At 43.1% G+C, this 130672-nt stretch overlaps 2 protein-coding genes and 1 long non-coding RNA gene across 3 annotated transcripts in view; 1 reads left to right on the forward strand and 2 right to left on the reverse strand.

Moving 5' to 3' along the window:
• The window catches only part of LOC123365899, a 5249-nt gene extending 2260 nt beyond the window's left edge, over positions 1 to 2989 (reverse strand). The window contains exons 1-2 of the long non-coding RNA XR_006577818.1: positions 2927 to 2989; positions 806 to 883 (exon numbers count right to left, since the gene is read on the reverse strand). This is a non-coding gene — a long non-coding RNA (uncharacterized LOC123365899). The remainder of the gene's footprint in view (positions 1 to 805; positions 884 to 2926) is intronic.
• The window catches only part of VGLL2 (vestigial like family member 2), a 10555-nt gene extending 3844 nt beyond the window's left edge, over positions 1 to 6711 (forward strand). Inside the window, exons 3-4 of the mRNA XM_045008917.1 lie at positions 2694 to 3197; positions 4997 to 6711. Of these exons, the coding sequence (XP_044864852.1) occupies positions 2694 to 3197; positions 4997 to 5037 (545 nt within the window). The 3' untranslated portion in view covers positions 5038 to 6711. The remainder of the gene's footprint in view (positions 1 to 2693; positions 3198 to 4996) is intronic.
• Positions 6712 to 21624: 14913 nt separating this feature from the next.
• ROS1 (ROS proto-oncogene 1, receptor tyrosine kinase) lies at positions 21625 to 118173 on the reverse strand. The gene is made up of 42 exons (XM_045010300.1): positions 118051 to 118173; positions 111015 to 111041; positions 107327 to 107387; positions 104993 to 105141; positions 103578 to 103716; positions 98257 to 98458; positions 97398 to 97474; positions 92156 to 92278; positions 90262 to 90446; positions 88961 to 89058; positions 87595 to 88106; positions 86508 to 86720; positions 85458 to 85568; positions 84275 to 84456; positions 83167 to 83358; positions 78395 to 78495; positions 76636 to 76850; positions 76156 to 76304; positions 75506 to 75668; positions 72376 to 72638; positions 71489 to 71552; positions 70274 to 70476; positions 69137 to 69348; positions 68294 to 68583; positions 67136 to 67312; positions 65468 to 65685; positions 64212 to 64359; positions 60495 to 60727; positions 57437 to 57613; positions 56290 to 56464; positions 55662 to 55779; positions 51165 to 51352; positions 50195 to 50287; positions 49508 to 49643; positions 48808 to 48970; positions 47502 to 47566; positions 38933 to 39062; positions 37758 to 37855; positions 37424 to 37627; positions 36338 to 36472; positions 33032 to 33195; positions 21625 to 24769 (listed from the first exon to the last, which is right to left on the reverse strand). The coding sequence occupies exons 1-42, from the start codon at positions 118171 to 118173 to the stop codon at positions 24612 to 24614; spliced, it is 6834 nt and encodes a 2277-aa protein (XP_044866235.1). The 3' UTR covers positions 21625 to 24611.
• Positions 118174 to 130672: the final 12499 nt, after the last annotated feature.

Below are 130672 nucleotides of genomic sequence, written 5' to 3' on the forward strand. Positions count from 1 at the left end.
TAATGTAAACTATACAACGAATATTCCCAGCTTTGGGAATTGAAATTGGTTAATTTGAGGCTTAGTAGGAGTAATTTTTTTAGAGGGCAGAGCCCATAACGTCTACTGAACTCCATCAGAATTGTAGGTGCTCCTAAATATCTATCTCTGAGAAATGACCGTTCAGTTAAAATCACGTTGATCTGTATGTGTGCTCTTATACGTGGGAGTTGTACAAATTCTGTCGCGAAAATTTTCTCCATTGGTTAGCAATTCCAGCTCTTAAATGCGTTATGTTAGCTTCTCCGAAAAAATTTAAGTCTAGTTACAATTATAGCGATATATTTTCTTGTTTTTACTAAGAAACAGCTTCTTGTATGTTGCCCTTCGAGACTTCCCCCCTCCATGACACTGAAATGCAACTGACTATAAAATGTTGCTGAAATTGGTGTAGGGAATTTAAACAATGGCCCCGAAATTACGATGTGATTCAACCTGTAGGAACTGGAAAAACACAGAGGTTCCCCACATGGAACTATTTTCATCTGATTTTTTACCATGCGTTCTTATTTTATTTGTTAGCATGTCTTTAAGCAGAAGTCCCAGTAGATGCCATTGCGCTTCAGAACGGGTAGAGTACCATCTGGCCCTTGGTTTCTAGTTTAAGTACATTGATAGGGAGGGGTGTTTTGTTAATGTAGAAACATTTTCACTGCTCCCGTCCCAGCGCCCCAGACAGATTATATATGATCTATAGATCCAGTTCAAGGTATATAATAGATTGTCATATCTTTTGAGGCAGGGGGGAAATAAATAAAAACAATACCTTATTTAAATGCAGGATAGCAAGACTTCAAAATATTCGTTCAGCCTTTCAAGTTTGTGACTCTATTCCCCGTCCGTCCTATGTGGGGAAGAGAGAAACCCGCGGTGCAGTTTATGACAAAGTTAACTAAAATGAGCTTGTTTATAAGAAAACAAGAACTATAGACATGCAGAGAGGGTATTCATGAGAAAGCACGTTATGAAGGATACTATTTTCTGCAGCATACTCAGCAACATGTGGGAGAGAGAAGGCTATCATGACTAAGCCAATAGCTAACTTTAAATTTAAGACTTTAGCGGCCACTTACTTCCCCCCGAAGAATAAAGCGTGTAGCATTTCCCAGGAAAGCATTCCATCCCAGACCCTCTGAATGTTTTCTTGCGTAACAACATATTTTACTTCAGAGCAGGTATTCTGTATTTTAGCGTCCAAAGAGATAAACTGGACCCGGTTGGGCTTATAACAAGGTTGAAACCCTGATGACAATTACAGATTCTTAGACACCCTGGCCCATACCGTATACTGGTAAAATCGCCAGTGAGCTGTTCACTTCAGTGGGAGATTTGCCTGGGGGGGGGGAGGACTTGAGTCCTCTGTATTATAAATCTAGCCAAGATTCTGCTTCAAAGTTTCCCAATCTCGACGTGTATTTCTGTCAGTGGTTTATAAAAATGAAATACTAGTTGAAATTTGGCAGGGGTGAAAGATATTCCGTGCTGGAGGTGCCTGTGGTGTGCTACATCCCACTCTCTGAATACAGCTGAAGGATCCTTGCCAGGGATTCAGAGATAACTTACCTCTGGCTCACACTTCTTTAATGCACATTTTATTCCCTTTAGGAATGCACAACATACCATATTAATAATACTTAACATTGCTATCTTCACTATTGGTAAATATTATTTCATCCTGCATATTGCTTGATTGGCAAATAAAATACAGAATTCCTGCCGGGAAGAACTTACAGTCCTAAGCGACCTGCAAAACGCATTACAAATGTTAGCAGCGCACCTGTGAGGCAGGCAAGCATTATTAGCCTAACTTTACAGGTGGGGGAATTGCCCACGGTCATTCAGAGAACAAGTGACCTGACTCCTAATGCCTCCTCATTCTAGATCTGCCTGCCTCCAAAGAGCATGGGGAGGAGAGATGTCTTTATATACTGAGTATGTAAATGCTAAGTAAAAATATATACATGTTGCTAAAAATCTATAAGGTCTTTCTTTTCCTCCCCTGGAAATTACTCTGTGCAGAAGTGACTTGTTTTATCTACCAGGGGGAAAGAAACCCCGTAGATCTAGGGCTTTTTCCAAGAACCACAAAAAACGTGGACGCCCCAATTGTTTTAATTCACAAAGAAACAAAGGCCTGGATCTGTCGGAGGCAGGGATCTGACAGGCGCAGTACTGTAGATGGTTAGCCGGAGAAGGATCTGTTTGAGGATCTACAGGGAGATTGATCTCTGATTTATTGTGTGTGAGAGCTGTCTGGGGATCTGTTGGATGGTTAGATGGAGGGGATCTGCTTGGGGATCCACTGGAATGGTTGGCTGGAGGGGGTCTGTTTCGGGATCTATTGGATGGTTAGCTGGAGGGGGTCTATTTGGGGATCTGATCTCTGATTTATTGGGGGTGTGAGCTGCTGGGGTCTGTTGGATGGATATCTCGGGGGGAAATCTATGGGAGTTGAGCTCTGGTGATTTATTGGGTGTGTGAGCTTTTGGGGTCTTTTGGATAGTTGGGGGGGTGTTGAGGATCTCCGTGGGGTCGATTCGGGGGTGCCCAGTTTGCAGATCTATTGGGGCGCCAGAGTGCACAGAGAAGGGGAGGTTTCTCTGGCTCACGCTGCTCCTCTCTCTCTCTCTCTCTCTGGTCCCTTCTCTCCCCAGACGGCTCCTTCCCGATGAGCCAGCGCAGCTTCCCCGCTTCCTTCTGGAACAGCGCTTACCAGCCCTCCTCGGTCCCGGCCTCCCTGAGCAGCAGCCTGGGCAGCCCCCTGGCCGCCGCCGCCCACAGCGAGCTGCCCTTCGCCGCGGCCGACCCCTACTCGCCGGCCGCGCTGCACGGCCACCTGCACCAGGGCGGGCCGGAGCCCTGGCACCACCCGCACCCGCACCCCTACCTGGGCGCGCAGGGCTCCGCCTACCCCCGCCCCGCCGCCATGCACGAGGTCTACGGCGCCCACTTCGACCCCCGCTACAGCTCGCTGCTGGTGCCCGCCGCCTCGGTCCGCCCGCACCGCCTGCCGCCCGCCGCCGCCGCGCCCGCGCCCGGCAGCCCCCAGTGCGAGCTGGGCAAGAGCGAGCCCGCCAGCGCGGCCTGGGCGGCGCCGGGCCCTTTCCCCAGCCCGGCGGGGGACATGGCCCAGGGCCTGGGCCTCAATGTGGACGCAGGTAAGGGGCCCCGCCCACCCGACATGCGCTGGTGCCGGGCCTGCTCCCGCGCTCCCCGATTAGCCTTTCCTGGGCCCGCATGGGGGCAACGGAGCAGGGCGCCATGGGGAGGTGCTGGGCCCCAGAGCGAGGGGCCGGCCAGGGGCGTGACCTGCTCTGGCCAGCCCAGTGCAAGGGCACTGGTTACAAACCCGCAGTTGCCAGCCACACAGTGGTCCATGCCCCACCATGCTTTACCCCCCAACACTGGAAACCCTCCCCCCCGATTCCCTATGGCCAGCGCGCCCCCCAACCCTGCCACAAATGCCCAGCACCCTGCACAACACCACCCCTGCCCAGCGCCCCACACAGAACCCCCACTCCCTAGAGCCCCAACACACAGAGCTCCTCCCCACCCCCTCCCAGCCCAACACTGCCCCAGACCCCCAAGAGACCCACTCCCCCACACCCTGCCTCCCGGTCCCACTCACCGGCCCTGCTGGGAGGCGACTGTGTCTGCTGGGCTGAGCCGCCAGGGCTGGTCCCAGGATGGGGAATCACTCTGGCCCCTTGGGAGTGGCGAGATCAGCCAGGTCCATGGCCTGCTCCGGCCGGGGTCCTTCAGGACCCACTTACCTTGGGGGGCCCAGCCAAGCCCCCTTCCGCTGTTTCTTCCCAACTGGCTGAGACTGGCCAGGCTTCTGCACCAGTCCCAGGCAGCTCAGCTCTGGGGAGACAGGCGGGACCTTACCAGTGATGGGAAGCAGAGACTGCCCGAAGCTGGAGGTGCACTGGGGGGCCGGCCGGGGGCAGAGAGAAACCGGCGGGTGGGGCCGAGGTGGAGAGGAGCCCTTGACTGGCAGGCGAGCAGGTCGAGAGGAGCCAGTGGGCTGGCGGGTCTCGGGGCACAGTGCAAGCAGAGCAGGCCAGGGCCACTTCTGAGCATGGGCCCGGCTCCATGGCGCCACTGGCACCATTGTAAACCCAGCACTGCCCCAGGGCTGAGGAGAGGTTTGAGTTGGGAGCAGGCTCCAGACTGCCCCGCCTGGCAATAACGGGAAGGCTGCTGCCTAAGGGCCCTCCCTTGCCCCAGGACAAGCTGCACTTCAGCTAAGGCCGCCTGCAGGCCCCAATGAGGTGTTTCCAGACTTCACCTTCCCCCACATCTGCTATCCTCCACTGGGTGAGGGGAAGCACAATTGCTTTTCCCAGGGAAAAGTGCAACGGTTTCCCCTCCCCTAAGAAAGCTGATATGTTGGTCTTTTATGTGTGATCAGGTGCACAGGGAAAGCTTTTTGCAGCTATGTTTTCACTGGAAAGGTGAGACAGATATAGCCCTGGTTTCTAGCAGGGTGAGCACATAGAAATAGGGAACGCTCTCTGGGAAGCATTTCTCAGTACTGGGCACATGGTTATTCTGACCACAGTGAATGATCCCTCTAAGCTTTAGACAAAACAGGAATCCACACTTTTCCCTGGCCTAGTTTGGTTTTTTTTTCCTTTGCTTCACCACTGCCTTTCATTCTGGGGAGCCTCACTTTAGAGCCCTTCTCCGCTCTCACAAGGAAATAGTGGTGTTTGGCTTTCTCTGTCCTTAAACATCTTGTACCTGTTTTTCTTCTTTCCCCCTTTTTTCCCCTTCTCTCCATTCTCAGGTTTGCAGCCTCAGGATAAAAGCAAGGATCTGTACTGGTTTTAGACCTGTCCTTCACCTCTTCTTCCCCTGGGCTCTCCCCCAGTAGATCTCTGCCTAGTAGAATTGGTGACATTCAGAGCTGAAATCAAGTGGGTTTGTAACAGCTTCTGATCTTGGTTTTCAGCTCGCCGTTATTCCTTCTGTGGTGGATCTCTCCTGAGCTGATCTGCTGACTCAAAGACCCCCCGAGTCCCCTTCCTCTCTTCCTTCAGACAAGCCCACCACGGCTCAGCATCTATGCCAGGCATTTCAAGGACAAGAACACGGGGAAGGCAATGGGACTTCATACTACTTGGCATTTCAAATACAATACTTAAGACATATTGTGGAGGATAAAATTCCTTCTGTTGAAAGAGGAGAGCCAAAGACACTTTTATTTAAACTAACTCCACACCCAGAACTGTGGTCAGACTGCTTTAAAAAAGTTAAATTATGTGGACAGTGATGTGAAATCACTGGCCTTCTTAAGGAAGGAGGAGGGAAAGTTGTTGGTTTTCTTTGGTGGTGGTGTGAATATTTTTTATGCCAATGAGAATTATTTCTTGAAAGCAGGTTGGGGAGATACTCAGTGATTTTGAACTGGATTTGTACTTTACATTATAGAAAACTGAAAGGAAAGGACATTTTAACTCATGAACACTTTTGGACCGTTAACAAAATTGGACAGATCTTTCAGCCTGGGGTTGAGTGGCAAGTGGCTAGCTTGGGCCACCTGCCCTCGGCTTACAGAAATGCAGCTGTTCCAGGAACAACTGTTCAAACTCCAGAAACTTGACAACCAAGGTGGCACTTCTCAGAGTTTGGCACAACAATTGCATTGGAGATAGATATATATATATATATAATTTTTTTTTACAAGGAATGTTTTATGATGAAAGAAGAAACCCTTAAAAAAATAAAATCTGACAGCCTTCATGGGGAACAACTGGAGCACACCAGAAGGAAAGGCACATTGTGAACAATTGATATTTACTGCCTCTAATATTTCTCTTTGTCTGTGTGTTGCTGTCATTCTGTCACTTTAATAGTAATTTTTTGAGGGTGGGAATAAGGGATGTTTTTAAATGTAGAAAAGCTATATTAAAGATGTCTCCTTTCACCCAGCATGTGTGTTTGTGAAGGATTAAAGCTAAACAAATAGGGTGATGTCACAAAGTGGAAACTTTAGGGTGAAACGGGGAAAAAACACCTGTAACGTGGACAAAGCGAACCATTTTAGTTACTTTGTATTAAAGCTCAACAGAAATCTTGATGGTGCAAAATATCTTCTTACATGAGTTTTAAAAGGAAGTGTGACAAATACAGAGGATAAGGGCATACAATAGTGCTTAGCCACTATATGTTACAGGTTACAGTCTCCTTGTATGATGAACTAATATAAAATAAGCAAGGTGTCATTCTGCAACAAAATGTCCCCCTTCAAAAAGTTCAGAAAAGAGAGGATTGTAAAACCCAGCAGTTCCTATTAGTTTTGTAATTCAAAACGCTTATACAGTCACATCAGTGTCAACTAAAACTTCCTCATGCTGGATCAGGGACACTGAGAATTGGATCATGCTTCTTCTGGATTTCCCTTCAACACTGGCTATAAGGTAGCTAGATTTATGGAGGAGCATGGGAATCTTAGTAATGAGAATTAAGGAAAGCACTGTATATAACCACTGGCTGAAAATTGATTTGAGAAACACTTTATTTAAGGACCATCTTCACTTAGTGCTTTGCAGAAGATGGTGCACTGTGATTATTTTAACCCAGGGCACCCACAAGAATTTTCCTCTTAGTCTACAGTAAACCAGGACCCAGACAGGCTGCAGAAAGGCAGACTGTGGAATTTATTTATATTTATTGAACCAAAATATTCACAGGATCCTACATAGGAAAGAGGCATCAGCTCTTGGAAAAAACACATATTAAGAAGAGTTAGTCAAAAAGTGATAGTTTGGGAGGTACAGGGGGTAGGTTTTTGTCCAAAAATGCTGCTTTTTTTAAATTTTGAAAATTCAAAAAAATTCAGCCAGCTCTAGTATGAAGTGCACTTCATTGGGAATGTTTATTCTCTCCTCCATTCCCTATCCTCCCCCACACACCTCCTGAGGCTCATACTGAGCAGGGCTGGGTGAATTCAGCCACAATGTATTTGTGAATATTCTTGCAAGTAAAACCCAGCCATTCACTTCAGTGGCATTCACAACAGTGATCCGTGAACTTTAATTCAGGGGACCGAAAGTTTATTTGCAATAAGGTTTGCACAAATACAGAATCTGTAAGTATTGGTATGAGTGTTTGTACTGAAAATGCTCCTGTTCTTATTTATTGTTGGTACAGTGGTGGCACCCCTGGGCCCCACATCAGAACGGGGGCCTCTTTGTGCGAGGTACTATGAAAACATAAAGTAAAAAAAAACCACCACAACTACTCCCCCAAAGAGATTACAATCTAAATTCATATTAACCCTGATCCTGCAAAAAAGGCATGCTTAACTTTATACACAGTGTGGTGTTCGTTGACCTCAAGGGGACTACTTGCAGTGTATAAACTTAAACACATGCAGGACTGGGGCCTTAGACTGTAAGATCTGAGAAGAAACTATCTTTTTACTATATGTTTATACCGTGCCTAGCACAGTGGGTCCCTCAGTGCTACAGAAATAATTTCTCTCTTGGCCATTTTTAAGCTGTTGTACTACTGTTTGCACACCAAATCTATTGAACAAGTATGAACGTTTGCAGGTAATCTGTAAATATGGTCACCATCACTTCCTGCTTAATAAAGCATAGGTCACCCAATAAGTGAACAGACCCACAAGTGTCCAGTGCAGTGGCATGAAGAGAATAATCACAGCAATCATTTTGTGAACGAGGGTGTTTGCAGTGTCTGGCTGCAGAACAACTGAGCATAACCAAGAAACTAATTAAAACCACAACCTGTTCACAGAGATTTCCAGAAAGGAAACACAAGTGAAATTCACTTAAACAGTTTCCTGCAAATAGTTTATACTGAGTATAATGTGAGGAAAAAACCAGGATTCAATGTATGTAATTTTTAAGGGTTTGAGGGTTAATACGCTGAGTATCTTCAATAAGGACTTTTCCTTTTCTTTTTTCTTATGAAAATTGTGGACATTTGACACAACCTTGTTCATGCCAAAGGCAAAAAAAAATTGTTCTTCAGGAAAATTTTTACGAGCTCCAGCCTTAACACTAGTCCCCGGCAGAGATACTTGAGCAGAATCCAGAGACGAGGAGAACTGCATTTAAGACTGGAAAATTGCACCAATCTCTGCTTTGGTTTTGATGGTGGAATTTTAAAAGGGGCTCCTGGGAGCTTCTCCAACAGTGGTGGGTCTGAGAACAAAGCAGACAACGATGTTCACACACAGCTATCCTTGCATTTGGATTTATCTTAACATTGGGTGTGTATTAGCATAAAGACCCTTGTTTCCTAGTGGGTTATTCATATAAGCCCCGAGGGTGGGGAGGCGAGTGAAGTAGATTCTGAATAATCCCTCTGCCCCTCACACAAAGCCTATGTGGCTTGTCTCTGGGGAATCTTATCTGCCCCATCTCCACCTTAGGTTGGGAGGAGCTGCTCTCCCCTCTCACTTTCCCTTTGAAGTTCTATTTAGAATCTATGACGAGTTCTAACATGGGTTTAGATTGGTCCTTGTCTGGAAGGGAGTGAGATGCAGTGGGTGTTTTTGAACACACCAGGGACCATTTACTGGCTTCTCTCATGCATCTTTCTGGCAAGTCTCTAATTAACATGTCCTTTTGCACTGCAGGGAAGCAAACCAGCTTCTTTGGAGGGCTGTGGTGTCCTGGCCAGTGGCTGTGGCCTGTCACCCAGAGGAGCAGTTGCTGCTAGAAAGAGAGAGGGACTGGCTGTTTGTGGGTGTAGTTGGTTGGCTGGAGAAGCAGTCTCTTAGGCCTTGTCTACACTACAAGACTATTTCGAATCTACTTAAGTCGAATTTGTGGATTCGACCTTATGAAGTCGAATTTGTGTATCCACAGTAAATACACTAATTCGAATTTCTGAGTCCACAGTAATGGGGCTGGCGTCGACTTTGGAAGCGGTGCACTGTGGGAAGCTATCCCACAGTTCCCGCAGTCCCCGCTGCCCATTGGAATGCTGGGTAGAGCCCCCAATGCCTGCTGGGGGGAAAAATGTGTCGAGGGTGGTTTTGGGTAACTGTCATCATTGAACCGTCAATCACGCCCTCCCTCCCTGAAAGCTCCGGCGGGAAATCTGTTCGCGCCCTTCTCTTGTCAGTTACAGCGCGTACGCCACAGCACTGCGAGCATGGAGCCCGCTGCGATCATCGCTGCACTTATGGCCGTTGTCAACTCCTCGCACCTTATCGTCCACCTCTTCCACAGTCAGCTGCTGAGAAATCGGGCGAGGAGGCTCCGTCAGCGCGGTGAGGACAGGAAGTCACAGAGTGGCGCAGACCTCTCACAAAGCAGGGTACGCCGCGCCGTGGAGATCATGGTGGCAATGGGTCAAGTTCATGGTGTGGAACGGCGATTCTGGGCCCGGGAAACAAGCACGGACTGGTGGGACCGCGTAGTGCTGCAGGTCTGGGATGAATCACAGTGGCTGGAAACTTCAGGATGCGTAAGGGCACTTTCCTTGAACTCTGTGACTTGCTGTCCCCTGCCCTGAAGCGCCAGGACACCCGGATGCGGGCAGCCCTGAGTGTGCAGAAGCGAGTGGCCATAGCCCTCTGGAAACTTGCAACGCCAGACAGCTACCGGTCAGTAGCGAACCACTTTGGCGTCGGCAAATCTACCGTGGGGGTTGCTGTGATTGAAGTAGCCCACGCAATCGTTGAGCAACTTCTCTCAAAGGTAGTGACTCTGGGAAACGTCCAGGACATCATAGATGGCTTCACCGCGATGGGATTCCCAAACTGCGGTGGGGCTATAGATGGGACTCACATCCCTATCCTGGCACCAGCCCACCAGGCCAGCGAGTACATTAACCGAAAGGGCTACTTTTCTATGGTGCTGCAAGCACTGGTAGACCATAGGGGACGTTTTACCAACATCTTCATTGGGTGGGCGGGCAAGGTTCATGACGCGCGTGTGTTCAGGAACTCTGGTCTGTTTAAACGCCTCCAGGCAGGTACTTTCTTCCCGGACCACAAAGTAACGGTTGGGGATGTGCAGATGCCTACAGTGATCCTCGGGGACCCAGCCTACCCGCTAATGCCCTGGCTCATGAAGCCCTATACAGGCGCCTTGGACAGAGAGAAGGATCTCTTCAACTACCGGCTGAGCAAGTGCAGAATGGTGGTGGAGTGTGCTTTCGGACGTCTCAAGGGGAGATGGCGGAGCTTACTGACTCGCTCAGACATCAGCGAAAAGAATATCCCCGTAGTTATTGCTGCTTGCTGTGTGCTCCACAATCTCTGTGAGAGCAAGGGCGAGACCTTTTTGTCCGGATGGGAGGTTGAGGCAAATCGCCTGGCTGCAGTTTACGCTCAGCCAGACACCCGTGCCGAGAGAATATCCCAGCGGGAAGCGCTGTGTATCCGGGAGGCTTTGAAAGCTAGTTTCCTCGGAGAGCAGGGTAACCTATGACTCTCTACTTGCTTTCAAGAGAAACTGACCCTGGCCTGTGTCTGTATGTGTCGATTTCGATCTGCGGTTACATACCCCATTCTCCAAGTTTCCCCCACTTCCAAAGCACGTTTTAAATCAAATTAATTGTTACACTCATTATTAATAAATCTTTGTTTTACTTTGCATTTCTGTTCAGTTGCTGAAACATGGACGCATACTGTGCTGGGCACGGTGTGCACTGATGTACAGACCGCTTGTTCCATAGAGGAATGACATCCTCCTGCTCCTACATAGGTCTCTGGGGTGGGGGACGGTTGCAAGTGGTTGTGCATCAAGGGGAGGGATTGCAGGAAGGGGTGGGTTTGCAGGAAGGGGCGAGTGGTGCCTTCTTTGGATAGGGGTTTGGATGACGGCAGTGGGCTGCGGGTTTGGGCGTAGGAAGGGGTGAGGGGTGTGGGGGAAGGGTGAGTATCTGTCCGTGGATGAGGGCTCTTGCTGGGGCTCAGGGCAGCGGAGAGGCTCGTTGCTACGGTAGAAGTGCATGGTAAGGGCAGCGTGCCTTAACATTAAGGGGGTGGCAGGCGCTAGGACCCTGGACAAGCATACACATCACAGAATGACACGGGGCAGCATACACCACACAGAGTGACCCTGGTGCCTACTGACTGCAGTGTGTGTGTGCCCTGCAGTTGATCATGCCCCCAAGTCTGTACCCTGGTAATGTAGGCTATATCGTGCAATTATAAATCCCCTCCCCCCCCATACACAAAGAAATCCTCTGACACGAAAGACGTGACCGAAACAGTGAATAACAGCAAACAGCTTTTAATAATCTAATACACAGTGGGGGGATGAAACTTGGATTTGGGACTGGGTGAGCCTGTAAGGGAAGCACTTCTACAAATGTATAGCGTGAGAAGTGTGTGGTACATTAGCGCTATGCAGTGGTGCAGTGACAGTTCTCACGGCCCCTACCGCCCCGCCGTCTTGTACTTTTGGGTGAGGGGGGGGCAGGACTTCTTGGCGGGGGAGGGCGGTTGCAGATACACTGCAGGGGGGCTCTGTCCTCCTGCCTGCGGTCCTGCAGAACATCAACAAGGCGCCGGAGCGTGTCCGTTTGCTCCCTCATTAGCCCAAGCAGCGTTTGAGTCGCCTGCTGGTCTTCCTGCCGCCACCTATCCTCCCGTTCGATGTGTGTGCGATGCTGTTGACATAGGGTCTCTCTCCACTGTGTCTGCTCTGCCGCCTCGGCTCTGGAGCAGGCCATCAGTTCCGCGAACATCTCGTCCCGAGTCTTTTTCTTTCGCCGCCTAATCTGCGCCAGCCTCTGCGAGGGGGATGCCGGGGCAGTCCGGGAAAGAGCCGAAGCTGTGTGATGGGAAAAGTAACTGATTTCCTTGAACAGATACATGTTTGCGAACAGTGAACACAGTCTAGTCAGTTTCTCTGAACAAGACCATACAGGGCAACAAGTCTCACGAGATCTCGGGCCAAGTTCGAGATTTCGGAATACGCTCTCATTGGCTGCGGCATTGCACAGGAGAGCGGACAAGTGGGGAGAGACAACTGAATCCGTCTAGCAGACAGTCCTGGTAAGCCTTACAGTACATTCTGCTTATCAGTTAATGGATAGCTGTGCCCTCCCGCTAAAGGCAATCTGGAAATCATATACTCTGACCCTTTTCCAGCCACTCCCGCCAGTGCACGGGAAAGATCAATGTATGCTTTTCCTATGTGGCCTACAACACGTGGCTGTTAAGCGAGGGTCATTGTTATGCAAAGTAAAAGTCAACCGTTCACAACAGTAACAATACACTAATTGCCCTAATTAGATGCAGCATTTCATGAACGAGATCACCCTGATGCGGGTCCCTCGGAGTCACAAAGAGCGGATGCTAAGGGAAGCCCTGCAGAGACCAGGACCATATGCGGCCATGCTTGTGGAGGCGATGATTCCCATCTACATAAGGATGTCCTGGCGCGGAAGAGTGTGCTTCCACGGAGCACCCAACAAGGCACCTCTCCCCAGGAACCTCCTGCGGAGGCTTTTCGAGGACCTAAATGAGACCTTTCTTGAATTGTCCCTGGAGGATTATTGTTCAATCCCTATATGTGTGGACCTACTTTTCATATAGTTTTTCATTGAAAATTTTATATATAGTATTTCTATTTTTTTATACCTGTTTTATAAAAAATAAATGTTTACATGTTTCTAGCACGTACTGCCTGATCCTTCCCCTGATTCAGAGTCCGGGTTAACGGCCGGGGAGGGTTGGTAGGGGATCTCTGTGAGGGTGATGAAGAGATCCTGGCTGTCAGGGAAAGCGGTTTTGTGTTCGCTGTCGCCTGCGCCGTCCTCCACAGACCCTTCCTCATCTTCCCCATCGGCGAACATCGAGGAGGAACTGTCCAGGTTCACTATGCCATCCACTGAGTCCATGGTCACTGGTGGGGCAGTGGTGGCAGACCCACCTAGAATGGCATGCAGTGCCTCGTAGAAGCGGCATGTCTGGGGCTGGGCTCCGGAGCGTCCGTTTGCCGCTCTGACTTTTTGGTAGCCTTGTCTCAGGTCCTTGATTTTCACGCGGCACTGCATTGCATCCCGGCTGTATCCTTTCTCTATCATTGCTTTGGAGACCTTCTTGAAGGTCTTTGCATTCCGCTTGCTGGAGCGCAGCTCCGACAGCACAGACTCCTCGCCCCACACACCGATCAGATCCAGGACTTCCCGGTCTGTCCATGCTGGGGACCTCTTTCTATTCTTGGATTGGCCGGACTCCTCTGCTGGAGAGCTCTGCATCGTTGCAGGTGCTGCGGAGCTCGCCCCGATGTCCAGCCAGGACGTCAGATTCAAAGTGCCCAGACAGGAAAATGAATTCAAATTTTCCCGGGTCATTTCCTGTGTGGCTGGTCAGAGAATCCAAGCTCGGACTGCTGTCCAGAGCGTCAACAGAGTGGTGCACTGTGGGATAGCTCCCGGAGCTACTAAGTTCGATTTGCATCCACACCTAGCCTAATTCGAGCTAGCCATGTCGAATTTAGCGTTACTCCACCTGTCGGGGTGGAGTACCAAATTCGAACTAAAGAGCCCTCTAGTTCGAATTAAATGGCTTCCTGGTGTGGACGGTTGAGCGGTTAGTTCGAATTAACGCTGCTAAATTCGAATTAAAGTCCTAGTGTAGACCAGGCCTTAGATAGTTTATTGTTTTTCAGGGCAAGATGAAGGGGCAGAAGAGTGGGCAGAAATGTATGTCCTAGCAATGGTCATGAATCCGGTGCGATGAGTCTCAAGATCCAAGTTGTATCCTTGGTTCCTGCACAATAATAGGCTTTACTTAAACCTTCTAGGCCAGAACACATCCAAAATAGGGAGGATTTAACTGCTTGCACCCATCTCTAATATTATATTTGGCGTTAATTCAGATATCTGGAAAAGTATCCATCTCTTGCTTTCAGTGCGACCCACAGCCTATCTGTGAAAAACACACACAAAGCATACAGCTCCTGAATTATAACTCTAGCAGGTACAGGGCAAATCCATAAAGGCCTAGCATGCCACTGGGAGTGCCCTTGCCTACTCCGGCGGCAGCATGCTGCATATCTCATATCCACACCAGGACCCTACAGGAGAAAGTGAAGGGGATATTGGTGTATCCACCACAAACATGCACGTGGCCCAATTGAGTTTGAGCACAGTATTGATCGAAATGGCCTAAATCCTGTGTTGTCTAGTCCTCTACTGCCATACCCAGCAGTGGCTGGCTCAAGGGGAGCCGTTGCTCTCTCTCATAGATGTCTGTGCCTTCCTTTGCTTTAGCGCATTTATGGCCTCAACATACTGAACAACTGAGAACCTGGGTGTTTCTTTTAGAATTTGTCAGTTGCTCATATCCTACAGTGAGAAGAGCAAGATAAATATCCAGATAGCTAGATGCCCTTTTGCGGGTCTTTGTACCACATCCCCTGACAGGGACCTGTTTTCTGAATCATTTACCCTTGTTTCCTTTGCGGCATTTTTCACTTTTGCCATACAGTTCAGCAATTAGGGCAAAGGAATGAAAGTAGTGGTGACATTATCATTTTCATAGTTGCTGTTTGCATGTAACAGGCACTGGAGAGTTAGAGAAACACAGGTTGAATTCCACCCCTGCAGCCCGCCCTCCACAACATGAGCTGACTCCTAATCCAGTGGAACATCTCTCTTTTTCCACCAGTGAAGACCTAAAGAGCTGTGCCCATCCCAGTCATACACAGACACAAATGATTATTCTTGCTTGACAGACCTGCACAGCTCTCTCCCTGTATTTAACTGCAGCCCCAGTGAGCTGGATCAGGCAAGAGACACTCGATAGCTGCTGTTTCCGTGGTTGAAATATTTGTGAAGTTAGCGCATAATCTGAAAGCAGAAGCTAATAAATTATAGGGTGCTAATTGGGGCCGGAGTGGAGCCGTCAATCATATTATCCTAAACACACAGAGACCCTCATAACCTAAAAAGGCAAGAGAGACGCCAAGAACAGCTTCCAGTTGTCACTGGCCATGACCTCCATTTCAGTGAGAGCATAGAGAGTCAAGTCAGAGGGTGTCCGAAAACTAATTCTGATAAGAAAATGCTAACAGTGTACTGGGAGCATGCGCGTGTGTCTTCCTTTGCCTTCCTTCAGGATTTATTACCTAGGCCGTTTAATTATTTTTGCTTTGAAGTTGATGTTTCCAGACCTTCAGTTTTAAAGTTTTTAAAACATACACAAGTACTTGTAACTCACGTTTCCATAGCCCTCAGTGTGATGCTCACCAATTTTTGACTTCTGTCAGAGCCTGATGAAATAAAATCCAGTTTTAGCAAAGCCATTTTATCTATTGCAATTTTTTTTGTTTCTTGTGCCTCAAAAACACAGCAGCATACACACTTCCTTCTTCAACGTCACCAAAAGGATGCACTCTGTCCCACTGCTGCTACTTTTTATTTTTTTATAATTTATTTGTATTCCTGTGTCACTGATGACAGTGATGCTCAGACTGCCGCTCGCAAGCTGCAAGTGGCTCTTTAATGTATCTCCTGCGGCTCTTTGCAACACATGATAGTAAAACACTGTGTGATTTAATAATTATCCAATCAAAGTTATTAACCAATCAGGATGCTTTTGCTATGTTATTAACCAATTACGTTATCAACTTGCACTAAGTTATTAACTTATTTGGTGTGAGAATTATATATACACCTCTACCTCGATATAATGCTGTCCTCAGGAGCCAAAAAATCTTACTGTGTTATAGGTGAAACCGCGTTATATCAAACTTGCTTTGATCCACTGGCGTGCGCAGCCCCACCTCACCGGAGTGCTGCTTTACTGCGTTATATCCGAATTTGTGTTATATTGGGTCACGTTATATCGGGGTAGAGGTGTATATATATAACTAAATATTTCCCCATCATACTGTTTAAATATGAATAGCACTATAGTAAATGAAGTCAGACTACTGTGGCTCTTTAAGATAATGTTTATCACTAATTTGGCTCCTGAACCACTGAGATCTGACTGTCACTGGCCTAGGAGACCTAGTCATGGACTATGGCTCCTCTGTGCTAGGCATAGTACAAACATAGAAAAAAACCACCAGCCCTGTCCCGATCACTTTGCTGTTGCCCTCTCAAGTTGTGTCCCTATAGTTCCTCAAACACTGTGTTTTAATTGTATAACACAACATTTACTCCAAGAGGGCTGAAGGAATTTTGGTTACACTCCCCTTACCCAAAAATTCACCCCTGGGATGGCGCAAGCATGAGAAATGTCAGCCCGAGGCTGAAAAACTTGAAAAAATTAGGAGCAACCCAAAAAGGGAAGTGGAAAGCCTTTCTTTGAACCATAGGATGGCTAGTAATACACAGACATTGAATCATTTAAATATTTTAGGGCCAAATTCTGCTATCGTTGACTCCAACATAAATCTGAAATAACTGGACATCAGTGAAGTAATTTCAAATTCATAGCAGTGTCACTGAGAGCAGGCTTTGGCTGATGATAACCTGAAAAAACTGTGTATATTTACTTTGAAATCTCCATCTTTGATACTGGTACTAATCTTTCACAGTTATAGGCCAAATTCTGCACTGGCCAAGAGTGGGGGCGGCAGCCCCACTAAAGGTACGTCCAGACTACCCGCCGAATCGGCGGGTAGCGATCGATTTTGCGGGGATCGATATATCGCGTCTCATCTAGACGCGATATATCGATCCCCGAACGCGCTCCCGTCAACTCCGGAACTCCACTGTAGCGAGTGGCGGTAGCGGAGTCGACGGTGGAGTCGCGGACGTCGATCCCAAGCAGTGAGGACGGGAGGTAAGTCGGGATAAGATACGGTATTCCCGTAGCTGAAGTTGCGTATCTTACCTCGACACTGCCCCCCAGTGTGGACCAAGCCAAGCGTCTCTTGCTGAGCAGGTGGTAGCTTTACTCTTTTCTTTGTCTATTACCAGCAGCTGCCTCCAGGTGTGCATAGACAAGAGGAATTGTTTGCACACCTACTGGCCATCAAGTCGCAGTTCTGCACAGGCTGATGCAGGATCAGCACCTATAGATCTGTTCAGCCTTATATTTTATTAAACTAATACCCCTTGAGCATGGGGGTCTGAACAAGCTAGAACACAATCTTCTCTCACCTTTCTGTTAGCATTAAACCTGATGGAATACAAACAACGCCCCAGCATCTAAAGATAGGTGCCCAGGAGTTAGGTGCCTAAATACCCTTGAGGGTCTGGGTCAAAAATTCCTTGGACATTTTTAGGCTCCAACAGCTTGTAAAAGTGGAGGGTCAGACTCTCAGAATTAGGTCTATGCCATTCTGCACATGTGATTGTTGGCTCCTAACCTAGGCATGGAAATAGCCAATGAGCACATGCGCAAATCAGGTATTTTGCTGAGGCTTGTGGCCAATTAAGCATTGTGGGCTTGACCGTCTTTCCATTCAGCCAATGGCAAAACTCCCATTGACTTAAATGGGCACCTGCTCAAACTCAGTGTACACACACATTGAATATCTGCATATGTGAGTGAAGTATGCATGTGCACAATATGTACCACCTTGTTTTGAAAATTTGGCCCAAACCAATTGTTGATAAGAAGGGTAAGAGAAAACAACAAGTGTGTCAACAATCTGCTTTCCCTCCCCCTCCCCCTCCCACGTCCCCCATTCACCCCGTTTAATAGAAAACCATAGTTAATGCATTGTAAAATGCCTTATTTTTCACTGTAAAATCAGTCATGTCACTGGGAATAATGACACTATTGTGGCATCACTTGGCTTTGAAGCTCAGGGTTCTGGTTATTTATTAGCATTAAAATACAATGTCAGGTAGTCGTGCCAGCTGTCATTGTAAATAGAACTGTGATAGTTTGAAAAATCCGCCCAGCACACACACTCCAAAGTGATATACAGCAGCTAACGGGTTCCGTTATAAAAACATCCACATGTTATCTTATATAACTACTGTCTTTTATAGTGTGATAGAACTGAGGTGAGAGCAGTTTTGTGTGGAATGGAGGGAAGTTTGCCTGTCCTGCACAGTGTAGTTTAAAATGGGCTAGTTTTCAGTTAGTGGAACTTGGCATTGCTCCGTTGACTTCAGCAGAGCTATGCTGCCTGGGGATATGTGGCAATATAAGAGAGGAATCAGTGTGGCAAATGGTTGAAGCAGGGGAATGGGAGAGAGAGAGGGTGGAATCCTTCCCCCATTGAAGTCAATGGTAAAAGTCCTATTGAATACAGTGGGTCTAGAATTTCACCTAAGGGCCCAAGAGGGCTTTGCCTGTGACCTTTAGTTAGTCTCTTAACCTTTGTGCCTCATTTTCCCAATCAGGAGAAATAGTGCTAATACCCATGTTTTGAAGCATCTTGTGATCCTCACAAGCAAATACTTTATTTGTTAGTAAGAGACCATGGGGCTGAGAGGATTCACCAAGGAGCATCAGCTCTCCAATCTCTCACCCTGGTGCCTGGCAGGATGGTCGGGATATGTGAGGCAGGAGGAAGTACAACTGCTGCATCCTTTATCTGTAATGCTCACTAGTCATTGGAGTTAAATAACTTCTAACACCACCAAAGAGTTTTAACCAGTCCAGCTAAAACACCCTTTGCCCCTTTCAATTTCTCCCTTTGTTTCTTGTCTCTTCTGATGTCATAATTTTACCAGTCATCATAGTGTTTTCCTGAGTACACAAGATGTAAATTTCTAATGTAAAAAATAAACCAAAATAAACACCAAAGTTCTTCTTTATACGTTGTAAAGAAGCAATAAAAGGCAAACACCTATATTTTCCACTTGCAGATCACCTTTAAAAGTCCTTTTCTCTATCTGTTTAAGTCCACTTTTCAGAGTTTGTGATAACTAGCTTGCCTTAGCTCTCATTTTAAATCGCTGAGGACCCAACCCTGCGATCCTTACTCACACAGATAAACCCTAATCATATGAATGAGCCTATTGAAATCCAGGGGATTACTGATGTAAGGATTACTCACAGCGTTATGAGTTGCAGAATAGGGTCCTACCTCTTTGTCACCCAATCAGATCCTTGTATTTCTGGTCATTTAAAGCATTTATTTCATGTTCTATAGACTCTTGAGAGTGGTTACAGATGGAAAGACACAGAGAATCACTGGTTCCTGAACTGGTCTTTCAGCCTGTGGCAGTCCACAGAGCATTTGCTGGTGGTCTGCTGAGAATTGGCTGGTTATGTGGTGCTGTCCCAAAACACACCCACACTTGCCCCCTAAATATCCACAGGAAATAGAGGAAAACATCAATCTATGTTGCCAGCAGAATAATCCATTATCTTGGACGGACTGAAATTAGTGTATCCTTCGTTAGGAGTTAGGAATTAGATCATTTAAATTTTATTAATACTTTCATAACAATATCTACAGATACTATAGCACAGGGATCAGCAACCTTTGGCACGCGGCCCACCAGGGTAAGCACCCTGGCAGGTCAGGCCAGTTTGTTTACCTGCCGCGTCCACAGGTTCGGCTGATCACAGCTCCCACTGGCCATGGTTAGCTGCTCCCGGCCAATGGGGGCTGTGCGAAGCGGCGCGGGCTGACAGATGTGCTTACCCTGGCGGGCCGTGTGCCAAAGGTTGCTGATCCCCTGCTGTAGCACTTTTCATTTAAAAAGCAAGTTACAGACATTGGTTAGCCACCACCATGTACTTTTAAGGTTGGCAATCATAAATGTTATCGGCCACACTTTCTAGATAGCAGGACTGCAGCAGAGAGACTAGGGGGCTTGCCCAAACCCATAGAGTGAGTCCTTGTCAGAACTGGGATTAGAACTGATTTGTAGCCCAGTGCTTAATCTCTTGAACAACACTGCCTCTCAATGTTTACATGTTTTGTTAAATGTAAAGAAAGGAGGCACTGGAGAGTATTAATAACCAGGCCCAGATCCTCAAGTGTATTTATTTGCCTAACTCCTATTGAAATCAATGGTAGTAGGTGCCCAAATATCTCTAAGGATCTGGGCCCAGAGCCCTAACTCAAAGACTGACTTCTGTCTGGAACAGCTACCTTGGACTGGAAGCTGCAGGTAATGAAAGCAAGTGTGTGTGTGGGGGGGTGCGTGCGTGGGCATCCAATAATTCCTGAGCTATAAAAACTTCCTTCATTCTCCTCCTTTTTTTGGAGTTGTTTCCATAGATGTCCAGGTTCTTCATTACAAAAGAACAAGCTCCTGAATGCCTGTAAATGCACCTGGAAACAACGAAGCAGCACTATAGCTGCCTCCAGAGAAGGAGATGGAAAAAGGAGACGCTCTCAGGAATGACATCCACCAGAGGCTGTGGAATCCCCATCAGGGATGGTCTAGGTCTAGGTTTATTTGGTCCTGCTACAGCACCAGGGACTGGACTTGATGACTTGGAGGTCCCTACATTTTTATGATTCTGTGCTTAACCTTAATTACATAAGGAGTCCTACTGATTGCTGGATCAGGCCAGAGTTCTCAGTACCTTGCAGCATCAAGCCCTAGGATGTTTGTACTTGCAGATACTCTTTTGCAATCCTTTAATTTCAAGACAATTTTGATTTGGATAAAAAATACAGGTATTTAAGGCCAGATTTTTAAAGCTATTTACATGTGTAATTCCCAGTGAAATGAATGGGAGTTAGGTGCCTCAGACCGTTAGAAATCTGGCCCTCAGTCCATAAAGCAGTCTAGGATCTAAAACAGCACAGATATGGAAAGTCAAAGAAAGTGGGAACTACAAATGTTCCAGGAAGTACTTCCCCATAATGTAATTTCTACTGTGTATATTGCATTTTATGCCAAGCACACTGGAGTGTCTTAACCAGAGGAGGCCAAGATAAACAGTGATTTGTGCTTGGAGACTGAACCTCTTGTACCACTACAGCATACACATAATGGCTATTCCAGTTCCTCTCGAATTTAGATAACAAGCATCTCATATGTGCCATGAAGGATTTTTTTTCCTCCTTCAAAAATATCATCATTTGCTTAAAAGCTCATTAACACACTTAAACTTACTTTGAAGTTTTGACTTCTAGCCTCAAAACCCAATAAATTTAGAGTCAAGGTTTCTACTCCATTTTTATCTTACTCTCTCACAGCTGGAGGTGGTACAGTTCAGAGACAAGTACAGCACAGGCAGTGGCAGTTTCCTCTGCATCCAGATAACAAGCCAGGAGTGTGGCTCTAAAGCTAAGAAGATAAATTATTCTCTTTGCCCCTTTGATGATTGTCACCAAAGCAGTCTATAGTGTCTTTGTAATGTGGATAGCTATGCTGTACGAACGGGATTGAACCACCAATTTAATTTGCATAGGCCACTAATCAGTCATCCAGCAGCAGTGATTTTCAGTCCCGACAGACATTAGCTAGATTTGAAGCAGCACACTATACGGTTGGGGAAAACGGCACTGAGAAGACATTTTCATCTGCTAGGACACGTAGAACCATGGATTATTGATTATAGATCTTTCTTTCCACCTTCATTCAAAGAAAATTCATTCTTCTGCACCTCTTCTCAGAATTTTTGCTTTACTGTACTGAAAATGTGCACTATACAAACTCCCTATGCTTCCTAATGATTTGCATTTCTGTAACACTTCACGTGTTCGAAGCCCTGTATAAATATCAAGGAATAAAACCTCATAACATCGCTGTGAAATAGTTCCGTTTTATTATTCACATTTTACAGATGGGGGAAGTGAGGGAAAGAGAAGTGAAGTGACTTGCTCAAGGCCATGCAGCATAACTTCTTGTCACTTCTTGTTAGGGGATTAATCCTGCTGCTGCATAGGTCCTAGGGTACCACCAAGCAAGTGGACCCCCGTGGGAGTGGGATGAGCAGCCAGCAGAGCAGCATGCAATCCAAAGACAGCCCGCACACAAGGATCTGCCCATACAGCAGCAGACAGGGCCCCATTGTGCACTGATGCCCATGCCACAGAGGCACATGGCTTCAAAACAGTGCAGCAAGGGGGATTGTGTCTGGGGTCACCTCTCCATCTGGCTGAGATAGACACATCATGGGTTGGCCAACCTTCAGACACACTTCTCCAGCAGAGCTGCCTGGGCTTTGGGCCGTGGTGCTCGTGGTGCAACTGCTGGGTTCCTGCAGTTCCCTGTCTGCATGGTTGACCCCCTACACTTGCAGCCAGTAAGCACAGGGGAGCTTGATTTTGGATGGTGGGTGGGGAGTAGCTACTACCTCCTGGATCACAGTGCTGCAGAGGGTGTGGTTCCGTGTCCTGATTCTACCTCTTGCCACACCCCATCTGTCCTCTGAGCACTCCTGCAGAGCAGGTTGTGGGATGGTCAAGTGAGCATAGCTCTCCACATCAGGGGCAATTAGGGATCCTCAGTGATAGGGCCACCACACCATGCTGCGTGCTCCTGAGGATCCCATCTGTGCAGGTACCACTGGCAGGGTCCTGCACCACTGGCAGGATCAAGCCCTGCTCCTCCAAACCAAGCCCCCAAATCCTATGAAAGCCATATTTCTGAATAACTTTGGGCCTGAAGCAAAACCCGCTGAAGTCAGTGGGAGATCTGTTCCATCGATTTCAATGAGCTTTGGCTCAGGCAGGCCCTTGCTGCATTTGAGTAATGCTATTGAATGAAAGGGAGTTATTCCTGGGTGTTAAGTTACCCATGTGTGTTGGCAGGACTCGGGGTGGGGGACTCGCTGTCTTCACTTTAGAATCCTAATGTAAAGATTCTATTACTTATTATTTCAAGGGTATCCAAATGGGAGCAATGTATATAAAATTCTCATCAGCCAACATATTAAGAGGAAGCAAACATAGATACTTTTCTTATCCAGTGAACATAATTTGGAAAAAAAAAGTGCTAGAAGCTTTAGTTTTTTGTCAGCATCACCAGGTCAGGCTTTCAAGTTTAGTTGTAATCATCTGCTCTTAATCATTTATAGGGGCTTTGACAAGTACTTTAAAAATAGATTTTCTGTGTTTATTTTGTAATAATCTCTTAGAAGCCCAGAATTTTAACACCTCATTCTACTCGTTTAACAAACATTTTGGGCCAGACTTCAATGGAGTCACACACTAGCTGAGGATCTGGCTCTTTGTTTCAAAACAACTCTGCCCATATACTATGTTTTCTTTATTTCTCTTCTGTGTCCTCTATAACTAAATATATTTGCATGAAAACAGGCTATTGTAACAGCTATTTGATAAATAATGCAAGAGATGCCATTTAATAACTCTGTCTAACTCGTTCAATTATAATTATGGTCCCAATTGACTATCCATGCTTTTTAGTCAGTATATTCCATTTGGAAAACTTGTCAAACAGTTGGTTTGATTTCCAAATACAGAAAAGAATATTGACATCTTCTAATCCAAGGTCTTGCATCAGGGTCTGTTAACTTGATCTGTTGTACCCCTGCATTGTCCCATTCCCGGCATAGCCCCATTAGTCCTATCCATAGTACAAATACATTGTAAGAGACAGCCTCTGCCCTGCAGAGCTTACAACCGGACGTGAAATGAGACACACTAACTGACAAACAAAAGGAGGAGGGAGGACAAAGGTAACAAAAATAGGATTATATAGATCCACAGAAAAGCTATTGCACAACTTAATGGTTCCAAAATCTTTTCTTTTAAATTAAGAAATAAAATAAGCTATACTCAATGATGCGCAGCCTGTGGGCTGATCTCTGATTGCAGCTGTTTCAACTGGGGAATTTCAAAAAAATAAAGTCATAAAAACAATGACATTTTTCTTCTATTTTGCAAAAGCTTGTTTTTACACAAATCTAAATGTGGGCCAAATTTCAGGCAACATTGTTGCCATAAGCCAGTGAGAAGCAGCTTTATAATATATCAGGGCCGCCAAACTTACTGACCCTCTGAGCCGCGTGCAATAAACTTCAGACATTCAAGAGTCGGGCACACCTGCCATGGCTCGGGCCTCTGCCCTGCGGCAGAGTGGTGGGGCTATGGGCTTCTACCCCACTCTTGCTGGAGCCCTGGAAGGCCCCTCCCACAGTGCTGAAGCCCTTAGGACCCCCTCTTCGCTGGGCAGAAGCCCCTAGTGTCCCCCCCCGCAGGGGACAAGCCCCAAGCTCCCCTTCCCCAGTCTGGTAGGCGGAGAATGGGGGCTTTGGGGGGGTTAACAGTAAAAGAGCCACATGTGGCTGCTCCTAAGCCGCAGATGGCCACTCCTGTAATATATGAAATAGCACATCATTGCTCTCTTTCGAGCATGATTGCATGTGTGCCAAAATTTCATTTTAAAATAACTTCTCATCTGATTACATGTCCAATTAACCTAGTTCATATGAAATACTCAAGGGGCTTTAAAATTCAGTAATTCTTGATCAAAGAACTCCCATGTCACCGGGTTACTATTCTGTTATATATAATTAATCCCCTTGCAATATTTTCCAGTATTTTTAGTCATTACAGTTTTTTAAATAAAACCTCAGATGACATCTCTAATTTTGACAAGAGACACATGCTTGCGAGGTACTTAACCTGAAAATAAACCTATCAGATCACTCGTCATTATCAGAGGCACAGTTCACACCTTCAGGACTGCTGAAAGTATGGCAGAGTACAGGGTATTTTCCTTTGCTTATTTCTTCATCTGCACGTGGTGCCTTCTCTTCTTTCCTCTGACTGAAGGAATCAGATTTCACCCAGCTCATTTGAATCTCTGTTTTCTTGATCTTGGTTGCTTTCTGTGACTAGTACCAAATAGTTTAAGCCTTCGATGTTCCTGGTTTCCATTAAAGCAGCTGAAAAAGTACTTTCTGAATCTGTACGTGGAGCATCACCATCTGCATCTGAAAGAAAGGCTGCTGTTTTACTACCAATTCAAATGCAATATTAGAAGGCAAAGAGAGTCAAGCAGCAGGTCGAGAAAGTGAATCTAGCGACCACAGAAGGAATGACAGCTTGCATTTATTCTCTGCTGCAGCATGCCGGGATTATATCTTGAACCAAAAAAATTCATCAGCACTCATGCTGAAAAGGACAGTAATACAGTTATAAATAAGTGATTTGCCTATCCTGGTAGGAAAGACTGTGTGCATATGGCAAGAATGTTTGTAACCTCTTGGACCCAACTTCTAACCAAAACTGTCCCACCATCTAGACAGGTTCTTGCCTACTGGCTAAAGGTCAAGTAAAGTATAGATTGATGCATTCTCTACCGTGCTTCTAGGGGAAGAGACATATAACCTAATAGGTTTTGTCCATTTCTGACTTTAATTTACAGTTTTTATTCTAATTTTGTATTGCTTACATTTGCACATGTGCCCAGACCAGTGATGGGCATATCTTTTAAAACCTGAAAAATAACTGAATAACTAAAAGGCTCGAGTTATCATTGCTGTTATTCTATGTATTTATTCTTAGTAACACATACCTTTTTTATTAGATACCTACTTACTTTATTTCGTTACTGGAAAATGAAGCATATGATACCCAGGTTCATCTATATGAAAATGAAGCATGTGACATCCAGGTTTATCTACACTTCGGAACCATAAACATTGTGCTGTTCTACCCAGAGGACATTTAATTATTTATGTTGATTCACCAGCTTTTTTTTTTTATCCTTCTCTGTACTATGAAGAACTCAGAAGTGAGTCGGGTCCACATGATACAGTCAATTCGGAAAGATTATCAGAAAAAAGAAGTTTAATTTAAGAACCCTATTGAGAGGAGGGACGTTTGGAGACAGATCAAACTATGCTGATGTACTGTGATGACTGACGGCTAAGAACAATCATTTGATACACTCTTTGTCAGTTCAGGGTCATTATGGCAATATTTAGTAAGCCAATCCCCATCGAGATTTCACCCACCAGCGCAGCTCTTTGTATTTGCTTTTTGCTTAATAGAGCACCTAATGGAAACCTCAGGGGCAAGCTGCCCTGGAATAGGCATGTTGGCTACATACCAAGGGCATATTCTCAACAAACTCTTAAGAGGGAAACTTTAAAATAAGGACTTCCAAGTAAAACCAGGTATTTACGGACCAGACATATGCCGGGTGACCAGCCTAAGTATAGAACACTAGAGGAGCATTCGGATTTGTTTCCTGTATAAGTATCTGGAGCTGATGAGGTGATGGTTACAGAAATGTGAGCATGAAGTCACTGTGATATTTTTACCAGATATATAGATACATTACTAATTCTTTCCCCATCAGTCCTGAAGGATCACAGAATATACAAAATATTATTTTCTGCTTAGCCGACATGCCACTGTGACTCCCATTAAAGGGGGAGGGGAAGACATCTTGCAACTAACTTCTTGCCTTGTTTTTAATCTTTCAGCTTTGGAGACAAAATAAGAAGCAACACTATTTTGCAGAAGCATTCAATATAATGTACAAAGCCAGGGAAACAATACAACCCTGTTAAATGTACCTTACCTTTATGACATGGCAGCAACTAGTTACAAAACCACTACAGAACTGATGCTTTGCACTGTTTACACATTGAAGTTTTACACATGGGTAAATGTGTATGCTCTTTCCATTTGCTTCTATTTATTCTTCTGTTGGCATAACATTCCAAATGAAGACACCAATGAATCATAGAATATTAGGGTTGGAAGGGATCTCAGGAGGTCATCTAGTCCCATCCCCTGCTTAAAGCAGGACCAATCCCCAGATTTTTACCCCAGTTCCCCAAATGGCCCCCTCAAAAGATTGAGCTCACAACCCTGGGTTTAGCAGGCCAATGCTCAAACCGCTGAGCTATCCCCCCTGCCTGTGTACCTTATACACTAATGTACAAGCTGAGAAATATATGCTAAGATGTCAAGTTTTTGAGTACAGTGGTCACCTTTTGCATAGGTCAGCATAGCAAGGCAAGAAAAGCTAACCTGGATCATTACAGGAGACCAGCAGAGGATACACAGATGAACAATTACGGAAAAGTCATGGCTGGTTAGGAAAGCCTCAGGAAATTAGAGAAAAGGTTGTGAGCACCCAAAGCAGCACTAAGGGCCAGAAAAGCCATAGACCAGCATCTGAGCTGAGTTTGGATAAGCCTTGGGAGGCAACAGAAAACTGCTAGGTTCTCAAGGGAACAAAGGGACATTTTGGTGGGGGGCTGGTTTATACCTGGGCCTTGTCAGATTTTTTTGTTAGTTTCAACATTGCTAACATTAGATGTTTGACTTATACCCAGGCTAGGTTATATGTGAGTACATGCAGCCATTAAATCTTGCTTTGTGATCCCTTCAGATTTCACATGCAAAGCCTGGTTGAGCCAGTTAAACGCTCAAATGGGAGACCTCCAAGCAACGTCTGAATGCTATAAGCAATGGTGTGGGTGATTCACCAGGGGGTGCTTACTCCCTTAGCACTTTTCCCAAGAAAAGCATTGTTAAACGCAATGCCTTGGCCAAACTGCAGCTGAATTAATTTCACTGGGACTCTCCTAATTCACCCTTCACTTTCCAATGCCAAATTTCTGCAGTATTCTTCAGTTACCTCCTGTTTTAAATTGATATGCAGTGTTGTTCAGTGCTGCTAAATAGCTACTGCATTCCACCCCAGTGGTGGGAGATGCAATCTCTAGGCATATTCCCTAACTACCTTGTGGAGTATTGTGCAATTAGTTCATGTTAATAAATGTTCTGAGATCTGGTGTGGAAAGGTGCAAATTGTTATAATGCTTATATAAATAGCTTCAGTGTACTTTCAGTATAGTTTTATTTAAAGAAACTTTTGATATCCTTTATTTTCAGAGATGGCAAATTATAAGAGGAAATCAATCAATGGAAGGGGTGATTGGTGACAATGGAGCAAACAGAACATTTTTAAAGCTGGTCTAGAAATGTTACTTTTTTCATTAAAAATATTTTAGGGCCCAGATCCTGAGCTGCTGCAAATCAGTGGAGCTATATCAATTTACACCAGCTAAGTATCTAGACCTAGCTGTTAATGATTTTGTAATAAAGACGCAACACAAACCTGTCTGATATCGTACAGTTTTTATATGGTGAATAGCACTGTTTCCCCAAATGAAAGTTACTTTTCTGTTTTCTTTTTAATAATTATTTAAGCTAACATCTCTTGCCCACCACCTCTATGCACATCAAACTATTCATATATTGGGGAGCAAAAGATGCTTCTGGGGATAGCTTAAAGTTGAGTATATTCCAGACAAGTATTCAGTCACATATCTTTATTCAAGAAATATTAAGGGTAAGAATTTGGTTACTGGGCCCTGGATTTCTCAGTCTCAGACATGTAGGATAGTATGAAGGGGTATTTCCTACAGATAAAGTATTATGCTGATACCTATGGACTACCTGAAGGTGCAGGTACTGTATTTCAGTAACAAGTATTAACAGAACAAAAATATATCTGTTATAATACTTCACGCCGTATTATATATCAGTGGAGATGCATCTGTGTCTCCTGTCTAATCAAGCATATAATCTCACTAAGCTTTGCTATTCTGTCATCCTAAGGATGCTAAAAGTGAGAATTTTGCTTTGTCAAGGTCCAGCTGTGCTGTGCACACATTTACATAGCGTTTAAAAAATAAAAGCAACACTTAAAAAGTTTAAGTCCATTTTTCAAAGCGATGTTTATCAAGAGAAATCTCTGTATGCAAGAAACACTCTTGGTAAACACAGTGTGGGCCACACTCAAAGCAGGGATCCATGCAGACTGGTTTGTTAGACTAAAATGTATTATCATCTAACAACTCCTAGCAAGGATCAGGGCCCCATTGTGCTAGACACTGTATATACATGTAATGCAGAGGACAATTTCTTCTCCTGCTTTATAATGACATTATAATTATTACTTTTTGTATTTTTTCAAAATCTAAAGGAAGGTGTGATTGTTGTTTCCCTAACCAAGTAGTACCCATTATTTGCTCTCTCTGAAACGAAATAGTAATTGGCAAGGAAACAAAGATGAAATGACCGTTCTGTGCTGTACTGTTTTTGCATGCAGCGTTGTAGCCACCCACCTCTAAAGCAAAGGGGCTCAAAATAAGAGCCTGCTGAAATCAATAGGAGTCCTTCCATTGACTTCATTTGGCTTTAGGTCAGACACTAACTGAACTAACTGCAACAGAGAATAATGGAATTTCAGAAGCCTGCACTGAAGGCCAGATACAAGGTTTAGGTGATGTAGTTTATTAGCACACCTGTTTTAGAGAAACTTCTGCTTCTCCACGTGATTTACCTAAACACAGGCAAGTGTGCAGAATAGCAGGTAAGAGTGATTGGTTTTAACAAGGTACGTGAGTTGAAAACCATTACTAGTCATCTAGCAGATGCTATGCTCTCTAATCCCAGATTTCAACACTGAAGAGAAGTTTAAATAGATCTGATCATTCCTCTGACCAACAGAGAATTCAGGGGGGGAAAAAGACTCAGGTTAGTTTACTACTCCTTTTTTTTTTCTTCTTTTCCAAAATATGAATTCAGCATTTAAGAATGGTGGCAGCTTGCCAGCTCTAAAGAGAGAAAATAATATAGCCCAAAATAATATACCATGAACAGTGGCACTGCCACCTTCTTCAAACTTCCCCACCCTTGTGCTTTATGCCTGATGTGTCTGGAGGGACCATTTCTATAAGTGACAGAGTAGCAGAGGCTCAGACTGGCGCTTTGAGCAACTAGAGATTTGCTTGATACATCCAGCTGGAGCAAGAAGTGGACACTGAGTAGTGCACTGATCAAAACTAGTGCTGCCGAGAGGACAGACAGATACTTAGATCTTTAATTACCTTCTATTCAATACTCAGACAAAGTACATTCACCTGCCCCAAAAAAGCCTAGCACATCTGTCCAATGTTTTTGAACATTAACATTTGGTAGACATGCCTGGTCTGTTGAGCGTGTACACAGGGATTTCACTCCATTTAATAAGATCACTAGAAAAGACCTAGGGGGTTGTAATGATGCTCACTCTGTAATATAGTAGAGCCCTGGAAAATAGATCTGCTGACAATATTCCATTACAGTGTCTCTGTAAGCAAAAGCCAACTTTTGTAATGATTGTTTTGTTTCTGGCAAGGATTTGTAAACTTGTTAAAATGTCCTAAATAAATAAATAACCAGCTAGTCCTGCCAGGTCTAAAAGGCAGGGAGCTGATCAGCTCACTCAGCTTTGCTAAGTATCCAATCCAGCAGACTGAGACATTGGCAAACCTGCAATTGCACTTGCAGGCATAAACTCCATGCTTGCATCCACAAATGAAGCAGCTTTTTCTGCAGGTGTGGGGACATCTATACAGTTGGATTGGGAGATAGGTCAGGCATCCAACAGCTATCCTCTTCCTCGCTGTTCCTCTTCTTTGAGCTCTCCTTTCTCCTCCTCCCCTGATTAATTTCGTGCCCTGCAGATTGGGGAACTTTGGCATAGAACCTTGTCTCCTGAACGTGTCTGTTTTAGATATCATCCTTCAATATAGCTGCATATTAAGAGACTAGATATTTGCTGGGGTCTTTATGTCATTCACACTTCTCTATTACATACATTCTGATTTCTCCTAAGAGTCAGGGGTTATAAAGCAGGACTCATCTATCTCCTTCCCCAACAGCAGGCTTCTCTTTAGAGCCTACACTGTGCCCTTCACCGTGGTACCTGCATGCCTAATGTCCTCAATGTCCTTAGGGTGTATGTGCATTGCAGCCAGGACTGGGAATGGCAGGTTGTGTAGATATACCTGCGCTAGCTGCACTAAAAATAGAAGTGAGGATGTTACAGCCCAGGCTTCAGCATGGGCAACACAAGCCCTCCTGACACCTCTGGATACATATTTGTTTGTGCATCTCATGTGAGTACATCTGCATGAGCTTCCCTCCACAGCCCCGGCTGTAGGGTTGATATAGTGCCATTACAACTTCAGAGAGAAGTTCTCCTGTCAGTGCAATGTGCAGGTAGGTCTCCTGATTTTCCATGGATCTCTGTGCCCAAGATCAGTTCAAACAGTTATCTGTCTGCAGTGTAAATCCCCTGAAATAGAATTAACCCAAATATTGCCTCCATATGTGGGGCTGATTTAAGCAAGAGGTGACAATTCAATTCGGGCTTCCAAACTAAAACGAGCACTCCTTAATTACTTTGTTGTAAATTGTTTTGGGCAGGGAAAGTGTCTCGGTCTATGAATGTCAAATGCTCCATAATAGCCAGGTGATTTCTAATAAGAATAATCCTGAGTTTACACATGCTATCATTTTAGCTGTGACTCAATGAAGCACATTTATGTTAGCGCTGGTAAGACCAAGGCCAAACCAAATAATCCAAAGGTCTGTTCCACGATGAATTATCCAAGACCTGTTTTCCAAAAATGTTACATGACTGTTGGCCTTTGTGTGTAATGAAATTCCTGTTACAAACCTCCACCCAAGAAATGCTCACTGTCACCAAGAGATTTAGTTCCAAGAGAAAGAGTCGCATGCCGAGGGAAGCAAAGTGATAGGCCTAATAATAATAATACCTAGCCTTACTTGGAGTTTACATCTTCCAAATGCTCTAGAATTCTTACCTAACTGATTCTCCCAACACCGCAGGAGGTAGGTCAGAGTTAGTATCACCATTTTATAGATGGTCTAACTAAGGCACACTAGATTTTCTAGGATCTCCCCCAGTGTATTAACACTGGTGCAGCTCCACCAGCAGGTAGCAAGAGAGAATGCACTTGTGTACACAGGGCACTGGCATTTTTACCATCAGGGCATCTAACCCTACTCAGAACAGGCAAAGATGACCCAGTAAAGCTGCTTGCTGTCACCAGTGCCCTGCTTACACTTGTACTTCCACCATTGCTACCCACCAATGGAGCTGCAATGCTGGTAGCTGTTGTGTATTTGGTTGTCATGGTTTTTGTTGCTATGGCAACTGAGTTAGATTATTATGGGTTAGCTCAGCCAGCTTCAGCCGGCTGAGTGAGTTCTCTGAGTCTGTAAATAAAATGGTGGTTTTGTTAGCTGTCTGCTGTCAGGCCTCAAGTGATTTCTTCCTAAACCGGCTGCCCCCAAGGATATAACAGTAGCACAGTAGTGGAAGATTTCCCACCAACAGATAGTGTAAACTGGCTTAAAATGTTAGTGGCCTCCTTCACAAAGGTGCTGAGCAGTCACAGTTCCCACTGATTTCAACATATATTATAGCCAAGACTGGTAGCACCACCTATTATTAAGATTGTCCAGCACTTCTCCCAATAAGACTGTTTTTCAGCTGCATATAATTTTGCCAAACTTCATCTGTTTGGGCTGAAATTTCCCATGCTGGGTGTCTGCCTCAGGCTGAATTGTTTTGGAAAATTTCAGCCAAAATGGATGAGCCATTTCATCTCTGCACACTTAATTCACCCCCCTTGTACGTATGTGCATTATGTGCATTGTGCATTATGACTATGGTAATGATCTCAATAATACGAATACCTCACCCTTTCTTTTGGTGATCTCCTCTGCAATTTACAAATGTCATCCAATGAATGTCCACAAGCCCACTGTGAAGGAGATAAGTGTAACTGGGGAATTTCAGGTAAAGAAGTCACTAAGGGTATCAGTGTCTGTCTGAGCTTGTATTACAATGAATTCCTGAATCCTCGTCTTTTTCTCAGACCACTAGAACACACTGCTCTCCCACTGCTCATAACCTTGGACACTGTTTCACGTGAGATAGCATTTTCTGGCTGAAAAACTCATGGGCCAGAATCTGATCTAATTTACACTAGATGAAATCTGGAGTAACTCCCTTAATGCCAATGGAGTTACCTCAAATTTGTACCAATGTGAGATCGCAATTTGGCCCATTTAAACAAAATATTTTTCACGTCTAATCATCTGCAACATTATTTTTTTGTAACTACATCACTGTTTTACAGCTACATGAGCATTTACATATTCTGCTTTGTACTAGCCTATACAGAATGCCAGTTATAGAGACAGGGATAAGTTACTAACTAAAAGCTAAGTTGTAAATAATATGGAACCAAAGCATGATAAAGAACAATAGAAGGAAAAACTGAACTACAATGTTGTCTATTTTAAATTATCCTGTACCTTTTCAACAGGGGAAACAAGTGTGACTGAAGGCATTGTCTCAAACTCACCTTCAAAGGCATGGTTGAGGACTCCAGTAGAAAGCATTAAGTCCTCAAGCTGGGGAGTGCAGCACATAGGAGAGTTTCTCAGTTCTTGCAGTTGGTCCTGAATATAACAGAACATAGGCCTATTGTGAGGTTCTTGGGCCCAGCACTTTGTCATTAAATCCCATCTAGAAAAAATAAATGAAATAATAAAAGAATTAACTCTAATGTAATCATAACCACAATTGTAACAAAGCTATGTTAGTGGATCATTAAATCCTCACCATCAACAGCTTTGAGGGCCAGAACTTCAGCTGAGGTAAACTGGCATATCTCCATTGACTCTAATGAGTCTATGGTCACAGAATTCTAATAGATTAGTGAGGCATGATTTCCCTTTACAAAAGCCATGTTGACTCTTCCCCAGCCTATTGCGTTCATCTATGTGTTCCGTGTTGACTCTTTCCCAGCCTATTGCGTTCATCTATGTGTTCATTAATGAACACATAGATGAACGCAATAGGCTGGGGAAGAGTCAACACGGCTTTTGTAAAGGGAAATCATGCCTCACTAATCTATTAGAATTCTCTAAGGGTGTCAACAAGCACGTGGACAAGGGTGGTCCAATGGATATAGTGTACTTGGACTTTCAGAAAGCCTTTGACAAAGTACCTCACCAAAGGCTTATAAGCAAAAGTAAGAAGTCATGGGATAAGAGGGAAGGTCCTCTCATGGATCAGTAACCGGTTAAAAGATAGGAAACAAAGGGTAGAATAAATGGCCAGTTTTCACAATGAAGAGAGGTACATAGTGGGGTCCCCACCGAAGATCTGTACTGGGACCAGTGCTGTTCAACATATTCATAAATGTTCTGGAAAAGGGGGTAAACAGTGAGGTGGCAAAATTTGCAAATGATACAAAATTACTCAAGATAGTTAATATCTGTGTCTGTTTTTTATTTAATCAAGCCTTTTACTGGGGAGGAACTCTCAATATTGGCCAGTTACAAGTACAACTGCTTAGTTACACACATAATCAAAAATGTTTCTTCACCAAACTCAGCAGAAGGACTTTCATGGGTAGTGAGGGGTTATGTGCGGAAACTATGGCCTCATCTACATTCAGGGACAGCCATAATTCAGCTATTGGGGTAGCTATGCTGGTACAGATTCCTACATGTAGACAAGGGCCTTTTAGGATTTGCATTGATTTAGCTCAATTGTTCAAACCTTGGTTTGCCTTTGTCTACACTTAGGGGTTCACACCAGTGTAGCTATGCCAACTGATGGCCATCAATTGCTATATCAGGGCTTTGAGTATCGATAAAGTCAATATTTACTTAAGTGTAAATGCTTGTAGGTCACAGAGTCCCTGTCCCAACTCACTACTAGAATTTACCCACTCCACTCCTACAGGGAAAGTGGATTATTATCTTCCTGGATTAACATTTTGATAAACAAATAGGCAGGGGGGACATTCACATTCTCCTCCCTACCCACACAGTTCCTGCCCCTTTAAGGCCTTTTATGTTGTAAGGCTTCATGTGAGTTCTACTTGTCCCTGCAGTGAAAGCCTACCACAAATTCCTAAACACTTCTTAATTGAAGTTGTTTGGCCTTTGAACCCTCTTCCTATCGGTGATGGTTTGTTTTGTAAAATGACAGTGAGCGAGCTGAAGTGCAGAGGAGACGATTAATGACTGCTGATGTCCAATGCAGGTTCAAAACCATGTAGAGGGAAGCAGGAATGCCAAGAATCTAGGCAGTCCATTAATAACTGAGCAAAGCAGCAACAAGCGATTTACTTTACTGACAGAATCGGCGTGCAGGTGCTGAGTGGTTGGCCACTGAGATAAACGAAGGTACAAGACTCAAAGAGCTAATTCAGACTCCTAGCTTTTAAAGACCAGGTTATTGATCTTAGGCCCTGATCCTACAAGTTACAACACGTGAATGACCCCCACTACCTCCGTGCAGTCCCCCTGAAGTATGGATCTCTGCAGGGGTCCACATTGTAAATTGCAGGACTGATGCCTTAGAGGGTTACTTCAGCTAAAATAGATTTTCCTTGTTCCTTTTGAAGGCCTACTTAATCTTTATCAAGGCAACATAGAGCCTTGAATAACTTCCTACTAGAAATAAATTTCATGCCATGTGTTCGTTAAATACTCTCCACGAATGATCCATTAAACTCATGTTGCTACTCACTAACCCCCCTGCCATAGAGGGGAGGGCTCACCAATTCTTCCCAAGCCACTTCTAGATGTTTGTGGGACTTTTACACCAGCAGGGATCTAGTATGTCAACTGGTCTCTCCTTCCATTTTTTTGACTCAATGCCAAATGCCCTGCTGTGACTACTTAGATGATATAGCAACTTTGAATATAAGTCCTCCTCCGAAAGTTTAAAGGGTTAAATGGATTTGCTCCATCTCCCCCAAGAAACAGGCATATTGAGCCACTCTGCACATCAGTCTTTTTTTAAAAACTGCATTTGAATTTAGTGCTTAAGATATCTATGGATAAAAAAAGCACCTTTCCAGGCTAAGTACAGAACAGTCAGAGGAAGAAGAAGAAGAAACTTCTCTCTTCCCACTTTGCCTCAACCCTTTCTCTGTAGAGAGCACTTCTAGGGTGAGGGGGTGCCTGGTCTCCATACACATTCTATCTATGGCCGGTTTTCTAAAATTGCCAACAAGGGTGCTAACCATGACATAGGCACCTGCACACTAGGCACTAGACTGAGACTAAATTTCTTAAAGCCATCATGACTTCTAGTGACTACTGAACTGGTCGTAGTCAAACCTGTGACCTATGTAAGTGAAAGGCTGCATAGGCCATTACCAATCATACATCTTATGTTTAAGATGTGACACATTCTGTTAGTGGCAATAGAATGCACAGACTGAGAAAACCCAACTTCTGCACTCAAGTGGTTAAATTTAAGGGACAGAAGATGAACTTTCTGAAATCACCACTGAATTTGATTAGATATATCTCTTGCTACAAGATTTGTTCCTACTACTGAATGTCCAAATTATATCTTGGTTCCTGCATGTACAGTAACAAATACACACCATTTAATTTTAGGGCTGAATTTTCAGCCACAACCAAAGTTCTACACTCACAAACTGGGCCACTGGATGAGTAGATAGCCAGCTGGGGCAAGCAAATGCAGATTATTTTGTCTGCCAAAGAAAGAACACACTGAACGCTGCAGGGGAAAGCTACTGCATGTGCAAAAGGCCCCATGCAAAATGATGGGCAGGTGGACATGTGGCCCTCAGTGTCTCATTAATGTTCATGATACTAGTCAAACAAAATTAACTTACAGATCATCAGGACAATTGTTTGGCAACTCCAGCCTCCCTCCTGATTGTACATGATGTAATACATCAAGATTGGAGTAACCTGGATACGGCTGATGACCCAAGGTTAAAGTTTCCCAAACCAAGACTCCAAAAGCCCTGAGGAAGGCAAAGGGAGAATTTTAATGAGCTTAATGGATGTCAAAAATAGACAATTATATCTACTATTATTTAACCTAATTTTCTCTAACCTCTAAATAAGAAAAAACAGAGCGAAGAGGTTTTAATTTCATATGAAGCAGTTCACACATTCTTAACTGGGTCTCTAGAGCTCCTAGAAAAAACTAGGGGAACTAACCTATTTGCCACCTACCCTTCACGCACATTGGGATCAATCCTGTAAGGAACTGAGCACCCTCAACCTCCACTGACACCATGTAACATACAATTGTATCATATTTATTTAAGCAGCCTCTAGTGGTGTCAATGGGAGTTACACTTGCTTAATATCACTTGGGAGGCAGTCAGTACCTACAAGCTGGGGCCTGAACTTGAAGCACTATATATTTCTCTTATGTAAATAAAAAGAGTGAAAATAAAACGGCTGCAGTGACATACTGTTGAACATTCTAATTGTGCTGGTGCTAGGATCCAGACTGGGGGAAAGGTCGAATGAAGTATACTAAAAACTTAAGGTCATTGGGGAGCTCGGGGAAATAGTGCTAAGGAGAAAATGTTTGCCTCTGTGGAGGATGCGCTATTTAGTCTAATGGAAAGTGTAGTGGGAAGAATGTGATGTCAGCAGTCAGTTCACTGATCAAAAAAGCAAAATAGACACTTTGTGGACATCCATATAAATCTGTTTTGGTCATGTGACCCTAGTTACTTCCAGCTGGAAGAAATAAAGTGATATATACATGCAGGTGTTTGTCAGAAGGCGAGACCTTTTATCAACTCAGGAAAACATCAACCAAGCAGACATTATTTTCCTCAGTAAAAAAAATGACCAGAGATGGCACTCCAATAACACGCCATTGCTACTGCAAACTGATTTTTCCCTGCTTTAGTATTTATTACTTTTCCCACCTCTCTGTACCCCCAGGAACTTACCATACATCAGATCGGTTAGTAAACACACCATCAATAAGACTTTCAGGTGCCATCCATCTCACGGGGAGCAGCCCTTCTCCTCTTTTCCTGTAATAATCGTTTTTATAGACATCTCTGGCAAGTCCAAAATCTCCAATCTTCACTATTCGGGAGAGGCTGGTGTATTCCTTCACTGACACAAGGCAATTACGAGCTGCCAGGTCCCTAATATACAAACATAAACAATGATGGAATTGTGATCGTTTTTGCCAGGCAATCATTTTCAGTTTAGTTTATTTGTCCTTACAACTGTAGGTAACAACATGTAAGAACTACAAGGAAATTAATCCTGTACCTGTGAATGAAGTGCATTTTTTCTAAATAGACACAACCTTTGCAAATATCCAGACAGATAGACAGCAGGTCGGCCACTTTTAGCAAAGGACCTCGGAACTAAAAGAAAGAGAGGCATTGATTAGTAATGTCTTCCATCTTTACAAAGGCAGAACAAAAAGGACCTCTTGTTATGACAAAATGTATTGCTTTTCTCCTTTTGAGATTACCAGAGATTTTCAAAAGTGCAAAAAGCAGGGAGGTGCAAAATCTCTGTATATTACCAGGACAAACAACTCTGGGTATTCAAGAACAAGGGGCTTCTCTTTTATCTAAGTAATATCAGTGAGAGATAGCAAAACAAACCCTATTTGCTGACTCCAGAGTAAACATAATACTTACTGACGTCAATGGGAGATATATGTACCCTGTGGTGGGAGAATGGGGCCCCTGGAAATTATCCCCCACCTTTAAGGCATTATTGAGGACAGGTTAATTATGCAACAGCTAATCACTAAACACTCTCATCAGGCCGGAGACAAGCAACATTTCTGTAGTATGAATAAATAGCTAAGATCAGTATACTGGATCTGCACTAGGCATAGGAATGGAGGTGAAATAGGTTGTTGCTACAATGTCATAAAATCCTGGCTTTAAGTCATCCTTGCTAGTGACTTCATAATCCACGTTATTATTCCACATGCTAAATATGAATCACCCAAGATTAATCCCTCCTCCTCAGCCCTTCATTAGTTGGTTGATCTCCTAGCATATAAACTGTTTGAGACAGGGACAGTGTCTTCCTATATGTTTGAGAACTGCTTGTCCCATTATAGATGCTTCTGCAATACAAATAAAAAGGGAAAATATTATATTATCAGCCTTATTTATGCCTATTTGGGGTACATGATTTTACTAGGTAAACTCGATGGGCATTTTAGGACTAAAAAATGTTTTTTTAAAATACAGTCCTAGGCCTATTGGCAGATCAAGCTACTGCCACACAAAAGATCTGAAGTTGGTTATGAGCTCAGTGTTGAGTTCCTGGGCTGCTATGAAGAAGTCAGTCCAGAGACCCTCAGATGGAAAAAAAGGTTGGACAGACACAGGGCTTTTCATGGAGGGGAAAAGAGGAAAATGGTGGGATCCTTCAGGAATGCTAAAAATAAAACATACCTTTTGGAGTCCGCTGCCTACCTTTTGCCCTCTTGCTCTTCGTAAATAGCTGAGTAGATCTCCTCCTTCCATCAGTTCCAGGATAATGTACTGGGGTTCATTCAACAGGCAGACTCCAAGTAACTTCAGGATGTGGGGGTGATCAAATTTGCTGAAGAAAAGAAAACATATGTCAGAGGAAATATCCAAGAAAAATCATAGACTTTACTAGTTAACTAGACTGCACCCATTTCCAGCTACCAGTACTGTACTAAGCTGTTTCATCTCTAAAATCCTGTCTGCACCAATTGCAGGCTTTTGACCCTTGCAAAGTTCTGTATCTCCTCAACCTTAAAGAGAGCTCATGTATATATACCAAAAATGTAGCTTTATGTTATTCTATGGGGTAGGGTGGTTAGGCATGGACTCTTCAGAGTGTTTTAGGGTGACCAGATGTCCTGATTTTATAGGGACAGTCCCGATATTCAGGGCTTTGTCTTATAGAGGCACCTATTATTCCCCACCGTCCTGTCCCGATTTTTCACGCTTGCTATCCAGTCACCCTAGTGTTCCTAGAAAAAAGTACATGTGCAGAAGAAGAATACCCATGGGATTGTCTCCTCTTGAAGTTAATATGAACTGCAATCTGCCCTTGATATTCTGGAGATTTATTGTATTTATAGTGTTATTCGCAACATAAAATTAAATGAGAAAAAAAGGGGACATTTTACAATTACTATTATTAGAGCAGAATGACTCACCCAGAGAAATCCATTCCATGATACAGTCTGTGGGCAACATATCATCTTAGTGAAGAGGAGCTTCAGCAGCTTTGCCATAGCTTTGTGCTAGTGTAACCCCGACAGACCCTGGTCATCAGTGGGCAGGATCAAACCTGAGGCCTTTGGAGCTTAGTGCATGAGCCTCTATCGCATGAGCTAAAAGTCAACTGGCGTTAGCTAAGGCTGTAGAGCAGAATCATTTTTATCTCTCTCTCTTTAAATGGTCTCAGTGCTACTAGATGGGACAGAACACCACAACCTGGAGGTGTGTGGGTTACATACTTCCCCTAGCTGAGGAAGTGTGTCCCGAGCTTCAGAGACTTCCCAGTTGAAATCCTGGATGAGCCCCCACTTGTACCGCCAACATACCCCAATCATTGGCAGGCAGGATCGAATCTGGGGCCTCGGGAGCTGAGTGCATGAGCCTCATCTGCATGAGCTAAAAGCCAACTGGCTCTTAGCTAAGGCTGTAGAGCAGAATCATTTAACTCTCTCTCTTAAAATGGTCTCGGTGCCACTAGATGGGACAGAACACCACACCCAGGAGGTGTGTGGGTTACACAAGCTTGTAATGAATTTGGACTAACCAACAGTCTAAAGAAGACTCTGATTATGGCACAAGGTGTGTTGGCTGCACCAGACATTTCAACAGCTAACACCATGCTAAATATTGTGCACAAGTTCTGTTACCTAGGATCATCTGTACTGGAGAACTTATTGCTAGATGACAAGCTTAATTCTTGCATTGGCAGCTGCCATATTCAGACAACTAACCAAGGGTGTGTGAGATAACAGGAAACTAACACTGAACACCAAGATACACATCTAGCAGACATGCATTTTGAGCACATTGCTGTTGGGTGGCGAGGCCTGGACCACCTACCACAGACATGAAAGAAGGCTAAACATCTTCCACACACCTGCTGTCTTTGCTGTAGTCTAAATATCAAGTGGGAAACCAAAGTTCCTGACACTTGAGAAAGCAACATTGCCAAGTCTAATCACTCTTCTCAAACACAGATGTCTCCATTGGCTTGGTCATCTGCACCCGATGGAAGATGAACATAGTCCAAAGGATTTCCTACATGGAGAACTTGCAGATACCCTGAGGCCACTAGGCTGACCTAGGGTCAGGTACAAGGACATTTGCAAGAGGGACTTGAAAACTTTCAACATTGACACCATAAGCTGGGAAAGATGCAGCTAGCAACAGGCTGCTCTAGAGGCCTGCACTTTACCACAGAGTCAAAGAGCTGACAAGGGGTGGTTGTGAGAGAGGAAAGTGAAGACAGTGAATAGCAAAGTGCAGCAGTTCTCAAGTGCTAGTAATGAGTTGGCTTCGTCCTTTGGCCCTGTACCTTACACCTTCATTATCTGTGGCAAGGACTGTCACTCAAGAATTGGACTTTTTAGCCACTTTAGCCGAATGACACACAGTAACTGGACTTCTTTGGCACTCACACCATCATTTTTTGAGACAGATGGTTGCCATCGTATAGTCTTTAGGGGCAAATGACCATAGATTCGGGAGAGTTAGAGATGTAAAAGACCTATTAGGTTACCCAGCCCAACCACTTGCTTTTGCAGTATTGCTTCCTATAGTACATTTTCAAGGGAAATCTAAAACTGTATGAAGAATACTTGCAATCGCATCTGTTTGTATGCATAAACCCCATAAACAGACTTTTATGTGTCCAAACAAATAGGGATATTCTAGGGACATTATCACTCTAAAATCTAGTACATTTTAAAGACGGAATTAAAAGCAGATTCTGTCTATTTCTGTTTTTACAGTCACAATTTCTTGTGATTTAAAATGGTTTTCCAATGCTACGTGAAAGATTCCAAACAATCTGGGAAACTATACAGGGGATAGAGTAAAACTGACTTTAGTCAAAGTGTTGTCAAATGTAAACAAACAAATAAAACTGAGAAACGTTTTTCCTCTAACCTCTTTCAGTTCCAGGAATCTTAGGTGTTGCTTGTAACAATAGTAGGTAAAAACTTTTCAGTGAGAAGTGTGATTTTTAAGTTGACAGTTCCCTTCCCCTGCCTGGCACATACCTCTCAATCATACATAAACTCTGGCTCTCAAGAACAATAGTAAGAGTAGGAGCACCTGGTACTTCCCTTACAAGTCTCCAACAGTTTCTCCACAGAGCTGTCATTCTTTATCTCCCGAGATTTTGCAATATATTTTTGAACACAAGAGACTCAGTTACCAATATCCAATATCAAATGGTTGTTTGAAAACAGAATGTACCCCAAGTATTTTATCACTGGTGCATAATAATAGTAACAGAAGCCACGTATACTCCTTGTTTAAACACAACGGTGTGCATAGCATTACAGTCTGCACTGCAATATTCATTTAGACAGACAAGCAACAGAAAGGTAATATTTAGATAAAAAGCACATCAGGATTTTTAAATAGCTGCAATTATGTTGCCCAGTCAGTCCTTGGCTTCAATAATTTATGAGATCTAACTGATAAATATCAAGCATCTACCATTAGACTTCCTCGACAGCTAATGAAAATATCTCCCTTTTTCTAAGTGCCTCGCATGAAAATTCGATAGCAAATGAAACACACAAAAAAGTTCCTGGTTGAGTGAAGGTTAATGGAAGCAATTAATTTTTAAATTTTGTTTCGTATTCTACCTATCTCTAAGGCCTGGGTTACACTAGTGGGGGTGTTCGAACTAAGATACGCAACTTCAGCTACGCTATTCGCATACTGCACACAGTATTCAAGATGTGGGCGTACCATGGATTTATAGAAAGGCAATATGATATTTTCTGTCTAATCCCTTTCCTAATTATTCCCAACATTCTGTTAGCTTTTTTGATAGGATATTCTCAGAGAACTAACCACCATGACTCTGAGATCTCTTTCTTGAGTGGTAACAGCTAATTTAGGCCCATCTTTTATATGTATAGTTGGGATTATGTTTTCCAATGTGCATTATTTTGCATTTATCAAATATAGTTTTGTATCATCTGCAGATGTTGCCACCTCACTGTTTACCCCTTTTTCCATTGGTCCACATCTGCATGCTACGCCTCCTCATGCCACAAACCAAGGGCATAAATGGTGGTGCCAACAGTCTGCCCCTTCAGTACCTACTCCACCGCGAATCACATGAGGATCCAAATCAGAGGGGAAGGAGAGCAGGTCGGGAATACCCACAAGTACCACACATCTCAAAGAAATCCAGTTGTTATAAGGTACGTAACTTTCCTTGCTTCTTCTAGTGTTGGTCCCTATCTGTGTTCCCTCTAAGCTGCGCGGTCGGGCGGCTGCCCAGGAGTGATTCAGGTGCCACACACTTGATTAGCAGAGCTGCACACATCTGGCAGGCAGCAGCATGTGTTCATGTGCCCCTCCCCCCGCTGCTTTGTAGCCATGTTGCTCCTGCCCTCTGCCTTGGAGCCCCTGGCCAGCTGCTCCCGGGATCTTCCTGCTGGCTGTGCAGAGTGGGGGAAGGGGGAGGCACTAATATCAGGGTGTCCCCCTCCCTCTGTACCCCATCTCCGCAGAGCAGGGTAGGCGGGACAGGGATCAGGAGCAGAAGAGCTGCTGTGATCTGAGATCTGAACGAGTGGTGAGTGAGTGCCTTTAAAAGACAGTGCATGATCTCTCTGTCTTTGTCGCCACCTCTCTCTCACATACACATATTCTGTCTCTCCCTTCCCCCCCTGCCCATGTACCCCATCTCCACAGAGAGGGGAGCAGGGCACAGGAGCAGGAGAGCTGCTGTGGTCTGAATGAGCCTTTCCACCGTCAGCGAGGGTGCCTTAAAGAGACAGTGCATGGCGTCTCTCAGAGACTTCCCCAGCAGACAGTACACACACTGACGTGTGTGTGTGTGTGTGTGTGTCTTTTACCCTCACCTCCCAAAACATACTTGTATTATTGTTGTTGTTACTTCTTGGTACTTCCTGAAATGCACAGATACGCTGTAATTTTATTCTTTCAAAGTGTGTTATTTCAGTTTTTTGACTGGTCTATGCATTTCATCATTTTTATTTCTCTCTTACACTTAAATTTAATTCTTTGAGTAGTGAGTTCTAAAATGCCTAACTTGTCCTGGCTGGAGTAATTATCCCTATGGTAACTTTTTAAAACTATATATTCTATCTAGGTTTTTGGTTTCTACTGGTGGCGCACATAGGCACATACCTCGGTGCACATAACAAAATTTATGCCGCACATGGACGGAAAAAATTAGAGAGAACATTGGTTCTGTATTAACTGTGGGCAATTCCTAAAACATGTTTATTCTGGAGAAGGGTGTGAGAAGGTACCTGGTACCACAGACTGTGGGACTGCTGAACCAAAGGATGCAGCATCTGCCAAGGCATAAGTCAGAGCATAGTGCTGAGTCAATGTATGGACAGAGCTCCAAGTAGTTGCCCTGCAGATTTTGGAAAGAGGGACACCTTGCAGTGATTCTACGGGTAGCCTGTGCCCTATGTGAGTGACCTTTGATACAACATGGAGGAGGAGTAATTTCTGCAAGCTGTTAACGGAGGAGGATGCAGCCAGAGATTCACCTCAAGAATCTGTGGGACTATATGACCTTGCCCTGCATTCCAGCTCCTCAAAATGGCTTTGTCCAATCCAAGTAGAAAGACAGGGAAAGGCTTTCATCTAACATGTGTCATCTTCTTTCATCGCTCAGATGGGGCTTCAGGTGAAATACAGGTAGATGAATCATTTGATTTAGATGGAAATCTGACAGGACCATAAGAACAACCACAGGATCTAGGCCATCTTCATCAAATACAGGAAGAAGCATGAAGCCAAGGGGTCAAAGGACAGCCTCATAAGTGCTGCTAGTACTAAATTCAGATCCCTGGGAGGGAAAGATAGCAGAGGGAAAATACTAACAAAGCCTTTAAGGAATTGGACTGTCATGGGATAAGTGAAAACTGAGTAACTCTCTATTGGAGGGTGAAATGATAGCTATGAAATGAACCTTCAGTGAGCTGACTGGAAGTCTTGATATCTCAGGTGGCCAAGGTCTTCCAAATGGCCTTATCCAAGTCCAAGATGGCTTCATTCATGTATAAGGCCATCTTGGCAGGAGCTGCAGAGTGAAGGATGGCTAAAAGCTTTGCATGTAGCTCCTGCACTTCCTCCAATGGAATTTGAAGGGTGTCAGCTATCCTCCTAAGCAGTTTTTGGTATTGCCTGTAACGGTCAGGCAGAGTGGGGAAGACTAGCAATACCACCTCATCTGGGGATCAGGATGAAATCATAGAGTGTTCTGGCAGTACCAGCTGCTCCAGCTGCGCCTCTTGATATTCTGCCAGAACTTTCTCTCTAAATGCTGGAGGTTGAGGTTGATATCTGAAATATTATGATTCTGGGCCTGGTGGTAAGGATCCCATGCACCCTAATGCGACCACATAGGGTCGTACGGGTAAGGAGGTGGATCGTATGTTGGTACCAGTACACCTTTGGGGGTGAATATGGGTCCGGGGCAGGGGAGAGTCTCCATGAAGCCCTGTCAGGGCTAGACTCCTATAGGGAAGCCTTATTGTAACTGGTTTACCATCTCTTGTTCCTCCTCTGAGTAGAATTCTCCAATTTAAGAGGTGGGGCCATTGGTGTCACCTGGGTGAGGGTGGTATGGCTGGAGGTGGGGCAGGGACAGCATCCTGATATCATAGCTCTGTTGGAGGTGGGGTTGGGGAATGGATGGTGTTTCAATGTGTAACACCGACATAGATCCCGGTCGTCGGCAGGCAGGATCAAACCTGGGGCCTCTGGAGATTAGTGCATGAGCCTCTACCGCATAAACTAAAAGCCAACTGGCCCTTAGCTAAGGCTGTAGAGCAGACTCATTAATCTCTAAGTGGTCTTGGCCACTAGAGGGGACAGAACACCACACTCAGGAGGTGTGTGGGTTACAAATGTCCTGTACTAACATTGGTTACATGAGCATCAGGGACTCTGGATCCGGGTAGGTTGCCAGAACATCTTGAAGGGCAAATCTCAGTTGAGCTGGAAGAGAACTGGCTGGAGTCTTTGGTTTCAGGACTGATGGTGCAGGCTTAGGCGTGCAGTATGACACTGCCAGCATAGAGGGAGTGCACTGGCACTATCTTTGCATCACTCAGAGGACAGTTTTGGAACAGCAAAAGCTGCTGGTATCATCAATGTGTGTCCAATCTCACCATGAGTTCTAGGTGAACACTGTATGGGGCGCAGAGTCTTGCTCAAACCTGAGAGAGGAAGTGAAGCTGCTCTCCTATATGAGGACCTATGAACAGACTTCTCTCCTCTTTTGTGTTCCTTACCCTTGTCATGCTTCCACTTGGTCTTTCAGCTTGGTGGGACGTTCTGCCACCGGAGCAGTGCTCAGCGGTTCAGGTGAAGAATTGGAGAATGGGATGGCCCTGGATCCGATCTAGGTCTCATGGTAGCTCTGTAAAGGGTTGGCAGACCTGTAACTCCCAGAGCCTGCCTGGTACAGGGGGAGACAAGTGACAAATCCCACACTTAGATAGAATGCATGACTCCCCCAAGCAGTGGAGGCTGGTATTGTGAGGGTCACTCAGAAGGAGATCTAGGGGCAGGCAAGGCAGATTGAAGCCAGGAACTCTGGGCATAGGGGAGACAGGGTGGGGGAAGAAACCTCCCGAACTCTAACTAAATTAGATTTAAGCTAACCAACTTTGTAAACATAAGAATGAAATAACTATTTACAATTATTTACAGGTAAAACATCGAGTGAAAGAAAAGAACACAGGTGGATTCTGTCCCAGACCACGGGTAGTAGAGGACAAATTAAAGAGGCGCACCCACACTGACTACTCATAGGGACCAGCACTCAAAGAAGGGAATGGATGCATTCAAAAGTCAGGAAATGCACATAAAACCTTAACTCCTCTCCTTTATGAAACTGCGTTTTGATAGTCTTTAATTACATAATCAGATACAAGCATAGGATCCTGTCTCATTCCACACTCAGTTCAGACAGTGCGTAAGGAATGAGCAAAGGAAATGTGACATTGATTTTTTAAAAAAACTTATGGAAACAGAAGCAAAGAGGGAGTATGCACACAATACAATTGCTATCTCTCTATTATAATTCAATAATATTATATTTTCTGTATGGGAAATTAAATTCCAAATGTTCCATACCAGCTTCTTATTGTGAGTGCCCAAATTTGAAGTTAGAGAATTGCAAGTGCTCAACGCCTCTGAAAATTAAGCCTTATTCATATTCCTAAGTGAAGTCTTTACCTCAAATCATGGCACATTCACTGGGGACTCCAGAGAACCTGGATTTCCAGCTCAAACACTGACCTCTTTGTGTAAATTCATTCTCAGAGGACATGTACATATATCATATATTTGAGCCCTGAATAGGTAAGGATATGTGACAACCTCTACTGGTGAATGTGTTAAAACCAACTTTCAACAAGGAATTAAAACTTTGGGGCCTATTCTTATCCTGATAAACTGGGGCTGTCAAACACCACCCCATTATTATTAATTATCACTATAGTTATTATTATATTAATTGGCTCAGAGGGAGGAGCAGTGAGGCTGCAACATTCCCAGTCCAAAGGTCCAGTCAATTCATGAAATTAGTGCAATAAACTTTCAATCTCCATCTACTATGCAAACAAATTTTGCAACTTCATTTTGATATGATTCATCAGGGATGCTTTAATTCTTCAGCAAAAATAAGAGACACAAAAGATACCCACAAACCCCATTCAGATGAAAGTGATTCTCTAATCCCTCCTGAAGGCCAGAGCCTTCATTTAGATCATTCTTGAAAGAAATTTTGTGGCAGATCCAACATTACCTCATCAAGTGTGCCTCCTTCAGGAACTCACTCTTTTCATAGTCCGTTGCACCCTTCTTCAAAGTCTAAGGCCAAAACAAGTAGTTAGCACAATTCAGTCAGTGCCAGTATAACCCATGTAGCATCTATAGAAGAAAAAATTCAATGGGCCATTTTCCTCTTCTAACACACACACTTTTCCTATTCTATATTTCCAGTAGTGGCTACAATGTAATAGGCACTTTCTAAACAGAAGTAGGCATCTATGCCTTCTTCCTACTGTGAGGAGCTCACAGTGTAAAGACAGCCTAGTAAACAGACAGCAGGGTATGGGGAAGGGAAGTAACACCTGAGGCTAAAGACACTTAGGAAAATTGCGTTCCATCTGAAAGGAGTTGCCTATAGTTGTGCAATACGGTATTAACCATGTTTTCAGATGGATCCCGTTTGTTTTCAGCTTTCCCTTTCTGTGGCAATGCAACATGCTCTTGATAAAGGTAAAGCTACATGTTCAGTGTTCCCATACATGCTATTACACCTCCCAGCTCTCCAGGTCTTGTTTCAACTGATAGTTAAACAAGAGGGAGATTGGATCATTATGTCAAGTCACATTACTGTGGCACTAGGGTATATCTACACTGCAGTTGGAAGCCTGCCTCCCAGCCTGGGTAGACAGATTTACACTAGGTTTGCTTGAGCTAACACACTAAAAACAGCAGTGTGGATGCTGCAGCATGGGTGGAGGCTCAGGCTAGTCAGCCGAGGACTGATCCAGGGGACTCAGGTGATTAGCCTGAGCCGCCGTCTGTGCCACAGCATACACGCTGCCAATTTTGGTGTGCTAGCTTGAGTAGCATTAGTGACTCTGTCTACTGCGTCTGGGAGGCACACTCCCAGCTGCAGGGTAGACATGCCGTGGGTTGCCTAGTGAGTTAGTCTCACATTCCCAAGATTTGGAATTGAATGTAGATTTGGTCTTAGTTAAGTCACTAGAGGAGGGTAATCCAGAATTTAAATATCTATCTATCTATCTATATATAAAATTTAAATTCTGGATTACCCTCCTCTAGTAACTTATATATATATGATTTAAGTTAAAATGTTTAACTGTCTCAGATAAGGAAAGGCCCAAGACTTGACATTAACATGTGCTATGAGGGGAGCTCAGCCCTTAGTGATTTCCACAAGGATTCCATGAGTGAATCAGTGGCAGGGACAGAAATAGAACCCATGTTTCTTGACTCCTATTCCTATGGCCTAACCACAAAGCCATTTTTGCTCACCTTAGACCATGCTGTTGCTAAAGGGGCTACACAGCTGAAATTACCTTCACTGCCACTTTGGATTCCCCATTTCCAGCTCCTGTGATATCTACTGCAGTCCCTTCGTACACCTCTCCAAAGGCTCCACTTCCCAGCAGATTATGCAAATTCAGTTTGTCCCGAGGAAAGGCTGGCAAAGATTCAATCTCCGCCCGAGTAGGAAGAGTGCTACAAAACAGTATGGCTTGTTATAGCTTTAAAAATAAATATTCATTCAAATAAGTACATGGTTGAGGAATGTTCTCAAATTTTGCCTTAAACAAATTTGGTACAATTTGTCTTGAACGCAGTTTACAAGAGACTGAAGTGATGCACAGGATTTTTGCATGCCCTCTGCAGAGGAGGGAATTACACCTCTTGTGTACCTAGAGCCAGATTTATACCCGTCACAGCACAGAGGATGCTGAGCAATCATGGACTGATATTCCACAGTGCCACAATGGGAGCATCTGGGTCCTATGCTCTTTTGAAAAGCTGGTCCTTATTTAGGTGCCTAGATGGAAGCTGAACTCTTTTAAAAATCTGCCCCAATTGAGGGCACTGAGTCACTTTCGCTGGGCCTGATTCTCTGAGTGCTGAGCACCCACAGCTCCCACTGACTTCACTCAAGTTTTAGGTGCTCGGCATCTGTGAAAATCAGGCTCACGAAGGTCGGCTAAATTTTCTGCTCTGGAAGTAGCTTTTACACATGTCACAATTACATACCTCACAGCATAGCAAGCATTAGACAATCCCACAGCATCAGCCAGCCCCCTAAGTTGATCTAATTCTTTATCTTCTCTGACAAGCACTATCTGCCCATGCTGCGCAGACTTTCTGAACTTCCATATTCTGTGCCAGACTGGAAGGGAAAAGCAGAACATAGGAGATTGCACTTTGACATCCTTTTACACAAGTAAGCTGAATAATTACATTTGCTTTTCCTCTATATCATAGACCCTTTTCTAGTCCCTTTCCCGCATTTGGGTTTATACATATGAACATCAGTGACATACCTGACGAAACAATTACTAACCGTACTAGTGTGAGTTTACAATGCAAGAGTGCAACTGCACCCTCAGTATCCCTCTGCTCTCCCTACAGAGAACTAAAATCATTGCAATGAAACTTGCCACTATGAGTATAACCGATAATCTCTGGTGACCCAAAACATGAGCATTCTCAGGTCCCTTCTAGCCCCAGGTCTTCTGCATGGGGGCTATACAGCACCACACAGTAGAGATCCAAGTTTCTACTGTGCTAAGGCCAGGAAACATGCTCCAGTGGTTGCTTGGCACCTCACAAGATCTAGCTCTAAAACACCAGCCGGTCCTTCTCTTACATTCCTGATCTGTTTCATTTTGTTGTGGTCTGGCAGACGCACAAGGTGCATTAAACTTTGTAATCACATACCTAAAGCAAACAGTGCAATCACAATTAAGATGAAGGCAATCACTCCAGTCACAACAGCTATGGTCATGGTTGCCTCTGGGCGGGGCGCAGCGTCTGTTAAGAAAGAGAAGAGTAGTTCACTGACATTGCAACTGAGCTCAGCAAAACTGTGGCTTTGTCTACACTGCACTTTCGAGGTTAAAACTTTTGTCACTCAGGGGTGTGAAAACATACACCCCTGAATGACAAAAGTTTTAATGACAAAAAACGCTTGTTTGGACAGCGCTTTGCCAGTGGGAGCTGCTCTCCTTCGATGTAGCTACTGCCCCTTGTTCGGGGTGGTTTTATTTTGTTGCCGGGAGAGCTCTCGAGTGGCTACACTGTGCCCCTTACAACAGTGCGGCTGCAGTGGCACAGCCATGCCATTGTAAGGGATGAAGTGTAGACGGAGCCTGTTAGAACTCCCGCTCTGTGCCGTTCCTCTAACCTCCGACGGTTGTAAATGAAAGAAGAGTGCAGAGCTGTTCAACTGTTAAACAGTTAGGATGGGATTTTCAAAAGCCTCAGTGCATGCCTACGTCTGCTCCCACTGAAGTCAATGGGAAAACTCTCACTGATGTCAATGGGAGCAGAACTGAGCAAACACTGAGCTCCTTTGAACCCCACCCTTACTTCATTCGATATACCACAGCATCTCCAGACAGTGTAGAAAAACATATCCAACCCAGGGATAACGAGTGCAGAGAGAGTTTGGTCCCAGTGTTTCTCTGAAAAGAAAGTTAGCCCTAGCACTGCCAACTGGGAATCTTCACAGAAACACTGCTATTAATTGCCACTTACACATTTTACACTATAGATGCTACGACATCTTCATACAAATAGTTGTCTCTGTTCATAAATCATTGGGGTTACCCTGAATAAAAATGATTTGTGGTGGTGATCTACCATTTCAATGTTAGCTGATTTACAGAATAAAAAGTACAGCACATACCTTTAACCAACACTATATTGTCACTGATGCCACTGTATTCACCCAGTCCCAGCATATTTGCAGCTGCGGCTCGAAACTGGTAAGTTCCTTCTAGGTTCTTGGCCTTCCATGTGCATATATTGGTACAAGAGCCATTGTAAACCATCTCCCAAGAAGGCTTCATTTTGCTTGTGTTCCAGGACCCCTTCCTACAAAGTGCACAGCAAAACAACAAAGATATATTAGCTAGTTTTTGTTATTTATGGCTTCTGCCATACATCATTTCAACAGCATGGCCTACATGAAGACTCACTTCTTGCACATGCTCTCTAGCCAGTACCATTCCATTCATGTGGGTTTGGCTACAGAAACATAGTGATATTAACATGCCGTTCCAGTAACGCAGGAGATGACACCTCTTTAGCCTGGCATAGAAAATGAAATGCCAGCATGTTTTGGACATACCCGGTGAGGGCATCCTTTCTGCTGTTTTAATATGCCGCTCATAGCCAGGATCTCAGAACACTGTTGTTTGATTTTAGGCAAAAAACTCTTCATTTATTCTTTGTACTGTTAGAGGTTTTAGCTCTCTCAGGCCTAAAGCAGTTCAGTGCCTCTTATGTATCAGGTTTCACAAGCTAATACAGAAAGCATGTCACTGGCAGGGAAGACACAATCCTTTAGCTAGCCAGTTTCCCACAGTATCTGCTGGCTGCCAGGTATATTGCTTCCTTTTAAAGTTGGCTTTGATTGGCTCGCTTACCACAAATTCAGAGCAGATTATACATCATCTGAAGAAGGAACATACATTAGATCTGTAGGGCATGTCTGAATCGTCATTTCATGTTACACGATACAGGTGTACTCCATGTGAAATGGCCTTGTACTGTATGCCAACAAACCCCACAACTCACTCTAAAGCAGAACAACAGAACAAAAACATCTAGCCCAGAAAGCCATGTGGAAGCTAAATGTATATGTTGTCGGGTTATTCATGTTACTGATAGAGTTCTGTGAAAATCAATGGTTATCCTCAAGGAGATTATGCCAATATTTTCTTTGGTATTGGTTAGCTGGGTTCACACTTATCTAACTGGGTTCAAATGGGTGCAAAACTCAGTTGAAACCATTGACCTTCTCCTGGTTTTACATCAAAGCCACATGAGAAAAGTAAATTTCAGAAAACTGATGAAAAATCAAAGATGAATCATGGACTGATTATGGGCTGCTTTGGAGCCAGGAGAATACAAACTTGTGACTGTGCATAACCCTTACATGAGATAAAGCTCCTTATGCCTTTCCTCACCTTGGACTCCCACACATGGGTCAGGTGCAATCTGGCCTTTAGCAGATCAAAATCATCAGGTCTCATCGTATCTCAGTTATCGTATCTAGCTCAGTACTGTCGTGTTCTCATGGTAGAAGCTTACAACACCAGGAAAGTATGCCTGGGTGAAAGCTTATGCAGCTGAAGTATGCCAAGTTCTGGCAGTGCTGTCAGTCTTTCACTATCATGAGCACTAAATTAACTTAGGAAAAACAATGCACTGAGTTTTATTTTTTGGTTCTTTTCCTAACCCCCAATTTACGAAATGTCATAGAAATATCCCAGCAGAAGAACCCCCTTTGATATTATGCAATGTATTCATCTTTGGGAGATTTAATACTTACATTGACTCTGGAATGCCCTGACAAGATTCCCCTCCAGATTCCTTATCAGGAATTGGAAGAATCAAAGACAACTCTTCTGACAAAAAATATCCTAGGCTATACAGTTACCCCATCTGATCCCAAAAGAAGGACTTTTTACAGTTTTAGCTACTGCTGTGTAGATGCCCATGAGTATAGACATGTTCACTAAAGCTAACCATTTGTAAGAGGATTAATTCAAGGAGTTTCCAGTAACCTGGAACATTTAATGCCCTTGTCTGACAACTATTTAACATTTCCCCCGCAATGCCTCTGGATAATGAGGTATCTATACTTCAATTAGTGATGAATATGCATTAATTGATTCAGAGGTTTGATTTGGAAAAGCATCCAAAACTTCATCTGATTAACCAGTTTATCCAAACAGATCTATGTATCTGGGAAATGGCTTGGAAATCTTATTAGAACTAGTTTTCTTATGAGATTTCCAGAACTTTCTGTTTTTTCTGAGTTTATCAGAGTCAGAAATATTTAGAAGATAGCCTTTCCTAAGACATTTCTTAATCCTCAAGGAGCTGACTGAGGAGATATCTGAGCCATTAGCGATTATCTTCGAAAACTAATAGAAGGTGGGACAGATTCCAGAGGACTGGAAAAGGACAAATTTAGTGCCCATCTATAAAAAGGGGAATAAGGAAAATCTGGGGAATTACAGGCCAGTCAGCTTAACTTCATTACCTGGAAAGATAATGGAGCAAATAATCAAGCAATCGATTTGCAAACATCTAAAAGATAATATGGTGATAAGTAACAGTCAGCATGGATTTGTCAAGAACAAATCATGTCAAAGCAAATTAATAGCCTTCTTTTACAGGATAACAAACCTTGTGGATGGGGTATGAGCATTAGATGTGTTATATCTTGACTTTAGTAAGGCTTTTGACACTGTCTTACGTGACCATCTCATAAACAAACAAACTACAGAAATACAATCTAGATGGAGCTACTATAAGGCGGGTGCATAATTGGTTGGGAAACCATTCCCAGAGAATAGTTGTTAGTGGTTCACAGTCAAACTGGAAGGGCATACCAAGTGGGGTCTCACAGGGATCAGTCCTGGATCCAGTTCTGTTGAATATCTTCATCAATGATTTAGATAATGGCATAGAGAGTACACTAATAAAGTTTTCAGATGATATTAAGCTGGGAGGGATTGCAAGTGCTTTGGAGGATAGGATTAAAATTAAAAAATGATCTGGAGAAACTGTCTGAAGTAAACAGGATGAAATTTAATAAAGACAAATACAAAGATTCCACTTAGGAAGGAACACTCAGTTGCACACATACAAAATGGAAAATGACTGCCTAGGAAGGAGAACTGCAGAAAGGGATCTGGGGGTCATAGTGGATCACAAGGCAAATATAAATTAAGAGTGTAAGACTGTTGCAAAAAAAGCAAACATCATTCTGGGATATTAGCAGAAGTGTTGCAAGCAAGACATGAGAAGTAATCCTACCACTCTGCGCTGATAAGACCTCAGCTGGAGTATTATGTCCAGGTCTGGGTGCAACATTTCAAGAAAGATGTGGACAAACTGGAGAAAGTCCAGAGGAGAGCAACAAAAATTATTAAAGGTCTAGAAAACATGACCTGTGAGGGAAGATTGAAAAAACTGGATTTGTTTAGTCTGAAGAAGAGAAAATTGAGAGTTTTCAAGTAAATTAACAGTTTTCAAGTACATAAGCAATGGGCTTAAATTGCAGCAAGGGAAGTTTAGGTTGGACATTAGGGGAGGGCTAGCTCAGTTGGGGAGGGATAGCTCGGTGGTTTGAGCATTAGCCTGCTAAACCCAGGGTTGTGAGTTCAATCCTTGAGGAGGCCACTTAGGGATCTGGGGCAAAAATTGGTCCTGCTAGTGAAGGCAGGGGGCTGGACTCAATGACCTTTCAAGGTCCCTTCCAGTTCTCAGAGATTGGTATATCTCCAATTATTACCTTTATTAGGAAAAACTTGCTAACTGTCAGGGTAGTTAAGCACTGAAACAAATTACCTAGGTAGGCTGTAGAATCTCTGTCATTGGAGGTTTTTAAGAGCAGGTTAGACAAACCCCTGTCAGGAAATGTCTAATTACCACTTAGTCCAGCCTTGAGTGCAGGGAACTGGACTAGATGATCACTCAAGGTCCCTTACAGTCCTACACTTCTGTGATTCTATTATTTCAATATTGCCTTCAGATACATAAGGAAGACTTAGCCATAAGGAAGACTAAAAGCTCCTTGGGTCTCTGGTGTAAATTTTCAAAATTGATTTTGAGTGTTTTGGGACGTTTCAATTTTTGGAAGCCTGAGACACCTCAGAGGGGGATGATTTCCATAATGAACTGAGCACCAGCCCTCTGAAAATCAGATCCTTTAAACTGTGTCAAGTTGAGTACCCAAAAAATCAAGGGACCTAACAATTCTAGTCACTTTGGAAAATTTAGGCCAGCGTGCTTGTGAGGTCCCTGAATCTCCTCATCAACTCCTCAGCCTACCTCTTCTATTAGTAAGCAAATATGAGGAATAAGCTGAAAGCCCGAATTCCCCCCTTCAGCCACAAATCATATTGATGATCGTCCTTCCTGTCTTGCCTGAAAACAAGAGGTGCAGGAGTATGTAAATACAATTTCAAAACAAAGGATATCAAACATTTAGAAATTTCTAAAATGGCTTAAGTTCAATTTGGGATTTGGGCCAAAATGTAAGCTCATTAGTATTTAATCTGAACCTATTTCCTACTTAATTACTGTAAAACGTTCTGCTGGATACCCATACACAAATGAACCATCGATCATTTGCTAGCAGGAGCATGCTCTGCAATTCACTTACCTGCTTTCTAAAATGTGGTAGGTAAGATTGCTTCCATTGTCTTCAGCTTTTTCCCACTGTACAGAATTTTTATTCTCCTCTGCTATTTGGGGGATTCCTGGTTTACTTGGAACTCCAGCTATTGTGCAAAGTGAGAAAATGTAGAATTCTGAAAACATAGTATATTAATACACACATTTCCTATTCTGAGAAAAAAGTGACAAGAGCCAGGGCTAGAGCAAAACTTCGACGTGCACTTGGGTGTTGAGACATCTGAAGGAACTGGAGATTCTCATCTAAAAGGCTACTTGTGAAAAAGGAACCTTTAGAATTTTATTCATGATGGGAAACTTCACAAGGTTCATCCACACACATTCAGACTTCTGCCTGGATTCACGAGTTCTTATAACATTAAAGTATTTCATTTCAATTCCACTCTCTCCTTCCCCATCTCCCACCTTTGAAAAAGTGCTCCAATTTTATTTTTGGCGGATATTTATTTTGTGCCTTTTTTTTTTTTTTTGAGTTCACACAGAGAGAAATCAGTGATTCTTATAAGATGAATATTATATGGAAAAGCACCCTGCAAATGTTTCCTTGCACCCTCAAAATAGTGTTAATCTAGGATCACATGATTTTAAGGGCTTACCCCTAGTTTTAAAGCTTCCTGGAGGTGAGGTGCTTTTTGCTCCGGTTATGTAAATAACTGCTGCTCGCACAAAGTAGTTGGTGTCAGGACGAACTCCCGTGAGATGACATTTATACGTGGGACCTGCCGTACAGGTGATGTTTGCAGGACAAAACCAGCCATTTTTTGTTTGCCACTAGAAAAATAAAATATCATCTGAGTCAATGGTCTCACTCTGTGAGGGCCTGATCCAAAGTCCATTGCAATCAACAGAGTCTTTCTATTGACTTCAGTGGCCTTGGTATGGGGCCCTTAAAGAAGTATGTATACAAACACGAGTATTGAGAGGCTATTGAGACAGGGGGAACGTGAACTACAAACCCTCTTCCAACAGACCAAGACCACCTAGATATTTGATGTTATTCTTCTGAGATCTACAAGGCCTGGAAATCACACGGGACAACAGAGTGGGTAGCATAGATGTGCAAGAGCTGGAGAGACCATAAGCAGCCTTCCCCTTCCACACCTGTGTTTGACCTGTACCTTTGGCTCGCTGTGAGTTTTGCTTGCCAAGCTGATCCTAAGTGAAGCCATCATGATTATGATCAGCTCTATTAAGACATTCATGCAGTCTAGTAGCATCTCTGGCATTTTCTGACTACCGTGGTTCAGATGTTAAACCTGAAGTTGCCATGTATATTGCTACCATTGTAGCATTTACTTCATAGCGCATGCTGCAGGACTGATTTGTTTCCCCAGCAGTTTCTTTCTAGGCCTGCCCCATGTAGGAGATGAAAATAAAATTCATAGACTGTTTTAAAAAAAATTATTTCAACATTTAAAAAAATTGGAGCCCACCTATTTCTTTCTAACCACAGCACACACTGGAGAGTGTGTAAGGGGGCTATTCCTTCCCTGAGAGATTCTGGATGACTCAGCCAAAAATCTTTTGGAAATCCTGGAGAACACCTGCTGCAGGGGCAGTTCTCCCTTGTTCCTGGCCAGTGTTGCCTTCACCTTGCCCCTTGTTGGAGTACTACTACTGGCAGTGACATTATAGTGCCTGAATTACCCAGTATGACTCCTTGCATCCTTCCCTACCTCCCCACCCTCTACAAGGCTGGACAAAATCTGGCCTTTAATCTGAAAAGAAAAGGCTATTGTTTACCTTCTGCAATTCAAACCAGAAGCTGGTTATGTTGCCATGCAAAGGAGACCTCCATTCTAACTGACAACTGGTGTTTCTGGCAATTATATGAACTGGGACAGGCGGAGTCTCAAACGTTGCTGCAAACACAGGGGCACTCTCAGAAAACCAGTTCTTCTCTGGATGAAAAGCAAGAACCTAACAGGAGAAACAATGAAACATACAGTCTCAAGCCACTCTGAAAACTGCATTGGGTGTGGTTTTGGTGGTTGTTGTTATGGCAATGTGAGTGCTCCCTTTAGTCATTCAAGTACCTTGGAACATTACTTAACTGCTTTAAACAAAGTTAATACTCAGGGAAAGATTAAGACTATGTACAGCCTGAATCCAAACATTCTTGGCCTTCCCACTAAAGCTATGGGGACCCTGAAACAGGACTCCTCTTGGCCGCTAGCCCCATCCAACAGACTCTTCTCAGCTCCCCAGTTTCATCTTTCCCACAGAACTGCTCCCCTCATATTCCTTCCTTGTGTGACACAAGCATTTCCACAAACCTTTGGGTAGCGTTTTGACACCCACTGAGTCCTTCTCCCTAGGTTTAAAATCACCAATTAAAATATCACCTATTCTGTCCATATAAGTCTCCTTCCTTTGTCTGCAGCCTGCCTGGACAGTGTCATGGATAGCGTCACACTTCAGTGGAATTCAATGACCCACAAGGAATTGCAACATTTTAACCAACTAGATGTTAAAGACCATTCCCTGCACTCCTCTTTCCGGGGCACATCCTAATTTGAGAGACGTTTTTCTCCTAAAGTCCACCAAACAGCCAATGCGCTGCATGCATTTTTAGACCCTTGTTAACCTGCCCTTGCTAATACTAAAGAAATACCAGAATTGGTGTATTGTTCCTCCAACTATTTATTTGCAGTATGCTTTTTTTAAAAAAAATTATAAACTGCTGAAAGGTGGAATCCACTCGTATGTGTCTGTCAACTTTCAGTGAAATAATCAAGTATAGTTCTATGGATAGAATAGAAAAACCTGGATGCCACAAAGGGACTAAGGCAGTGCGATGCTCAGCTTCCCAGCGCTTAACTTTTAGGTGCCTAAAAATATCACAGCAACACCACCGTGATCCACAAAGCCTGAATTAGGTGTGCAGGCTAATATGTATGAAGAGACAAGCACCTTACAATGAGAGCCTCAAAAGCCAGCATGCTAAGCAGGGAGCCGCCTTAGCTAGCCTGTGGAAGATGCTGTGGAGAGGGGCATGTGCTAAAGCTCTGCCCTTTTCTCAGAGACAGGCTCCTGAATCCACGCTGCAGGGAGGCACCTATCTCTGCTTAGTGACCCACAGCCAAGAACCCTCTCCTGGAGTCAAGTGGTGTAGGCACCTAAGTCATTTTTTGTGAGAGTGGGTTAGACACCTGCTTCACTCCACACAAAATGCATAGGGAGGTCTAGTGACCACCCTATACATTTTACCCCAGTTGTTGGAGCACTCACCTGGGCTGGGGGGACCCAGGTTTAATTCATTCTTCTGCCTGATAGGGGAAAAGAAGCCTCCCACACCTCTCAGGACAATGCACTAACCACTGAGCTATGGGATATTCTGATGTGGGGCTCCCTCCATCTCTCTGTTGAAGCTGTACCACAATGGATCAAATAATGAAAGAGCGATTGGGCCAGAGAGCGAGCGAGAGAACGATTCTGTAGCCTGGTGGTTAGGGCACCCATATGGGAGATGTAGGATCCAGTCCCACTGCTCCAATGACTTTACTTACACACAGTGGAAGAGCGTCAACAGGCAAGACTGAGGGAGTGCTATATCAGGATATCCCATAGCTCAGCTGCTAGAGCACTCGCCTGAAATGTGTGGGAGATCCCTGTTCAAATCCTTTCCCCCAGCCAGAGGTGGGAATTGAACTCAGGTCTCCCATCTCCTAGGTGAGTGCTTTGGCCAGAAGCTAAAAGCTGCAAGGTGAGTACCACACCAATCAGATTTTGAACGGGACCCAGCCCTGAAGGCAGCCTCTGAGCATGCCGACCAAATCAGGCCCCACACACTTATCCTTCACATATCTTCCTCCCAATCATGGATCGTCCTGGGGCTTAGGCGGGAAACAGGCTTCCAAATGCCTAGAGTGGATACTCCCCTTAGGCTGGGGGGAGGTCCTTTAGTAGTAGGCGGGCAGAATCCCAATAGGATCACTCTCCTGTAGCCATCTGGCCTGCCCCGTCACAAGTAATAGTGTGAGGCAGCAGAGTGCATGCCAGGGGCAGGAATTCAGGCACCAAGGGAACTTTTATCCTGACAATTTAGGCATCAAGTGAGTTTAGCACCTACAGCATTAGGCAGAAGTTTTCTGGATCTCAGTGGAGCCTAAATGCCAGACATAGGCACCTAAGTCTGGAGTTCTTGGTAAATATCTTGGTAGATCTGGACCAAACAGCTTTTTGGGAGAACTAGGAATTTTCCATTAAATAAAAATATTTTAATAATACTAACAATAGGCCAAAGACCTGGTCCTACTACCAGTGGAGTTAATGGGAAGTCTCCCATTGACCTCAATGGATCAGGATAGAAGTTTTGCAGTGAGACTTCAAGATTTGACCAACTCACATTTTAAATTTATATAGCTTCATTTATCCCAAACTACTGCATATACCATAGGACTGAAAAACTCTGCCTTACAGGGGGAAGGTTGGCAGCCATCTGATCAACTCACAGCATGCTGCATGACAGTGCCAAGAAGAGAATTACTAGCTAAAGATATCACAGCCAAGCATTACACATATGTATGGGGTCTTAAGTGTCCACACAAAACAGAAAGGCCCCAGAGCTCAGTTTTTAAGATCTCATCTGAAAGACCCACACAAGGAGAAATGGATGAAGTGTGATTTATCTTCCTCAGAAAGCTGAAGGACTGAGACAACTCTGCCAGGGGTCTGAACCCATGTTTACAAAATGCAAGTATGCTCTTACTTTACAAAACAGTGGCTTGGTCACTTTTTGGGTAATAAGTATGTCTACTCAAGAAACCTGAAAATATGATAAAGTAACTTATAATTATACCTTGAATACGTTATTTGTTCCACCATTGAGGCTGTTAATAGACCAGGCAAGTGATCCATTTGGAAATTCATTTTTTCTCAAAGGAGCTGCAGGAATTGGGGGTAAAAAGTTGACAGTAATTTGATAGCGGACAGAGTCTATGGGTCCATTTGGCTGTGAAGGCTCACTCCAAGATATATTGATGGTGTCATCAGACAGAACCAGTATCTCAATGAGGTTAACTGCCTCTGGTACTGAAACAAAGAGCAAAACAAAAATCTTGTAGATTTAGGTGACAAGGGTTATTTTCAGAGAAATCAAGAAGAAAGTATCAGTATAAAGGGCTTTAAATATACACAAAAGCATGAGACATATGATCCATTTTTAATAATTACACTCTACCCCTACAAATCATACACATAAAATCCACATTCTTCTACATCAAAAACTGTGCACTGATTCAAAAATATTTTGAGGTGCTTAATATGTCTTCGGCTATCCCACAGTCCTAGCAGGTACACTTACAGCTATTCTTCTTTGCCAGCCTGGCAGTGGTGCCACAGAACTCATGCTCTTTGCTAGACTCCTACCTGGGATCTCAGATATGCATTTACTCTAGGCATGCATTAGGAAAAAAAAAGCCCGTATACTGAAATCAGAAATTTTGCACACTGATAATTCAACAATGTCTGAAGGTAGAAACGTGAAAAGTAGGCTTGTTATGTTGATCTTCTTGAAATATAAGGAGTAAGTCAAGTTTGAAGAAAGACAGTTTAATAGCTTTAATTCTATAAAGTGTGCATTTTAACCCGGGGAGTCAAATGCTGATTTACTTTTGTTTTGCTTGATCTAAAAGCTAGAAAGTTAGAATGAGGCTTCATGCAAGGATAGCAAGATCTATAAAGCCTGGTTTTAGGGATGTCTGTGTTTGAGAGGTTCCACATCAAAGAAGTTACAGTTTCTGTACATCTTGTGTTGTTAATCTCTCTCTCTTTTTAAAAAAAAAAATCAAAAACAAAATGTCAGCTGCTTTGAAGCACTACAGATTTTTCTTAGCAGTACAAGAGTGTTGCCTCTTATGATCTTGAGTTGGCCTTTGGCACATATCCTAAGAACATATGAAATGATACTCTGTTCACGATCTGCCAAGAGAAGTACAGCCATCCATATATAAGGAGAAATATTTAATAAGGTATCAGTCCATCCTACAATGAGATTTTAAACCGAGCAGATGCACTGCACTGATATTTTCTGTAGTGAAACCATCATATTCTTGCATTTCGTTCAAATGAACTATTAGCTAATTTGTAAAAGAAACACAAATAAAATATCACCTCATAAGTCATGGAATCACAACAGTTAGAAATGGAAAATATTGTTAGGCTAACCAAGTTCCTGTCTATCTAGTATTGTTTCCTACAATACATTTTTCAGTGCTTTGTTTTGTCCACTTTTAAGTTTATCAAACAATGAAGCTTTCACCATTTATCTTGAGAAATGGTTTCATAATCCAGTAGATCAAACTGTTAGGAAGTTTTCCATACTGAGTTTTCTATATTGCTTATTTTGATTTCATTCCATTTCTCCCAACTATACCTTCACACTATGGAATCCATTCCAAACCATTTCAAATAATAGAATGGGGCATTTTAATATTAATAAGGATGCACTCTGAATTGGAACTAGAGCTGAATGATCATTGTACATATTTTTCTGTGAATATTCAATAACATTTTTAAATAAGTTTATTACAGCCACGCTTAGAGATTTCTCCTCCACTTCATTTCCTAACCATGTCAGTTGTTACTAGATGACCACTTTGAAAAACCAAATCCTCTTTTGACATTTACAGATACTCTTTGAACTGATATATGGCATGTCCATACTGGTTCAGCAGGAAAATAGTTTTATAAACGGAGGGCTAGACAGGTAAATGTCAGTATTAGGTTTATAACAAGGTAGAGTCCCTTACACATCAGAATGAGGAGGATGTGCTTTGTAAATCATCATCATTTACTTCTGCGGTTTACTTAATTTTTATATGTATTTTTCCCTAAAGTACACTCATGTTTTGGCTACAAGATCATAGATTATTCAAGTGAAATTTGCACGGGTTGTGTTGATAAGGAAAACAGATTTCCTGCTAAGAAATGTGTGGAGTAAGAGTGACACTCAGTGGCAAGACCAAAGCATTTATTTTTCCTAGCCCTATTTCCTTTGATTCTCCCCCTCTTCTGTATTTGCAGGGATGTAAAGGTTGATTCAAGCTTCACTCATTTTGACATAGAAACAATGGGAAGACAGAGAGGATCCACAAAGTTCTGATGTGTTGTTAAATATGCTAGGAACATGAAGAAGCTTTGACAGCAGCTGATTTAATTCCAAGCTTTAATAAAACTGTTAATCACATGCAGAAAACCAGGGGCGGCTCCAGGCCCCAGCACGCCAAGCACGTGCTTGGGGCGGCATGCCGCGGGGAGCGCTCTGCCGGTCACCGGTAGGGCGGCAGGCGGCTCCAGTGGACCTCCCACAGGCGTGACTGTGGAGGGTCCACCGGAGCCGCCTGCCGCCCTACCGGCGACCAGCAGAGCGCCCTGCCCCGGCATGCCGCCCCAAGGCGAAATGTCTAGAGCCACCCCTGCAGAAAACTAAGAACAAAAGTCAGGAAACACACACATTCCGACAGCAGTGTGGAAGTTAGATTCCTGGAGGGAAAATTAAGACTTCATATTGCGCACACATGAAATTATTTTGAAATGCTGCCTCAGTCAAAAAGAATCACCGCAGTTGCTTAGCTATTGCTTTATGCCTTCTCAGGAAGTCAACAAGCCACGGCATTAATGGATCACTCCCTATGGACTCAGATATTTCACAGGTTTATATTTAGGGTTTCAGTTTTTCAGAGGTTATTAATTTCATTTTTCAATAGGGTGACCAGATGTCCCAATTTTATAGGGACAATCCCAATATTCAGGGCTTTTTCCTATATAGGGACTTATTACCCCCCATCCTGATTTTTCATATTTGCTATCTGGTCACCCTATTTTTCAAAGGTTTTTTGTTTTAGCAATTTTTTAGTTTTATGTAGATGCCCACAAATTGGGGTTTTGAGGACTTTCTCTTTGTATATACCACAATGAGTAATTATATGCATTACTCATTACAGTGGTACATAGCAAAATAAGTAATCCCTTTGTAATGTTCTGTAGTGTGCTTCCACGTAGTATACTGTTTAAAACTGCACTATGTCAAAGCACTCAAAAGAATCTTTAGTGCTTACCAGCAGAGTCTACAAAGACCAATTAATGTGCACCATGTTCATGCACTTTGGAAATTACATCCCCTTAGCTCACAGTACTGCTTTATGTAGACAAGCCCTTAGATCCAAGTAACCATTTCTAGTATTCTTCTCGTGTCTATTGGATAAACACTGATTTTGTTTTTTTGCTGTTATATCGGTGTGTTTTATCACTGTTTATTGGTTAAAACTGAAAATCAGAAACCCTATTTATATTGTTAGACCTCCAGCCTTTTGTGCAGATCTGAGTAGATTAAATTTTGAGCAGACACTTCCAAATTCTCTAGCAGATGATACATAGTTAAAGATAAAGGGCCTTATTCTGCTCTCGCTTACATTGGTGTACTTCAGAAATAACTCTAACTGAAGTCAATAGCGTTACATTTGCCTAAGTGCGACTAGAACTAGACCCAAAAGTCAGAGTAGAACCTAAAACTCACCTCCATAAAGAGTTGTGCCAATGGTCTGTTTTCCCAAATGTGGCTGCTCAGAAGAATCTGAATAATAGTTTTTCACAGCAGCTTGTATCACATAAATTGAAAATGGCTGTAGGCCTTCAATAAGTGCTTCAGTATTTTCCTGAAGTTCCTGTAATTAAGAGGTAGAATTACAGACAATAAATACTTTTAGAAAATAAAGCACTGTATGTCCAAACAAGCATCTGGCAGTGAAATAGGAACATATGATTTAATTACATAGGAAAAAATCAAAATATCGCAGTACTTTTTCCTAAAAGTAAATTTAAGGATCATGAAAGATGCCAGATTGACCACATTAGAATGTTAACATCTCTAACAGATCAGGCACAACACATGTCATCGTCCTGCAATTGACCAATGTCTTTAATCCTGATTTGGGTGAGTCACTTCTAGGAATGAACTAGGGTACGTCTGTTTTTGTGCCATTTTAATCCTTGCCCTCTCTACTGAGATTACCAACAAGGATTTCAGTTAATTAGTGCCAAGTGTAATGATGTTTTTATGACTGAGACTCACAACTCATTTCATGTAAAGTACCAAGGAATCATCAAACTGTATCGTTTTATGCACAGATAATGAACTTCTTCCATCCCAGAAAATGTTTTGTCATTGTCATGGTATTATAAAGATGTGAGCTAGGGATCTTATCCAGCCTCCACTGAAATAAATGGAAATCTTATCATGATTTCAGCAGGCACTGGCCCAAGAGCTAAGTGCAAAAATTACAGCTACAAAACCATATTGTTCAGCGACTGTCAGGGGGATTAGAAATAGCAACTGCGCAAAAAAAAAAAAACCTAAAAAAAGAGATAGAGCACAAAAGTACACTCATTTCCTATGGCAAGCACACAAAGATACCAAATCAAACTGGTCTCAATGGTTATTTAAATAGATTAATTGCATCCACAACCTGCTTTTGAGCAGTAGAAACTGAAGGGTCCCTTCAAATAAGCTTTAGCAAGGAAATGTTAAGAAAGTAGAACGTCAGAGTCCTCTTGTGTGCAAATATGTTACAGAAAGCCAGGGAAGGTACCATTTCTGGCAAGAAGAATTATACAGAAAAGGTGGCATGGTTTTATGGAGTGGGAAATTAATACATAGTAGTGTCTGTCTGTGGAAACAAGGTTTCATAATGGAATATCAAATACTTAGAAGTGTCATGGAATCACCTTTTCATAAATGATGCCATGCAAGTTTTTGCTCCAAAATAGTCTTACCATTACTGTACAATGAAGGCCAGACAAACAGCGCGCTGAGCTCTTGCCATCATTAGTAACTTTTCCATAGTACACCAAGTATGTTGAAGTAGGGCGTGTTATGCCAGTGCACAGAAGTTGTGTTTTGACAGACGGTAAGCTTACTGTAAAACTGGTGTTTGTAATATTAAGAATAGTAGGTTTCTCAGCATTTGAAGCTAGAGTCAGGCATCTTTTATCTAGAAGGGATGGGAGGGAAAACATTCTGAAGTATAACAGCTGTAGGGACAATCCAGATTTTAGATGTGATCCTACTGCCTTTAGCAACAGAAAGTATAACTAGCAAATACTATCTTTTCACTGGTTTCATAAACAGATGAAGAAAAACGTCTGAATTTAATAGTTTGGATTCATTTTTTGCAGCCAGTAAAGGTAAATTTTTTCAAAGAGAAGATTTGTTTATTTTCTTGTAAGTTACTCAAGGACAGATTTTTAAAAAGGTATTTAGGTGCCTCGTTAGGCGCTGTAGGAATATAGGCCCACATTAGATTTGGGTGAACTATGGTATGAAATTGAGTTGGGATATTAGCATGAGCAACAGGCCCAAAGCATTTGACCAAAGAGAATATGACCCCGAGAAAGAAGAATTGCTGTGTTTAAGTTGTAGTGAGCCTTCAAAATACCTGTGTTATCTTATTTAAGGTTTGAGCTGAAGTAATAGAAATAACACAATTAACTGGGTACCAGGTACAGTAAATAATTGGCTACATAAGAAACTCCTTCATCTGGCCTTAGCTAAGGTCCAATAACTGGCAATGCCTTCACTGTTTGTTAAAAGGTATAAAAAATGTAAACCCTTTCAAGGGTTCATTGCTAATACCTGCCTGACCAAGCTGGAGCCAACCAATATGGGTCTAAGCACCCTGGGTCAGCCCTTTTGTAAGTATCTTGATCAAATGCTTATAAATGTTTTGTTACTGCTTGGATGTAGTAAATTGCTTATTATTTAGCTTTTTAGGCATGTTTAGAGCAATTGTAGCCTTTGGATTTAATAAAGGAATTTATGGTTAAATTAGTGTCATGGAAATACCCTGCATAAATAATAATTCCAACAGATATCTAAATACCTTTGAACATCTGGCCCTTAGTTACTATGGTGACGAGTGCACAATAGGTAGATTACACTGAATTTGCCTGTCATAGGAGAAGAAGAGCTGCAGGGCAAAGTCTAATTTTCATTTGCAGTGATGTTTTCTCACACTAACTTTTTTCATCCCTCTGCTCGCTAATTAACTCTCACAATTCTACTTTGAGTCATCAGACTGTCTTCAGGATGCCACACTTCCAGCTTTCCTGTGGTTCGATTGTAAATCACCTCTTTTCGTACGACTTGCAGATTCCAAATTCTTTTAAAGAGGTATTCTCCACTACTCACATCCCATGCTCATGGAATGTAAGCAGCATTATGATGCACTCTGACACGATGCAACATCCGGCCAGTTCTTAGCTTTCATTCTACCTTCTAAAACTGGCATTGTATTACAATCTATTGAACTGTCCTACGTATCTAAATCATTTTCCTCTGAAATCCATCTGCAGTGGTAAATTTTAGGTAAACACTCTTAGAATAATTTACAAACCAAATACATTCTTTTAAAAAGACATGTTAAAATTTTAAAAACCTGCTACCTGGGTAGGGCTGCATGGCTGTGCTGTAGGCTAAGATTTGCACCTGTTCATGTGCTCTTTCTTGAAAGAAGAGGGGTTTGCTCTCTTGATTTGCTTGATAAATTGTCGTACAGTCTTTTGTTACAACAGTCCAGTATATAAACTGTCTGTCGACAGTCAAACTACCAATGGTCATGTCTGTAGAAAAATATTACAGAGTTATGTTTCAGAATAAAAATAAAGGCAAAAGTGCAGTTAGATACCCAGTCCCACTGAAAGTCAAAATGAGTTGAGCATTTAACTTGCATCTGAGTCTTTGGAAAGCTCCTCCTAAAAAAAGACTTCTGACATGTCTCATAAAGGTGAAACATTTCCCTCTTTAACAAAGTGTAGATTTGATGCCTTCTCTTCTTATCCAATTATTATGGTTAAGATTAATTACAGGAAGAGTAATTCAATAATGATAAACACCAGTAATTATAGAACACAAAATTGTGGCTCATCATTCATCTTAAATGGAATCCCTCTCTTAAGGAGGAGATGATCCCTCACTTCCAAGATGAGATGTTAAAAACCAGCAACCGCTCTGTGCAGCAGGAACACTACACATCCCATAGACCCTTTTGTAATAGGACATTTTTAGCCAAGTCTCTTTGGCTACAGTGTCTAGGACCAGGCTGAAAACTGAGCCTGGATTACAATTATAGAGTTATCAGGGTATGAGTCATCCTATAAGACTTTTTGTGCATGGAACATCTTCACTACATTCAAGCCAGTATTACCCTCTGGCATATCTTTTTGGTTGTGGGAAGGAGGCACACAAATTCTGTCAACAATATTAAACCCTCTCTACGTAATGTGACAATGTGGTAGATACTGTGGCATCCACTGACAAGCAGCAGCAGTTGATGCAACACTGTGTCTGTCTGACTGATGATTTAATGGGAAACAATAATTCCTGCAAATATCCCACACTGTTCTTTTCCCCTGCTCTGTTTCAATGGCAAGCATAACTAAATATTCAGACATAGACTTCTTTTTCCTGTCTTCACTTCAAAGTGGTTAATGTTGTGGAGAAAATCCATGATGAGTATTGCATTATTTTTGCTGAAAAGTAAATTCTTTGACAGCACAGTAGGGAACAGACTGAGAATTAAAAAAGCATCAGAGAGATCTCACCTTGAAGACTAGGAACACTGATAACTCTCCAGCAGTGGCATCCATCTAAATCTGAGGCCCAGATTTCATCCCTTCCTTTGATAAAGAAAATATGGGCTTTCTTGGAGTCAGACATATCTATAGTCATTGCTCTTCCAAGGTCTGTTTCAGTCACATTGCAACTGCAGTAGCTTCTTCTTGTCTGATGTTCTAAAGGTGTGTGTCCCAAAATGTGGTGCGTGGTATTATTCACGATATCATAATAAAATATCCAGCAGCCCGAATCAAAGGCTTCCATCCAGTACAGACGACTATCAAACAAAATGTGTCATTTACAATAGAAAATCTTGCTCCAGGCAACCTACCTTAAATACACAGTCTAATGAATTAATACAGCCATAGAATCATTACAGTTATTGTAGGGTAAATACAATGGAATTCCCTCAGAGTGGCGTCAGGTTTTTTTTTTTTTGTCTATTTGTTTTTGGGTTTGTTTTGTTTGCTTTTAAACAGAACATCTTTAAACAGAGGTCCTCTATGACCAGAATTACAATGTGCAGATTGCAGAAAATTTTAATTTAGCTACCGACTTCCATTTTGCTTCACTATAAATGGAGTTTCATGTCAGTATAGCCAACACTTGAAGTCTTTAAATCAAGAATGGATGTCTTTCTAAACTATATACTTTAGCTCAACTAGAAGTTGTGGAGACAGAGTTTCACCCAGTAATGGCCTGTGTTATGCAGGAGGTCACACTAGATGATCACAATGTTCCCTTCTGGCTTTAAAAAACTATTAATTTATTTAAATTGCTGTATTTCAATTAAATTGAAAACAAAAGTTATCAGTCATTTCATACCATACCTTAAGAAAGGATATGTTGAGAGAGATGATATAGTCAAGTATTGGGTACTTGACTGTACGTTCAAAGTTTTAAGGGATTTTGCCTTGAGTTCAAGATCCATAATAAATATTTGAGTTCCTTTCAGTGATGTTTTCAAGGCAACAAAGAGGTGTCTTGCAATCCAGTCAATTGCAATAGCTGTGACATTGCGGAGAAATCCATGTTTGAAAAGCTTAAGGGAAATAAGAAAACAGTTAGTACATCGGTTCAGAAAGTAGAATTTTTAATTGCACAGGAAATGTGGACATTTAGAAATTATCAGAGGGGTAGCTGTGTTAGTCTGGATCTATAAAAGCAGCGAAGAGTCCTGTGGCACCTTATAGACTAACAGACGTATTGGAGCATGAGCTTTCGTGGGTGAATACCCACTTCGTTGGTATTCACCCCACGAAAGCTCATGCTCCAATACGTCTGTTAGTCTATTTAGAAATTAGTTTCTGTTTCCTTTAGTAACAAAGTCAAAATACCAAAAAACCATCAAATGAGAAATTTTGACTTTTTTGACAGAAGCAAAAGTTGTCATTTCAAATCAACATTTCAACAGAACATGTTGGTTTGGTTTTCTTAAATCAAAAAATAAAATAAAATAAAATAAGCCATTTTATGTTGAAATGAAAAATTGTTTTATTTCAAAATGTTGATACAAAATGAAAATTATCATCAGGACATCTCTTTTTGGAAAAAAAATGTTTTTCAATCAGCTTTGACATTTTCCAGCAAAAACTTTCAGTGTCAACAAAGCCATATTTTCTATAAGAAAACTTTCCACATAACAACTTTTCAACCAGCTCTAACAGCTACAGATAAAGCAGCTAGACCAGATGAGGATTTTTATCATATTACTAGAAATCAAATAACTCAGTCGTCTACAACCTACACTAAGCATCTCATACAAGCTGACAATAATTAAAGCAGAATGGGCCATGTTTCTAATGCTGTTTTCCCCATTAAAAGTGATTGGCTTGTCAGGCTTCTCTTTTCAGTTTTTATACTACAACAGGGCTCTAATTCATTACATAGCAGGTCCCAAAATAATCTTAATAATATGCATATATTTTACATGCTCCTTTCAAACAAGGAAATACACAACAGAATACCTGAAGCCTGGAATTATTCTGTATGTTCAGAAGAAAAAGGGAATCTTCCTGGATATAATACATTGTCTCATCATTAGCAGTGTAACAGACACCCTTTATATCTCCTTTTGCTGAAAGACTCTGGATGGTCTGATTTCTGTCTATGTCAGTAAAGACCATCTTGTTGGCAGAAATAGTTATGAGAGCTGGAACTGGAAAAAAATCTGGAGGGGGAAATGAAACAGAACAACTGATACCAAACTCTCTGACAAAAATGTTCATCCATCATGATAAAGTCAGGTACTAAACGAATATTAACAGAGGCCCTGCACAAACTGTGTTTGAAACTGCACTAGCCACAAATATGAAAGCATACTTTTAGGATGGTTTTGCATCACGGCCTTCCCCTCACCCTAAGAACCATGTTCTACAATAATTTCCTAGACAACTTCAGGAGATAGCCTAGAATGTGATTCAGCTAGTACAGTTCTCAGAAAAGCATCCCAATTCACAGTGCCCAGGGAAACTGTGAGAACTGTCCTAACCACTCTGGAGTTTAACACAATTGTTGCTTGCATAATTTCAACCAGATGGGGAACTGGGACTAAATGAATAACAATATCTATACAGGAACTTTTACAGCTGAGAGCTGCAAGCACACAAAGGTGCCATTCAAGGTAACATTTGGATTAGTTTCAACACAGTATAATGTGCTGGCTGATGGGTGTATTATACTGCCTTTTACTGGAGCATCATAGCTGCTCGTTGTTTGTGATTATGTCATCCTTCAGTGGACTGTCTACAAAGTGTAAGCCTTGATACTAGCAACAGCTAATGGATAATCTCTGTTCACTCAAAGGATAGAGATTTAGGATTTTTGATGTAGGTCATGGGTTCTAATGCCCCATACTACACATGTGCTAATAAACTAGCAAAGTGTCTGTTGTTTGCAGCTATGGATTTTTTACAACAGCCCAATGAAAAGTTCAAATAATTGTCCTAGTTTGTTACAATGGGAAGTGGCTAGGGCTCAGTATGTGACCTTTGCCTTCATTCGGAGAATAGAAATTTGTGGCTGTTTGCACAAATCATCCATGGCCACTGCCAATCTGAGCTGTATTTGAACCATCGTCCTAGTTGTAAAAGTCTCCATATCTCATTACCAAACACCTGTACTATTGAGTCCACCATGCATTAATATTTGCATTGCAAGAGGTGGTAGCTGAATATTGATACCTGATGAGTTAGCTTCCGCTATATGAGATAGAGGTCCTGGACCTGCCGATGTGAAGGCTTGCACCTGGAGATAAATGGAACAGGAGAAATGTTCAGTAGCAATCTCCACTAAGGCCCCAGTTCAGAAAACACTTAAGCACATGCTTAACAATAAGAACATGAGTAGTTCCACTGACTGCTCACATGTTTAAATTTAAACATGTGTTTAAATACTTTGCTGGATCAGTGACTGAGTGAAGGGAGGCTTCCAAAGGTGGTCTGGGCAATGATAGTTCATCTTGTGTCTACCAACCACTTCTAGGTCCCCAAGCAAAGGAGACAGGCTTTTCTCATTTCAGATAAGAGATCTGGAAGCACTTCTCCTGCTGCTTCATGTTGCAATTCTTCAGCAGGCCCAGCTGCTTCATCCTTGGACTAGGATGCAGCACAGCTCGCCTGGTCCCTTGTGTTTTGAATTTAATGCATTACCAAATCATGCATTATGGGTGTCTCAGTTCTCACTTGATAATGAAAAACACAATGCCATGCTACATTTAAACATGAGTCATCAAAGGCCAGCTGGTACCAGGCATCACCAGAATCCTCACGCTTCTTCAGTGGTGGGGGCTGTCCTTGATCTGTGGAACTAAGTTCTGTTGGGTCTTTGACTCTCAGCCAGCCCAGGATTCAGAGCTACAACTCAGTAGGATCTGCACTTAACCTGCTGCTGCTACCGGGGGTTTGGAAAATGGGAAATTTTCCTTTGGCCACTCCAAGCCTGCGTAATAGTTATGAGAGGTAAAGCAGTATTGCTCTCCACATTACACTGACAGGCACAACAAAGCACTACATCTTGTCATGGTTATAACACCAAATAACCAGATCATCACCTGATTAATTTTCCATACCTGAAACCTCACTGTCAGCCTGGGAAGCACATCCTTGAGCGAAAAGGACATCAGAGAGGTTGCAATGTTGCTTGTGTTCCATTCTGTAAAAGTCTCATTGGTGCCACTTTGATTTACTATTTGATAGTAAATTCTGAACTTTGTTAATGCTCCATTGTCTCTCCTAGGTTTATTCCACCTAAATTCCACTATAGCTCTCTCTTTGCCGCCATATGTACCATTATGTGACACATATATTCTGGGATTTGCAGGGGCTGAAGGAACTGTATTAAAAATACACACAAACATAGGAGAGAACTTGTATTAAAATATGATGTTCGATAACCCCTGCTTTTACCCCTGAGCCTGGCATCTACGATTAGTTTAAGGCACCTAGGCTGCTAAAAAGAGGGGGAAAAAACATTCAGACTTGAATACAGCAACTTGTGCAATTCATTCTTGAGCCTAAAATTGACCTTTAAAAACAATTTGATTTTAAGGTAGAAATGTGAATATTTCATTAAATAAATAGGTATGTGAAGGCATGAGTGTGTGTTCTAATGGTAATTCCAAAACTCCCTAGCTATGACCAGTGATGAGCTGCCAAAATCATAACAACCGGTTCCCTCCTCACCCCAGGAGGAGTCATGGCCCACCCCCGCCCCCGGGACTCCTGCCCCATCCAACCCCCCGTGTTCCTTGACACCCCCCCCCCACCCCAGGGACCCCTGTCCCATCCACCCCCGTTCCCTGTACCCTGACTGCCCCCCGCTGCCCCATCCAACCCCTCCTCTCATTCCTGATGGCCCCCCAGGACCCCTGCCCCATCCAACCACCCCTTCTCTCTGTCCCCTGACTGCCCCTGGAATCCCTGCCCCTGACTGCCTCCCACCACCCCATCCAACCCCTGATCCTTTCTGACTGCCCCACCAGGACCCTTGCCCCTATTCAATCCCCCTGTTCCCTGCCCTCTGACCCCCCAACCCCCAAACTCCCCTGCCCTCTCTCCAACACCCCCTCCCTGCCCCCTTACCGCGCTGCCTGGACGCGGCTGGAGCCGGGAACCCGGGGACGCGGGGCCGGGGCAGGAGTCGCACGGCCGGAGCCGGAGGATGTGGCGGGAGCCGGGCGGCCGGAGCTGGGGAGGGCCGCGGCCAGAGCCACGCAGCCGGAGCTGGAGCCCGGCCGCGTGGCAAAACAGCAGGAGCCGGGCGGCTGGAGCCACGGGGCCAGGCCAGGCTGGAGGGCCGTGTCCGGAGCCAGGCATCCGGGTAGGTGGGGTCGCAGCTGCCGCTGTGCCCGGACCCGCACTACCGGAGCCGGGCCGCAGCCGGAGCCGAGCGGCCGGGGAGGGCCGCGGGGCCGGGGACGCAGGGCAGGGTGGCCGGGGAGGGTCGCGGCTGGAGCCGGGCGGTCGGGGCCCCGGGGTTAGGCGGTCGGGGAGGGTCGTGGCCGGGGACGCGGGGCCGGGGAGGGCCGTGGCCGGGGCCGGGCAGTCGGGAAGGGTAGCGGCCGGGGACGCAGGGCCAGGGACGCGGGGCGGGGCGGTCGGGGAGGGTCGCGGCCGGGGACGCGGGGCCGGGGAGGGCCGGGCGGTCGGGGAGGGTCGCGGCCGGGGAGGGTCGCGGCCGGGGCCGGGTGGTCAGGGAGGGTCGCGGGGCCGGGGAGGGTCGGGGACGCAGGGCCGGGGACGCGAGGCCGGGGAGGGTCACGGCCGGAGCCGGGTGGTCGGGGCTGGGGAGGGTCGCGGCCGGAGCCGGCTGGTTGGGGACGCGGGGCCAGGGAGGGCCGCGGCCGGGGACCGGCCGGGGCGCACGGCCCTCCTCGTTCCCTCTACCCTTACCTCAGCGTCGTCTTCCTGGGCCTGAGCGGGAAGCCTGCTTGCTTCTCAGCCCTCCCAGGCTTCCCGCGCGAACAGCTGATTCGCGGGAAGCAGGGCAGGAGGAGAAGCAGGGCAGAGCATTCATGGCAGGAGGTGGAGGCAGAGCTGAGGTGAGCTGGGGCCGCAGCAGGGAGCGCTTGTTAAATTTAAATGCCCTTTTAGAATCGGTTGTCTCACGTGGGACAACCGGTTCTAAAAGGGCTTCTAAATTTAACAACCGGTTCGCGCGAACCGGTGTGAACCGGCTGCAGCTCACCACTGGCTATGACTGTGACTTCTATGTGTTTTTCATTGTCACATGTGTATTTGATTTTAGCTTGATCAACAAAAACCCACACAATTGGCACTATTCTATACATCAGAACTCCGCTAATGTCAGTGGAGCTGTCCTTATTTACATCACTTACACAGAGCAGAGCATTTGGCCCACAGTCTTTCAAACTCTGCGAAATTGGCATATTGCACCAGTTTTTCCCTGTGCTTTGTTTAGATGCGTTAATTCTACAGTTATTATATTGCCAAGTGTCCCTTTAACTGATTCATCTTTGACCTGACCTGAGTAAAATAAAACACCTACAAAGTAAAAAATGAGTACCATTTCTAAAAACTCAAATAACTGTCTAAAGTATTATATGCGGGATTTTACTGGTCATTTCATAATAAATTTCAGATAATCCAATCTTTAAAATCACAGTCAAGGGAGTGAACATCACCTCAAATGGCTGCATGCATGCACATGTAACAGTGGATTGTCAAAGACGTTCAAGAATGCATACCCGCAGCCTCTGTGATTCATCTCAATTCACAGTGGGCCAACCCTGGAAGTAACTTAACACTTCTTAAGAAAGGCCCAACATCCTGAAATAAATTTGATAGCTGCTTTCAACTACCTGAAAGGGGGTTCAAAAGAGGATGGATCTAGACTGTCCTCAGTGGAAGAAGATGACAGAACAAGGAGTAATGGTCTCAAGTTGCAGAGGGGGAGGTTTAGGTTGGACATTAGGAAAAACTTTTTCACTAGTAGGGTGGTGAAGAACTGGAATGGGTTACCTAGGGAGGTGGTGGAATCTCCTTCCTTAGAGGTTTTTAAGGGCAGGCTTGACAAAGCCCTGGCTGGGATGATTTAGTTGGGTTTGGTCCTGCTTTGAGCAGGGGGTTGGACTAGATGACCTCCTGAGGTCCCTTCCAACCCTGAGATTCTATGATTCTATGAAACTAGGCCTTACTGTACCCATTAAAGATTAGGAGTGAGAGTTGAAAGTCCGGTACCTTCTTCAGGGACTCGAAGGGATATGGATGTCATAGGTCCCTCTCCCCAGTACGTATAAGGAGTCACAGTAAAATCAAACTGCATATAGGGCTCCAACCCTTCAACTTTGTAGGATGGTACAGTCAGATTCCGAGGAGGCAGGCACCGTTCACTATCCACAAACTAAAAAAAGCACAAAACATTTTTCTCCTCTCAGAAAAAACTTTGTAAACATTCCTGATCTTTAACTTTGATTTTCCAAAACACCCATACCAAAATGAGAATAAATTTGTTTTGAATTGTCATAGCTCCACTGAATTTTATGGAGCTGTGACCATTTACACCACCTGAGGATCTACCCCTTTGATTCAAGTGTAACAATAGTTTATCAAATGTGCTAAAATCAAGTGCGAATGAAGTTTATAACTATGGTTCAGGTGGTCAGAGACGTATTATGGTCTACACTCATAAGTTGTTAAATCAAAGTAATTCAAGCAAACTTCTGAAGAGTTAGAAGATCTGTCCATATATCTATAAAAGAAATACACAAAGGCACAATATGGCATAAAAGAACACAGACTATATGTCTAATTTTTATAACTGTCAGTGTCTAGAAGTAATAATTCCAGATAATGGGAAGAAATCTCATGAATACCCTGGTCTGTAGAACCTTGGACTCCACACAGTAGAAGACAGTGCCCCATTCCACAGTTGTGGAAGTATTCCAAAGGATGTGAAAATGTGATGAATTCCCTTCAATCCTAAAGGAAGACTCCAGAATTGAATCTGGAATCACTTTGGGTGGAAAGGAAAAGTTTCCTGTAATCCAGAAGATGAGGAAAAAAATAAGAATTATGAACAATGGGTGGAATTTACAAATCTGCCTACGTTATTTATGAGCACAAGTTCCATTAACTTCCATTAGTATATTATTAATAATAAAACGATTTTGTTTGTTTAGGCCACATCAGTATCATTTGATTCTGCTTCTACTGGTTTATACAGTTATAAGTTATCCATCTCTATTCTGATAAATGTATTAACAAGATATTTGTATTCACATCTTTTCCCACCCAGATGTTAATAACTAAGAATTACAAGCAGACAGTGGATACATTTTTAAAGTTCTGTTGATCAGAAAATCAAATACCTGGCAGAGGTTTAAGTGACCTCTGAGCAAGGGTAAAAGCTGCAAACTCTGCTGGTTGCGAAAAGGGGATGCTAACACTCTGATTGACTTCTTGTGTCGTAATGAACCGGTAGCCATTAATCCAGAACAGCCGTCCACTGTAATACAGCAGTGCACTATGGGATACTTCTGAAGAACTCCATTCTGCAAATTCAGTGACTACAGCATCACCACAACTGTGAAAATAAATATGGCATCACCTAAGCCAAAACTTGCTTTGTAAGAAAAAAAAGATCTATGCAATAAACTTTGATACCTTAAACTTTATCCTTCAAGTTCTCCTTCCCCCTACACAAGTAATAAGAACAAATAAAAAGGTTTTCTTTCAATTCCTGCCCCACCCCTGCACTGAACATTCCTTAGTCTGATGCACCACTGGAGCACCAAATACAATACTTTGTTTATTCAGCTCTTATAAGATGACACCTTTAAAATGAAGTAAACATTTATGCTAAAATATTATAATTTATTCAAAAGGAGACAGTATGTTACCATTTATTAAAGATATCCCCTGCCCTAGACCTGATCCCCCTCCTGCCCTCTGAGCCCCTCAGTCCCAGCCAGAGCACCCTCCTGCACCCCCAACCCCTCATCTCCAGCCCCACCCCAGAGCCCGCACCACCAGCTGGAGCCCACCCACACACACACACGCACCCCAACCCCCTACCCCAGTCAGGAGCCCCTTCCCACACCCTGAACTCCTAATTTCTGGCCCCACCACAGAGTCCTCACCCCCTCACACACCCCAAACCTCAATTTCATGAGCATTCATGTCCTGCTATACAATTTCCATACCCAGATGTGGCCCCCAGGCCAAAAAGTTTGCCCACCCCTGTCCTATAGGCTGGCTGAATGGGTTCTTCCAGTAGCTCACTTGGTACAACTGCTGCCAACAGAGGACACAGAAGTACCAGTCCGGATGCCCACTCAGTGAGCCCAGCCAAGACTCCACATGAAATGGACTTAAGTAATTTTTAGTGGTTCACTCTGAATCCTGTACAGTTGGACTTGCAGTAACTAAGAGAAGCTTTACATATGAAGGGATGCAAAAACGTCATTTAAAACCTTTGGAAGTAGTTTTCCTGTGCATACATGGCACATGCAGAATGCATGGCAAAGTGATATAAAGGACTGACCAACACTCATCTGACGTGACCTATGGAACTCACTTGTGGCTTTGCCATTTGTGAATAATGCAGCCATCTCATATTCATGGGGGTCAAAGGGACTACCATATAACTACTGATTGCTCATGTGAGTAAGGGTTGCAGATTCCATGGAAAGGAGTGTTAATTGCTGCCCTTTATATTTGAGAAATGTCAGGTTTTAAAAATGATCCAGATTCAAGATAATATGGGAAACTGTAACCACTTATTTTCTAATGTTACAAGTCCAACATGAAGATGACTATGACCTCAACTGAATCAAGTCTCCGTATCCATGGTGTTTTTATCACTATGAAAAATTTGAATAACTTCCTGGTAACTCAATACAGAGTTATCCATTAACTAAAGGTGACCATCAATTCTTCCTGTTTATTATTTGCTTAGCACCAACAATGTGTTCAGCGTAGTACAATACACAAAAAATAAAGAGTTTCTGCCTTGAGGCCCTTACAATCTAAAAAGCAGAAACACAGAAGAAAGGATGCACTGGAATTCTGATTGTTCAATGTATTTTGGGGGAAGGGGGGAGGAGAGACACACACAGATACCCTTACCTCTCTCCACAAAGTGAGACTCTGTATAGATTTAGGCACAGGCTATCTTGCACAAGCCAGTAGAGGAAGCCGTCACTGAGATCCAAGGTTAGAGCAACTACCTACAAGACAGAAAAATCCAATCAGTAAAGTGAACAAAATGAATACATCATGGAAAAAATCCCTTCAATTTTGAAAGATATGTTGCTTCATTGTTGTTTATATTATACAGCACCATGGAGAGAATGGCTCTTTACCAGGAAAAAAAAATAAAATAAAGACAGGTCTCTATCACAATGATTTTTCAGTCTAAATTAGACAGAATATAAAAAGGGAGAACAATAAACAAATGATCAGATCCTCAGCTGGTGTAAATCAGTATCATTCTATTGATGTCAGCAGAGTGACACCAATTCTCAGCAGCTCAGGATTTTATATAAAGTGTTTAATTATATTTATAAGCATCTGCTATGTTGCTCATCCCTATAGCACCTGAGTAGCTCAGATATTACTGTAGCAGTATATCAGTTAGTTAATGAACCTTCCATACATAAAGTTGCATAAACACCTCTGGCATTTTAATGTCCTCGGTCCAAAACACTTTGAAATATTCCTCTAAAAAGTGACACTGATTTTCATATTGGAAACCAACACAGTCTCCAATTGTGTTTTTATAATTTGATTTTACATAAGCTATATCACTTCTGGGCAATCAAAAGAAGGACATCTTGTACAGAGTCTGAGCTCACTATTTATGGAAAATGATATGCTAATTAGTTGAAAAAAATTAATTAAGCTTTACATTCAAAATAGCTAAATTTCAGTTAGAGCAGCATGCCATCATTTTTATTTAGTAGTAATCTGAAAAAACATGAGAGTAGGGATAAGGGCCAAGAAGAGCCCTCTAACCTACACTGCACAAAAAAAAGTTGTGTTTTTTTAATTAGACCAAATGTTCCAAACAAATTGTATAATTTCATACCTGCAGTCAACAGCATGTGCAATACTGTGTGCACAAACAATAGAAATAAAAATCTACTAACCTGGTTTGTGAGTGAAAATAAGATTTGCATCCACAAATTAGGTAGCTGGATTCTATCATATGAACACTCAGCTAATTGTGCCTGCAAGTTGTTGCATGCACAAAATTGCAAGTCCAAAATTAGAGATAAGGTTGACAGCACTCTGATATTTTGCCTCGATATTTCCCAACCTCTACTCTCTTGTCAAGTAATAGGTCTATCTCATTTTTTAAAGTTAAGATTTAATTATGGATGTGAATGGAGCATCCATTCTTTTACTCTTCACTAATCAAGGTAATAATTGGAGATATACCAATCTCCTAGAACTGGAAGGGACCTTGAAAGGTCATTGAGTCCAGCGCCATGCCTTCACTAGCAGGACCAATTTTTGCCCCAGATCCCTAAGTGGCCTCCTCAAGGATTGAACTCACAACCCTGGGTTTAGCAGGCCAATGCTCAAACCACTGAGCTATCCCTCCCACCCTTGATACAAAACATGTTGGCATTAGGGAAAGAAAAACAAATGTCATATTGCATACTCTCATGCAATTCCCATCCCATTCCTGTTGATATTGCATATCAGAAAATCAAAGTTTGAATTATTGCTCTTGTAGATTTCCTTTGTAAAAACTACTTTTGGTATGAGAGAGTGTGTAGTCAGATTAGGCGTATATACATATTAATCCTCTTACCTGCTCTCACTGACATGTTCTACATCAAATTTTGTCTTCCTGTCTCTCATGAGCACCCCAGTCTCACATCTATGTTCCTTAGCCATTTTGGGCTCCTTTTTCCCCCTTCCCTTCTCTTTACCACAACTACCTTCTTCCACCAATTCAGGCTTGTCCATCTCCCTCCATTAATACTTACATTAAAGCAAAGAAAAATGTGTACTATTCATAATCAGGGGTCATGCAGTAATTTAACACCTCCCTTTTCATGTGCTACAAAAATAGACAGATTTTTTCCATGGTGTGACAGACATTAATCTCTGAACATGATGTATAGTTGTTATCCTCCAATGTAACCCTATATCATAAGATGCAACATAAATTTAGCCTCTTGAAATAATCCTTGATTCACCATATGTCATGAGGCAGTACTCAACAGGGTTCTGGCACACACTGCATGCAGCATGCTTTGCTGCTCCTTTATAATGTACTGACCTCACAAGCATACTGTAAAGATTAACTAATCAATGTTTATATGGCGTTTTTAACATACTGGGCCAGATCCTCAAGCCGGTGTAAGTCAGAAGTCAATGGAGCTATACACCACCTGAGGGTCTGGGTTATAAAGTGCTATCTAAGTGCTAAGTTTTGGATAAAATAGTTAGCCATCTCATCCCTGCACAGTGAAATACCAAATCAGAGATGTTCTCCAAGACTCAGGTTTAAAGCCCAAAAGGTGAATAGTTATGGATTGTTGAAGATCTTGCAATGACCTATTTAATAGTCTATTAATTTTGTTTTTAAAAAAGTCTTAGTAAATTTCAGCAAAGAATTAGTTATTCATAGAACTAAATTTACCATCTGCAGTTACAATAGCTAGAGGACAATAATAATTATTATTAGCTGTTATATTGTTTGCACTGCGGTAACACCCAAGGCCCCAATCATTGGCACAGAAATGGCGACCAGAGTGACATGACAACAACTACTAAGCAGACAGCTGCAGAGTTGTGGCAAGGGCCTTGACATTGAGGATGAGAAGCTTGAAGTGGATGTGGGGAGCTATTGCAACGATTCAAAGAAATGGATGATAAGGGCAGAACAAATGGAAAAAATTTCTACCTTAAAAATAATGATCAGTCCTTATGCGATAGAGCAGAAGTTGATCACTAGGGATAAATCTGATACAGGTAGGCGCATTACAGGGCATGGGAAATTGACGTCTTCCAGCGAAGAAGCCAGCACTGGCCAGCATCGAAGGTGGGGTGTAAGGCAGGTGCCTGGATGGACCATTGATCCGTTGCACCATGGAAATATTTTTCTGTGTGGCAAAAACTTCTTAATTCTTCAGTACTTAGGATTATAATATGGTTATTGTACTATTAGAATTTGCCATTCAATGTTCTAGCTGAGACCTCTCACACAGAGTGGATGTAACAAAAAAGACCCATAAGATTAACTGAACTTTTGAATTGCTAGTCACCTTTAAAAGGACAAACCCGTTTTGCCCAGTATTTAAGTTTTACATCCTAGAAACCCAGCCAGTTAGTGGTTACCCTCTAGGGAGAGGAAAAATACTTTTAAAAGTTTAAGGATTTCAGGAACTGTGATGAAGGCAGCAGGAAGAAGTCAGTGGATTTGGAAACATCTGGAGTTCAGAAAGGATCTTTGATAATGAGCAGCATCTGTGTAAGACGGGAGCACATCTTGTATAATCCTAAGGAAAAAGCTGTATCAGGAAGGGACACATTTTAAAGAAAACATTTAAGATGTATGCTACAGCAGGTTGCCTTTTTTTGGTATTCTTGAGCTCTTCAATGATAATTTGGCTATGACTAATCCAAGCTCTGAGAACAGGAACTTTTTCCCAAGAGAGTGACTCAGCACATATCATGAAAGAAGGCAGCTTTCAGCCAAGTGCTGATAAATATTCATGTGATGGACCTAAATGTGACTGCTAGTTCACAAAGCCTTTTCATAAGGAAAAAACAGTGCATTTAAAGATTTGCCCCACATCCTGGGCTGCTCCTGAAAAGTGCCCAATGCAGCTGAGAATGGGGGTTGGAAAGGTAGCTTTGAGCCAAATTTGCACTCCCCTAATCTTGGGGCTAATGAGCTTGGGCCAGTCCTCTGGCTGCACTGACTGCCAGTGTCCCCCAGGATCCATTTCTGCAGACAGGGTTTTCCCAGGGCATAGGGTCACAATGCCTTTCCCCCAGCTACCTCAGTGCTCAGATGGCACAGAAATGGCTACTGTGGTTCTGTATCAACTGACAATCCCTTCAAGTAAAAGGAATCCTCAAATGGCCAGATACATCAGCTGGGGAAATGGTAGAAAGCTGCTTTGATGCAATGGAGAATCGGGATCTTCATCTACTTTTTATGTAACAACTTGCTATGGTAAGACTAATTTGTTTGCAAGAGTCAAAACCGACCACTAGAGTAATTCTATTTTGGGAACAGAAGGGAAACTCTGAAGAACACACTGTCCATCTTCTTGCTTACAGACAGGTAAAATTCATGTGAGTGATAGATAGCCTAGTTACTGGTTGTGACACAAAAGCCAAACAGTGGATACAATGTGGGTAGAGATGGCAAAATGAATAGCAGGAAACCAGTAATACAATATTTTGCTCGAAATGTCATTTTAAACACCCAGGGCCAGGACTTCAATGGAACCAAGGTGATTTACACTAGCTGAGGATCTTCAGGATCTACAGTGGTCATTATTAAAATGTCAATAGTTGCCAACAGTTGCTGCTGTACAAGGCTATTTTGAGATACCACAGCTCTGTCAAAATGCAAAATAGCACACGTTCTATGTGATAGCAGTAGGTAAATGGTCACTTTCTAATGGCAGTCACTGAAATTTAAAACTCAATTAACACAAATATTGTTAAATACAGTTATTCAAACTTGTACCTCCATGATGATTACTCAATAAAGTAATAATTGTATGAATTAACCATTATGGTGTAAGTACAAGTTACACCCAATAACAAATGAAAGCTGTATTGTTATATCTGATGTCACAAGCACTAATACTGACTGTATCCTATGCAACTAGACACTAAAACACTCCTTTTTAAATATCAGTCACCTGTTTACCAGAAAACCGTGGCTGCTCTTGTAACATAAGGTAGTGCTCTCCATTCAGTCTGGTGCTTTCCACTGAGTAAGTTGTGGCCCAGTACAGATAGCCATTGATTGCATCGACCACAAGATCCTTCACCAGGAATGCAACATGCACCACAACATCTGTGTGTCCTACCAGCAGTGATTTTCTGTAGATCTGGGGGCAGGTGGGGAGAAAACAGTGTAACTCCTCACACATTAGTTATCAGCCACAGGCATCTGAATACATGTATATGACTATTTCACAGCTATTGATTTCAGTCTCATGTGTTTAAAATGTCACAAAGAATTATGCAAAATTAGTATTTAGTATCTGCTATGAAGTGACAAAAGCAAAAACTAAAACTTCTAATCCCTCTTATCATTCCTTGTTTCACCAGCCTTCTGAGTGGATAAGAGTTCACATCCAGTTTGCACTCACTATGCACAGCTGTAAATTAGGATGTAAGGTAGTGGAGAATCTAGCCCTATGGGTCTCATTTTCAGAAGGGCCTCTGACTTTGCACTCAAGTAATTACAGGTACAATTTTAAGCACTTCATAACTTAGCATTACATTTTTAATGTAGACCCATTTTATACAACTGAAATGGCTAAGCAACTGATTTGTGGGTGCCTAGAGTGCATTTGCAGCTATTTGGGCACACAATATCAAAGTACTACATCAGAGATGACTTCTAAAATCCACCCCTATATTTAACAAAACACCCACAATTTGCTACACAATGTTATAATACAAAGATAAATACAAATGAGATTCAGTTGGCAATCTTTAGCTGAGCACTACGACTATGAAACTATTGTCGGTATATTTTATTTGTATATTTTTGCACCTGCAGTTCATCATCCTGGCTTTAATTAATAACTACATTTCACCTCAAGCCCTTTCCTAACTGGAAAAGGAAATATCTCAATGGAAAGAAAGGTGTAATTGCTACAAGTTGATCTACTATAAAAGGAAAAGGTCAACAGCAGCTCAAGTTATAGGAGGTAATAAACACTTTCCCAAATATTATTTAAATAATCTTTGTTATTCATTACTTTAGTTTATCTTCAGTGCAACACTCTTACATACCGTATTTGCTTTTCCAGCCCAGTACAAATACTGACCCAACCAATCAAAGGCCACTATCCTTGCTTTTTTGATGTCAGATATATGAAACTTTTCAATGGCACCAGCTCTTCTAGTCAGTGACCACATATGAACTTCCCCCGTTGAGTTGCTCCAGTAGAGAGTGTCATTATACCAGTCCATGTCTTGAAGCAAGAAAGAAGGATACTAGCAGCTATTTCTCAAATATGTCAATAAAACTACAATTTTTCAAGAACAATTAAAAATATCCAACCAACCAAGACCTTGTCTACATTAGCGGCAGCATGCAAATACATGTAGCTATATGCCACTGTAAAAGGCAGGATGCATCCACAGTGTGGTGTGTAGCTACATGTGGCAGTGAAAGGCTCTGGCAGGGGGAGGCAGTGGGGAAAAGTCTGACGGCAGAGAGCTACCAGAGCCTTTCCCCATTGTCTTCCCCCTCCCCCGAGCCTTTCTCTGCCTTCCATTATGGTGTGGAAAGGCTTTGGCAGCAGGTGAGCAGCAGGACAGTACACTGAGACAGAGAAGGCAGTGCTTGGGCATGTAGAGAGCTGTGTAAGGTATATACCCTGGGGTTCAGGTGTGTCTTTACTCACTCAAGCAGTGCCTCACTGTCTACACTGCTATTTATACCCATGCTAGGGGTCGTGCAGTGTCTGTACTCTGTCTACACTTAGGGCGTTGTGTATAAGATTGAAACAGGTCAAACCTCCTACAAATGCAGGAACAATGTACAAAGATTGATACAGCTCAGCTCTAAAACTCAATTGATAAGATAGATCATGATGACAATCTCCCTATGTACAGCAATCACCTTACTACACTGACCTCATTTTCATGAGTGTAGCCCCGCTGATTACAATAGCACTGCATTACTTTGTAACACTGGGGTTACACAGCTGTAGAGAGACACCCAGGGAACTTAATTCATCCCTAGTGTAACTCACATTCACGGCATTTCACCAGGGATGAATTTGGCCCAGGGAGTGCAAGGAGCTTCTGCCTCAAGTCTCAGTTCAGTTCAAACTGTTTCACTGCACATTCAAAGTCTAGTCAGATGTGATGAAAGTTCTCGTCTTTCAGTTCCTTTCATCCACTATGGGGAGTTCTGATCAATGCAGATAGGTCCACTACAGGAACACTCAGCCTGAACAGTATTTACCTGAGACATTTCTTATATTAGGAGAGAAGAATAATCCTGGCCCAAAACTATCCAACGGCTGCTTCCAAAGTCCATCGTCCCCCACAGCCAAGATATAAGGTTCTTCTTCAACTGAGAAACAACGAACAAGTTGTAACTACTTATGAATGATACAAACATAAGAACAGCCGTATCGGGTCAGACCAAAGGTCCATCCAGCCCAGTATCCTGTCTGCCAACAGTGGCCAATGCCAGGTGCCCCAGAGGGAGTGAACCTAACAGGCAATGATCAAGTGATCTCTCTCCTGCCATCCATCTCCATCCTCTGACAAACAGAGGCTAGGGACACCATTCCTTACCCATCCTGGCTAATAGCCATTTATGGACTTAACCACCATGAATTTATTCCTGTTCCAGCAACCAGTATCAGAGGCACATTGTGCTAAGGGCTGTACAAAAACATAGGAAGAACTAGCCTCTGCCCCTAGGAACAGCAAATCTCAATACACAAGAGAGACAAAGGCTGAGAAAAAAGAAGTATGTGACACCCATTTTTAGATGGGGAATGGAGGCACAGAGAGATGAAGTGCCTTGCCCAAAGCCCAAAATCTGTGGTGGAGCCACGAACTGATCCCAGACCTCCTGAGCCTCACTCCAGTGATTTAACCCTGAGCCCCTCCTTTCCTCTCCATATGTATTATTCTACATAAGCTACATTTAAATAAATATTTCAACAGTGTACAGGTTAGAGCCATTGTACACATGCTTGCAAAGGGCCTTTTGCATTTCCCCAGTAAGCCACCCACTCCCATTCATTACATGGTGACGGGGATACTCAACTGTTTCCGACGGTGCACCCATGCTTAACCACCTGCCACTGGTGGTCTTCAGATGTCAACCTTTGCACTGTCCCCAAGCACTTTAAAAGAGGTCCCACCTGCTTGTGTCACAATGTGAAGAGTAGGCACAGCAGAGGATTGAACCCCTGGTGTTCCTCGGGTCTAGGCCTTGACAGGTGGAGAGTATGCACAGGACAAGTTTCTCCTTACTGCTCAGTGAAGTAGTTCTTACCTTCTTTTAAAGTGGTGCCCCTAAAAGACTCTGTCCAGGGTCCTTCCCCAGCAGGAGATAGAGCTCTCACTGACACCTGGTATGCTGCGGAGTAGGTCAGCCCTTTCACTGTAAATCTAGTGTCACTGATATTGGAGACAATCCAATCTTCATCAGCACCATGTTGGGCTGATACCTTCACAATGTAAGTCCAGTTCTGCCAGGCGGAAGGACCTGAACGGTGCAGACAATCACATTATTGGACAAGAAACTACTTCAACAGAGGCCAGGAAGACTGCAGTTTTAGAGATCTATTTCAAAGCTGCCAATATCAGAGATATCAGCCAGGAAGAAAATTAAAAACTGGCGCTGCTTTAGTCCCTGGCACCTGGTACATCATGCCCTTCCCAACAACTTAACCGGGAGTGGCAGGCAGTCTCCACAGCTCCAGCTGTGCTTCTAGCACCTCGCGTGTGTGGTAGAGCGGATAGCAGACTTTGCCAGCCAGCAGCTACCATGTGTGACTCTCCATAGATGTGTGACAGTACTGTGATAGCGATAGTTAACACTGCGGTCATTACACCCCATGATTTAAGATGCAGCCTTTTTTAAACCCTGCAGGACAGAAAGACTGTTAGTGACTTACACAATTAAGCCTCCATTAATTTGGCCAGGTGCATTCTTTATTTTATCAGTAAAACTTTGCTTAAAATTTTGGCAGCTTTATCTAAAGTATTGGGCCTTTCTCTCAGGTGTGAGAGAAAAATTGGGTTTTTCTCTCACACCTGTTTCATATTGATGTTCATAGAATATCAGGGTTGGAAGGGACCTCAGGAGGTCATCTAGTCCAACCCCTGCTCAAACCAGGACCAATCTCCAGACAAATTTTTGCGCCAGATCCCTAAATGGCCCCCTCAAGGACTGAACTCACAATTCTGGGTTTAGCAGGCCAATGCTCAAACCACTGAGCTATCCCTCCCACAAGTAGATTTCAGTAGAGTCACTTCTGATTTACACCAGTGTTAGGGAAAGGAAAAATCAGGAAGATCTTTCCATTAAGTATACTGGAACATGGACCGGACCTTTAGGATGGAACAATAGAACTTACTGGTTCCAATAGTAGGTTGAGGTGGTCTCCAGCAGACCACAGCTTGGTCTGATCCAAACAGCACCGTGACAAGCTGAGGATGAGTTGGCAAAGGATAAGGCTGTGTTGCCGCACCATAAGAAAGCAAGTTGTTGTATCCAAAATAATCAGCCTGGGTAAAATCGCAATCCACCAAAAATTCATTAAAGGCTTTGATCCCAGTTGGAGACAACTCCTCACGGAAAACTGCCCTGCCGTCAGTGACAACGAAAGTATTGTTCTCATAAACAAAGCTCTCTATGTCTCTAAATGAAACTTGAGGTCGTAGGATGTTAAAGTCTGAGCCATCCAGAAAACCAGACACAAAGGATTGATCAGTTTTGTTGAAGTAAATTAGTCTTTTGGACAGGAAGTTTATCACAAAGTCTTGCAGAGCGTTGATTCTTACAATCGGCAAAGCTTCAGGGACCTGACCAGGATAGACTGGGAGGCTTGCCCTATAAATTCCATCCTCCAGCAGATAAAAGACATACCTAACAATGGAACAACCCCACAGTGGTTACACCATAGAACACAGTGTAGACAAGTCACTGATATTTTAGTGGTCTATTGGCTCAGAGACACACCTGTCCTTCTAAAAAAATATATAGGGAAATTCTTTTGGTTCATATTTATTTATATCCTATGAAAATTAAATACAGGAAGCCCAATTCCCAGCCACTGTAATATAAAACTACATTGATTTACACTGGCTGAGGGTCTGGCCCATGATTTATATAAGAAAAACTTAACAAAACTTGACAACAGTCAAGCTGGTGTGCTGAGCCTATCATGCTGATCAATATTGCCTTCTTGTTTCCTTGTGCGCTCACCCTCCTCTGTTGGTAACCATCTGTTGCCTCTTGTCTTATACTTAGATTATCAGCCTATTGGGGCAGGACTGTCTTTTGTTGTGTTTGTACAGTGCGTAGCACAATGGGGTCCTGATCCACAACTAGAGCTCCTAGGTGATAACAGTTATCAAATAATGATGATAAAAATAATGAAAAACGCACTCAAATAATCGAGCCAATGTTAGACACAGACATTTAACATTCAAACAATTGTTTTGATGAAAGAATTCAATGTCTTTTTTTAAAAACAAATAAAAATGCAATGCCTCCAAACTTTTCACACATTGGGAAGACTTCAGACCCTGACTGAAACAAATCAAATGTGGTGAGGAGTGAGCAAGCTGAAGAATAACAGAGGAGCAAGTCTGTACAACTGGGGCGTAGGGGGCAGTTTCTTAAGAGGTTCGTGACTGGATAGCTAAACCAGTGAAGACGATTGCCGAAAAGATCAACAGCCCATCTGACACCAAGTCATCAAAAGAGAAAAAACTTACCCGTTATATGGATCAGCTACAATTTTCTTAGGGGAGGTAATGGAAGGAGAAGCGATATCTTCAGCTACTGTGCAGTTCTCTAAATTACAGACACATACCTAGAGAATCAAAATAAAGAGAAAGGCTCTTATGTATCAGTAGCATGTTTACTGATGAGCAGCAACATGACCTGAGCATCCTACAGGGGAGACCAGAGACAGACAATAACCTAAGGTACTTCCAAGCACCTCTAAGCACCTACATTTCCAGTCATTCAATTACAAGGTTTGCTCACTATGCCAAGCCTTCTGTTAACGCTTACCATGAAGGAATTGTCAATTCATTATCCACTTACCTCACGGTCTTCAAGCTGGAGGAAAACGAACGGGCAGATTTTGGGTCCAGCCAAGCTATGCTTTGAGCAGGATCTGACAGGGGTGGGGAGGTGGTGGTTTACAACTACCTTTGTGCTGATCCTGCGAGCAGCCTGGGACCAGTTTGGCCTCATACCTCTTTTAACTTACATTAGCTGCAACGGACTCCTGCAGCCATTGTTTTAACCTAAAGCTACAAGAGTGCAGACATCTGTGGCCACATAAGCACCCTGGGCAATAAGTGGAGAGTGGAGTGGCATGGCACTGGCACAAGGAATCCCTGTTTATGGCAGCTTTCTCCCTCTTTGTCTCATATGCATGAGAGGAGCAAAGGAGCCAGACCAGGACCTCACTTCTAAAGTCATTAAAGTTTCAAGAGTGAAGAATTAAATGCAGGGTTGGCATCTATTTTTTTCTCTCAGGACAAAACAGCTGTGACCCTCCATCACCTTCATTAACACAAGAAAATACTGAGTACTTAAATCTCTCTTATCACTTTCGAAGTGCATTCTAATCGTTAACGAACTAATTCTCACAACACCCCTGCAAGGTACAGTAAGAAAGAACTATACAGATGAGGAACTGAGATCTAAAGATTAAATGACTTGCCACCGAAGGCACGAGCCACAGGTGGAGATAGTGTCAGAAATGACATGACTTTCTTTCACAAGGATAAAAATTAGCTAAGAAGCTGGAATTCTAGGATGTCAGTTTACTTTTAATGTGACCTGAGACGCCTGTAGACCACAGTAGAGGCAGGTATTACTATTTTGTCCTATTTCTTTGACAAAAATTTTTTATTACATTAAAAATAAAAACATTATAATAGTCAACAGTACGCCATACATCCCTACCATAATCCCTGAACTCTTTATTGCCATATGTAAAATAGGGCACACATTAGTAGTTCATAAGTATTAAGAAAATAATTAAGCTCCAGAGCCCAACCTTTTCATTCATGACAAAGTACATCCGCTGGTAAAGCCAGTCTACTGAGATTGATGTAATTTTTCCTGGGCCAGCATAAAAGAGTTTTAAGTCAGACACATCAGACATGCTGGCAGCTCCCTTCGCCCAGATAGAATTTCCCTCTGAGAAATAGACAACCTGCTGGTAAATATTCACAGAAATCCCTAGAAACAGCAAGACAACACACACACACACACTATGTTAATATGAGAAACACATTTTGATTTTTCATTACTTTTAAAAAAAATGTCATAGAATGTGGTGGGCAGCTCTCAGTCTGAAACCTTACATGACCTGAAAAAATATTAACATTTCTCTCCCCCATTTCTAGTATTTATTCCCATACTATACAATATTTCCCACAATCCTTGAAAGTGGCACGATTGTACACAATGGCCCTTAGAACTGATACTACAGTGGGCACTGCAGAAAACCAATGAACAGATTAGCTAAAAAGACAAATTAGTAAATAGACAGATCAATCGACACCAATTCACTCTACCCGGTGCCCAGAGATGCAATTTGCATCTCACCACACAAAGCACAATTACTCTGCTCCAAGGTGGGGGCTAATCCCCTGGCAGAGAACTACCAGTCTCTGCACCACCACGATGTGATGGGAGATTACTGTAGCCTGAAGCAGCTTTCATTTCTGCAGGGTATAGCATCACAAGGAGCCCTGTAGGCACCCTTGTTAGGATATGAGCCCAGATACCTGTCTAATGTCTCATGCCCAGATAAAGCACCATTGCATACACAGGGCGTTTCAGCTGCGTGCAGCTATAGACAATGTGGCTGCGCTCTAAACAGTTACGCTACCATGCATGGACAAACCCATGATTACTTAACTCTTGGCTAACCTGCAGTGACGATGTAGTCATATGCTGCTGAGGCAGGAGGAGCTGAATCAGCACATTCTCCAGATCTTCTGGCCACATCCTTTGCCCTGCAGCGCTGACCATTTCTGGGGGGTGCTGGCCCCCTCATGTATTCCACCAAGTCAAGGTTGGTTGCAGCCATTTTTCTCTCCCTCTATCTATACACACCCCTAAAGGACATTATTCTGCCAGAAGCCAGAATAAACCAGGAGTGAAAGTGGCCCAGTATGTCAACATCTCTGAGAGCATACTCCCCTCTACTGTCTTCCTTTCTGGTTTTGGTCCAGTGAACATCAAAAACTTCAGAGATTTCATTTGCAAATGCACAACATCTTCAGCTGTTGAGCCGTACCTAAACCTGACCATTGTGAGATTTCTCTCTCTCCTGGTTCCTCCTTCTTCACTGAGCCCCTCAACTGCTCAACAAGCTTGTCACCCATAGCAAACCTCCCTCCACATTGCCCTAAATCTCACCCACCAGATTTTTTTTTTTTTTTGCTTCTCTTTCCACAATTTCAGTCAACAGATTCCTGGTGCCCCTTGAACTCCTTCAATACCATATGATTGGTATCTAAAATAATTTCAAAAGGCTGTGTAAAAGAGTTTGAGATCACCCACATAGCTACAAAGAGGAGACTGCAGGTGCATGGAGGAGTGAAGGTCTTGTAGTTATAAGGCATGAGATTGGGATTCAAAAGATCTTACTTCAGTTCAAGGTTCCACCAAAGATCTCTTGGGTGACCTTGGGAAAACCACTTAATCTCCCAAAGATAACATTTTCAAAAGCACCCAAGTGAGTTTGGATTTAGTTCTACTGACTTGCAATGAGACTTATGCTCCTAAGTGCCCAAGTCACTTTTGATAGGCTCTTTTGATAACTCTGCACTATGTCTCAGACAACCTTCTTACCTCACACTGGTGTTTGGGAGGCACTTGCATAATGCAGTAGTGGGAGCTGTATCAGTATGGTGGAGAGAGAAAGAGAAAGAACTAACCTGTAATACTGTGGTGTATGACATCATTCTGAAGGCATTGTGCGACTTCCAAGAAAGATTCCATGGATCTCTTTCTTAGAGATTGGTTTCTGGCTAGAAAGAGCCATTTCACTTTTTCCTTAACTGACAATTAAAAAGACAATTTTAAAATTAAGCTAGAAAACAAATGAAAAGCAGAGGGCAAATTTCCTAACTTGCACATTGTTAATCCACAATCCACAATTTGCATGCCCACACACATCCACAGACACAAGGCTGTCCACCACCACATCCAGAAAAAACATAATTCCTGAGTGCTGTAATGATATGCAAAACTACTAAGGCTAGATAACTTTTGCAAAATATATACTTTCCTGTTACGCAGTTTATCATCATTAATTAAAACTAACCCTGTGCTGTTGTAGTTGTGTGGGTCCCAGGATATGAAAGAGACTAGGTAGTGAGGTAATATCTTTTATTGGATCAACCTCTGTTGGTGGAAGGAACAAGCTTTTGAGCTTCACAAAGATTTTCCTCGAGTCTGGAAAAATTGCCTGCTAACCCTTAACTGCCCTCTTCATTTTAAGTGGTCTTGTACAGCATGTGTGGACCCCTTATACTTAACAATCTATCTCAGCTTGTATTCAGTGTGTAGATTCTGGTCACCTTCTCCAGACCTGAGAAAGAACTATGGAAAGCTCAAAAGCTTGTCCTTTCCACCAACATAAGCTGGTCCAATAAAAGATATTACCTCCCCACTTTGCCTCTCTTAAAACTAAACCTGTTAAATAAATGGAAAAAGTGCATTTTGTGGTGATGTATTATCCATATAGTTCTATTTGGTTTCGTATCTGTTCATATACTCACTAACTTGCAAAATTCAGTAATCTGCAATGGATTTCTTAGCCATTAGCAAAAACCACTGAGGGTCTACTGATTTCCAGTGACACCTGAGGGATGTAGGCCTAGATGCACAAAAGATATTAGGTGTCCCTGTTTTAGGAATCCAAGTCCCAGTCTCAGGACCACTGCAATGCATAAAGGTCCTGCTGAACCCTGTAGGTGCCTCAACTTACTTGGCACCAAGGGCGGCTCTAGCAATTTGTCCGCCCCAAGCATGCCGGCACGCCGCGGGGGGCGCTCTGGCGGTCGCCGGTCCTGCGGCTCCTGTGGACCTCCTGCAGACATGCCTGCGGAGGGTCTGCTGGTCCCGCGGCTCTGGTGGAGCATCCGCAGGTGTTCCTTGCGGGAGGTCCACTGGAGCCGCAGGACCAGCGGACCCTCTGCAGGCACGCCTGCGGGAGGTCCACCGGAACCACCTGCCACCCTCCCAGCGACAGGCAGAGCGCCCCCCGCGGCGTGCTGCCCCAAGCACATGCTTGGCGCGCTGGGGTCTGGAGCCGGCCCTGCTTGGCACATAAGTTTCTGCAGTATAAAGTTCCCTCAGTGTCTACATCTTGGCCCCTGAGTGCCTTCCTCTAGAAGTCTGGGCACTTATCTCCCACCTGAGCTCCAGAGTGATTCACAAACCCGGGGACAAAAGGCGTTCAGCCACATAAGTCGTATGTGAGGTCCAATCCAGAAGGCGCCCTCTGAGCACACCTACCGGATTGGCCCTTCAGGAGAGTTCACACAAAATAGCTGGGAGAGGGAGAACCCACCTCATAACTTTTAGCCCAGTGGTTAGAGTACTCACCTGGGATGTGGGAGACCCCTGTTCAAGTCCTCCCCTCTGCCTGAGGAGGAACAGGGCTTTGAACAGGGATCTGAAACCATCCCTAACCATTGGGCTATGAGATATTTTGATGTGGGGTTCCATCAGTCTCTCCTGTTGAAGCTGTTAACTGTGGATAAATAATTAAAGAGTCATTGGAGCAGCGGGGCTGGACCCTGCAGTGGAAGCTTATGTTCAACTGGTTATCTACCATGGCCCTCAAATCCTTTTCAGAGTAACAAATTTCCAGGATATAGTCCCATATCTTATAAAAATGACCTACATCCTTTATTACTAGATGTACAACTTTGGATTTATCTGCGATATAACACGTGTTGTTCAAATTAGCTCACCTTACCTAGCAACCCCTGAGAGTGAGACAGAAAGTTGGGAGAGAAAGGGAAATGAGGTTCTTCCTGGGGAAAATATTGTGAAGAGAACTATGATCTTCAGCTAGATCAGAAGCAGTGGGTGAAATAAGGAACAAAGATCTTGAGTCTAATTTGCCACTGTGTTACCCTAGTTTTACACTGGTATAATTTCATTAATTTCAAAACCAGGGTAATACAGTGGGAAATCAGGCCCAATGCCTTCATGTACAGGTAAATTCTGTCTTCCAATACAGGAAATGTTGCCTAGTGATCAGAGAAGGGGAAGCGTAGGGACAGCAATTTCACCTGGCTTCTGCGTAGGAAGCAGGGCGGAAGCAATTTCCTTCTCTGTGAGGTTTATATAGCACTACACAAAATTGCCCAAAAGTCCAAAATGGAGGGGTTTTTCTCTCTCCAGTCTTCCAGAGCAGAGGAGAATGGCTTTGTGATTGCAGGGTTTGTAGTTTGGTTTGCTTGCATGTTTCAGAATTATTATTATAATATATTTAAAGAGTTCTGTGGGCTATCTCAAACGGCGTGTTTTGAATTTTGATCTGAACGCAATCAGGCTTGTACTCAGTCTGATTCCTTCTGGCAAAGAGCTCCACAACCAGCATCCCAGCTCTAAGAAGGCTCTCTTCCCACGGCCTGATATTTGGAACCTGGACCTACATCATCCCCAAGGAACACAGTTTTCTCAGGACGTGTTAAAGGGTAAGGCAGTCTTTGTGGTAGCTAAACCCCTACACTTCCGTTCCATACCCATATACTTGCACAATGGCCAGACACAATCTTTTTAATGTATGGGGATCAATTCCTAAGTATTCAGAGATCTTCCTTTATGTAACAAAAAACATTCTGTATTTGACATAGGTTTGAGGAGGTCCAAGTTATATCGTCATGCAAATCATATACATATTGTTAGAATTCAGATATGCAAATGGGCAAACTAAAGTCCGATGTGGCAGCTACTGAGAGTTTGTTTACATTAGAGATTTTTAATTAAAATTAATTGGTTGTCACTTACTCAAGTTAACCAAACCATTGGTGCATCCAAATCTGGAGACTCCACAAATGCTGGTTTCAGGACACACATGTTAGTGATCAGGGCTCATTTAACCCTGGAACAAATGTTAGTAAAGTGTCCAGTCCAGCATGTACCAGTGTGTTAGACAACTTGAGTCAATTGGCAATCAACTAACATGAGTTTAAAAAGCACTAATGTACACATAGCTTCAGTTTCTCCAACCCACAGAAGGTGGAAGGTGGATGAGGATTTAGGAACAGAGTTAAGGCTACTGTTGTAACCTTCATGGAGAATTTCCTGAGTTTCTAGAATTTAGTTTTTTCAGTTTGGTAACACTGCTTTTATTCCCATCCATAACTCTATCTTAATATATTTCTCCCTGGGAATAAATTAATATTTGTAAACTATCTTAAGAGGCTCAGATAAATAGCTGGATATAATGTTTTGGTTTTTGTATAATGAAATTCCATTAGTGGAAAAAAAGAACAAAGGAAGAGAAATAGCAAAAACAAGGATATGATCTGATGTTGTTTTGCATGAGATCATTCTGGAATTTTTTACTTGAAAGTCTAATGTGAAATTTGTTTGTGACACTTGGCCAGAAATGGTTAAGCATCCTGCTGGATAAATTCAGCTCTTAAAGACATACTGGTAGATAATGTTTGTGTTTTTGTGTATTTACATATATAATGATAGTGGTTAACAATGTAATCAAACAGTCCCTGTTTATGCTGTATTCTGTTAATTCAGAGATCAAAAGGACATCTTATTTAAATTAACTGTAAACATAGGATATCGCTGTACAGTATTCATCTTTCTTTGAAATGTATAGCAAATCACCTGAGAATGATGGAAAACTGGCAATTGCCGCATGTTAATCCATGTAAATAATTACCGGTGATGCTTAGGAAATGGATCCACTTCAAAGTCCCTATGAGTGCCTATTGTTCACTTAAGTACTGTCACAAGAAGCCTGAAACTGTATATAAGACCCTTGGGGCCTGATATTGTCATCTCAATCTGCTTGAGGCTTCATGCAGGGGAAGCTCAAGCCATAGGGCTGAGATCCCAATTCTGACTGGACCACCCTGAATATAAATATTGGACTATAACCTATGAACTAATTCTTTGCAACTACAAAGCTCACTATCTCTACTATGAATCTGAATCTCAAGAATTGTACTCATGTCTGTATGTGTACTGATCTTTTAACCAATATTCTCTCTCTTTTTTAATAAATGTTAGTTTAGTTAATAAGAATTAGCTGTAAACATGTATTTGGGTAAGATCTGGAATATTCATTAACCTGGGAGGTAATGTGTCCGATCCTTTGGGATTGGTAGAACTTTTTTATATGACGAATAAGATTTTCAGTAACCGTCGTCATATTTGACTTGGGTGTCCGGGTGGAGGCCTGAGGCTGGGTTACTTTAATGAAACTCTGTTGTTGGTTTCTGGGTAACCAGTGAGGTATTATAGAAGCTGTTTTGTGCTGCCTTGGTAAATCTAAGTATTGGAATAGCCACCAGATTTGGGGATTGTCTGCCCCATTTTTTGCAGTTCACCCTAATTGAGTGACCTCAGTTGGCTCTCCTGTGGTCTCGGTCACAGTGTTATATTAACATGTAAAAAGCGACAAAGAGTCCTGTGGCACCTTATAGACTAACAGATGAATTGGAGCATAAGCTTTCATGGCTTATGCTCCAATTCGTCTGTTAGTCTATAAGGTGCCACAGGACTCTTTGTCGCTTTTTACAGATCCAGACTAACATGGCTACCCACGAATATTAACATGAGTTCTGCACATGCTGCCACTGATACCACGTGTTCCAGAAAATGAAAGCATCTTCTGTCAAACACTCATTCACACCCATTTGATACTGGTTCACCTTTTTTGTCACTTGAACCAGCCTGAGTTATTGTGCCCAACAACCAACCTGTTGTTGTTACTATGTTTATTACGGTAGTGCCTAGAGACCAACCAAGAACAGAGCTCCATTGTATAGGTGCTGTACAAACTCAGAGTAGAAGACAGCCACTTCCCCAATGAGCGTACATTCTAACTATCATTCTATTCTGCTGTATACCCCATAATTGAGGTGAACCAGAATTAATTACCTGGAAACTATAAGGAATATGTTGCGTGTGTACCTGTGGGTTCTGGAGTAGTGATATTAGCTTCTGCGGGTGGCCCATCACCAACCTCATTTACAGCTACGATGGTAATCCTAGTAAATCAAAGAGAGATTTTATGGAACGTTATAAATGCCTGAAAAAATGCCTTCTGAAGTAGAACAATTGAGTCTCACGTGCTTATCATGTTTCTCCTTCAGTGAAAAAAGCTGTTTAAATAAAGTCATTCAGGGACAAATTCTAATAATAATATAATCACATGAGGAGTTGAACTCACTAGCTTTGCAAGATAAGGTAATACAATCTAATAAATCACATAGCTACATGCTACCCTCAGAGTTATGCAGGCAACTCAATTTCATCTCAAGGGAAGATCTATAGTCACCTTTGAGAGCAGAATGTGGCCATTTGGAGTTTAGTTAAACTGAAGGGAAATTTACAAATGCTAAATTAGTTAGAAGAGGACTCCCCTATAATTCTCTGAACACAACAGAAATGTGCACCACAAAGGGAAAAAATAAAAATATAAAGGTTACTGAATTCAAAATTCCACATTCTGGCACTGCATCAGATTGTCACCCCACTCCCCAAAGTAATTTGCTTTTGCCTAAATTCTGATCTCAATGATACATGAGGAAATCTAAAACAACTCCATCAATTTAAATTGAGATATGCCAATTTTCACAACAGCACAACTGAGAGGAGAATTTTGCCCACTGATTCTGCAAAAGGAGTGTTAACGTGCACTCTGTTCTGCCAGTCAGAGCCACCCTCACCCCACGTACACACACAGATCTCTGGATTGTAGGAACTCTACTGCCTGCTTTATGATACTCAGGGCACACACAGTCCAGCTGATCACATTTTTTTTTTGTACCTGTAAGTGGTGTTAGGAAAGGTGGAGTAGAACTGGAAACTTTGACCTCTGGATGCTGTGCGCAGTTCCTGCTTTTCACTGGTTAACAGTAAATTATATCCAACAATCAATCCACTGGGGAAAAGTGGTGGAGACCAACTAATTTCCACGGTGTCGGGCCCCGAACTTTGAATATCTTTAATGATAGGAGCTGTAACAGGAACTGCAAAAGACAGAAATCACTGGCTGTAGACTTGGTTTTTCAGATGTGATTTTTGGCAGATGGCTGGGAGAAGATGAGTGGGGGGATGAGAAATCTTCTATGTTTAATTGGAAAAACATATGAATAGGTTTATCAATCCCACATTCCTCTTGGCAGTACCATGCACTCCTGGGTCACAGTGTTTATCATAAACCAAAGAAGGAAAATTTTGCGTGGCCTTTATTGTTTTGTCACCACATCACCTGAAGCCATCATTCTGAGGTAGACAAATTAGAACCACATAATTTTGTGTGGGGGGGCTTCAGAGGGGACCTTAAAAACTAAGGGGCTATCTGCTGTGAGCAGTTACTATAGATCTTGTGATACATGTTCTTACAAACAGTATGTCCTTAGCCAAAATTCCCCTCCCACTCCATTGTACAAAGTGCTGTGCACCCATTTGGTTGTCGTCCTACCTCCAGAATGTAGCCTACACCTTAGGCTAATTTTCTATAGTGCTGCCTTTAGTTCCGGAAGCATTTACCCAGTTCCTTCAGCATGAGAGGCGCTATATAAATCTAAATTCATTATTACTCAATGTCAAAACTTTTAGAAACTTAGCCACTTAAACATCTAAATCTTTTGAGGTTCAGCCACGTCTAATTTAAATATAACCTAATGATTTACATAACAGGTTCACAACCAGCGCAATACAAGTGAATGCAACAAAAAGGAACTTGAACAAAGATCATTTTTATGCCTCAATCGAAGAGTTTAAACTAACACTTTAGTTATAGTTGCCTAAGGATCTACCCTTATCCAAAGCCCAGAGAATAGAATGGAAAGACTCACATTGATTTCAATGAGCTTTGAAGCCTAAAGCCTAAAACAAGTACTATTTCTCCTTTCCCCTACTGAACACCAATATCAGTTTCTGCAAAGGGGAGCACAGATCAGCGTTCATGTCACACTCCCCGTTAGTACCCAGCCCAAGCCAGGGAAGCTAATAATCTAATCAGCAGACCAAATCCTGGTCATGTGCCACCTGAAACACATTGTGCATATGCTAGGAAGAAAACTTCTGCAAATACAGGGAACTTTAAATCTCCAGTGACTTCCAGTGTTACCACAGGATGAGATTTAACATGCAATTAGATGTGAGTAACAAGGTGTATCTTCACTATGTCTTATTCATATATATAAGCATATTTCCTATCAATGTGAAGCAGGTTGTACATCACCAACTGAAGGAGAGCTCATATCCTGAAGCTGCTTCTATCTGAATGCTCCAGTTAGTGCATCATTTCTTATCTCTATTTTATGACAAATTGATAAAGTAGCCATTAAGTCAAATGGTTACTTAAAGCCAAATTGCAGGTAAATATTGTGAAATTTGCTTAAACTAATATTGCTTCTTTCCATAGCAAGAATGTTACTAAGTTGATCGTTTCCTCCTGCCCTGGTGCGCTGAACCTCACCTAAAAGTCACTGTAGATTTTGTTTGGTGGTGGGTACAATATATTTTGTACCGATTTTTTTCTTGTTATATATTCCTTGGGTATACATGATAATATTCAGAGGTAAAAGAGACTTGGCATTTTCCCTATGTGTCCCTACAAGGGCAAGAAGATGTGTTAAAAATGCTATCACTGTCAATGCGAAAGCCCAAAAAAGTCTTTTAGAGATGGACTGAAAAATTACATTTGAGAACAAAGACACATGACTTTCACTCTGCAATGGTCACATGCCACAGAAGCTCACCATGCAAACAGGTGGAAATATAATTGTGTAAGAGATATGATAGTTCTGAATGCACAATGCACTCACCCCATGAGGCAGTTGTTAACATCTAGAGCAAAAATGGTGAGACACACTAGCAGCATGTGACTCTCTACACTGGCATACAAAAGAATCAAGAGCACTTCTTAAAGGTTAGAAAATATACATACAATATCTACTCCCTCTTCTGTCCACAGCCCTTTCATTAAAGCTACATGTGTAATGGAGAGATTTGCATTTTTTCAGATAGGCTTAGCCCATTCCTACTCATGTAGCTTTTCCTCTTTTTCTTTCAACCTTATTGTTGTAATTTTAAAACTCTCGAAACACCTGAAAATAAATGTTTAAAATGGAAACCATTCAGAGGGTCATTAGTGACACTTTGAGTCAATCAAACGGATTATGAGTCATCTTTGTCTCACTACTGCAGAGAAATGTAAGATTATCGTGCTTTTTCCATTCCGTTGTTGCAGTTAAACACATTTTAACTTGAACAAACTTTAGAAATGCAAACTAGCCCATCAAGGCCAAAAGTTTCAGCCATCAGTTTTGTGTCTACAAAAATAATCATCAAAGCATTTGCACTCATAAAGCTGCATGAACACAGATCAGGTAACTGAGCACCCAATGACCCAATCTGCCCTCATAATTTTGAAGAAGCAAACACTTCCATATGCCTTTTTGTAGGAATCATAACTGAAAATTCAGCCCAAACTCTTTCAGATTAAGCTAAAGATTCTTTAGTAATATTACCTAGCAGTCTGCAATTTTACAACATATAATGAACATATGCTTCTGAAAGGGATAGATAAGACAGAAAACATCATAATTCCACTATATCAATCCATGGTACGCCCACCCCTTGAATATTGCATGCAGGTCTGGTCACTCTGTCTCAAAAAAGATATATTAATATTGGTGCAGAGGTTCAGAGAAGGGCAAAGAAAATGATTAGGGATATGGAACAGCATCCATATGAGGAAAGATTAAAAAGACTGAGACTCTTTATCTTAAACCAGAGATGATTAAGGGATCTGCAAAATTATGAATGGAGTGGAGAAAGTGAATAGGGAAATGTAATTTATCCCTTCACATAATACAAGAACTGGGGGTCACCCATGAATCATAGAAATATAGAACTTGAAGGGACCTCGATAGGTCATGTAGTCCAGTCCCCTGCACTGAGGTAGAACTAAATATAATCTAGACAATCCCAGACAAGTATTTGCATAACTTCTTCTTAAAAACTCCTATGATGGAGATTCCACAACCTCCCTAAGTAATTTGTTCCAGTGCTTAAACACCCTATAGTTAGGAAGTTTTTCCTAATGTCTACCCTAAATCTCTCTTGCTGCAATTTAAAGCCCATTACTTCTTGTCCTGTCCTCAGTGGATAAGGAGAACAATTTATTGTTCTCTTCTTTATAACAATATTTTACATACTTGAAGACTGTTACCATGTCCCCCGCCTCAGTCTTTTCTTCTCCAAACTAAAGAAACCCAATTCTTTCAATTTTTCCTCATGGATCATGTTCTCTAGACCATTAATCATTTTTGTTGCTCTCCTCTGAGCTTTCTCCAATTTGGCCATATCTTTCCTGAAATGTGGTGCCCAGAACTGGACACAGTACTCCAGTTGAGGCTTAACAGTTCTGAGTCAACCGGAAGAATTAATTTACATGTCTTGCTTACAACACTCTTGTTCATATATCCCAGAACGATGGTCGCTTTTTTTTTTGCGCAAAAGTATTATATTGGTGACTCATATTTTGTTTGTGATCCACTATGATCCCCAGATCCTTTTCTGCAGTACTCCTTCCTAGGAAGTCTTTTCCCATTTTGTATTTGTGCAATTGATTATCCCTTCCTAAGTGAAATACTTCGTATTTGCCCTTCTTGAATTTCATTCTTTATATTTCAGACCATTTCTCCAGTTTGTCCAGATCATTTTTAATTCCAATACTGTCCTCCAAAGTGCCTGCAACCCCTCCCAGCATGGTATCATCGGCAAATTTTATAAGTGTACTCTCTGTGACATTATCCAAATAATTTATGAAGATATTGAATAGAAATGGACCCGGAACAGATCAGGGGTACTGGAACATTTTGTATAGTGGGGGTACTGAGAGCCATTGAACCAAACTGTAAACCCTGCACATGATGTAAATCACTTCAAGCCAGAGGGTGTGGCAGCACCCCCAACACCCTTATTTCAAGAACCTATGGGACAGAGCTCTGTGAGACCCCACTTGATATGCCCTTCCAGCTTGACTGTGAACCTTTGATAACTATTTTCCGAGTATAGTTTTCCAACCAGTTGTTTACCACCTCACAGTTGGTTCGTCTAGGCTGTATTTCCCTAGTTTGCTTATGAGAAGGTCATGTGAGACAGTATCAAAAGCCTCTCTAAAAATCAAGATTTATCACATCCACTGATTCCCCCTATCCACAAGACTTGTTACCCTATCAAAGAAGGATATCAGGTTGGTTTGGTATGATTTGTTCTTGACAAATACCTGTTGACTGTTATTTATCACCTTATTATCTTCTAGGTACTTACAAACTGATTGGTTATTTGCTCCATTTTCTTTCTGGGTACCCAACTTAAGATGACTGTTCTGGGTTGTCCTTATTCCCCTTTTTATAGATAGGTACTATATTTGCCCTTTTCCAGACCTCTGGGATCTCTTCCATCCTCCATGGGTTCTCACCCAGTTCCTTAAGTGTTTTAGGATGTATTTTGTTGGGCCCTGCCAACTTAAAGACATCTAATTTGTCTAAGTAAGTCTTAACTTGTTCTTCCCCTATTTTAGCCTCAGATCCCACACTATTTACATTGATGTTTATCGTCCAATCACTGCTAACCTTTCCAGTGAAAGCTGAAACAAAAAAGGCATTTAACATGTCAGCCATTTCTCCGGTTTCTTCTGCTATTGAAATTAATAGGCAGCAGATTTAAAACAAACAAAAGGAAGTACTTCTTCACACAACTCATCCACATGGGATGTTGTGAAGGCCAAAAGCATGACTTAGATAAGACTTAGATAAGTTCATAAAGGATAGGTCCATCAACAGCCAATAGCCAAGATGGTCACGGACACAGTCCCATACTCTGAGTGTCCCTAAACCTCCCACTGCCAGAAGCTGGGAGTGGATGACAGGAGATGGATCAGTCAAAATTACCTTGTTCTGTTCATTCCCCCTGAAGCATCTGGCACTGGCCATTGTCAGAAACTGGATACAGAATGGCTGTTCTTATGAAAGTCAATGATAAGTAGTTTTCTGCTTTAGAATCATGACATCAAAAGAAACTAAAGCTTTTTAGCACTGCCCTTGAAGCTGTGACCAACAGTGTAATTACCTCCAAATGCATGAGTCCGGTAACTGGGACTAGAAGGAGAATAGAGCTGCATCTGAGATGTGATGATCCAAACTACTCGAAACACATATTCTGTGAAGGCTTGAAGGTTACTCACTGTGTACGAATGCTCAGATACTACCTAGATCAATGCACATACATATAATCATTATCACTGTTCCTCTATCTGGAGTTACCATGTAGGATCTCAGTCAAGCCTGATATGACAACATAAAACAATATGTACATATTAGGATGTCACAGACCTAATTCCAAGAATCCCTTATAAAGCAGAACAAGTTCTAGATCAGGAGTAGGCAACCTATGGCACGCGTGCCGAAGGCGGCACGCGAGCTGATTTTCAGTGGCACTCACACTGCCCGGGTCCTGGCCACTGGTCCAGGGGGCGCTGCATTTTAATTTAATTTTAAATGAAGCTTCTTAAACAATTTAAAAACCTTATTTACTTTACATACAACAATAGTTTAGTTATATATTATAGACTTATAGAAAGGGACCTTCTAAAAACATTAAAATGTATTACTGGCACACGAAACCTTAAATTAGAGTGAATAAATGAAGACTTGGCACAGCACTTCTGAAAGGTTGCCAACCCCTGTTCTAGATAATTCATTTCCCTTAAACATTATGTACTGATTCCTCCTTTAACACTTTCTTCAAAACCCACTGCCAAATCTCATCAAATATTGGATGGATGGATGGATGGATGGAAAACAATATTAGGAAGATACGACATTGGCCTGGAAGAGATCTCCTGGGACAGATCAAATCCCCTGCTACCACAAGCAACCCAACATATAATCCTGCTCCTAAATTTATCAAGCTCCATCTTAAAACTATTTAGGTTGTTTGCCCCCACTATGCCTATTGCTCCAGAACCTCACTTCTCTGATAGTTGGAAACCTTCTAATTTCCAGCCTGAATTAATTAATTAATGTAAAGAATATTCTAATTTTAAGCAAATAAATAGCTAAAACAGTAAAATATTAAATATATTAACATCAGTAAATTTTAAATTGTTGTCACTCACCCACAGGCATCTGGGTACCTAACAAATAACTTAAACTTAACATAATAGTCATTTTACCCAAATAAATCCAAGAAAAAAAATAAACAAAAAACATCCCTAACAATCCACCACCAACATAACAAAAATACACAAAGAATCCCCAAATGCTTTACAATCTTAACAAATTATACACAAGAATCATGTCATTCGCCACTCAAATTTAGCCATTTCTGGTGTGAAATGTGGCAACTGTTTTATAGAGTACAAGAATAATAGAGGATAGGTGAGGAGAGGAAGTGAAGAACATCTTTCCAATTGAATCAAGACTGGATTGTAAGTTAGACTAGGTTGTTTTATTAAAAGAGGAATTTATTTTGTCCTCCCTTACCTCAGCATACCTCCAGTCTCCAGGGAGCTGATTGTACTTCCACTGAATAATATATGTCACCCCAGAGATATTAGCCAACTTCCATCTCAATGTCACATTGTGGCTTCCAATGGTAGATGCAAATGGTGCTGTAGGTGTGTTCAAATAATCTGAGTGTGGAAACCAATAAAACACAAACAAGGCTTAAATCATTAATCCTCTCCCTGGCGTATTCTGTGGCAGCTTCTCGGCAGTAGGAGAATGCAGCAGCAAAATTCTGTTATGCTGGAATATACTTTGGTGGTGATACACCTAGTACAATGGGTAAAAGTAAAGTGCATCTTGCCCCAGGGGCCTGGCACATTCAGCAGTTGTGAAGCTGATAAAAACATGGAAAACATGCATATCAGGAAAAGAGTTACAAAATGAACCATAGTAATGTTATAAGACAATTGATACTTTAATATTAACTGGCCAAACTCATCACTGGTGTAAGTGGGTGCAGCTATACTGAAGTGAATGGACATATACCCATCTGTGTTAGTGGTGAATCTGGCCTATTGTGTTGAATTATATCCCTTAAATGGAAGCTTTGGGAGATCCGTCCATTTCTTTACTGTCCTCAAGTCCTTCTCCACTCAGTGACTGGTAAAACATTGAAGGGAAACTCCTTCCATCAAAACACTTAAAGTATATGCTTAAGGTTAAGCTCATGTGCAGTCACGTACATGCTTCAATGGGATTACTCGGGTGCTCAAAGTTAAACACATGCTTTAAAATACTGGTCCCCAAACCAGCAAAGCACTAAAGCATGTGTTTAATTTTAAGCACAAGCATAGTCCCAGTGAAGTGTTCTACTGAACTACACAAGTTAAACATATGTTTAGTGCTTTGCTGGATTGGGGACCAATATTTAAACGATCATGTGGAAGGTCATGATTGGATGACCTGCCAAATGATGAACTTGCAGATAACAGACACTACAGAAACTAGACATGGAATAAAGAATGGGGCATCTTCCATTTAAAATGTTGGTTCCATTTTACTTAGAATTTTGCAACCATGATAAAATTACTATCTGTGACAAAATTGGAAATACTTTATTAATTTTTTTGGCTTGATTTGGTTTAAGTGAAGTCCCTAGTCCATAAACAAAATCAAGGCTGCTTTTGTCAATGCACATTTGTGGTATGCCAGAGTTATACTGTAACTTAGAACCATTGCAATATGGCTTCCTCCCTATGTCCTATCACAGCTGGGAAGATATGAGGTGGGGCATTCATGCTTTTAGTCCCTCCGATTGACCTTTCTACAGCTAACAGCAAAACTTTTCAGAAGAATGCAACCAGTTGTGGATCTTGCTCTCTGCCTTTTTGTCAGATACAGGGTTTGATCATATTAGGGCACAAAGTAACATGTACCTGTTCAGTCATGCCTTTTAATATATTTCCATTCAGGCAAAGATTGGGTTTGCTGTGCAACTTTATATAAATCTTCCCCCCCAGTATCACCAACATTTAGTGTGTATATGTATATATACACACACACACTATATATATATATAAAGTTGTATTGAGGCATTAGCATGCTGCCCGTTGCTTTGGGAACTTGGTGCCTCACATTCAGTTTCAAAACATATATATACACACTAAATATTGGTGATACCAGCGGGGGAAGAAGTATATATATATATGCGCTTGTTTTGAAACTGAATGTGAGGCACCAAGTTCCCAAAGCAACGGGCAGCATGCTAATGCCTCAATACATTTTTTTATTATGATACGGAGCCCAGCAAAGCATTTATTATAAAGCTTTGCTGAATGGAAATCCCTACATTTTTTCAGCTAGATAGGGTAGATCCATAGGTGCTGGAACTAAGGGAGCTGAGGCTGCTGCTGCACCCCCAGTTTGAAGTGGTTTCCAACATATACAGGGTTTTCAGTTTGGTTCAGTGGCTCTCAGCACCCCCACTATGCAAATTGTTCCAGCACCCCTGGTAGATCACTCAGGGTAGGGTTCACTAAGCATTGGCCTGACTGCTTCCATGGAAATCAAAAGGAGTTTTTACCATTGACTTCAACAGAAGCAGAGTTGGGCCATAGCTGAGTGCGTTTGAAAATCCCACCATAAACTTCTGCATTTATATCCAAAAATTCCCAAGTTCCTGGAAGAAAAAGCCTACTTTTTGTAATACAGCAGCCATCTCTTTACTTTTAAGCTACAATAAGAATCAGAAAAGGAACAGGACATTCCTGGCCCTGTTCAAAGACAATCAGATAACAAAAGCAAAAGGATACTCCTAGAAATTAGTTCAGCAAACCCTGGGTTATGGCACAACACTATATCCGTGCTTACCTTGTACTTCAGCACCATAAGCCTCCTCTGCACAGCTGCAGCCAAACTTACAGGAAACTCTCTGTATAAAACATAGAGTTTGCCAGTTAGTTTTGTTTCAATGGGATGTCTTGTTAGAAGCATCCAGACACATTTCTAGTACACAGGAATACCACAAGAGTAGTTATATTCATTCTAAAAACATTGGCACCTTAGGCTCATTCCAAAAATCTATTGGCATCAATGGCAATCTTTCCACTGACTTCAATGGGGATTGGATCAGGTTCTATATTCCCGATATTGCCCATTTGCTGCAACGCACAAATCTGGGGACAATTCCTGCTCACTTTACACATTTAAGACTTCAGTGAGAATACCTGAGGAAGGGAAGCAGAATATGGCTCATTTAATTACTATTGATGAGAAGCCCTGAGCATTGAGCCCAACCCTTCTTGCTCCACGTATTTCCCACAAATGCTCCCTGCTCTTGGCCAATAAGCTGTATTGGACGTTTTTTTAAAAACACATCTACCATCTAACTTCTTGTTATTATTTTTTATCTGTGTTATAGTTGTGTCTATAGGTCTTAACCACCTCCGGAGCCCTAGTGCAGCCCACACTGAACAAATACATAGTAAGAAGTGAGTCCCTGCCCCAAAGAGCTTAACATCTAAATAGAGAAGATAGACAAAGGAAGCCTCACTAGCTCTATTTTACAGCGCCACTGAACTGAGACGCAGAGGGTAACATTTTCTAAAGCACCCAAATAACTGACAATCCTAAGCCTACTTTTAAAAGTGACCTAAGCACATAGGAGCCTGAGTCTCACTGAAAGTCAATAACTAAATAAGCAATGACTCCAGCTTGCTTTTCTGGCTGCTAGTAAGGAATGAGAGGGGGCTCAGACTGGAGGGGCAGGATTTATATACACTCCCCCAGCTGTGCAGGGGCCAATGGCTTACCTGAGCCCCACCGGCCTGCCCATCAATTCAGGTGATGCCTTCTCCCCTCCTGATTCCCAAAGGAGGGGAACCCTTAAAGGAGATACTATCCTTTTTTTTATGCCAGTCCCAACAAAGCTCCCCCACCATGAGAATTTTCTCTGCTGTATTTTAGTTAGGCTCATTTACATTGCAAGATTGTCTGGTTTACAAAAGCTGAAGAAGATAAAACGCCCCAGCTTTATAATCTCTGTTCATACGGCAAACAACTATCAAGTAATAATTAACTTTTGGGTCATTAAGGTGACATGTTATATTAGGTGGCATTTTTTGTCTTGGTAACTTTAAATGATACTATTGTACACATTTCCTGCAGCACACTGAAACTGATAAGAGAAAATTGCCCTAGCACAAAGTAGAGGCTTATTTCCCAAGTTCATGCATTAAAGAAGTGGCTCTTTGTGTTTTATTATTATTAGCAAGGTGCAACGTTTCCAAGAGAAATATCTTGGTCAAGGAAAGGCAAACGGTACAAATACCAGCAGCCATGCTTCTGTGTGGCACTAGGACAGCGTTGAATTGGGTGACCAGATGTCCCATTTTTAAAGGGACAGTCCCATATTTAAGCCCTCCTGTCGGTGTCCAGACTTTTTCTTAAAAATGGGCAAATTGTCCCGTATTTTCTGTCTCCCCCCATCAGTAGTGGCGGGTCCTGCTGCTGGCTGGATCCCAGCTCGCCAGCCACCCGCCCAGCATCACTCCCTACTCCCCCTGCTAGTCTGCCCCCGCTGTGTGCTGGCTTTCGGCCAGCAGGGCCTCGCCCCCCCCCATCCCATTTGCAGCCGGTGCTGGCTGTGCACTGTGAGCTGTGGTGGCTGGTGAGTGAGGGCAGGCGCCAGGTGGCAGCCAGCTACGTGTCACCTCTGCTGCCCATCCATTGGCCCTTTACATGCTCCCTCTCTTGCTGTTCACTCCCTTCTTTGCCCCCTCACCCCCCCAGCCCTGCTGCTCCTCGATATCCCCTCCGGCAGGGCACATCCTGCTCCCAGCGCTATGCAGAGAACCAGCCCCTGGTCAGAGCACTCAGCTCACCAACAGCCTGGCCAGCAGGCTCCTTCCTTCCCCCACTGCCTCTGGCTGGGCCGGCATCCTGGGACAGCCCAAGATCCTCTGGTCTGGGGCGCTGGCCAGGAGGAGCCAAGCCCTGCATGTGCCAAAGCCCCACACAGCACTGCCATGGGGAAGCCGCTCTGCCACTCAGCTAAGCTCTAGAGTGGTGCGGGGGGGAAGCAATTTCCAGCCTGTTCCCACCCTGAACCTGCAGGCTCCACAGCAGCCCCTGAGGAAGGGGCTTAGCACCCTCTTCACCACCCTCACTCCGACCCTGGGTCCTGCCCCTAGGGAGCACAGGGCTGCTCTGTCCCTAGGTACCCTCCCCTGCTGACCCATCTCTCTGGCAGGTTTCCATGAAGCCCCTGCAGTCAGCTTCCCTGGCTATGCCTTAGGCTCAACCTCTTCCAGCCTCTGCTGTAGCTAGGGTTACCAGACAGCAAGTGTGAAAAATCGGGACAGGGGGTGGGGGATAATAGGAGCCTATATAAGAAAAAGACCCAAAAACCGGGACTGCCCCTATAAAATTGAGACATCTGGCTCAGTAAACCTGATGTTAATTTGAATGTTTGTACTGCATAATTCTGATTGATTGCCGTTGAACTCGCTTGAATACGAGTAATTTTACCAGGTGTCCCGTATTCAGCATAGCAAATATGGTCACCCTAGCGTTACAACAGCTTTACAAACTGTAAGCCGCAGGTCTACTTAATGTCTTAATCATTGACAGTCAAGAATGTTTGGGCTAAGGGCACACCTTCTCTTTACACTGGTTTGTACTGCTTTAAGGAAACTATAAAGTGCTTCATTCAACAGACATATTTCCTGTCTTTTTTCTTTATTCTGTGTTTTCCTTCTTCCTTTTCCTATTGACAATTAATTGCTACAGCCCTAAACCTGATTTTGGCTCTTGCTGAGGAGAATAATAATAAACTTTTCCATGGAGATTTTTAAAGGTAAATTTGCCATCCATTTCCCATGAAACCAAGAAATCCTTGTTGTTGGTGGAAGTTCCCCCTTTAAGTGCCGGATTCTGACTCCTTTATTCATGTTGAGTAGCACCTTATTCCATTGGTGTTCCAACTAACTTTAATGGGACTTCTCTTGGGAAAAGGTACTATTCAACAGCTGTAAGAATATTGCATTGTTTGTTTATAGGCATTTTCTATGGCACTCATCACGACAGTATCTGAGCAACTCACATACATCAATGAAGTAGCCTCATAATGTCCCTGTGAGGAAAAGGGCTATTACCCATTTTACAGAAGGGACACTGAGGCCCACAATGATTAACATGTTACCCAACATCACACAGCAAGTCTGTGGCATAGCCAAGAACAAAACTCAGCTCCAGTCCACTCTTTAGCCGCCGGACCATCTTTTCTCCTTCACAGGCTTAAAAATAAAGAAAATCTATGCCCCCATTTGAAAACCTCATCCATACACATCTACATTCAAACTTCACTTCTAGGCCAATGTACACTATGTATCTTATGTTTTTAACAAGAATACAGTGATGTAATGCCACAGGGTTTGCACAAGGCAATCAGACACCTGGATTTAAAATTTTGGGTATCAAAGTTGTGTTTCATTCTGCTGTATGAACTGAAGTTATCATTTTAGGATGTTTATACTGATCTTATTGGCATTTAACTTACCTCACATGCTCTGATGTAGGTCTGATTCTATAGAAAAGCAAACAAAAAGAGACATGCTTAGCAGGAATATAGTCTTTCAATAGTCCAATATTCCAAATAAGGTAGTATTAACTCATCAGACATTTCTTAAACTCACAGAGTACATAGCAAACGCTTTTCAGTGACAAATGGCTGAAAAGAAGAAAATCCAAATTCAAAACTGGAAGGCCAGCATTTGAATTATGTCAAGTCTGACTGAGCTACCGATATCTCAAGAAAAGGAACCAAGTTCCTCTCAAACTTTTCCCTGGCAACTGCCCCAGAACCTGTGCTAGTTCTTGTCCAGATATTATTGGTTAACAGCAGGAAACATGGTGATAACATGTATTCTAAAGATAGGGGTCTAGCAGGGCCTGGTGCAGAAAGGTGTTGAACACTGACAATTTAATTGACTGAAAACCCAGAAGGGGAATTTAATTTTCATTGAATGTTAGTGTTCTCTGTTCCCACCACACTGTGGCAGACATAATGCAGGTTTGTATTGTGAAGGTACCCCCATGCCAAGAACTAGTGATTCCCAGGTTAATGTACTCTATTTCGAACACTTCTGAACTAGACTTACTGGAAAACAAATTATGGCTATTAAATTTTTTTAGTATAAAAAGACTGGCTAGTATAAAAAGACTGGTAGAATACTTTTGGATAATTTATCAGACAAAATCAAAGCATAGGAAGTGGAACTTTGACTAATACAGTACTTACACATTGCAGTGGGCAACTGTTTTGTACTGTTGCATTCCAAAATTGACATCCCTGTGTGCACTGCAAGAAAGACCGTGAATAGTTAGTACTTTAAAAGAGTTGCAGTCAAACAAGGAGGAAGGATGGTCCAGTGGTTAGGATGCTAATCTGGGAAACCTAGGGTCAATTTCTTGCTCTGCCACAGACTTCTGATATTATCTTGGGCAAACATGTAAACTTTCTATGCCTCAGTTCCCCATGTGTAAAATGGGGTAACAGCACTTCTCTTCCTCATGGAGATAAATACATTAAAGATTTTGAGATGCTTATACACTATGGTAACAGGGCCTAGATAGACAGATAAAACTCCTGAAAGTTTCCTCTGAAAATTAATATAATGAATAAACATAGAAGTTTGTGTGAGTGATCCACACAACCACTTCTAGACAGGACCTTGACACAGCCATCCTGACTGAGGGTACTGTAATGGCTGGTGTGCAACTCCATCATTTTGGTCTAGACTGCAGCTTTACACTGTGCCCTGAGAGAGCAGCTGCAAAGCTCCAGGAACAAAGCAAAAAATGAATTTTGTCCAAGGGAGCTCCAGTTCCTCTCTTGCTCCAGGAAGGAAGTAAATTAATTAATTCACCCCCATCAGAAAGCTCTTTCCTTGATCTGGCCAGGGTAGAGCAAGCAGTCCTTTCAAGTCTATTCCTGACTCGCTGGTAGAGAGAAGGAACAAATTTGCCATAAACAGGCCAAAACATAAAAAACGGACCTTCCAAAAATCATGAAATTGGCTTAACATCATGATATTTTAAAAAATAATAAATGTTGGATTTTTTATTTATCTTCTGGTTTTGAAATTGTGTGAATTACATTTCAAACTTTTTTCTGCTTCCAGGAGGTCTACAAACTTCCTTTAAAAAAAAAAGTTGAAATTCTCTCACAATCACCTGACTCCAAAAGCTGGGGCTTTACGAAAAACACCAAATATCACAAAGCATAAGAAAATCATGATAATTGGCAACTCTCGATCTCAGCAAAGACACGTAGGTGAGTAAGGGGGCAGCGCTGCATGGCCAAGTAAACATTGTGACAATCTAGCTTTTTGCGCTCACATGACCCCCGCCACCCCACACTTGAGGCCATTTGCAGAGAGACTGTAATTCACTAAAGATTGTGGATAACATTGATGATTGAATCCTCCATGCATCCAGCAAATAAGTGGGAACGAGCCTTCAAGGGGCCTGTGGCTATCAGGATGAACTGTGTTAGAGATCCAAGATTTCTATGGGAACCTCTCCTGAAGGCTGCTGCTCCTTCCAAAAATCACCCCATCAAAAGTTTGTGTTAACCTGTAGAGATCTCCAGTATAAACCCAAACATTTATAGCTCTATAGAAGTCTAACACAACATCTTAAAAATAGCATTTTCAGTTTCCTCCCTGTCAAATTTATGAGAAAATAAGATGGGTGTGTTATTTTAAATTTACTAGACTACCCAGAATGCAATAGTAAAAATTGTGTGCCTCTCATGGGTAGGGTGACCATATGTCCCATTTTGTCTGGAACAGTTCCCTTTTTAAGTTCTGTGCCGGCTGTCTTGATTTCTTTGACAAAAACGGGCATTTGTCCTGTTTGCTATTGCGAATTGATCAATTGGCAAGCGCAAACGAACAAATGCTCAGTTTACAAAAAAAGTTGGGTGCGACCCGAAGTGGGGCACAGAGGAACATTGGGGTGGGGGGTGGCAACGCGAGGTGCCAGGCAGCAGGGCGCAGAGCAGACCTGCACAACATGCGGCCCGCGGGGGGTGAGTAGGCAAGCGGTGGGGTGGGGCAAGCCAACGGCCGGCTGGCTGGCTGTTGAAGAGGCCAGTGGCAGGCTGGGGAGTGAGGGTGAGCCAGCAGCAGGGGGCGGGGGCAGCGGCAGAAGGTAAGACGCCAGTGGCGGGCAGGCAGGTGAGCTGGCGGCGCGGGGAGCAAGGAAGCCGGCAGCGGGGAGGGGGGCTGAGGAGGTGAGCCGGCGGGCAGTGGGGGCGGGGGTGGTGAGCCAGCGGGGGGGGGCGAGTGGCTGAGGAACCGAGTGGGCGGGCAGTGGCGGGGAACAGGTGAGCCGGCGGTGGGGGAGGGGGGGCTGAGGAACTGTGTGGGTGGGCGGTGGCGGGGAGCAGGTGAGCCAGCGGTGGGGGGTGGCTGAGGAACCAAGTGGGCGGGCAGTGGCGGGGAGCAGGTGAGCCGGCGGTGGGGGAGGGGGGGCTGAGGAACTGTGTGGGTGGGCGGTGGCGGGGAGCAGGTGAGCCAGCGGTGGGGGGTGGCTGAGGAACCAAGTGGGCGGGCAGTGGCGGGGAGCAGGTGAGCCGGCGGTGGGGGAGGGGGGGCTGAGGAACTGAGTGGGCGGGCAGTGGCGGGGAACAGGTGAGCCAGTGGCAGGGGAGGAGGGGGCTGAGGAGGCAAGCGGGCGGCGAGGGGTATGGGGGGATGACGAGCTAAGTGGGCAGGCAGTGGCAGGGGGGCAGGTGAGCTGGCAGCGGGGGAGGAGGGCTAAGGAGGCGAGCGGGCAGCAGGGGGGTGAGTAGGCGAGCCGGGGGGGTGGGGGAATGATGAGCCAGGCGGGCAGTGGTGGGGGGGCTTTATACTTGGGGGGGGGTGAGGAGGCGAGTGGCAAGTCGGTGGCTGACCTGTTCTACTGATCTTGTCTCTCATAAAAATTGGTTCTTTTTGCTGCTTTTCTCTGGGCTGGGGGTTGCCCCAATGCTGCAAAGAGGGTGTTCTCAAAGGAAGGCGCTTGCTTCTAACCCCCGAGGCCATCAGTATGTCTGCTCTTCTCTAATCAGCCCACTTGACAAGTTTGATTGTCCTTGGTCTGGCTCCCATCCCCTTTCCAAGGGTTGCAGCTGTCTGGAGGTGCTGCCTTCCAAGCCTTCCTCATTCACACCTCATTCATTCAACAGGGCAATTGATTATAAAATGGGGGGAAGATCTTATTCTACTTCTAGCAAATAAACATTTTTCTTTTACCTTAATTATATTACCTTAGGGGCCCGTTATAACATATTACCAAGATTCAATACCGCTGTTTCGGCAGGGCAGCGCTGGAGAAGGAGGGTTTGTTTCTGCATAGTAGGTGGCGCGGGGGGGGGGGTGTTTCCACGGGCCGGGTGGTGCTGGGGGGTTGTGTTTTGGTTGGGGGCTGGGGGGTTTCAGCCCTCAGCTGTTTTCTTTGGAGTAATATGGCCCTCACCACTTTACGAGTTGTGCAGGCCTGGCTAAGAGGGTCAGCCCCAGTCCCAGGCCCAGTGTCCGGAAGCATGGAGCTTGGGCACTCAACCCCAGTCCCAGCCACAGACAGCACGGAGTGGGTCAGCTCCAGCGATCATCAGCACAGGGCTCAGGCACTCAGCCCCAGCCCTGGGCAGCATGGAGCTTGGGGGGAGTCAGCTGGAGCCCCAAGTGGCAGCGGCTCTGTCTAGCCATGCTGGCGCGGGGGGAGCAAGCCCAGGGTCATCCTGTTTGTACTTTAGGAAATATGGTCACCCTACTCATGTGAGCACTGATTCTGATGGGGACCCAAATTATCACAAATATTTCTTCATTCTGAATTTTGTAGACTCTGAACTGAAATAGGAGCCTGAACAGAGACCTATGCTCCACTATGACAAATTCACTTAAAAAAAAAAAAAGAAACATGTCTTTTTAAGAATATGGGCCAAATTCAGGCCTGTAGTAATTAGATGCAACTCCTCTGCAATCAACGGAGTTGCACCTACTTATGCCAAGTCTTAATATGATCCACCATGCTGGCAAAGCTATAACCAGTTAATATGACCTTTGCACCCTAGTTATATATACAGCAATAACATAAGTAACAATGCAAACCATTACTCACAGCTGCACTGATATCACTAACATTGCAAGCATTAATGCCAAGCTCTCCTTCCTGTAAAGGAAAAAATATATATATATTTATAAGTGAGTTTAGATATCCAGTACTTCCTCTACTAAAAAAAATAGCAAAATAACAGTATTTTCCTTCCTTCCTTCAATTTTTTTCCACCTCACATGAAACTTTTAAAATTATTGCTGAAATGACAATCGCTTCTTACTTGCTTGAGAGTAATCAAAGAGTATCATTAGGATATGGAAGTTGGTGGAGTCAGCAGGAGTCAATTAAGTTATCTCAAGGAGGAATTTGGCCCTTTGTCTCTTGATTCATAGGTTCTGAGGCCAGAAGGGAATACTGTGATCATCCAGTCTGACTTCCTATAGGCCACTGAGCTTCCCCAAAATAATTCCTTTTGAACTACTGCATCTCTTTTAAAAGAACATCCAGTCTTGACTTTAAAAGTTGCTAGTGATGGAGAATCCACCATGACACTCTGTAAATTGTTCCACTGGTTAATTACCTTCACTGTTAACATTTTATGCCTTATTTCCAGTCTGAATTTGTCTAGCTTCAGCTTCCAGCTATTGGGTTTTGCTATACCATTGTCTGCTAAATTGAAGATCCCATTATCAAATTCCTGTTCCCTATGTAGGTATTTATAGACTGTAATTAATCTTCTCTTTGCTAAATTACATAGATTGAGCTCCTATAAGGCATGTTTTCCAATCCTTTAAATTGTTCTCGTGACTCTTCTCTGAGCCATCTCCAATTTATTCTGATTTACTGAGACAATAATAAATGCTTCATAAATAAACCTGGAACGCAAATGGCACAAGTCCAACTGGGTCTGACTTCCAAAATGCATTTTACAGATTTTGTTTCTTTAAATTAAGTGCTTTTCCTCTGGCCTCCTTCCGAAATGACTATACCGAACCACATGACAACTGATTCTCTTCTGGTACCAAAAGTGCCTCAGAACTATGGTTCCTATTCCCAGAGCACCTGGTTTGAACTGTGCAAGACCAGGTACCTCTTCAGAAGTGCAAATGATTCTGGGATGCATTTAACCAGCTTTGAGTAGCTGAATGTGGGGTCATAGGACTTGATCCTACAAACGCTTATGGTGTGTGCTGAACTCTAAACATGGGACTATTCTAATAGAGAGAAGTTGAACATGCACAAGCATTTGCAGGATAAGAGGCATATAGTGTGCCAATGATTAAGAACCCCTGTCTGATGCAAAACAGTCCCACAGCAGGTGTGATCACACAGGTACCCAATGGAAGCTTTGAACTGTACTGACCTTGAGACCAGTTTTTTCTCATTTCAGTCCCCGTCACAATATTTTTAAGTGGCACATAGAATATGGATGCCACATGTTTGGCTTTTAAAGAACAGTGCTATGAAGCGTAACAGAGCATTTCTCATTCAGAATTTATTTTAAAATTAATCAAAGAATCCTTGTTAGGAATATTATTACGACCTAAGCTCATAGCAGGAAAGATGAGTAACCCTTTCACTGCTGCCAGGGCTCTTTTATGCATCAGAAACAGGTTTTAAAGGCTGGCCATTTTAATAAGATCATGTACCTGGTACATCCATCCTATAGATTTCATGTTCATAATCAGTATATTTTTCAGAACTGACAAAGCTAATCAGCCAGAAAACATACAAAGTCATTTCTACAGAGCACAAGTACATGGTCTTCTAGACAAGATCAGTCGACATACTAAGCCAAATAAAAATGAAATTTGAAGCATAATTATTGGTCAGGTTTCAGTTAGAGTTTGGGCTTATCACCTTTATGCATCAACAGAAGGAAAACAAATAAATTCCACTTCACTACCCAAAGGAACACTACGAAAACATAAGATTAAAGATATAACAACCCACTCTTCTACTTAAAGGGACACCAGCAACTTGAAAGCTAGACAGTTTTATATACTACATTTGCACTTAAGTCCCCTGCCAGTTGTTGTAATTTTACAGTTACACTTTCCTGTTTTTAAAATGTTTTATTCTTCCATGTTGCTGTGTGAAAGACCCATACAAATAGAAGGGTATATTGACTAGCTAATTTTACAGCAAACGCTGTAGATTAGACAGTCTATAAAAAAATAATTAAAAATAGTTTTTGTTGTTTGTTTTTTTCCTGTAGTCTCTTCCAGTTACAGTAATCTGATGAATCATTGTAACGGAGGGGAAATAAAATTCAGATGGAGTATGATTAACTGGGTTTCCCCTTTAAAAGGTACGACATCCATTTTTCCACTGCAAACAATTTAAAAAACATTATTTCAGCCCCCAGTTTTGCCCACATAGGTTCTTTACATACAATTTCAAACAAAGTGGTTTGCATTAGAAAATGCTAATTGTGGTAACAACAATCATATATCTAAGAGTTAAGTATAATTTTTTCCAAAACTTACCAGGCCGCCTGTACATAAATTCTGACAATTAATCAAGAAAGTACAATATACTGTAGAAATCCATATGCAGTAAACAGAAAGAAGACTGATTAGCTTAGGCTTCCACACGTTAATGTTCCTCATAGCTCGAATGACAATTTCATCTGGCAGTCTGCTACTTTTCTTATTTCTGCCTCATAGATTCCGTGGATTCTAGATGCCAGATAGAACATTGAAATGCGGAAGTTTTCTAAGTTTTAGTAAAATCATTGTTTATAATCAATCCATTCTATGACATTGGGGCTTCCTGGATCACTTGTCTGGAAATTGCGCAACATCTATTTAATAGTTTCTTATTAAACCGCTCAGACAAAGGTGTCGACCGATGAAAGGTCACATGACTCCTTATCATTGAAGTGAAAAGAAAACTAAGTGGAGTGATCTTATCCTGGTATTATGGTGAATGAGGAAGAGAGAGAGAGAGAAAGGAGCCCTGTTTGTATTTTCTTTTATGATGAAACAATTTTTAATCACTGCTTTTAAAAATGGCTTCAGGTAACACAGCTGTGCTGATTGGAGTGGTGAATAACTTTCTTAAAACATCTTTAACAAATAGTCCACTCTGGCCTGCACAACCATTTTAGCTGAGACTGTTTTTAATAACGGTTTTCAAATATGGTACATGGGGCCACATAAGTAGGGCCCTACCAAATTCACGGCCATGAAAAACGCATTACAAACCGTGAAATCTGGTCTTTTGTGTGCTTTTACCCTACACTATACAGATTTCATGGGGGAAGACAAGCATTTCTCAAACTGGGGGTCCTGACCCAAAAGAGTATAGTGAGAGAGTCAGAAGGTTATTTTAGGTCGCAGTATTGACACCCTTATTTCTGCACTGCCTTCAGAGCTGGGTGGCCGGACAGCGGGGCTGTTTGCCAGACATTCAGCTCTGAAGGCAGTGCCCTTCCAGCAGCAGTGTAGAAGGGTGACAATACCATAGCATGCATCCTTACTTCTGTGCTGCTGCTGGCAGCAGCATTGTCTTCAGAGCTGGGCTCCCAGCCAGCAGCCGCCGCTCGGTTACCAGATTTGCCCGTTACTTTGGGGTATGCTCATTTATTCAAGTTACTCTTCTGGGGGCGGGGTTTTCTTTGGTAATTCTATCAATGTACTGCTTGTGTCACGTGTGTTTTCATATGGAGCTCTACTCCTCCCTTATGCAAGTCCCCTCCCAATGGAACTATCCTCCAGGACCTAGGTTCCCAAGGGCTGGGTTCCTCCACCCCAGAACTGGATGAAAACACACACACACACACACACACACACACACACACAAGCAGGGCAAGTCCGAGTGGACTGGATCGATCAGCACTTTCAAGCTGACCCCCCTTATATACCCCTGGGCTCAATGGGCTGGATCAAGCAGCACTTTCAAGCTGTCACCCTTATGCGTCCCAGATTCAGTACGTCCCTGTCTCCACTCTCACATCACAACTGTACTGGTAGTAACCTACTTTATTAGCAAACCTCACAGTATTTTGGGCACTACAGGGATCTTTAGCTTAGATAAAAGAAGTGTTGCTGTAGAGTAAATGGGGAAGCTAAAACCACAAAAGAGTAAAGTTCGGCAAGAGAGAGAGAAGCAACCAGCTTAACCACTCAATTTATTTATTGAATAATAGTGATAACTACACAAGGAGGGCTAAACCAACATAACATACATTATTAAAGGTTAATACCAAAGTAGAAAGGAAAAGAGAGAGAGAGAGAAGGGAATCTCACCTCTCCCTGAAACTTGAACTGGTCGGAGCTCCCAGGTGATGGTAGAAGCTCAGGGTTCTGAGGGCAGAAGACAGGCAGAGCCCCCCGCACAGTCAGGAGACGGAGTCCCAGTGGAACTGATGCAGAGCTTGGGTCAGGGCCGGCTCTAGGCACCAGCGGGCCAAGCACCCGCTTGGGGCGGCATCCTGGGGAGGGCGGCAGATGGCCCCGGTGGACCTCCCGCAGACATGCCTGCGGGAGGTCCACCGGAGCCGCCGACCCGCAACCGCCAGAGCGCCGCCCCCGCCCCAGCAAATCCTAGCCGCGGCTGGGAGTTAAAAGGCTCTGGGCTCCCCGCCGCCGCGGGCAGCCCGGAGCCTTCTGATTCCCAGCCGCGGCTGGGAGTTAAAAGGCTCTGGGCTCCCCGCCGCCGCGGGCAGCCCGGAGCCTTCTGATTCCCAGCTGTGGCTGGGAGTTAAAAGGCTCTGGGCTCCCTGCCGCGGCGGGCAGCCCGGAGCCTTCTGATTCCCAGCCGCGGCTGGGATTTAAAAGGCTCTGGGCTCCCCGCAGCGGGGAGCCCAGAGCCCTTTAGACACGCCTGCCGCCCTAAGGGCGCACGGACTGCCCCCCCAGCCCAGGGCGGCAATTCAGTGCGCTGCTTGGGGCGGCAAAAACTCTAGAGCCGGCCCTGGCTTGGGTCTATGCCTTAGAACGCTTACTTGAACATAGGTAGGGGTTTTTGTAGAGAAACAACAATGGTCCAAGGACCTGATCACTCTTGGCTATGGGTGGTGTTTTTTTCCAGGGAGCTGACAGTGCAACTAGGCTACTTCAGTATTTTGGATATCGATCAAGGATTCATTACTAGAATTGGTTTGATAACTGCTGAGCTTGGTGTGGGAAGGTGTAGATTTATTAACATCGGGAGCAGAGATTCCCATGATGCAGTGCTTCCCTGTTTTTCTGGTCCCAGAGTTCAGTGCAGTTCTCTGTTCTTCATTCTGTATGCTAATCCCAGTCCCATCTTTCATGCAGATGAGGCTAGGGGAGTTGTCTCTGCTCTTCATTCTGTATGCAAATGGAGATGTCTTACTCTTGTCACCCTTCTCAGGAGGGGTCTAGGTGCGTCTCCCAATGCCCTTCACTGCTCTCTGCAAGCCTTTTCTCTGATCAATCTTGGTTCAAGCAGAGACCCGGGGCGGGGAGGGGGTGTCCCTCATGAGTCAGACAGGCCAGACACTGCGCCCTGGTTCCCCAAAAACACAGAGCTGACTGGTATCAAGTCTCCATCTGCCCAGCTCTGAAGGCAGCACCACCGCCAGCAGCAGCAGAGAAGTAAAGGTAGCAGTACTGCAACCCCCCCCCAATAACCTTGCGACCCTCCCCAACTCTTTTTTGGGATCTCCTACAATGACACCACCATGAAATTTCAGATTTAAATGTCTGAAATCATGAAATGTACAATTTTTAAAATCCTATGACCGTGAAATTGACCAAAATGGACTGTGAATTTGGTAGGGCCCTACACATAAGGGTTGCCAGGTGTCTGGTTTTTGACTTGAATGCCTGGTCAGAAAGACCAGCTGCCGACCAGGCCATTGAAAGTCCAGTTGGTGGTGCAGCGGGGGCCTGGGGCTAAGACAGGCTCCCTTCCTGCCTGGCTCCACACAGCTCCTGGAAGGGTTGCACGGTCCCTGCAGCCCGTAGATGCATGGGTGACCAGGGAGGCTCCACGCGCTGCCCCCATCCTGGGGGCCAGCACTGCAGCTCCCACTGGCTGGGAACCATGACCAATGGGAGCTGCAGGGATAGTGCACAGAACCTCCCTGGCTACCCATGTGTCTAGAGGCTGCAGGGACCTGGCAGCCACTTCCTGGGAGCCACAGTAAGCGCCACTGGGACCCAGTACCCCAAACTCCTCATCCTCGGCCCCACACCAGAGTCCACACCCCCAGGCACAGCCCTCCCCCCCCCCGCATCCCAACCCCCTACCCCAGCCCAGAGCCCTCTCCTCCTTTACCCCAAACCCCTCAACCCTGGCCCCACCCCAGAGCCTGCACCCCCAGACAGAGTCTGCAACCCCTACCCCTGCACCTCAACCCTCTGCCCCCACCTGGAGCTTCCTCCCATGCCCTGAGCCACTCATTTATGGTCCCACCCAGGGACCACATGTCCAGCCCAGAGCCCATACCCCTCCGCACCCCAACCCCCTGCCCCAGCCCGGAGCCCTCTCCCTCATCCCCAAACCCCTCATCCCTGGCCCCATTCCAGAGCCTGCACCCCCAGTCGAAGCTCTCACTCCCCTCCTGCACCACAACCTCCTGCCCCAGCCCGGTGAAAGTGAGTGAGGGTGGGTAGAGTGAGCAATAGAGGGAGGGTGGATGGAGTGAGTGGGGGCGGGGCCTCAGAGAAGGGGCAGGGCAGGAGCATGGCCTTGGGGAAGGGGCAGGGCAGGAGGCGGGGCAGGGGTGTTCAGGTTTGTGCAATTAGAAAATTGACAACCCAGGCCACATACAAACCCAAAATATCATCTGAGTTGAAACGCTTGGTTGGGCTATACATGAAATGACAATAGGTTGTCTATTGATCTAATTAACTTTTAAAATTATTGATGTTATAATTAGCACTATTTTTAAAATATCTATATTTGGTAGCACCAGGAAGTCCTTGCCTACATGTGGAATTGCACCAGTTTAACTTAAGCTGTGATTTTGTACTGCTGTAAAATGTTGAATGGACACTTATTTCAGTGTAAGAGTGCCTTATTCTGGTCTATCTTAAATTTATCAGGAAAATATTTTAACTAAACTGAAATAAGCCAATCAGACAAATATAGGAGGATCCACACAGGAGTTTACACTGTCCTTAAAAACCTCTAAGGAAGGAGATTCCACCACCTCCCCAGGTAGCCCATTCCAGTGCTTCACCACCCTTCCCTTCAGCAGCCTCTCAGAGCCTGACCCTAGAGCTGTTCTGAAATATGCCAACTTCAAAGTCCTCAGCATTGGTCAAGCTGGTGCCTGTTAACTTCACAGTATACACACCAAGAAATTAGATATAAAGCATAAAATACTCTTTTTGGAAGCTTGCAATACAACCCTGCTTTACTGCTTAGACTTTATAAGCCAAATACACAAGAACACAAAAATAGACACACACAAAGCTGGCTGCTTCCTAAAAGAAAGAAAGCTCCCCTACCCACCTTACTCTAAGCTGCTCTTTGCAGATTGACTGCTGCTGTTAGGCCCACACCACACACTTCCTGCAGAGCTCCCTAGCCTGCAAGCGGGAACTGGGGGAAAAAAGGAACATCTAAAGTAATAGCTTATAATTTTAATACAGTTTTCAATATACCACAGTGCTGAGCTCCCTTTCATGAGCATAAGGAGCTTGTATGTCGCTCAGATAGGGCCGTGCACAAAGGCAGGCAAGCAGGAGCACACCCTCACACCCTTAATAATCGGCAGGAGCACAGAACTTCTCCGGCCTCAGGGCGGCAGCGGGGACAGCAAGCTCCTCCAAGGCTGTGGCAGGGGCACAGAACATGCCCCTCCAAAAGCAGCCAAATGTAAATACCTGCACATCCCCCTGCCCTCAGGAGTTGGTGTACAGGTACCCACCAGTGTCTAAGTTCAGGAGAAAAAAATTAAGAACATAATATAGTTATTTTTTGTTTATCTGGGGTGATTCTTATATACTAATGAATTATTATTTATATTGTGGTAGTATCTAGGAGTCCCAGTCATGGACACGTGCCCCCATTATGTTAGGAGCTGTACAAACACAAAACAATGCATGACGTATACACTGAGTTGTATATACGGAGCAAATTTCACCTCTAGTGTAACTCAAGGGATCAATTTGGCCCATTGTGTTTTGAAGGAATAAAACTCTGTACATGATTTCAAGCAGTGACATATATTTGAAGGTTTATTTTTAAATGTACTGTAATTATCTATGTAAATATCAATAAAGAAACATTGTGTTTGTGTACTCTCACACACGCATGCACAATAGCCCTGATTCCTGACTGGGGATTCTATACATTACTCCAATACAAATATAATAAAAAATAATTAATAAAATAATTAATAAATAAATAAATAATAATAATAAAGGCTTTTGTTACACTGCCAACTTTTCTCTGGAAAGAGAAATCCTTACTGAAGGTCATATTTTGTTTTCCACCAGGTGGCACTGTGAGACACCACAAATAAGGCTGGAGAGAAAACACAAATGTAGATACTTTCTTTCTTGTTGTTTGAGCTAATGTAGTGTAATAAGTGTGCCAAACAAATAATAGTATTCACCTTAGCACAGGGGCCTTTGGATTTATCATCTAAATACCAAGAAGTGCCTCCAGATAGGAAATTATTTATGGGTTTTAGAGACTGGAGTTCAAGAGAGAAAACTCTCTCTTGACTAGAGTTCACAAATGGTGAAATTCTACATACAGATAATTCGGTTTTTGATCTGTTTCATACGGCTACCTATTAGCCCAGAATGTGAATCCCAAACCTGTTGAAATCTATTAATAAAACTTGACCTTTATAACGCAGTACCGAGGGGACAGAACACTTCAACTGGCTGAGAACAGCAAAGTCTATTAAAATTCTCAGTTTGCACACGACCATCACACTTTACCTATTTTACGTATTTACTCACAAACGTCACTTAATTTATCCTCATGACACCCCTATGAGGTAGGGAAGCACAGTCCCCATCTTACAGATGAGGGGTTTGAGACACAGAGAGATTGAGACCTGATCCAGCAAACTATTTAAGTATATGCTTAACTTGAAGCACATGAATAATCTCACTTAAATCAGTGGGAATTCTCATGTGCTTAGAGTTAAGCATATGCCTAGCTGGAACAGGGTCTAAGTGATTTGACCCAAGTCTCACATGAACTCTGTGGCAGAGTCAGTAGAAGAACCCACATCTACTCTGTTCCGGTCAAATGTTTTCACTACAAGCCATCCATCCGGTCTCTGGAGCACTCTCCCGTCTCAGGTGCCAAATCCCAATTTAAGACCGGGGGGGGGGGGGAAATCTCCTTAAAAGCTGCACCACAGTAAAACTGAACCTGAACCCTGTGCCTGAACTGCATTGTCTGTTTCTGATTTATACTGTCAACTCCTTGAAGCAAGGACAAAATCTTCAGAGCCTGTCTTCCAGGGGGCTACCAATCCAAAAGCCGCAGTCCAGCCAGCCCAATTTGTAGGACCTAGAAATGAAAAAGAGAATCTCCATTTTTACCAAGAAGTTCCTAGGCCTTTTTCTTGTGCAGATAGCCTTGAAAATGTAAAGCAATGCAAAGAATCACTGGACTTGAAAGCTTGTCATTGTTTCCTAAAGATCAGAGGTTATTCACATTTACCCTCCAGCAATGATGTCTCATTAGCTTTGTGAATTTCTCGAGTGAAGAAAGTGAACAAGAACCATGAGGGCTTTGAAACTTGCTTCTCTGGGCCTGCCTTTTATTTTTCTGTGCTACCTCTAAGCTGTTTGCTTGGCGGTGACAACTGACTGGTTCAGGAACACTTTGCACAAATAGGGGAAAGAGCATACAAGAGAAACCCCATGGAGTTTGGCTCAAGATTTATATCCATCTCCCCAGATTAGGGAGATAGTATGAGAAAACCAGACAGTTAAACTGGATCAGATTGGAAAGACAGTCATGTGTGAGATACTTAGTTAAAGCAGTCAGGAGACAGGGATTTGCTTCCACTGATCTGGAATAATGATGCCTGGAGAAATATCTCATTAAATGATGTACAACAATGTACAGACTGGGAAAATTCAGGCTTGGAAGATTAACAATGGTAAGAATACTGAAGGCTAATCTGGAATGGAAAACTGAAGGAATAGTTAAGAGCTAATGTAGGTCCATAAATATATCAGCAGTATATTATCACTAGTTGCAGGAGCAGGACAGAGTAGCAAGTATAGATTAGCTAGCTGAAAAATTCAAAGCTGAAAAATCTAGGTTGCTTATTAACCTGTCTTTTCAGCTATCCTACAAGATACCACTGGAGACATAGGAAAGGTTGGTAAACTGTGATCACTGAAATCAGGTTTTCTTTTTAAGGGAGAAAAACTAAACAAATCCTACCAATTCACTATCCATTTTTTTGTGTGTGTGTTTCTATAAAGAGGAGAGGTTTGCAAAATAACTCTAATATTCTGTAACTACTTGTTTAATTATATATCTGTTAATTTATAGAGTGACTAAAATGCACTTAGAAAGACCAGGTCCCTGCCATGAGGAAACCAGATTTTGACCTTACACAAATATGAGATGGGACAATAGCTCAAGCACAAGATGGCCTTGACAAGTTGTCTCTGAGTAGAACTGCACAGGAAGGATACACAAAGACTTTCAGGAGAGAACGGAAGGAAGAGAAGGTTGGTTGCTGCAAAGGACATGGATAATTGCTCCAAGCATACAGATAACTGTGTAAGAAGGTGTAAAGCTAAGAGAGGGAGAAAGAGACAACCAGAGGAGGGCAACAACTCACTGTATCTTTACTAGTGAACAATGAACTTCAAAAGCATGGGCAGCAGGTATAATAGGCCAGGAATAAGCCTCCCCTAACCCAGGCCGAGGGTCAGGGCGGCGCGGTTCGGCTGGGGTTCCTCCGGCCACGGGGGGCAGAGAGGGGAGAGCTTGGGGCTCCGGCAGGTGAGGGAGGGTGGAAGGGTAGGGGCAGGACCTCAGGAAGGGGTGAGGCCAGGGGACTAGTCTCCCCAAAGGGGGTGTTCACCCATCACCCATGTTCAAATGTTCAGTTTTGATAACATCAAATCTATCTCCTATGGAATTCTCTTATGGAAGGCCCGAAAAGCCTTCTTACACGGTTTCCAGTACTTCCTCTACCCACCAAGTTGGAATACCACATAAACCCCTATTCTCACAGCAGTTCTGCATGCAGAGCTAAATTCAGCCTGTAGGCAGCATACCATGCTCCCAGCAGCAAAAAGTCCACTCAGATGGTGATTGTGGTGGCATCAGACACCTACAACATCCACCTTGATTGAGGGGGCCTGGATCTGGTCATCCAGAATGACTGGTACATGTCAGAGAAGGATGTGGTTAGGGTACTGGTGAGATGCATCAATTTGCTACCCTTAGGGTAGCCTCCATGGGGTTTCAACCACAATTTAAAACAGATCTATCCCCGCAAAACCACCATCTGCCCTCCTCTGGGCATGAATTGTCAGTTTGGGCAAAAAGCCCCTGCTAGTGCAGGAGGGCAACATTCCTCTGCTCTACCAGGAGGGAATCAAGCCCCAGTATTAAACAAACCAATAAATGCAGAGGTACATGAAAATTAAAACAAACAAAACAGTTAATAAAATTCAGATTCATTTCAAATGCTGAGAGAAGTGTTATATCATTTCTCATTTGAAAGGTAGTGTGGCCTAGGGAACAGGGTACTGGATTGGGACTCCTTGGACTCAAAGTTGCACAAATAGCAGTTTACACTCCTTATCTTATTCCAGAATAATTTCCCCATGTAAACAAACCCAGAGACTCTAGTTCTTCCATAGCAAAGGATAAGCCACCTATCACCTAGCTCTAGTAGCTGCCAAATCTAAATCAATCCACCTGAAGTCTCTCACATATGATCTTCTGACAGAGGAAGGAGTTGGAGTTTTTTTAGACATGTTGTAGGTAACCAACAAGACATCTGTTAAATGCAACCATTTTAAAATGTGGGTTTTTTCACTTTTGCTAACATTTTTAAGAATGTCTTATGTCAGAAATGAGACAGCCTGGAAAACCCAGATTTGGTCTGTTCTGTTGTCATTGATGAGAACTGGTGCCTTTGATTATTTGTAGAATATTTGGTGGATTAGTTATCTGCTATGCTTTAATATTAGCCTGCAATAACTCTGCAGGGTGTCCAACAGATTTTGTAAATACAGGGTTGCTGGCAGGGACATATGCAGTGTTTATAAATGCTACAGAAAGACCCACACCTGTGGGTCTTTTAAATTCCAGACTGAGAGCAGCCAGGAGCAAAAGTATATCTATTACACCACAATTTATAAGCTCTATAGGCTGCCTTGTTTTGTTGGGTCTCCTTAGTCCCAATCCTGGCAGCTTTTGGTGGTCCCTTGTGCTCCATATGGACAGAAGTGCTAGGGAGCCTTCAAAGATTATACACTGTGCAAGATCAAAGAGAGAGGCTGGGGCTGGGATTCCTGCAGAGTTTCTAAGGTCTTTAAGAGCCTGATCCAACGCCCACTGAAGTCAATGAAAAGACTCCCAATGGCTTCATGGCTTTGGATGAGGCCTCAAGAGTGGAGCTGAAGGCAGAGTTTCTGACTAGCATAACTTCTAAGATGCAAACTGTTCTCATTATTATTTATTATTTGTATTACTGTAGCACATCGGAGCCAAGTCATAGACCAGGATCCCATTGCGCTAGGTGCTGTACAAACACAGAACAAAAAGACAGTCCTTGCCCCCAAAGAACCTACAATCTAAATAAGAATGTACAATTTAAGTGGTGACACTTAATTGTTTTATATGTAGGTCAGTGATAGTTTACTGAGTTTTTACACACAGATTTTGGACAGAAGGTGGTATACATATGAGATGGCCTGTCATTAAGATAAAATTAAGGTTGTAATTACATACATTACAATATTGTAACTATTAAAAAATGAAAATAAAGAGAATAAAAATTCACATTAAAATACAAACATCTTAAATTAGAATGTTGTACTAACGTTTAGATAAAGCCCCTGATTATTAGAAAATTTGGAAATACTCAACTAAAAGCACTAAAGTTTTCTTAAATTAGATGTTATACTCAAGGAAAGGCAGCAGACTGTCTGCAAATTTTATCAGTATTTTGTGTCTACAGTATCTTTACAATGTTTTTTGTTTCTTCTGCTTTAGCCTTGCTGTTCCATTATATCAACATAGCTACATATACCTAAACACAGAAAATGGCCATGACGCTGAAATAAAGGAGGTCACAAAAAGATTAAGGTTGTTTATACTTAGAAGGCCTTGCTGGCATGGCTATGTCAATCAGGGGCATGAGGGGATATAATATTTTACTGACATAGCTGTACTGGCAAAAGCAAAAGTGATACCAGAAAAAACGTGCTCCTGCCAATATGGCTTATGTTGCTCTTTCTAGCTGGAGTAAACCATGCTGACAAAAGTGCAGTTTTGCTAGTTCAGCTGTGTCACCATTAGGAGTACTTTGCCAGTATAGATATACCAGCAAAGCCTTCTAGTGTAGACAAAGCCTAAGAAAACTCAGCAACTCTAGGTTAACAATCTACAGTAAAGTATGTTAAGGGACATGGTCCACGAATGCTGACCTCCTGCAATGGGAGGAAGACAATGTAGGATTGCCCATATTAGCTCAGAGTCCGATTTCTAGTTGAGAAGAAGATTAAAAAAAAATAAATCATTTAGCTCCCTGTTCTTGGTATATTCAGCAGCAGTCACATTAGCTGTGTCTACACTGACTAATCCAGAAGTTGTAACTCACCACCTGTGCAGCCCCACCAGTGGTGGTAGCAGCAGTGGAGAGGCTCTAGCATGGACAAAACCTGCACATTTTTACCACTGTTTTGTCTAGATCTCTCTCTTGAGATCCCAAGAGACTTGTGAGACTGAGGCCTGGTCTACACCTGAAAATTAGATTGATCTAACTTACCTGGCTCAGGGCTGTGAAAAATTTCCACCTGGTGCATCACAGTTAGATTGATCTTACTGTTACTGTAAACACAGCTATGTCAACAAAAGAATTCTTCCTCAGCCTCTTGGAAAAGGCGGCTACCTACATCAGCAGAAAAACCCCTTCCATTGACGTCTACTCTAGCTCTGTCACTAGAGTATAGACATGGCCTGAGTTGTTCTGAGAAGTGCTGAATGTTCTCAACTTCCATTGAAATCAGGAAGCTGAGAAAGTCAGAGGCAGTTGAGGGTGTCCAACAGATCTCAGGACTTGCAACTAGCACTTGAGCTGTAACAGGGCCAAAGTTGGGGGCTCTGTTGAAATACAGAGGCCTAATTTTTAGGGGAAGCTTCTGTCCAGATGCCTGTTCCCCTGTACCCAGCTGGGACAGCTTCAGGAAGGAGGTCTGTTGAGACAGCAAGAGTCACAGCCAGGAGTCTCCACTAACACAGCTCTGGACCATCCACCCCCATCAGTTGGGACATTGCTTGGGACTGGGCCTTTGGCCTAGTCTAGACTAGGATTTAAGGCATGATATTAGCATATGGAAGCTAACACATTTTAAACGTTTAGTGTAGACCAGGCATACTGCCTTTAACACATACTAAATTGGTTGAATTAAAGCCGAAGAGGGAGACCTAACTAGCTAACATCACGTCTTTAAGTCTTATTCTATACGAGGCCTTTGAGGGAGTCCCCTGCACCATTGGGGCAGTGACAGTGCCTAGGACCAACCTCACACAAATACAAGTATTAAGTGAAAAGCAGAGACTTGCAGCAGGTGGAAGCTTTCATCTGAGAGAGAACTTTTACAAAAGGGACACTGTAAACATAAAACTTATCTCCAAATATTTGGACTTGTCATCTTTCATGTTGTTTGTTTACTTTCTGCATTCCACTCTCCTTTGACAAAGAATCTAGTATAGACTCCTTCATTTTTATTTCATGCACAGACACAATGCTCTTTTGGTTGCCATCACTGGACTGTATGGAAATATTCAATACTACCTCCACATCCTTGTTTTTCCTGAAAAAATGTTTTTAAATGCCATCTTTGTGATAGTTCTACTCAAATAAGTTTTTCTCAAAAAAAAAAAATGTTTGCCCCAAAACTGACTGACAGTGACCCTTTAAACTATACTTAAATTTGTAATTGGCAGCTGTGACAC

The sequence above is a fragment of the Mauremys mutica genome, chromosome 3 (genome assembly GCF_020497125.1).
Source record: "Mauremys mutica isolate MM-2020 ecotype Southern chromosome 3, ASM2049712v1, whole genome shotgun sequence".
In the NCBI taxonomy this organism is placed as follows: Eukaryota; Metazoa; Chordata; order Testudines; family Geoemydidae; genus Mauremys; species Mauremys mutica.

Bases quoted from the DNA above. Each gene is read 5' to 3' on its own strand.
- ROS1 (XM_045010300.1), bottom strand. From the start codon at position 118,173: ATGAGGAACATTAACGTGTGGAAGCCTAAGCTAATCAGTCTTCTTTCT. The intron at 97,475-98,256 runs GTACAAAAAAAA...TTGATTTACTAG, and splicing joins TTTCCTAACACCACTTACAG to GATTACCATCGTAGCTGTAA. The intron at 51,353-55,661 runs GTAAGTGAATTG...TGCACTTTGTAG, and splicing joins TACCACATTTTAGAAAGCAG to GAAGGGGTCCTGGAACACAA.